Here is a 144,179-nt window from a genome sequence, read left to right as displayed (position 1 = left end):
TCCTAAGTATATACAAGAGTTGATAAAGCTGTTAAAAGAGTATAAAGATTGTTTTGCTTGGGAGTATTATGAAATGCCTGGTTTGGATCGATCTATTGTAGAACATTGTTTGCCTATAAAGCCAGGATATCGGCTGTTTCAGCAAAGCCAATGACGTTGCAATCCAAAAATTTTGTCAGATATTAAGGTCGTGATCACAAAGTTATTGGAAGCTAAATTCATCAGGCAATGCAGATATGCAGAGTGGATATCTAATGTGGTTCCTGTGTACAAGAAAAAGGGGAAATTGCGAGTGTGCATTGATTTCAGGGACCTCAACAAAGCTACACCGATGGATGGTTATCCAATGCCGGTAGCCGACTTGTTGGTAGATGCTGCTGCAGGACACAAAGTTATTAGTTTTATGGATGGTAATGCTGGATATAATCAGATATTTATGGCAGAGGAATATATTCATAAAACTGCATTTAGATGTCCTGGATATGTCGGTTTGTTTGAATGGATTGTGATGACTTTTGGTTTAAAGAATGCTGGTGCTACGTATCAGAGGGCCATGAATTATATTTTCCATGAGCTCATTGGTGCAATTGTGGAAATTTACATTGATGATGTTGTGGTGAAATCAAAAGGATACTAGGAGCATTTAGCCGACTTGCGTAGAGTATTAGAGTGCACAAGGAAACATGGGTTGAAAATGAATCCAAATAAGTGTGCTTTCGGTGTGTCGGCTGGGTAGTTTTTGGGATTCATGGTTCATGAACGAGGAATTGAAATTAGCCAAAAGACTAGTAATTAACAAGGTTGTGGCCCCAACAACCAAAGTAGAACTTCAATCTTTGATCAGCAAGATAAATTTCATCCGGAGGTTTATTTCTAATTTGGCCGGGAGAATTCAGTCGTTCAGTTCATTGTTGAAGTTGAAGGCCGATCAGAAATTTATATGGGGAGAAGAGCACCAGAAAGCACTGGATGGAATCAAACAATATCTGACGTCACCTCCTGTGTTGATTCCACCTTAGAAGCAAAAGCCGTTTAAGTTATATTTATCGGCTGATGAACGTGCTATTGGATCGGCCCTTATTCAAAAATTTGAAGAAAAAGAACGCGTAATATATTACGTAAGAAGAAGACTCTTAGATGCTGAAACCAGATATTCTCCTGTCGAAAGGTTATGTCTTTGCTTATATTTCTCTTGCACTAAGCTTCGCCATTATTTGTTATTTGCTGAATGTGTTGTGGTAAGCAAAGATGATGTTATCAAATATATGTTATCTCTGCCAATATTGAATCAGAGAATAGGCAAATGGATTTTGGCTCTATCTGAGTTCGATTTAAGATACGAATTGGCTAAAGCAGTTAAAGGACAAGTCATGGTGGACATTGCTCCTTGGACTTTATTCTTTGATGGATCGTCGTGTGGGGTCGGAGCTGGACTTGGTGTTGTTCTGGTTTCCCCTCGGGGGGCAACATTTGAGTTCTCTTTTCCAATCAAAGCTTCTGCTACTAAAAATCAAGCTGAATATCGAGCTATTCTCAAGGGTATTCAATTGCTCAGAGAAATCAAAGCCGATGCAGTGGAAAATTTTGAGGATTTGATGCTGGTGATCAATCAATTGCTTGGAGAATATGAATGCAAGGATGATATCTTATGGGTTTATCATGAAGAATGTCTCCAACTATTGAAGGAATTTAAAAAGGTAACTATAGAGCATATTCCCAAGTTCTATAACGATGATGCTAATCAGTTGGTGCAGCATGCGTCTGGGTATCGATTGATAAGTGACGTGGCAACTTTTGAACCGGCGACCGATGATTGCAAGAAAGAAAGAAAAGCTTAAGATTTTGTCAAGGGGGAAAGAGACAGGCTAATCACTGAAGAAGGCGTATTACTCCCAGCGGCGACGGAGCACCGGGGGTGTGACACCCTAGGTGTCTGCACAGTAGAACAACATTTATTTTCTGTGCTTCATGTGCGAAATTGCTTGAGCAAGAGTCTATTTTAAAAATATCAGGCCCATTTGTGTAAATATGAATTGATGTAGGGTCATTCTTATAGTTTTATTTGAATAGGATGTGTGATTATTGTTTTGGTGGATGGTTTATTTGCCAAATTCAGCGCAATCATTACATGGCAACAAATTTTACTTTTAAGTCTTGATGTAAGGTGAATTTACCTTGGAAAAGACAAAAGTCCATTAAATTCAAAATCCTTCCTATGTTTTCAAAATAACTCTTTAACCTTTGGTCAAATCAATTTTTGCATAACATCAAAGTTGTAGATCTTGAAAAATTGAACAACTTTCATGTTGGACACCTTTCATTTGAGCCCTAGTTTAGAAGATATTTTAGTTTTACAGTGGGACCCTTGAACTTTTCAGATTTTGCAAATCAGTCCAAACTTCATCTTCTACCTCTCTGCCTCTCCGCTTCACCGCCGCCGGCAGTCTAGCGCCGCCCGCCACTCAGGGCCGGCCCCGGCCACCTCCTGCTTCCTCCACCGCCTCACGTGGCACCTCCGCGAACCCCTGGACCCACTTCCCCTCACGCTGGACCCCTCGTTCCCTCGCCACGCCACCCTGACGAGCTCTGCTGCCGCCACCTCGCCGCCGCCGTGGCCAGCCCGACGCAGCGCCCCGGCTCTCCTTCTTTCGCGCGCCCCAGCACCCAGAGCACCCCAGCAACCCAATCCACTCGCTCACTCGCTAGCTCCCAGCACAAAGCCCCCAGAACACCGCAGCCGCCCCGCCCAAACGCCGGCGAGCTCGAATCTCACCGTCGACCCGCCATTCCAAACTCGCTCCGCCCACGCAGACCCCATCTCTAGCTCCGCCTCATCCTCGCGCAGCTCGCAGACCACTCCTCCTCGCCCAGAACCCACCGGAGCACCCTCGCCGCCGTTCTCCTCATCCGCCGCCGCCGCCCTGCTCGCAGCGGACCCGCCTCCTCCGACCGTTCCAGACCCGGCCAAGCACACCTACATGTGCGCCTTGACCCGGTGGAGCTCCCCAGCCTCTCCACCCTCACCGCCGGCGACGAGAGCCACCGAATTCGGCCGTTTCCCCCTCTCGGTCTTCTTCTCCGACGAGCCAGGGGCATATCTGCTAGGATTCAAAAAGTTCTAAGGGCCTAGCTGCAAGATTCTAGTTCTTTTCCTTTTGTTTTTAGGCTGAAATTTGAAAATGCCTAGAAATTCGTAGAAAAATCAGAAAAATACAAATCCATATGTTTTGGAATCCTTGTTACAAGAACTACAAGTTTTGTTACATGCATGTTTTCATTTCTGGTCTGTATTTTAATCCAAGAAAAAGAATAGAATAAATAGGTTTTATTTGTTCCATGCGTTCTACTTAGTAACTTCCTGTGATTTTTGGCTAGCTTGTGTCTTGCAGTACTTCTAGTTCCTGTTAGAAATTGGAAACCTTTTTGACATCTCTAACTAGGTCAAAGATTTAAGATTCCTAAATTTACTAGTTTTGCTAATTTATTTGTGATGGAAGAAATAATTATGTTTTGTGTGTGAAATTTTTTCCATGATCACATGTTACTAAAACCTTGCTGTTGCTCAAGTTTGGAAATTTTTTGATCTGTTTAACTATTTATTTAATTTAATAATTATTAAGTAGACTTTAATTATGGTAAATAGTTTCTCTTCATGATAAATCATGCAAATATTTCTGAGTGTTCATTTTGAATAGCTCAGCTTGTCCACAAAGTTTGAACAACAGATCGTGTCTAGAACATAAGTTAAAAATGAATCTTGAAAAATTTACAGCAGCTTAGTTAACACTGTTTTGGTTTTCTGTTAAATCTGTAGCTTATGTTGTGCTCTAGTTTAACCTGTAGAATTTGATCTTGCTCTAGGTGTAGTCTGAATAACTGTTTTATTCTGATTAATTGGTTGCATGAAATGGAATGAATTTTACAGGGTAGATTGCTCTCTGTATTTACTGTTTGAAGTAATTTTACTGAAGTTAGATACTGTTTGTATACTGAGTTACTCAATTCCTTGCAAACCATGATTTATATGCTATATAAACTAACTAACACTTACTTTGTAAGTTTAATCAAATTGTTTTGTGAAGTTGATCTTGTTGTTTTGTGTAGTAATCGTTGTTAAATAACTACCCTATAAACGCTTGCCCATATGAATGTTTGTTTGCTAAATGTTGGACTACAACTTTATCGTGAAGTGTGTTTGTGTAATACTGTTCTTGCATCACATATAGATACGACTACTCTAGCGGACGGGACGTACGAGTTGATCCCGAAGTCCGAAGAAGGTGATCCAGAAGTCCAGGTGAACGCTGCTGTACTGACTGAAGACCCGGACCAAAGTCCGGAAGAGCCCAAGGCTAATCTAGTTAGCGACTATCGCGAAGGCAAGCCCCGGACATAACCCAGTATTTCAAATTATTACAATTTATCGTTATTACTTACTTGTGCATTTACAGTTCTTAGGATTTGAATTGAAACCCTAGATGCATGATCCTAGGAACCTATGTACTGAACACTAGACATGAGTTCGAATAATTGCTAAGCTTATAGGACCGGTAAAAGTCGAGTGATTGCCTGTCACTCGCGAGCTCTATAGGAATCGCTTGTTTACTTTATGCTATCAATATATGGACGACGGACGGGGTCGTGTTCGATATCATGACCTTGGGTGAGACCCCGTCTGTGTTGATGAATTCTGCTAAGGTCGCGGTGTGTGGTAGCGGTGGTTAAGTTTTTGAACGTACTAGCCACATTTCGTAAATATGGTACGCAGTAAGCCTAGTAGCCGATTGGACCGGGGAGTGGATATACATTTCACTATCTCTTAGAGATAGGTTTTATTTATGTTTATGTTGCGCAACACCACGGGTGCAGGGACGAGATTGGTGCCCTGTAGTCGGGGAGAGTGACCCTATCCACAAGCTGGAAAGAAAGATAAACGGTTGTTTGGGAACGACCCGACGGTGTTCCAAACGTGTGTATTAGGTCTACCTGGCCAGGTTAACAAATTCGATTCGAATCGTCCGCTTCTCACGGTTTGGGACTGCTTGATCCCTTTGCCACATAGAGTAATAAGAGCAACATTATTATGATCAATCTTGATGTTTGACTAAAGTTCTACCATGGTTAGATAGGATTAGTTGCTTACATAGAATGGTTATTCAACTAGAATATGGAAAGCTAAAATGTGAAGTAAGGACCTATTCTTTATTGCTTTTCAGCAAAAGGAAACAAGAGCCTTACAAAACCCTGCATAGTCTAGCTAGGTGGGCTAAGTATACCCGTTGATGGTTAAGTCTTGCTGAGTATTAGAATACTAAGCCTTGCTGTTGAAACCTTTTTTAGGCATGAGTTTTGAGGACCAGATCGCTAGTCTGTCTTGGCCCTGCTCTTTGCCTCCTGGCTGGTCCGTAGAATGGGATCCGTCTTCGACCGGCAATGACCCTGACGAGTGATACCTTGCTTGGGCTATCTTGGTATACTTTTGCGACGTGTTGTAGCTATCGTGTTTTCTTTCCGCTGCTTTTCAACTCTGAACTTTAAACTTATGTCTTGTATAATGTTTTACTGAGTTTGGATTTGTAATAATGCTTTGAACTGGTTTGTAATAACTATTATGCTTGTGTTGTAAAATATGTGGTTGTAATATCTCTGGACTCGCCTTCGTGCGGGGTATGCTTGTTCGATCCGAGAACCGGTGGTTGTATCGGGACGTTACCCGACAGACCAAGAATTGTTCCATTTGAAGTGCGTTTGTGTCGGTGTTGCCTTTATGGTGATGGCCAGCGCACTTGAGCCGGGATAATTCAGGTGGTTCTGCCACAAGGGGCTGCTCGGAAGGACCCTCACCGGAGCGCTTGGAGCCTGCCATCAGAGAAGGCTAGGGTTTTCTTGGCTGGAGAGGGGAGGAAGAAGAAGCAAGGACTGCTATTGCCGATGGAAGCTTAGGCTAGCTCCAAGGGCACCCCGTATCCCTCCTCCCACCCTACGTAGGGGGGGCTTTGGGGGGAGCGAGCCCTCCAACGGCTCCCCCCACAGCTCCCCCTATATACGGGGGAGTTGAAACTCCCCCCATGTATAGAGTGAGTTTCAACTCTCCCTATATCTCTAATCATACTGTTTTTTCGCGATATTAATTCCGTTTGAGCCCCGTAACACAATGATAATGCGTATTATGACAGTACAAATATTGTATGATTTTTTTAAAATTAAAAAATATTAAATAAATAGTTAGTTAATGAGTGATAGTATATAGGGGGAATAAATATGGGGGGAATAGTTGGAGAGAAGGAGTTATAGGGGGAGGAATCTTTTGGAGGGAGGTAGTAAAATATAGTAAATAGTACGTTTGGGGGGAGTTGGATGGGGGAAATGGTTGGAGAAAGACTTACTGATGTGCATTGTGCCGATGGGTATTTATTGACTAAGTTGACAAGATGTATCGGCAATGGGAACGCGGCTCAATTGTTTACCCCGGAGTTAATTGGGGGTAAGTTGGGATGAAAAAGACAAGAATTGAATCGTCAGATTCGAAAGATGTGGGCAGCAGAGCACAGGAGGAAGGGCAAAGAAGAGTTTTTGCTGTATTGCGGGATACCAGGACTGGTAATTGCACTGTTGGAGACGTGTGCTCAGAGAACTAATCATGACAGCTGAATTAAATTTCAGAGTAAAAGATATATTACTCCGAAACTGGGGGGCATGTGTTGACACCATTTTTTGACTCGTGTCAAGAAATCTGGAAGGAAGCAGGGAGCTGCCGACCTGAAGGAGTATGGTGCGTACAGTGCATGGATTGCCGATGACGACTCGGTCAAAGCTTGGAAGGCACGATGGAGTCCCGATTCGGTTTAGTTATTTTATTTGCTTTTTAGGAATTAGTTTTTTTAATCAAGTTTTGCATTTGCCGTAATCGGCTAGGACTTGTTAGCTCAGGCTATAAATAGTTGGTGTAAGGGTCGTGAGAAGATTTGATACACATCCAATACAACAAACTTTTACAATTTCCTGCAATTTACTTTCTTGTCGGCGACTTCGCTATTTTATTTTCCGGTGAGTTCTTTCAAGTTGATCAAGGACGTCTCACATTCGAGCGACTTGATTTGCTGGTGAGCATTCGTTTTACCGAGTAAATCTAAGCTTTAGCTTCCGGGCGCATCGCTGTGGCTTCGTTCAGATCTATTCAAAAGTTATCGAATTTTATCTAAGCTTTGACTTCGGGCGCATCGCTGTGGTCTCATTTAGATTGATTCATCCCTCATCTGTTATCTGCTAGATTTATAGGTTTTTCCTATATTTTTAGCTTTTATCAGACTTATCTAGCGTGAAACACTTGTAATCGGCTAAATTGGATCTGTTTATCATTCAAATTGTTATAAAGCTGATTAGATCTGTTTTACATGTTATTATCAAGTAGCTTTGCTTAAATCATACATTCGTGATTTGGTTTTGCGACACGTGTGCATCGGTTCGATATTGCCGATCCACCCATACCCGCGTCGGTAGCCTGTGCGGATACGCGCCCGTGCCTCGCATTAATTGCTCAACTGCTTTTGTCGTTTACTGAATCGGCAGGCTTTGCCGATCCGCTCGTGAAGAGGATTTCGGAATTATAGCCGATACGCTCATATTGCTAACGACTACTATGTTTTCTTGTCAATCAACAGGTCAGATTGACTAGCACGCTTCGTTTTATAGTCCGGGCTTGGCGAACAGTGCTCCTGGGCTTAGTGTGTTGAATTTTACGTCAACAAACCCAGAAGCTCAATTTCACAAATTATTACAAATAACGTGCCTGCAACTGGGAAAAAAAACTAGAGACAAGAAACATATACAGAGATAAAAGAATCTACCACATGATTGTTTACTATATTATTCACTTCCAGAAAACGGCACATTCATCCACGCACGTTAGTATCGGTCGCACTTTCGACCGGTACTAATGGCTCAATTTAGTATCGGGCACACGCTACAGTGCCCCTGGGAGCCCATTAGTACCGGCTGGTGGCTCCAGCCAGTACTAAGTAGCAGCACAGACTCTGATGCTCAACGGCTGGGGACCATTTAGTATCGGCTTGAGCTACGAGCCGGTACTAAATGGAGCTGATTTTTTTTAGTACTGGCTGGTAGCTCAAGCCGGTGCTAACCTCGATGTTTTGTACCGGCTGGAGCCACCAGCCGGTACTAATACTCCTACTATAAACCAGCCATCTTCTTCCTCTCCGAGCCCGAGCCAGCATTTGCCTGAGCTCTCATTTTCTTCTCCTTGGCGGCATAGAGGGGGAGGTGCTGCCCATTTATACAAGTTTTGTGGAGATTTCACTCATTCAAGTGCGCTAAAGGTTTGGAACTTCATCATCTCTCTTCTCCTTGGCGGCATAGAGGGGGAGGTGCTGCCCATTTATACAAGTTTTGTGGGGATTTCACTCATTCAAGTGCACTGAAAGTTTGGAACTTCATCCTCTCTACTTTGACAGTCTTCATTCTCTGTTTCATGCTCAATAGTTAGAGAAATTTGTGATTTTTAGAAATAGTTAGAATGAGCACAATTTCTTTGATTTATGCATGGATTTGAGATGTATAGAACTCATTACTTGAATTTGGAGAAGGTCTATTAGATAGGTTCAGTGTGGATAATTTATAGTGACTTTTTCAATTATTTTCAAGTGGCATGGTTAGTTTTGTAGTTGTTAAGCTTTTAGTTAGATTATTTGACACTCTAATGATGTATTTATTCGGGCTCATATGGAAACCAATGAGAAGTTTAAAAAACGACGTGTTCGCCTTGAACTGAAGAGTGTCAAAAAATTTATGAATTATAATTTAAATGTATAATGCATTAGTTTTATTTTTGAATTAGTGTAGTCTATTGCTGCAATTATTATTTACTTCTTAATGAGATATAATGAGATGAAATTTAAATTTATTTCTTAGAAATGCCTTTAAAACATCATGCCTTCGAGTATCGTGCTTCTGCTCGGGCGGCGGTACGCAATTAGTTGTAGCGTGCCGGACATTCACTTGAGTTCAGCCTTGAAGAGCGTGTTGGTCTTGTTAGTGGTTGTATTCGTCGTTGGATTAAGAAAGCTTTTCATTACTTCGGACTTGCAAAAGGAAATCGTAACTTTTACCGTGAATTTAATGACGAGTTGCATGGTACTGATGATGATCGTGAGTTGATGGATCGATATAATGCAAGACGCGAAGCTTCGGGGTTGGCGGAATATGACCGTTCCGTATTGAGACTTCGCGAGGCAGTTCACGAGGCATTAGTCAAAAGATCTCATGAGTAGTTTATAGTAGCCAGCTAGCATGTCGCTCTTAATCTGTATTTTCATTTGATCATTCTAATTTATCATGTTGTATAATGTACAATATATAGTTAAGCATGTTGTAGCATGAATATTCTGACTTTTTATATTTGAATGTTTGATTTACCATGTTGTGTAATGGACAATGCATGTAGCTCATCGAACAAAAAAATATTATTGTAGATCGGTGGACCGACAATGGATGTACGGCGACTGGTGCACCATGGTGTGGATTAATGGTCTAAAGTCTTTTCTCGATGCGGTCGAGGCCCACAAGTCATCGAAAGGTTTCATGTGTTGTCCATGCTGGCTTTGCCGAATAAAAAGGAATACTCTAAGAGAAACACTCTACACGCCCACATTTATGAAAAGGGTTTCATGGATAACTATACTCTTTGGACCAAGCACGGAGAACCTGGAGTTGTGATGTAAGAAGGTGAAGGAGATGATGATGATAACCTTGCAGACTGGGCCCACTTATATGAAGCGGGTGCCTTTGAAGATGAACCAATGGACGATGTTGAAGAAATGGACGAGGTTGGAGAAAATGTAGTAGAAGACCAACCACCTGACGAACTAGGTCAGCTTCTAGTGGATTCATAAAGAGATAGTGAAACTTTGAAAGAGTCAAAGAAATTTGAGAAGATGTTGGAGGATCACAAAAAATTGTTGTATCCAGATTGCAAGCAGGGACTGAAAAAGTTGGGTTCGACACTTGAAATGCTGCAGTGGAAGGCAGCAAATGGTGTCACCGATAAGGGATTTGAGAAGCTACTAGGAATCGTAAAGAACATACTTCTAGAGGGGAATGAACTGCCCTCTACAACATACGCAGCAAAAAAGGTTGTTTGCCCTCCAAATTTGGAGATATAGAAAATTCACATGTGTCCTAATGACTGTATTCTCTATCACGATGAATATGAGAAACTAGATGCTTGTCCTGTCTATGACGTGAAATGGTACAAGATCAGGCAAAATAATCCTGGTGATGTCGACGGGGAGCCGGCTAAGAAAAAATTTCCCGCTAAAGTGATATGGTATTTCCCAATAATACCACATTTGTAGTGCCTTTTCAGAAACAAGGACCACGCTAAGTTGATGTGGTGGCACAAAGAAGAGGGTAAGCAAGATCAGATGCTGAGACACCCTGCTGATGGGTCCCAGTGGAGAAATATGGATAGAGAATTTCCAGATTTTAATAAGGACCCAAGGAACATAAGGTTTGGTTTAAGTACAGATGGAATGAATTCGTTCAGCGAGTGGGGCAGCAGTCACAGTACATGGCCTGGGACCCTATGTATGTTCAACCTTCCTTCTTGGCTATGCATGAAGCGGAAGTACATGATGATGCCGGTGCTTATCCAAGGCCCGAAACAACCTAGCAATGACATTGACGTGTACCTAAGACCGTTGGTTGATGAGCTTTTAATGCTGTGGAAGAATGAAGGTGTACGTGTGTGGGATGAGTACAAACAATAGAATTTTGACCTCCGAGCATTGCTTTTCGTAACCATCATTGATTGGCCTGCATTTTGCAACCTCTCCGGTCAGTCGAATAAGGGATACCAGGCGTGCACCCATTGCCTTGGTGAAACCAACAACTTTTATTTGAAAAATTGTCGGAAGGTCGTATATATGGGTCATCATCGATTCCTTCCCCAAAACCACCCCTTAAGAAAGGGAAACATTTCAAAGGGGAACCAGAAACTCGTGCTAAGCCAATGTTCCGTGATGGAAAACGTGTTTTCTCGATCATAAAGGATGTCCGTGTAGTGTTTGGAAAGGGTCGTGGCAGCCAACAAATTCAAAATGATGAAAACGGACATGCTCCAATGTGGAAGAAGATGTCTATATTGTGAGAGCTACCTTATTGGAAAGTCCTGGAGGTACGCAACACAATTGATGTGATGCATTTGACAAAGAATCTTTGCATGAACCTGCTAGGTTTCCTAGGTACGTATGGGCAGGCAAAAGATACCTTGGAAGTAAGACGTGATCTAAAAGAAATGAAACAACTAGAAGACCTGCATCCCGAAAAGTGAGATAATGGACAAGATTACTTTGCGCGCTGCTAGCTACACTCTCAACAAAGAGAAGAAGGAAAGTTTGTTTGATTGCTTGAACAATGTAAAGGTATCGTCTGGGTACTCCTCGAATATGCAAGGAAGAATAAATATGAAAGAGAAGAAGTTCACAAACTTAAAGTCTCATGATTGCCACGCCATGATGATGCAATTGCTTCCAGTTGTGCTAAGGGGTATTCTACCAGAGAATGTCACATTTGAAATTGTTAAGCTATGTGCCTTCCTCAATGAAATTTCGCAAAAGGCTATCGATCCAAATAAGCTCACAAAGCTACAAAATGACGTGGTCCAATGTCTTGTCAGCTTTGAGATGGTGTTTCCACCTTCGTTCTTTAATATTATGACACATCTCCTGGTTCATATTGTGAAAGAGATAAACATTCTAGGCCCTGTATTCCTACACAATATGTTCCCTTTTGAGAGGTACATGGCAGTCCTAAAGAAGTACGTTCGCAATCGGTCTCGCCCAGAGGGATGTATCGCTAAGGGCTATGGAACAGAGGAGGTCATTGAGTTTTTTGTTGACTTTATTGATGATCTTAATTCAATTGGGGTTCCCATGTCACGCCGCCATGAGGGGAGACTTAAAGGAAAGGGCACACTAGGGAAGAAATCTAATATGCAAATCCCCGAAAGTGAAATCCGCAAAGCAAACTTCACCGTTTTACAGAATTCATCACTCGTGGCTCCATATATGGACAAGCACATGAATATTGTACATTCTGAAAACTCAAAGAAATCTGAGGCCTGGATTACACGTCATCACATAGAGAGCTTTGCTGTTTGGCTCAAACGAAAACTCATGGGTGACAAAATGATTGATGAACAACTTCAATGGCTGGCCAGGGGACCATCGATCACAATCATGCAATAACAAGGGTACGAGATAAATGGATATACATTTTACACAAGAGCCCAAGACGAAAAGAGCACAAACCAAAATAGCGGTGTGCGTATAGATGCAATAGGCAATGATGGGAATAAGGACAGCTACTTTGGTGTCATCGAGGAGATATGGGAGCTAGACTATGGTCCTTTGAATATTCCTTTTGTTTCGGTGCCAATGGGTGAACCGAGCAGGAGGTGGCATAACAACAGACCAGTACGGGATGACAATAGTGGACTTCAAAAAAGATTGGATATAAAGACGAACCATTCGTCCTCGCCAAGGATGTTGCGCCGGTGTTCTATGTGAAGGACATGTCAAGGAAACCTAAGAAAAATTAAGGCAATCAAGTCCGACGACGAGCTAAAATGCCACATAGTTCTTCCAGGAAAAAGAAAAATCATTGGAGTTGAAGACATTTCGGACAAGTCAGAAGATTTTGATTAGTTTGATGACCGTCCTCTATTCTCTTTCGATATTGATACCAGCATGCTGTTATCCAAAGAGGACACTCCTTACCTGCACCGCGATCATGATCAAGGGACATTCGTAAAAAGAAAGATCATCAATGTTCCACTAAATAATGATGTGTAATAATTATATGTTGTACTATGTGGATATCAATGTGATGAAGTGATTTATGCAATATTTTTTAAACACTTTTGATTTGGAAATATAAAATTGCATGATCACAATGTCGGTGCCCTGACTCGGCGGTCCGGACCAAACCAGTGATGATGCTGCGTGTTCCTCGTCCCAAATGTTGATGCAAGAGGCAATACAGTAACACACGGGTTTATCCTGGTTCCGGCCGTGGGGCCGTACGTCCAGCAAAGGGGTGTGCGAGAGCACTGTACAGTCTTGCACCGGAGGTGCCTATAGTAGGGGGTACAAGCGAGGCGAGAGAGGGAGGGAAGCTCCCAAGTCTCTGCTAGAGAAGGAGTTGATTGAGGCAAGTGCCAAAATCGGGTTTCAGAGGAGCGTGTGTGCTCTGCTAGTAGTGCGAAACGTTGTGTCCTACTGAATGGGGCGACTGTGACCCCCCTTAAATGAAGCCTGCCTCCTCCTTTTATAGACACAAGGAGGGACGGTGTACATGCGCAGGGGATCGTGGAAGTCGTCGTCTTTTCCCCGAATCGCGGGGGTGCAATGGTCGAGCACTGAGGGAAGTACACTGTGGGGCATGACGTCGGGCGTGGCAGTCGTCCTGGGCATCGTCCTCGGCCTTCCGGAGATCGCGCTGGCATCCTGACAGCCCCAGTAGGCGGCGTGGTCGTCGCTGAAGGGTGTACCATCTTCTAGGTGTGGCGTGGCGGCGTTCCGTGGGCCCTGCAAGCCAGGGTCTTGCATATATATGTGCGCCAGCGGTAGTAGGGCACGTGGCGGTCCCAGCCCCCCCTTGGATGGAGTGCTAGCGCGTGCGCTAAGGGGGTCCGGGAGTAATGTGGAGGTCCCGGACCCCTCGAGGGGGGAGGTCCGGGCCTCCGGCTGCTAGTGCTGAGCATCCCTCCTTGGGGGACATGTGGCGATGCCGGATCCCTTCCCGAGCAGGGGACCGGTCCAAGGCCGTTGGTGTGGTGAGGTGGAGTCCGGACAGCAGGAGTTGGCAGAATAGTAATGGGAGCTGTGCCGAGCATGTCTCGTACCGCGTCGCAGGTTCCCATAGTGTTGCCATAGCATCCAGGATGGCGGAGCAGTGACCGGAGTTGGCGGACGGGACTCTGATCACAACCACTGTGGGGAATGGCGGCCTGACGCCGTTTGACCTGGGCAGTGTGGAGGAGTAGTTGGCATTTAATGCCTCCGTACGATGGGCAGGTGAGCGGAAGGGCCGTTTGTCCTTTTCGTCGAGGGGTGGCCTCGAACGAGACGGAGACGATTCGCCTCCCCGAGGGTAGGCTCGCTACCCTCGAGCGAGACAGAGATCACCCCACGGGTTCGAGGGGGTGCGGATGGGCCGCGTGCTGGGCTTCTTTGAGTCCTTTCCTTTCTTCCAGATTGGAAGGAGGCCGTAGGCCTTCGTGGGCTCAGTTGCCTAATATGTGTTTGCGTTTTTAGGGTGATTTTAGTACCCCAATTAGGGTGCCCCTAATCGTGGTCCCCGATGGTAGCCCCCGAGGCTTTGGTCGAGTAAGGGGATTAGGCCAAAGGGTATTTCGGTGATTTTACCCCTTGACGTGATTGATCGGTGCTGCGCTCCCGCCAGGCGCACCCGGGTGCCGGCCCGGCGGATGTGACAACTCGTCGGACGGGGCAGTCCGCCTGCGGAGAGAGTACTCCGAGGCACGCGCCCCTTTTTGTTTTGTTTCGGGGATGAGATGCGTCAGCGTGCTGAGTGGGCCAGGGCCACGATGGCGCCTGCTGCTCTGCAGCCAGTGCTTTTGCTGCGCTGTCCCGCGCTCAGGGTCTCGGCCCCGCTTTCCCTGGTCGCCTTGCGACGCGCCGTTCAAGGGCACTCGGCCAGCGCTGATGATGCGCCGCTCAGCGTCCAAGGGCTCAGCTTTGCTTTGTCCCGTCATGTCTCGGCACGGTAACCGAGGGTATCTTTCGCTCGTGGGGAGCCGCGCCGTCACGGGCGATCCAAGCCTTCACCCTTCGACAGGCTTGAAGCTTGGCGCCCGACGCAGCTATAAATAGGGGTCGTGGGACTCCCTTTCCTCTCCAACTTCCCTGCTCTTACTTCTAGCATTGCCTAAGTCTCGTAATGTTTTCCTTTGCCTTGCACAACCGGCCCCCAGATGGGGTGGCCTGGCTTTTTTAGGCTTTGATGCTAGAAGAATGCTTGCGAGCAGCGGGGGAAAATTGGAGAGGGCGTGCGCACCATCCCTTAGCTTCAGTGGGATTAGCAGAAGAGCATTGGGCCCATGGGCTCCTGCTTCTGCGATGTCCCTTAGCCTGAAGGGGGGTTGAGACACCTGACCATGGCGTTGGTACCAGGTTTGGTGGAGGGTGCTGTCCGCCAGCTTGACCCCCCGCAGGGTCTTCGGTGGAGGAGATGCTAGAATTAAGCTTGCGAGGAGGGCATCCCGCTGGACCCGTGCGGTCTGGGGGCTGCTCCTCGCAATCCCGAGCAGCCTGGATGTCGCGCCGGCCAAGGACTCGGTGCTCTTCATCGGCGCTCACTCCTCCCAAGATAGGGAAAATTGCCACACAGGTGGCAATGTGTTTGTACTTTTCGACGGCTTTAAGCCGGTAACCCTTTGTAATCTTTGTTCGCAAAGATCAATAAAGTCTCCTTCTCCTTCGCGGAGAGGACGACCAAAAGTGTATGGGTGGGCACCACCCCTACAGGGGATTTTGGTCCTCGAATGTGTGAAGTTTCCTCCGTGGGGGCGTGTCAGTGCACCCGCGGGTGTAGCCCCCGAGGCCTTGGAGGAGTGTTTGCACTCGTCCAAGGGCTATAAACGTTGTCCTGCTTGGTTGCTTCACTGAGGTGGCCGTCCAGCGTCTTTTTCAGCCGGCATCGACACTCTTTTCAGCCGGCCTCGGCATTTTTCGTGCTGGCACAGTGACCCAGTGTCCGGCTGAACCATCTGGCAGGCGCGCGTCAAGAGTGGGGGTTTTGGTTAAACACATGGAACTTCATAATCGACGGTCGTCGATCCATTCGAGGGTGCGGCCTGAGCCGCGATATGTGAGGAGCCCCTGTTGACACTCCTTAGAGCCCCAATTTACGTACCGCAAGCGCACGGATCGTGGTAGCTTTTACCTTAGAGTACTCCCCCAAGGTTTATCAATCCGTGGATCGGAAGCGAACCGACTAGGGTTTACCATCTAATCTATTGAACCTATTATAAACATGAAGCGAAGATTGCATATAAACGGCATAAGTGTTCATCACACCCACAACCGTAGATGAGATAACTCAACCAAGGAGCTAGGGCCTATCGTCTCTAGGTACAGTTCTAGTCAAAAAGATAGATTGCATCTCAACTAAAGGTACACAAAATCATCTCTCAGAAAGGCGGCTCGCAAGCGGCCTACTTTCCCAAAGTCACCGGTGCGAGGTGCGTGTCGACGCCTAAGGTTTCCCAAAGCTTTACCCCAAACGCCCACCAAGTGCTCTTACTCGAAGCTCCTCCTCTTGGTGGCCGCGCAACGACTCCCATGGTACTCGCCATCGATCCAATTCCACATCATGTCATCGCTAGAATTTTTCCCTCCGCCATGCTGTCACCACACCGGGGTAATCAACCAACTAGCTAAAACACATTACCTCAACGTATCCGCAAGATATAGACTAATCACCATGAATAGATCTAATCTTACTATGAACATATGGATGCATCACATATGAGAAAGAAATCATGCATTGAAGTAGACCAAAGTCGAGACAACTAGAATAAAGGGTAGATTGATTTCACCATCGTGTATGTACATACCCTGATGAATGTTGGGGATGACTCCCGAACTCCACCATGGCACAACCTCGCAGGGAGGCCATGGCGGCTAGGGGTGGCCTAAGCCATCTCCTAGGTACCTTCGAAGACTTGCGGCGGCCGTCGTCTCCCTCCGGCCTTGGCCCTAGGTTTTCGTCGAGTTCTGGGTGGATTGATTCCCCGAGTTGAATAAGGTGCAAGCTATTTATAAGCCGAGGAAGCCACCAGTCGAAGGGGAGGCCGAACTGCCTCGGAAACGGGCTAGGCCGGCCGGCCTCATGGGCCTAGTCCGGCCGGCCTACCCTCTTTCGGGCCTGCCTCGGTCTCATCTTTCGCGTGTAGACTCTTCGCATCTTCTAGAGTTTATGTCCTTTACGATTTCACCCCTTTGGACGTCATTATCTTGGAGATATCTTCGAGGAAAGGATAGGATAGGGAATCCTTCCTTAAATCTTTATTTGCTTTGCTTAATCCCGAAGTATCTTGATCTCATCTTTGTGGGCTTGGTCCTTTGGGCTCTCTTGGAGGATGGATGTGCATGAATGGGCTTCGAATCAACATGGGATTTGGTCCTTCCTTTGGGCTTTGGCCTTCGTCTTTCTCCGTGTTAACGCTCGATCACGGGCCTCGTCGTTTCATGCTCCAAAATAGGCCAAAAACCTGCAAAAATAAAGTTCCTCCAAAATATATGTGCAAATGTGAAAATGAGCAATAATTAGGCCGGGGTTAGGACGGTTAGTGATTTTGATATTAAATTCATGCCATTATCAAGGATAAACAAGGGATAAAATGGGTACTTAAGGAGCGCCAACATTCCCCCCATGCTTAAACCTTGCTCGTCCTCGAGTAAGTTGTAGCGAAAATAGCCTCTCATGCCATATTTCAATATAATGTTTTGGCGATTGATGACACACGCAACACTTGAACTAATGTGTTTGCTTAGATGATATACTCAGGCTTTTAGGTTCAAGTGATGACAAAGAGAAGAGAGGCGAAGCTAGGCCCGAAGGGCCGCCCCTACGGGGGTTCCGCTATCATCGGTGCCTGCGGGCTAGGGTTTGGCACCGGATGAACCGACGATAGGAAGATTGAATACGTCGGTGCAATGGCAGAAGCAGACCAAGGAAAATGCATACATCGGATGAACCGATGATGCACCGGTTAATGGCGTCGGTGCAGTTGTCCAGAGAGTTTGTTTTTCAAGGATCAGAGGACAGTTGCACTCACCGGTTAAACCGACGCTAACATTACATACACCGGTCGATTGCGTCGGTTGATTGCCCGTACACGTAACGGCTAGTTTTCAGTGGGCAGTTTAGTATCACCGGTTGAACCGACGATGGCGATTTGGGGAGCATCGGATTAACCGGCGTTAAGCGTTTTTCTGGCAGCTTTTCTCCAACGGCTATATTTTCTTGTGCTGCCTATATATACCCCCAAGGCCGGGTCATTTGAGAGTGCTGGAGTTCAAGGAAGTATACAAGAGCTAAAGATCATCTCCAACCACCATAGAGCTTCATTGTACATCATATAGGCTTAAGCATACTTGTGAGAGTGCTTAGTGCTTGTTTAGGCTTAGTTCTTGAGAGAACTAGCTTGAGAGAAAGTCTTGCTGCGGCAAGCACCTTGTGCACTCATCGTGTGACCCTCCGACTTGGTGTGGAGTGGCAACGACACTTTGTGCGGGGAAGGAGGCCCCTACTTGGTGTTAAAGCTCCAAGATAGTGAAGACGGTGCCGTGGTGACGCTTCGAGATAGACGGTGGCGGTGACCTTGTCTTTGTGACTTGGCGTCACTTAGCCTTTGCTTGTCGGGAGCCTTGGAGGCGTGGCAAGACGGTGATCAAGCGAAGAGACTCGGCATCACACTTGTTCTTTGTGAGCAAGTGGCCGTGGACGTAGGGAGGGACTTTGGTGTCCTAACCGAACCACGTTAAATCGTGTGTCTTGGTGTCTTCACGGGAGTTTGCATATCGTCTCCCTTACCGTTTTTCTTACCGCATTACATTTCCGCACTTACTCTTTCTTGCTTACCTTTACTTTCCTAGTTAGTTTGATTAGGATTGGCTATAGGTGGCAAGTCTTTTGGGGTAAGTAGAGGGTAGCATAGATAAACTTTAGTCATAACTAGCATGTGTATGACGTGTTAGGTTTATCTTATGCAATTAGATTGAGCCCTAGGATAGAAAAGCGATTAGCGACCCTATTCACCCCCTCCCCCTCTAGGGTCGGACACCCCGGTGATCCTTACATAAGTCCAGGAGCTTTGCTTATAAAGAAATCAGCGTTGCCCGTCAATGTCCTCTCTGCACTTAGTCATACATAATAAGACATATTGCTCTCTCAAGTATTTAGCATTTAAGTTCATGTCGTGACCGGCTACTTTTTCATTATGGAAGATAGACTAGCAATTAAAGAACAAGCCACAATAATAAATAAATGCAATGCTCTCAAACTTAAGCGAACTTCAAATATTTACCTTGTTTTATCGTGAAGAGTTTTCAAAAGAATGCATATCAATCATAAGTGAGGTTCTCTTGCAAAAGATCATGGAAATACTCATCTCATCAAGTCTCTCAAGCTAAAATTAGATTGTCTTCAACCTATTCTACTCATATATAAAAGTGGAAGGCTTATGTGGAGCTTGGTAGGTAAATCAATCCTAGCAAAACATTATATCTAAAATATTGTCAAACTAAGAGAGAGATCTATTGGATTTACTGAGACTTGTCAAAAAGGCCATTGGAAAATAATGTTGGAGAGGGAGAAAGATGAAACACACACATTTAGATAGGTGGACATGTGCAAGTAGCAAATGGATGATCCAGAGTGGCGTTGAAGCAGTCGCTCAGGCTGATGCCATGGGGGAGGCCGGCTGGCGCGGCGCAGATGACGCCACCCGGCCGGACGTCGAAGTCGAGGCCAGTCGGAGCGACGCAGATAGCGCCGCCCGGCCGGTCGCAGAAGAAGGAGCTGGTGGGGACGCGCAGGAGCGCCCTGCCAGCCCAATGGAGATGGAGAGCCTCGTCCCGGAGCCCCCGAGGGCAAGGGTCGACGGCGTCACGGAGGAGGTGGAGTCGGCGCCGAGAGCGCCGATGGCGTAGGAAACCCGCGTCTCGGTGCCTGCAGAGGCCCGGGACGAGGGTGTCGTTGTGGCAACAACGGCGCAGGCAGCGTTGGAAAGTGTGGTGCCAGTGGTGCAGCTGCCGGATAGCAGCGAGGAGTTCGGGGACTCGAGGGACATCGACCCCGCTGCTGCGGTAAGCGTCGCCGACCGGATCGCCGAGTTTACGTCGGCCTGCGAGGAGGTGCTCAACGCGGGGACGTCCGAGGGGCCCCAACACGGGGCAATCATCCAGTCCGGGGTCCCCCCGGAGTTTCTCCGCGACGACCAGGAGGAGGAAGCCGTCTGGCAGGCGCAGATCGAGGCCGGCTCTCAGATTCTGAACCACCTCGATCGCGCCCTGGAGCTCCATCGGATGAAGGATTACCAGATCAGTCAGGTAAGCGGCTCCCTCCTGAGAATTGTTCGTATTTGTCCTTGATTTCATGTGTTTTACCCACGCCTTTCCACTTGCAGCGGCTGAGGGACATCTCGCGCAAAAAGAGCGCCGAGATGACCCGGCTGTACTCCCAGGTGCGCTGGCTTGGTGCTCCAAAATATCGATGCCAACACCACGATGACGGATCTGGGGGCGCGTCAGCAGATGCTAGAGGAGGAGCTGGCATGGACCACCGGCGAGCGTGACGTCCAGAGGGCCACAGCGGAGCAGAAGTCTCAGGAAGCCGAGGCGCAAACCGCCAAGCTGCAGCGCACTAGGACGGTGCTCGAGCAGAAGGAAGCTGAGCTCCAGCGCAAGGAGGCCGAGCTCCAGTGCAAGAAGGCGACCGTCGCCATGCTCACCGGGACCCTCGAGGAGAAGGGCAAAGCCCTCGTGGAAAAGGAGGTGGCCATCCGGAATGCGGAGGCCGCCCTCAAGGAGAAGGAGAACTCCTTGTCCTCGCTCGAGGAGGCCGCCCGAGTCTAGCAGGAGGTGGCGCAGAAGAATATCGCGGGTGTGTGCACGAAATTTCGCTGTTGTTGGATTCTAATTTTTCACAGCTTATCTTGGTTTCTTTGATCAGAGCTAAGGTAGAGAGTAGCAGACGAGACTGCGGCGAAGGAGGCGGTCAACACCGCGCTCATGGCGGCACAGGTGGAGTACACTGACCTGGAAGGTTCCCAAAAAATAAACAAGTAAAGCATACTCCTTTATTATTTCGGGAAATCAAAAATGCGAGTACAAACGATGTACAAATAGCTCGGAACTCTAAGGATAAAAGCGACGTAGCTGCTGTATGTACCAAGCATTGGTGAAGACTTCGCCGTTTTCGTTCGCCAGCTTGTACGTGCCGGGCTTGAGCACCTCGGCGATGATGTAGGGGCCTTCCCACAGTGGTGAGAGCTTGTGGCGGCCCTGTTGTCCTGTCAAAGCCTCAGCACCAAGTCCCCTTTGTTGAGGTCTTGGCGCCGAACTCTCTGTGCTTAATATCTTCGCAAAGACTGCTGGTAGCGCGCAGAGAGGAGCGCCACGTCTCAAGCCTCGTCCACTTGATCCAGCGAGTCTTCGCGGGCTCGCTGGTTCTGTTGCTCTTGATAGGCCTTGAGCCTTGGTGACCCGTACTCCAGGTCCGTGGGGAGTATGGCCTCGGTGCCATAGACGAGGAAGAACGGGGTAAAGCCCGTGGCTCTGCTTGAGGTCGTCCTCAAGCTCCAAATAACCGAGGGTAGCTCTGTGAGCCACCTCCAGCCAAACTTGTTCAGCTTGTTGAAGATCCTTGGTTTCAGTCCTTGGAGGATCATGCCATTAGCACGCTCCACTTGCATGTTCGTCTGTGGGTGCGCCACAGCCGACCAGTCCACACGTATGTGGTAGCTATCGCAGAACGCCAAGAACTTCTTGCCTGTGAACTGGGTGCCGTTGTCGGTGATGATCGAGTTCGGGACCCCGAACCTAAAGACAATGTCAGTAAAGAACAAAACGGCTTGCTCGGATTTAATCTTGCTGATGGGTCGAGCCTCGATCCACTTGGAGAATTTGTCGATTGCTACCAATAAGTGGGTGAAGCCCCCGGGCGCCTTCTGCAGTGGGCCGACGAGGTCCAGCCCCCACACGGCAAACGGCCACGTGATGGGGATGGTCTGCAGAGCGTGGGCCGGGAGGTGCGTCTTTCGAGCGTAGAACTGGCAACCCTCGCAGGTCCGCACGACGTCGGTGGCGTCGGAGACCGCGGTGGTCCAGTAAAAGCCTTGTCGAAACGCGTTACCCACGACGGTTCACGGCACGGCATGATGACCCCAGGTGCCAGCGTGGATGTCACGAATCAGCTCCTTTCCCTCAGGGATGGGGATGCATCGCTGCAATACGCCCGAGGGACTGCGCTTGTACAGCTCGTTGTCGATTAGGGCGAAGGACTTGGCCCGCCTAGCGAGGCGCTGCGCCTGAGCGCGGTCCGAGGGTAGGATCCCTCGAATCATCCAGTCGAGGTACTGGGTGTGCCAATCTTGCGAAGTGGGGCCTCGTCGATCTCCATTGCTTCGGCCTCGTCAGTGGAGGAGGTCTCGAAGTCAAAGTCCATGGGCTCGGCCTCATCCGCCGGGGGGTTCCCACCGGAGGGCCCCAGCGTTCGAGGGGCCTGGCTCCGCCAGAGCCTTGAATTCGATGGAGGGCTTGGTGATGTTGCGAGCGAAGATGTTCGGGGGACGGTGGTCCGCCCTAACGCGATCTTGGCTAGTTCGTCGGCATCCTCGTTGTACTTGCGCTGGACATGATTGAGTTATAGGCCGTCGAACTTGTCTTCGAGGCGGCGTACTGCTTTGCAGTATGCCTCCATCTTCGGGTCGTGGCAGCTAGACTCCTTCATCACTTGGTCGATGACGAGTTGAGAGTCACCACTTACGTCGAGGCGTTTGACGCCAAGCTCGATGGTGATGCGGAGTCCATTGAGGAGGGCCTCGTACTCTGCCATATTGTTAGACGCAGTGAAGTGCAAGCATATTACGTATCGCATGTGATCTCCGAGGGGTGAGATGAAGAGGAGGCCAGCGCCGGCGCCGGTTTTCATCACCGACCCGTCGAAGTACACGGTCCAGCATTCAACCTGGATTTGTGGTGGGGGTAGCTGAGTGTCCGTCCACTCAACCACGAAGTCAGCCAAGACTTGGGACTTGATCGGTTTGCGGGGGACGTAGGTGAGAGTTTCTCCCATCAGCTCCATGGACCATTTGGCAATTCTACCCTCGGCTTCCCTGTTGCGGACTATCTCTCCCAGAGGGAAAGACGAGACTACGGTGATGGGATGGGCCTCGAAGTAGTGGCGCAGCTTGCGCTGAGCCAAAACCACTGCGTATAGCAGCTTCTGAATCTGTGGATAGCGTATCTTGGTTTCAGACAACACCTCGCTGATGTAGTACACCGGCCATTGGATAGGCAGAGCATGGCCCTCCTCTTGTCTTTCGACAACGACCACCGCGTTGACCACTTGGGTCGTCGCGGCTACGTACAGATAGAGGGGCTCGCCATCCATGGGTGGCGTGAGAATGGGGGCGTGAGTGAGCGATGCCTTCAGCCTATCGAGGGCTTCTTGAGCTTCGGGGGTCCACGTGAAGCGCTCGGTTTTCCTCAGGAGTCGATATAGGGGTAAGCCTTTCTCGCCGAGACGCGAGATGAATCGGCTGAGGGACGCCAGGCATCCCATGACCCTCTATACCCCCTTTAGATCTCGGATCGGTCCCATCCGAGTGATGGCCGAGACTTTCTCAGGGTTGGGTTCGATGCCCCACTGGGAGACAATGAAGCCCAAGAGCATGCCTCGAGGGACTCCGAACACGCACTTCTCGGGGTTGAGTTTTACCCCTTTCGCCATTAGGCAATCGAATGCGATCCTGAGATCGGCAACCAGGTCGTCCGCCTTCCTAGATTTTACAACGATGTCGTCGACATATGCCTCTACGTTCCACCCGAGATGGTCCCCGAAAACATGGAGCATACACCGCTGATATGTACCTCCGGCATTTCTAAGGCCAAAGGGCATCGTGACGTAGCAGTACATGCCGAAAGGTGTGATAAAAGAAGTCGTGAGCTGGTCGGACTCTTTCATCTTGATTTGGTGGTAACCGGAGTAAGCATCAAGAAAGGATAAAAGTTCGCATCCCGCAGTTGAATCTACGATTTGATCAATGCACGGCAAAGGAAAGGGAACCTTCGGACATACTTTATTTAAACTAGTGTAGTCTACGCACATCCGCCAACTCCCATTCCTTTTCTTCACTAATACAGGATTAGCTAGCCACTCGGGATGGAATACTTCCTTGATGAATCCGGCCGCCAGAAGTTTCTGCAGCTCCTCGCCGATCTCCTGGCGCTTGAGCTCATCGAAACGTCGCAGGCGCTGCTTCACCGGCTTGGAGTTGGGTCGGATATCAAGGGAGTGCTCGGCGACCTCCCTCGGTATGCCAGGCATGTCCAAGGGGCTCCACGCAAAGATGTCTGCGTTGACGCGGAGAAAGTCGACGAGCACCACTTCCTATTTGCTGTCGCGGGTGGCGCTGACCTGCAACGCCTTGTCGTTGGGGCGAATCGGGTCGAGGGGCACCTTCTTGATACCTTCGACGGGTTTGAAGTTGCCCGCGTGCTGGTGCGTGGAGTCCAAGGCCTCGCTTGCCATGTTGTCCAGAGTGGCTGAGAGGGCCTCGTCCTCCGCTTGAACCTCCACGTGCTCAACACACTCGACGTCGCACTCGTAGGCGTGCTCAAACTAGGAGCCGACGGTGATGACACCCTTCGGACCCGGCATCTTCAGCTTGAGGTAGGTGTAGTTGGGGATGGCCATGAACTTGGCGTAACAGGGACGACCAAGAATGGCGTGATAGGATCCCCGAATCCCCACCACCTCAAAGGTGAGTACTACCTTGCGGAAGTTGGCTGCCGTGCCGAAACAGACGGGTAGATCGATCTGGCTGAGGGGTTGGACTCGCTTCCCCGGCACAACGCCATGAAATGGCGACTTGCTGGGGCGAAGCTTGTTCAATCCAATCCCCATGAGCTCCAAGGTGTGGGCGTACATGATGTTGAGGCTGCTGCCTCCGTCCATGAGCACCTTTGAGAAGCGGGTGTTGCCGATGATGGGGTCGACAACAAGCGGGTACCGTCCCGGGTGTGGGACGTAGTCGGGGTGGTCCTCGCGGCCAAAGGAAATGGTGTCCTTCGACCAGTCGAGGTAGGATGGCATGGCCTTGGTGACGGAGAAGACTTCCTGGCGCTCGCGCTTGCGCTGCCGAGAGGTCATGTTCGTCGTTGGTCCTCCAAAGATGAAGAAGGCGTTCTCCACCGGGGGGAACTCGTCATCTCCACCTTTGTCGCCAGTATCCTTCTTCTTGTCCTCGTCGCGATGCGCGACGTGGTTGTAGTACTTCCTGAGCATTTCGCACTGCTCGAGGGTGTGGTTGACCGAGCCCTTGTGGTAAGGGCACGGCTTCTTGAGCATGTCATCGAATAGGCCGCCTCCACCTCGAGGGGGGCCTCGAGGTCCTTTGCGGTCCGGGGCGGCGACGACGGCCTCGTCGGAGTCTTGTAATAGTTTATTGCTGAAACTTCTATAGCCCGTACTCTGGTCCAAGGTGCGGCGCTGTATCCTGTAATTGGACCAAACTCTCACTCTCTTAATACAAAGATACGCAGCTCTCCTGCGTGTTCGAGAAAAAAAGTTATAGCCATGAAATCTACAACCTTCATTGGTCAACACTATATCTAAAAAATATGTATTGGTGGTGGATGTGATTAGATTATCACTAGCAAACACTTTTTTGCACATAGATGGGACTCTTGCCAGCTGTCTATTTGGTTGCACTTTGCTCTAATTATGTTAAAAAAAATTTGTGCGCAGCCAACATTTCTAATGAAAAAGTTTTTGCTGAGCTGCCAGAAGTCCACATGTTAGTTAGTTTAATTAGGTGCGGAGGAAAATTGATTAATGATATGATAGGGTCCTGATCACGATAAGGTGAAATTACTTTGTCAATTCTTTAGTTTTTCTTGTAGTATATGCTTAATATTTGACTAGCTTGCGACGAATGCGTGCCTTTTGTACGCAGGTATTTGCTTAATGCAAGAAGAGTGTTTAGATGAAATGCAGAAAAAGCGAGAAGGACCTTCAGAATTGGAGAAAGCAGGAGTTGCTGTGTAAAATAGGCTTGCTATTAGTCTCTATTTGATAATGTATGAAAATTTCTGGTATTTCAAGTTGTTTGGCTAGTTAGTCTACAAATTAGTTTGTAAGCCAATATTGACAATGTCCAATTCATGCAGTTATATGAACAAGCCTGATTTGTATGTGTAGCATTCAATTTGATTGACAATCTTTAGATAAAGAACTCCCATTTGCTTTAGATTGGATACGATTGGATGATATTAAATTGTAATGCAATTTTTTTGATTGACAATCACAGAGTTATTGGCGGGCAATGGCAGCCAATGAACGTGATTTCCTTGGCAGGTGTGGGCAGCCTTGGCATTGTGGACAGCCAAGGATTGTGATTTCCTCGGTAGGTGTGGGCTGCCAAGGATTGTGGTTTGCTTGGTGGTTGTTATATTTTCTTGGTGCCATGGAGATTTTGCCGCTGTTCAGTTTTCTTACTTGGCGGCCATAGCAGTCAAGGTAATTGAATTTTTTTGACTCTTTATTCTTGGCGGATTTTGCTTGGCGGCCAGCTAAGAAGGATCATTTCCTTGGCATTTTTTTGGTACTTTTCTTGGTGGGTTTTGGCCACCAAGCCAATTTCGTTTTGGTGTATGCAAGAAACTGAGGGACCGAAACCGGCGACCAGAGGGGGGGTGAATGGGAGTCGATCAAAATTTCTTTCGAAATCGATCCGTCGGCCTATATCCCAAAAATCACCACAAGCCCTCGAACCTAGGATATGAGAGAGTAGCTATGGATTAGCTATCTCCTAACGAAAAGCCCTAGGAAACTGCGCGGAAGCAAAAGAGCCAACACGATGCAAATCGCAGAACTCGACTGCCTGGACCGGTCTGACCGGTGCAATGGACCGGTCTGACCGGTTGTGGCCTGAACAGGTCTAGACCGGTCTGACCGGTCTTGTCGTCCGGTCTGACCGGTGCCACCCAGAGAAACCCGTGAACAAGACTTCAAAAGAGGAATCTCGAGCAAACGAAGTCGAAATCCAGTGAAACTTGGAGGATACCTCCGCAACTAACCTGCGAACATATCCCCAAGAGATCTTTCCCAAAAGATCAAAGAAACTTGAGAATTTAAGAAAAGATCAAGAAGGATTGGGGTTTTCTCAAGAACTCAAAAACTTCAATTCGTGAGAACTCATGATTCCAGAGGATTTGGGACGAGGCTAGGGGTACGGGAATCACTACAAAGAGCTCTACGAACCATCACGATCATGTTCACCAAAAACGAAACAAAAATCCATCACAAAAGAGCACAAGAGGGACAGGATTGGATTGATTCAAAAAGCCCAGAGCGCACAAGGAGGATGGGGCCTCCTTTCCCAATCAAATCCAATACAAAGTCTCACAAATCCATAATCAAATCCTACTCTAAAGAGAAGAATGGGGAGAGAGACACAGGGGCAGCGGCCTGGGAGGAACAGAACAATCCACTGACAAGATACAAAAGCCACCCTAACCTAATACAAGTGAAGGAGTATTTATACCCGCGGAGACCGGTCAGACCGGTGCCAGGGACCGGTCAGACCGGTTGGTCTGCAGCATCTCCCTGTACACGATCTCATCTGACGGCTGAGGTTCTTTCTTTGGAACGAAGTCTTCTCCACGATGCCGCCATCTTGATGAAGATCTGGTCCACGGTTTTGGAAGGTCCGTGAAACCCGGGTAGATGGCCGGTTTTGAGAAAACCGCCAAAACTCCTCGCGCGGGAAGATTCCCGCCTCCACGCCGTGGCCCTAGACGTCGTTCCCGCCTCGGCCTTCTGACGGCCCTAAAGGCCGCCCGACGCCCGTCACCTCCTCGCCCGCAGCGAGGCCCTAGACGCCGTCGACGCCCGTCACCTCCGTCAGTCCCGAGACCGACGCCCGTGCCTCCACGACTTGGCGTCTTCAACTGCCATCCGCCTGCTTGGTTTTGTGGCGCAAACCAAGAAACCCGCCTTCCGTCGTCGCTTGCGCCCTCGATCCAGGAGTGGACGCCATAGCTGCCGCCCGGCCTGAGCTCCTCCACGGCAACTCTCCGTCGACACTCGACGCCCATGTACCTGCAATCCAAAGACCAAGAACACGATCACACCGCACGGTTGACAATTCACTCATCACAGACAGGATAGAGTACTCAACATTCCTCAATCTCCCCCTTGATGAGTGCATTGTCAACACACCACCTGAAACTAGAGAAGTGATAAAATAGAAGCAAGAAAGAGAAGAACTCAAGCAAGTGACAAAAAGCTCAAAAAGTCAATAATAGTCACTTACTCAAGCACAGATTGATTCCCTAAGACAAGGGCAACGGCTCGACGCAATCGATCAAAATCCAAAACATGACTCCTCAAAGACAGAGGTAACGCTCGACATAGTCATGCTGGAAGAGAAGGGAAAATGAGGAAAACTCAAGAGCTAGAAACAAAGCAGACACTCCCCAAGCAAAGCTTTTCCCTCTCACAAGTGCAACTCTCCCAAAATGATGCACTATCAAAGCCCTGTGCACAACAAGTTTTTTCAAAAATCAAATAAGTCTCCCCCTTTTTCGATCACTTCTCCCAAAAATTCTCCCCCTTGTTGGCACATGCACACATCAAGCCTAAACAAACCTAAAGCTCCCCCTGAAACTAAGACTCCCCCTGGAACAGATGCTATGCAATGAATGCAATGCAGGAGGTGTAAGTAAAGCATTCAGGGATACAAGGATATGAGCAACATCTAGTCACAAGCACGTGTGCATTCATAAACAAGACCTGCATCTAGCTCAACAGGGTATATCAAATCAGTTTAGAGCTAGGCAAGTTCAGTTTAGGAGAAATAAAAGCATCACCCATGATCTAGCACTAACAAGTAGGGAAAGGAAAGCAGTGCTAATCATACTCATACAGGTGAGCCAAACCAGCCATAGCATATTGCAAACATTCATTTTTCAATCAAATTATATGAAGCAATTCTTAATGCCAGGGGTTGAAAGCCTGTCATGCTTTACTTAGCAACGAGGCCAAGCCTATGCCAAAGACAATCAGAAGCTTAAGACACTCGTTTCAGTCATGCACAAACTTGCCCGGGTTCTCACAAGTGCAAAGTGAGCCGTCCCGAAAGCTCGATCAGTGTGACAAGCAATCCCACCTGGATCTTTTCAATCCATTTCAAGAACAGTTTAAGCAATTTTATCAAATTTATATCATTTCACGTATAAATTGCTGAACGAAAGGCTACACTAGCATGAATAAGATAGCAAAGCATATCAACACGCCCTAACATGCTAGTAGCCAAGACAGGGTGATCATGTTTTCAGATTTTCAAATAAAAAAAACTTAACTCAGATGATATGACATATACTGTGGAGCAAGCTATACATGATCAAGTCTAAGAAACTACACTAGCAAGCACTAGAAGATCATAACAGTGTATACAAGAATGCCAGTGCAGTGAAGCAATGCAAAATGCAAACATGTACAATGCAACTAACCAAGCTAAAACTAAGAGAAAGACAAAGACAAGCCAAAAGCTAAGCAAATGAAGTACTCAGCAAATACATAGGCTCAAAGACACACAAGACTAGACCAAAATGGAACCAACTGGGTACCATGAAAAGGTAACAATCAGAAAACCACAAGTCTATCCTGGGAAGAAATCGTACAAGTCAAACACTTACATACCTCGATGAAGATCCCGCAGGACCTAGAGCATAGCAAGCTCGAGGTCACCTCCCCAGCGTCCTCAGCGGGTCCACCTCCTGTTCGACCAAATCCATGTAGTCGAAGTAGGAAGGGGATGGAGCCTGCAGCCTGCGCAGTAACTCCAGACCATCATCAGCACCTGAGGTAGAGCTCCCCCTCAACAAGTGATACCTAGCATAAGAGAAGCTAGGACACAAGGAAATAGCAAACACTAAAGATCCAGAGCAAAACTCAAGCATATCATTAGGTGTTAGTCAAGCTACATGCAAGGGTATACCAAAAGACACTCTAGAACATATCAAGACAAAAGATATCCCTAGGATAATCTAAAGGCACTCAACAGTATGAACACTGTAGCAAGATGATATGAAGGAGATACTTGAGCTAGCCACCAGAACTAAGGAGCAAAAGCTACACAAACAGAGAATGTACAAAGAACTCAAAGGACAAACTCAAATATACATAGGATACAAACGCCACCATGGGCTATCCATCAGCCTTGGAGAACCATCAATTCTTGATCAAACCTGCATAAGACCAAGATCCATGGAGCACTTGTTCTCCAAGCCACCAACCTGCATCACCAACGAGACATAGGGGGAGCAAACGTCTCGACACTGGGGTTAGCAAAGTGAGAAGCAAACCAGTGGCGAGCCATTTGCTCTACAGAAGGGTAAGCAAAGTCAGGCAAAGCGTATCCCCTGTCCCGTCTACCACGAGGCTGACGAACACCACCGCGAGGAAAGCGTAGTGCATCGTAACCTCCTCCAAAGCCTCGGTCCCGTGGTCCATAGCCATATTAAAAACGACCAGGAGCACGACCGGCAAAGCGACCACCCGCTGGAACACTATAACCACCACCGTCTCCCTGACCTCCACCTACACGGCGCGCCCTAGCAACTTGCCTACCATCACGCCGAGGAGGACCATGCACCCGAGCATAGTACATGTCCGAGTTCCATCTCTCCTGCTCACGGCTCACAGCCTGCTTCCTCCTAAAGCAAAACTCCTCCAAGTGACCTTCTCTGTCACAGTACTCGCAGTGGTACCTCACCTCTCTCTTGGGAGGTGGAGGCCTAGCCTGCGGACGGGGAGGAGCAACCCCCTTCTTCTGGGCAACCTGGGCTGTGGCAGCAGGGAGCACATCGAGGGGATTCCTTAGCTCATTGGGCTTTGGAACCCAAACCTGCTTCTGTGGAGGTGCTTTCGGTGGTTCTTTAAGGACACCATCCGCGGGGTCAACAATCGAAGGTTGCGTGCTCGTACTAGCAGTGTTTCCAGCAGCCTTGCCGATCTTACCATACAATTTGTCAAAGTCTGACTTCGTGTATGTGTAACCGACCCCAAACCCATCACCACGCTTAAACTGCTTGATCATCATGCCCAACTGCGGCTCACTAGCAGAAACCCAACTAAGAATCGCCCTAAGATAGGTATTCTCATTCTCCAGGTTGGCTTTCTCTACCTCAAGATTATCCAAATCAGAGATCAAACTAGGGCAAACAGAGCAGTCAATAGGTGGGCTAGACTCCACGACCTTAGTCTTCCCTAAAGACTTAACCAAAGTGTTCTTCTCATCTAGCTCCGACCTAAGAGTGGGACAAAGCTTGCAAGCACCAAGCAGAACTGGCCTAGACTTCATCTCATCTAGCTTGCACATAACAGTAGCAAACTTGGACTGCAACGAAGCTAGATCGGACTTAAAGATAGGACACTCATCACATTCAAGCACATCGCTAACAATAGGAGCGTCCTTAACCAGTTCAAGTTCATGCTTGGCCTTAGCGAGCTCATGAGACACGTCAGCAAGCGAAGTCTTAGCAACATCTAAGTTCGCGACGTTCTCATCATGCTTGGCACGGAGAGCAACAAGATCGTTCATGTGAGATATGCAGCCAGCGCACTCATCCTCACTAGATTTCTCCCTAGCACAAGCCAGCTCAGCCCTAAGCTTTCTACGCTCTCTAGCTACTTCCTTAAGCAGCCTTTTCTGGTTGTCGAGAGCAGCGTACAACTCCCTAACCTCTGTATCTAGCAGGTCGATCATGGAGTTTACCTCTGAATCGCTCTCGGATCCAGGAGAAGAGTCAACGTGCGTCGGTGTAGCATGTCCACCTGAAGACGCACGAGCACCATCGGCTTCGCCCGCCATGGTGCAGAAACCCTTGCGCCGTCCAGCCACCAAGCACAGGCCGATAAAGCTGGTGGCTTCCTTGTCCCGCTTCTTCTTCTTCTTTTCGTCATCGTCGGAGGTCGGTGAAGAAGAGCGGTCGGTGTCGGAGCTCTTGTCGAGGTCGCTGAGCTGCGCCAGAAAGGCCTTCTCCCGCTTCTTGACCTTGTACTGGAAGCGCTTCTTGAGCGACTCCTTGTCGAACACCGGGATCTTCCCCAAGACTCGCCATGGTCGCCAAGTAGTTTTCGAACCGGTTAAGGTACTGAAAACTTCAACCAAGCTCCGATACTAATTGAGGGACCGAAACCGGCGACCAGGGGGGTGAATGGGAGCCGATCAAAATTTCTTTCAAAATCGATCCGTCGGCCTATATCCCAAAAATCACCACAAGCCCTCGAACCTAGGATATGATAGAGTAGCTATGGATTAGCTATCTCCTAGCGAAAAGCCCTAGGAAGCTGCGCGGAAGCAAAAGAGCCAACACGATACAAATCGCAGAACTCGACTGCCTGGACCGGTCTGACCGGTGCAATGGACCGATCTGACCGGTCGTGGCCTGAACTGGTCTAGACCGGTCTGACCGGTCTTGTCGTCCGGTCTGACTGGTGCCACCCAGAGAAACCCGTGAACAAGACTTCAAAAGAGGAATCTTGAGCAAACGAAGTCGAAATCTAGTGAAACTTGGAGGATACCTCCGCAACTAACCTGCGAACATATACCCAAGAGATCTTTCCCAAAAGATCAAAGAAACTTGAGAATTTAAGAAAAGATCAAGAAGGATTGGGGTTTTCTCAAGAACTCAAAAACTTCAATTCGTGAGAACTCATGATCCAGAGGATTTGGGACGAGGCTAGGGGTACGAGAATCACTACAAAGAGCTCTACGAACCGTCACGATCATGTGCACCAAAAACGAAATGAAAATCCATCACAAAAGAGCACAAGAGGGATGGGGCCTCCTTTCCCAATCAAATCCAATACAAAGTCTCACAAATCCATAATCAAATCCTACTCTAAAGAGAAGAACGGGGAGAGAGACAAAGGGGCGGCGGCCTGGGAGGAACAGAACAATCCACGGACAAGATACAAAAGCCACCCTAACCTAAAACAAGTGAAGGGGTATTTATACCCGCGGAGACTGGTCAGACCAGTTCCATGGACCGGTCAGACCGGTTGGTTAGACCGGTCAGACCGGTGCTAGGGACCAGTCAGACCGGTTGGTCTGCAGCATCCCCCTGTACACGATCCCATCTGACGGCTGAGGTTCTTTCTTCGGAACGAAGTCTTCTCCACGATGCCGCCATCTTGATGAAGATTTGGTCCACGGTTTTGGAAGGTCCGTGAAACCCGGGTAGATGGTCGGTTTTGAGAAAACCGCCAAAACCCCTCGCGTGGTAAGATTCCCGCCTCCACGCCGTGGCCCTAGACGCTGTTCCCACCTCGGCCTTCTGACGGCCCTAGACACCGCCCGACGCCCATCACCTCCTCGCCCGCAGCGAGGCCCTAGACGCCGTCGACGCCCGTCACCTCCGTCAGTCCCGAGACCGACGCCCGTGCCTCCACGACTTGGCGTCTTCAACCGTCGTCCGCCTGCTTGGTTTTGTGGCGCAAACCAAGAAACCCGCCTTCCGTCGTCGCTTGCGTCCTCGATCTAAGAGTGGACGCCACAGCTTCCGACCGGCCTGAGCTCCTCCATGGCAACTCTCCGTCGACACTCGATGCCCGTGTACCCATAATCCAAAGACCAAGCACACGATCACACCGCACGGTTGACAATTCACTCATCACAGACAGGATGGAGTACTCAACATTCCTCAGAAACCTCCACTAGAAGTGGCATTAATATGTGCACACAGCACTTATGAGCCACAACTAAATTAGACCGGGTGTCACATACACCTCCTCAAAGGACCTGATGTCCTTTTCGATCCAACTTGACGACCATATACGTCTAGGCCGGCACCATATACTATAATGTGTGTTTCATCCGGATCTGCACACACCATGCGCCGTATGCCCGCATATTGACCATATCCAGGAACATCCCCTCTTAGCCCATATGCCATGTCGTGTGTCTCACACAAGCCCACAAGCATTGCCATACCATGTGTCCCACACAGGCCCACGAGCATCATGCACCATATGCTTGCACATTGACCCATATGTGCAACCGCGAGGGTTGGTATTGATACCACTTGTAACACCATGTCCTCGAAGATCGCACTGTCCAACCCTTCTAAGGGACGAATTCGACTACACCCTATTTAAACTTTCATCCTCATTTTGTGTAAAAGGGTTAACCTATAGGAGCTATGGGTAGAGGATAAAAAAATTATAAGTTGAGTCCACTTTTACTCATCTAGCAAGATGGTACTTAAAAATGTGCACACAACACTCATGGGTCATATTCAAATTGAACCTAATGTCACACTTCACTGCCGAATTGGCACATATACGAAAACATGCCCTAATTTAGAGCTGGTTCAAGTACGTCATAGTCCATGTTGAGTCTAAACAAGCACAAGCAGAGATAGTCGAATATCCGTGCCATTTTGGGTGCTAGCACATATACCCACCCTCACCCACGTTGGTTATGTTGTGCCGGCTCTATGGTCTGCATTGATGAGGTCTAGAAACCGGCATGAATGAAGTTATATCTTCGGTACATTCTCTTACTTTTAGGACATCAACTTAAACTTCATAAAAATCACCTAAGACATTTGATATTGGGAGAAAAAGACAACAAAAGAGAGAAGCATGTATAAAGAGGTACCTCATGGATGCAGTCGGATGCCTGTTTGAAGCGTTGAAGTTGCATCGTGCATTTAGCACCGCTTAAAGCCATGCAAATTAGCATTTGCTTTATTTCACCATCTGGATCCGGAGAGCATGACCGTAGGATCTGGCTGGCCTTCAAGACATATTTACTTCTTAGATTCAATCTCAAGCCTATAAAGAAAAGTACTGCGCCCTCTTGAAATATGGCTACATTTAGTGGTTAAAATTTGTTTCGTAAATTGCACAAGCAATTCATTATTTTTTATAACAAACATGCTGTTATACAGAAATGGTACACATGGGTTTATATTTTTAGAGTACTTGTTTACTATTATAAAAGATTGCAAAACAAGCATATAAATAAATTAATTGTCAAAATAGTACTTAGAGAACCACACTGAGTCAACCACACATTATATTATTAAATAAAGTTAGTATACAAGGATCCATGCCATCTCTTGGGTCATAGTTATTAAGTTATCCAGTAGATCATGTTCATTTCTTGCCCTGACTCCCTCTGGCAAGTAATAACCCAATAAGAGAAACTAATGTCAATAATGTGCAACTCATAGAAAACTAAGTCTGAACCAATAAATTAAAGGCTATTAAAGGTTATGGTATCCGAAAATGGGGTTGGGAAGAAAAAAATAGCTAAGGATTCATGCGCCACACCGCACATGCAAATATATTAGTGATGTTGTAGTTACTTACCTTGAAATACCTCCTATATGCTCGCAAAAAGTTTCCGGAGGTAAAGATATGGTCCCCCTCCTCTTTCTTCTTACGGGCAGATTCAATTTTCTCATCAAGAGTCATAGCGGAATGGTTCTCCTAGAATTAATTAATTGAGAGACACAAAAATGTCATCTTGTGTTTTGAAAATAAATACTGACAAGGATTTGAGAACTATGAAATCCCACAATATTTTTTGAATGTTTGTGTGATTTCGAAATGGTGGGAGTGTTGGAAATATGCTCTAAAGGCAATCATAGAGATGATTATATTTCCTAGTATTCATGATTAACGAAGTGTTCTTTGAATATCCATGAAAGACAACTTGTATTGATTAACAATTATGTGAATTGTTTGTGAGACTCTTTACTTGTATGGTTATTCTAAAGATGTTCCTAGTCGGAGTTCAAGTAAGAACACACTTGAATATCAGACTAGCACATGTATTAGTTGATGACTATGTTTCACAGGTCATGGACATGGAGATGTCAAACTAATAATGTGGGCTTATGTAAGACATGAGACTAAACTGACCCAACGCGAGATGGTGATTTCTCATTACACAATATGTACGCTGTGTCCTTAAATTTGAGATTGTCGTATGTACTCAAGATGTGAACCGATTTACTTAGGAGCCATCAAACGCTATTCCGTAACTGGATAGTTACAAAGGTGGCTTTCGGGTTTGTCAAGAATCATGCTGTGAGACATTGTCAGTAAGATGAGATTTGCCCCTCTCTACATGAGAGAGATATCTCTGGGCCCCTTGAGTGACTCAGATCAAGAAGTGCATGGCCATGCGAAGGTTAAAAGTTAACCAAGGATCTGAATCACGGCATCGAGAAAGAGAGGTCAGCTTGGAGCTAGACTAAATATCGTGAGGCAAAAGGAACAACATGTATATGATATTGTGACGGCTCGTCGGATATGTTCTTTGCGTGCGTATAGGAGTTGACATGTCTTGCTAGAGGCCACTGTCTACTATTAGGCCGAGTAAGAGTACTCGGGCCATGTCTATTCGCATGTGGGTCTATAGGGTCACATACTTAAGGGAAAGAAGCCTGATAAGGATGAGATCCAAATTAGACTGGGCTTAGGTGCACTAATGGGCCTCTCAGGCCCAAAAGAGGCATCCAAGGTGGGGCCCAAGAGGAGCCCACCTAGGAGGCACCCCAGGGGCTATAAAAGCAAAAGGGGGTGCCCAAAGGCTAACCCTAACCTGCGCTACAGTACACGTGCATGAACAGTAGCCACCCCATCCTATGCGCCAAGCCCTAGGTCGTCCTCGCGGACCTAGCAGTCCGGATCGCGACGCTTCTTCCCATACGTGTGGATATCTTGGAGGTGCTGCACCTGCTGCACAAGGACGAGCCACACGTGAGGAGGTTCTCGCAACTGCACTGCCGGCTTTCATCTGCACGACACCGACGCACTTCAGAAGTTCCGCACCCGCGCGTCTAGTGGTAATCCCGTGATCTATAATAGCAGTAGTTCCTAGGTACGGGTAGATTTTTTTTTCGGTGCTCGTTTCTCTTCAGTGGTATCAGAGCCGATGCTGCTTGTTATAGGTTCGTGGCGCATGCATATGGAGATATGCATGGCGTAGATGAAACTCTAATATTTTGTTTCGTGTCCTCGCTGCGATGGTCGTGTGATGAATTACTCATACCAGTCGGATATCCGCCATCTGAGTTAAGTGACACACGTAAACCCAGTCACAGCATGAGGAGATCAATGAGATTGATCATATAGAAACCTAGGATGGTTCGCCAGATGCATGAGATGCACAAAGTAGATTGGATCTGCGCACCGCGTTGTAAAATAGAGGCAAAAACATGCTGTTCGGTAAAACAGTCATAACTTTTGCATACGAACTCGGATTGAGGCGATTTTTATATGAAAAATCATCTACAGAAAATTTTGCAGATTGTTTCGACTGCTAGCGACAGTTTTGCCAAATTTAGATTTGCGAAATTCGGCCAGCAAGATAAATTTTTCGGCGATTTAAGTTTAGACGTCGGAAGCGATTAACTCTGTTTTGCAGGATATTGTGATCAGTATGACCCTTATATGTATGTGATGCATGTGTGTAATTGTTTCATGACCTGCGTGTCGTGAGTATGACAATTCGGCAGGAGCCATATGAATTGTTACATTTGATGTAATGGCTTGCGCGCCAACTTGTGATGATCCATACCAACAATGTAACTAGATTGAGGTAGTTATAGTTCTTGGAGGCTTCATCACATGAAGGATGGTGCACATAGGACATGGAGATAGAGATCAATATGGTGAATCGGTTCTATAGAGATGGAGATCACCAAAAGAACATGGGCTATACTGATTCGCAACTATGTGCTTGCCATTCTTATCATTTTACTTCAATATGCGATAAAGAGTTTTTTGCATACGGTAGAAGTAGAACGATCGATCCATCACAAAAATTTTAAGTTATCATGCCCTACCAACTAAACATTGCACTGTCCCATGTCATGTACGATTGGTGGTGGGTCTATGAAATTAGGGCACCACTAGTTTTTCTTGACTAGACAGGTTCATATTGGATACTTACACGCATAAGGGTTGGTTAGCTTGACAAGGTTATCTTAACGGTTAAGGACTTTGGGGCATAAAGGTTGGGCGCCGAGACATAGAGATATCACCCAACAACAAGAGTCATATATGATATGATTAGAAAAGAGTTTCTTACCGATCTATCTTGTCTTTTAGCGGTGATGCTAAAGCTCACTAGTCGACTTGATAGTTGTGGGTCTTGAATCACTAAGAATCAACAGAGGGATATTGATTTTAGTGGGAGTAAATTCTGTTAAATATTTAATGTCGTTTACTCCATCATGAATACGTTTGTCTTAGTATTTTGTATTATTATTTTGTTGTAGATCATGGTCCGCAACAACACCCAATCTTTTTCATTGCGTTCGGTCCTTGAGAAGGACAAACTGAATGGGACTAACTATGCGGATTGGATCCGCAATCTGAGAATTGTTCTTAGGGCAGAAAAAAGGAAGATGTTCTGGATACCCCATTACCAGAAGAGCCTGCTAATGATGCACCTGTTGAGGAAAAGACTGCTTATAGAAAGGCTTGTGACAACAACCTTGAAGTAAGCTGTCTTATGCTCGCTTGCATGGAACCCGACATACAGATGCAGTTCGAGACAAATCATGAGGCACACGATATGATCGTGGCACTTCAGGACATATTTCAAACTCAGGCCAGGACTAAAAGGTTCAATATGTCCAAGGCCTTTGTCAAGAGCAAGCTGGCAGAAGGTGCAGCAGTGGGTCCGCATATAATCAAGATGGTTGGTTACACACAGAGGTTGGAGAAGCTGGGCTTCCCACTTGGCCAAGAGTTGGCCACTGATTTCATTCTTGCTTCTTTACCTCCAAGTTATGGGAACTTCATCTCGAACTACCACATGCATGGGGCTGAAAGGGGCTTGAATGAGCTGTGTGGCATGCTCAAGACAGCAAAGACTGACATTAAGAAGAGCACAGACGGTGGTCATGTGATGGCTGTCCAGAATAAACCTACCTTCAAGAAGAAAGGTTCTTCTTGGAAGAAGAAGGGCAAGACTAAGGTTACGAACCCTAAGCCAAACCCTGCACCCAAGGCTAAACCTGGACCAGCTGCAGACAAGGAGTGCTTTCATTGTCACCAGCCAGGACAATGGAAGAGAAACTGCAAGCTGTACCTAGCCTCGTTGAAGAATCGTTCTTCCACTTCAGGTACGCTTGTTGTTCATATTACAAAAAATATTTCTCGCTGACTCTTATGTTAATTTTTGGGTATTTAATACCGGATTGGTTGCTCATATTTGCAATTCAATGCAGGGAATGACAAAGAGTAGAAGCATTGGAAGAGGAGAAGTTGATTTCCGCGTCGGCAATAATGCAAGAGTTGCTGCTTTGACCGTCGGGACGATGCAACTTCATCTCCCCTCAGGATTTGTCATGGAGCTCAATAATTGTTATTTTGTTCCTAGTTTGAGTCGAAACATTGTGTCTCCTTTATGTTTGATGAAGGGTGGTTATTCTTTTGCGAGTGAAAACAATGGTCGTGCGATCTCTAAGAATAATATGTTTGTGGCTTTTGCGTCCATTAAGAATGGGCTATTTATTTTAAATCTTGATGATTCTCCTATCTGTAATATAAGTGCTAAAAGGCCTCGGCTTGCTGATTTGAATCCTACCTACATGTGGCATTGTCGTCTCGATCATATAAGCGAGAAATGCATGAAGAAGCTCCATTCGGATGGACTTCTAACTTCGTTTGATTTTGAGTCATACGAGACATGCGAAGCTTGTTTGCTAGGAAAGATGACCAAGATGCCATTCACAGATTTTTCAGAGAGAGCATCGGACTTACTGGAAGTCATACATACTGATGTGTGTGGACCAATGAGCTCGACTGCTAGAGGTGGATTCCAATACTTCATAACTTTCACTGATGACTTGAGTAGATATGGCTATGTCTACTTGATGAAGCATAAGTCTGAAACCTTTAAAAAGTTCAAAGAATTTCAGAGTGAAGTTGAAAATCAGTGTGTCAAGAAGATTAAAGCTTTACGATCTTATCATGGAGGCGAATATCTGAGCCACGAGTTTAGCAGTCATCTAAAGAGTTGCGGAATTGTTCCACAACTTACGCCGCCTGGAACACCTCAGAGAAACAGTGTGTCCGAGCGACGTAATCGAACTATGTTGGACATGGTTCGATCAATGATGAGCCAGTCAGACCTACCGCTATCGTTTTGGGGTTACGCTCTAGAAACATCAGCTGTCACATTAAGTAGGGTACCGTCTAAATCCGTAGTTAAGACACCATATGAGATGTGGACTGGGAAGAGTCCCAGTTTGTCTTTTCTGAAAATTTGGGGCTGTGAAGCATTTGTCAAACATTTGCAGTCTGACAAGCTTGCACCCAAATCAGATAAGTGTATTTTCGTGGGATATCCAAAGGAAACTTTAGGGTATTATTTCTACAATCGATCTGAGGGCAAAGTGTTTGTCGCTCGGAACGGAGCTTTCCTAGAGAAAGAGTTTCTCAAAGGAGAGAAAAGTGGAAGAATGGTGCAACTCGAAGAAGTTTGAGATGAGCTAATAGGACAAGACTCTACAAGTGACGCTAATGTAGCTGAACAAGTTGAGATACCTATGGCAACAGAAGCACCTCCGCAACCACGAAGGTCGGCAAGACTCCGCGCAGCGCGGGAATTATTATTGTTAGATAATGATGAGCCTGCGACATATGCAGAGGCGATGGCAGACCCTGACTCCGAGGAATGGCAAGATGCCATGAAATCCGAAATAGAATCCATGAAGGAAAATCAAGTTTGGAACTTGATAGACCCGCCTGATGATGTGAGAACCATAAAGTGCAAATGGATCTATAAGAAGAAGAAAGATATGGATGGAAATGTTCACATCTATAAAGCTCGACTTGTCGCAAAAGGTTTTTGACAAGTTCAAGGAGTTGACTACGACGAGACCTTCTCGCATGTAGCAATGCTTAAATCTGTTCGGATTATTCTAGCTATTGCTGCATATTTCAATTATGAAATATGGCAGATGGATGTCAAAATAGCTTTCCTTAATGGAAACCTGACCGAGGATGTGTATATGATGCAGCCCGAGGGTTTTGTCGATCCGAACAATGCTGGAAAGATGTACAAGCTTCAAAAATCTATTTATGGATTAAAGCAAGTATCTCGGAGTTGGAATATTCGTTTTGATGAAGTAGTCAAAGGTTTTGGCTTCATTAAAAATGAAGAAGAAGCTTGTGTTTACAAGAAGGAAAGTGGGAGCTCTATTGCATTTCTAATCCTGTATGTGGATGACATATTGCTGATTGGAAATGACATTCCTATGCTTGAGTCTGTAAAGACTTCACTAAAAAATAGTTTTTCGATGAAGGATTTAGGCGAAGCAGCATACATTTTGGACATCAAGATTTATAGAGATAGATCAAAAAGACTTATAGGACTAAGTCAGGATACTTATATTGACAAAGTATTGAAATGGTTCAACATGGAAGAGACAAAGAAAGGGTTCTTACCTATGTCACATGGCATACATCTCAGCAAGACTCAGTGTCCTAGGACAGCTGATGAGCGGGAGCGCATGAGCAAAGTTCCTTATGCTTCGGCAATTGGATCTATTATGTATGCAATGATAAGTACCCGCCCAGATGTCTCCTATGCTCTAAGTGTTACGAGCAGGTACCAGTCTGATCCAGGTGAGAGTCACTGGACAGCTGTGAAAAATATTCTTAAGTACTTAAGAAGAACTAAGAATGTGTTTCTAGTCTATGGAGGTGAGGAGGAGCTCGTTGTAACAGGTTACACCGATGCTAGTTTCCAAACCGACAAAGACGATTCAAAGTCCCAATCAGGTTTTGTGTTCACAATAAATGGTGGTGCTGTTAGCTGGAAGAGTTCCAAGCAGGAGACCGTGGCCAATTCTACAATTGAAGCCGAGTACATCGCAGCTTCGGAAGCTGCGAAGGAAGGTGTTTGGATAAGGAGGTTTCTTATTGAGCTTGGTGTATTCCCAAATGCATCCAGTCCGCTGGATCTTTACTGTGACAATAGTGGGGCTATTGCGCAAGCAATTGAGCTAAGAAATCACCAAAAGAGCAAACATGTTATGCGGCGATTTCATCTTATTCGAGAGTTCGTCGAACAGGGTGAGATCAACATATGCAAAATACACACGGATTTGAATGTTTCAGATCCGTTGATAAAACCTCTTTCGCAGCCCAAGCATGAGGTGCACACAAGAGCAATGGATATTAGATACATTCTAGATTGACTCTAGTGCAAGTGGGAGACTGTTGGAAATATGCCCTAGAGACAATCATAGAGATGATTATATTTCCTTGTATTCATGATTAATGAAGTGTTCTTTGAATATTCATGAAAGGCAACTTGTATTGATTAACAATTATGTGAATTGTTTGTGAGACTCTTTACTTGTATGGTTCCTAGTCAGAGTTCATGTAAGAACACACTTGAATATCAGACTAGCACATGTATTAGTTGATGATTATGTTTCACATGTCATGAACATGGAGATGTCAAACTAATAATGTGGGCTTATGTAAGACACGAGACTGAACTGACCCAACGCGAGATGGTGATTTCTCATTACACAATATGTACGCTGTGTCCTTAAACCTGAGATTGTCGTATGTACTCAAGATGTGAACCGATTTACTTAGGAGCCATCCAACGCTATTCCGTAACTGGGTAGTTACAAAGGTGGTTTTCGGGGTTGTCAAGAAGCATGCTGTGAGACATTGTCAGTCAAGATGTGATTTGCCCCTCTCTAGATGAGAGAGATATCTCTGAGCCCCTCGAGTGACTCAGATCAAGAAGTGTGTGGTCATACGAAGGTTAAGAATTAACCATGGAGCTGAATCACGGCATCGAGAAAGAGAGATCATCTTGGAGCAAGACCAAATATCGTGAGGCAAAATAAACAGCATGTATATGACATTGTGACGGCTCATCGGATATGTTCTTTGCATGCGTATAGGAGTTGACATGTTTTGCTAGAGGCCACTGTCTGCTATTGGGCTGAGTAAGAGTACTCGGGCCATGTCTATTCGCATGTGGGTCTATAGGGTCACACACTTAAAGAAAAGAAGCCTGATAAGGATGAGATCCAAATTAGACTGGGCTTAGGTGCACTAACAGGCCTCTTAGACCCAAAAGAGGCATCCAAGGTGGGGCCCAAGAGGAGCCCACCTAGGAGGCACCCGAGGGGCTATAAAAGCAAAAGGGGGCGTCCAAAGGCTAACCCTAATTTGTGCTACAGTACCCGAGCATGAACACTAGTCGTCACTGCAGTACCCACTCGTGAACAGTAACCACCGATACAACGCCCTCGTGAACAGTAGCCACCCCCTCGTGTGCGCCAAGCCCTAGGTCGCCCTCACGGACCTAGCAGTCCGGATCGCGACGCTTCTTCTCGTACGTGTGGATACTTTGGAGGTGCTGCACCTGCTGCACAAGGACGAGCCGCACGTGAGGAGGTTCTCGCAACTGCACTGCCAGCTTCCATCTGCACGACACCGATGTGCTTCAGAAGTTCCGCACCCGCGTGTCTAGTGGTAATCCCGTGATCTATAACAACAGTAGTTCCTAGGTATGGGTAGAAAATTTTTGTTTTTCGATGCCCGTTTCCCTTCGGGGAGGGACAATTAATCTATACTTACATTAACAACAGACAATATCTCGATCTCGTAAATCACGGTAGAATTGGGAGGGATACCGGCAAGTAAGGATGGATCTAGACATCCGAATTCTTAGAACAAATTTGATATTTTAAAATAGATATGCTTAAAATTTTATGCTAATCTTTTTTTATATTATCAAGCATATTATTACACATAAGAATAAATTTTTGTATAGATTTTTTTATGTATTATTTGCTCCCTACAATTAAAAAGGTGAAAAAAGATTCGAATCCGTATCCGATCCGTATTCGAATTTTTATATCTATTATTTGAGAATATATATGATAAATTTGAGGTTTAGTTTTTATGAATCTTTACAAGATCAATGTTAAATACAAGGCTATGAATTTACATAGTAAATTCTATATCTTATTTGTCCATAATCGAAGAAAAATGACCAAAAATCTGATATTCGAATAAACATCCGAATCCATCCTTACCGGCAAGATGGTACTGTTTTGATCCAACACCACCGAATGCATGTTGAGGTGGAATGGTGAAGGAGGCAACTTCACCCGCATTCATTGTCATCACACATTCCTCTAAGACATCGGTAACATGCCCTGCATGCAGATTCAATTAATGCAGTTTTAATGGCATCCTGAAGAACACAGAAAATCATGTCTAGGTTTCTTGATTTAGGGACGAATATGGGATGATGCTAGCGATAACTGAAGAGATCACTACATATGCACTCATAGAACCACGACAAGTTGACAATATGATCTTGGACGATGGTGTAGTAGTTGTAACTTTTGCCACCTCACCAAGATATTGAAAATTTTGTTATACACTTTTATATTGCATAAAAAGTGAAACTGTAGTAAGTGATTACTCCGCCTGAGTATAAGCACAAACATTCGGTAACTATCCCGAGTGTCTTGGAAAATACTGGGCGAAATTTGAGACACTAGGGAGCTACGTACGCAGATTCTAATAGTGCTATGAAAACTACAAACTAAACTTGGGATTGTTTTTTTAAAAAATATTGTGGGATTTTTAAACTAAATTTCATATGTAGCTTAATCCTACAAAGACAAAATAATATGAAATTAAGTTACATATGAAATTGGGGCACTAGGGAGCTACATATGGAGATTCTAAAATGCATGTCTTTGACATCAAGTTACATATATGTTGTGCTTTGGGGAGATAAAGATTAAGAAAGTCTTAGTTAATGAAATTAAGCTAACAAAAACTGAAAAGTCTGAAAGTGAATGAAAGCTAGTGAAACTGAAAGAAAAGAAAATTTGTCAGTTAGGATCTCAAGTATATATTGTTTAACCTTCATCAATGGTGAACTCAATTGGCTCCTCTTCACTATGACCCCTCTGCTCAAAAACAATTCCGTCCTCAAGTTTACCTACCAGCCGTGCTGCCATTGCAATTCATGCACATCTAATAAGTTACACTGATTAATATATAACTGTCTACAATTATATACTTCAGTCAAAGTACTTAATGTTTTGGATAAAACACGGTATGTATTGTGTATCTTTGACCAATATTTTTGTTAGGATATGCATGTATGAAATCCAAAGAACTTATAAGTTCACGAAAGTTTTTTCAATACAAATAATCTACACATGTGAATGCGACTCATGTTTATAAAACTAAATATTTTATAAGTTATTAACGAGAGCATGCATTTATCAGGGGAAAAAATAGAAAAATTTCAGTTTGTACCATAAAAGAATACTTATTTTAGAATTTGACGAAAAAATTTTATGCTTCTTTAAAACCCAAGTAAAATATATCATAATGAGGAGCTTTCAAGGTATAACCCAATTCATAAAAGGAGAACATAATTAATTACCTTTCACGACTGCATGGTTTCGTATGGAAAGGTATGTTGCGTCTGGTCTGTTTGCTTTGAATGGAGTTTTCTTGATAATATCGTCATTCTCTCCAATGTGACTAACTGTCTTCCAGGATATCAATTTGAGGTCGACATGTAGCATTTTATTAGGTGGCACAAAGACATCTTCATTTCCATTGGAACGCCTACCACTTTCACCAAAACCATCTAAATATAAATTATGTTAGTTACAGAGGTGGTGACTATCTTCTTCAGAAGATTGGAAACAAAGTATAGTAGTAGAACTCAGAAACAAATGCAAACAGAAAAGAAGATGACAACCTAGTGGTAAATACAGAATTTTCTAAATCATTTGTGTTCCTATTTTAAGAACCTAATCATAACATCACCACAAGAATGAATTTTAGCTTACATTCTGGTTTTATAATGAGAATAACTTCCTGTCCTTCTGTCATAGTCTTCACAGCATGTGCAAATGCGAGACAAAACAAGCCTGTTGGGATTGTCGATTCTATTAGATATTTGTGACACCTCAGGTGTTAGCACATCTAATACAATCAAGGTACCTTAGTTAAAGTTAAAAGAAAAATTTGGGAAACTAATTCAAAGAGAAAGGATCAAATAAAAGACAAATCATACAAAAGAAATTAAAGGAAAAAGAAAAAGGAGTGGGAAGCAACTCAAAATTTATTTCAAAAATGTGCACAAAATTTTAGTTGCTCATGAGAGGTGTTTCAATTGACATGTGCTCAATTGAACTTCAGCCAAAATCAATTCAAAAACTGAATAAAACTAAAGTCCTTTTGTGCAAATATGCAAATGTACCAATAGTTCAAAATGTGAGTTTCAAATGAAATTTTGCATAACACAAAAGTTGTAGATCTTGAAAAGTTATGCAAAAATGGTATTCAACACTTTTCCATTTGAGCCCTCCAAATAGGAGATAATTTTTGTTTACCGAGAGGTCCCTGAAATTTTCAGAAATCGCAAAAGAGCCCCTACCTCCATCTCTCTCTCCCGGCTTGCTCTGTTTCAGCCGCCGCCTGCCGTACGCCGCCGGTGGACTTCGTCCACCGCGCGCCCGCGGCCAAATGGACCCGGGGAAACCTCTCCACGCCACCTGGCCTGCCCCTTGGCGCCCTCCCACGCCCACACGCGTCCCAGGCCGCTCCCCGAGCCGCCACGACATCCCCAGCCATGCGCCGCGCCGCTGCCTCCTCCGCCCGCTCGCCGTCGACTCGCCCAGGCCAAATCGACCGCCCCCAGTCACTCCATTCCTCACCCAGGAGCTCTTTGGCCTATAAAGACCCCCAGAACCCCCACAGTCGCGCCCCTTCTTCCCCTTCTTCCTCCTCCCGCCGCTCCGCCATGGCCGCCGAGATCCAGCTCTCGCGGACCGGCTAGCCCAGCCCCACATTGCCCCCTCCGACCACCGCAGCAGCTTCGCCACCTCCCAGTTAAGCTCCACGCGCACGGAATCGAATCCAAACCCCCTCCCGAAGCCGTTCCCCTTTTGCGCCGCCGCCGGCGAGCTCAGGCTCACCGCGGACCGGCCAGCTCCGGGGAAGACCGAGCCCGACAGCTACCCCAGAAGCATCCACGAGCTCACGCGGTGCTCGTGCGCGCCTTGTTCCCCTACCCCGAGCCCTCCTTCGCCTCCAGCGCCGGCGAACCGAACAACCGACCCGCCATCAACGCCGACGAGCTTGAACCTGTGCTCCAAACGCTCGAACGTCGACCAGGGTAGGTGTTCCTCGATCCTTTCTCCCCCACGCGCCTCCCCGTGGCAGCCCCGGTAAGCCCTGCACCGCAGAACACCACCGGCAAGATGCCACGGCGGAGAAGGCCGGCGAAGGACCCGGTTGTAATTTCTTTTTTTCGTTCAAGGGTGTCTCTGCAAGTTTTACAGTGTATACCAGTGAACTTCTAAAATGCGAAACAAATCACAGAAAAATCAGAAAAATGCAAAATCAACTGATCTGGAATCCTTGTAACAAAATCTACAAATTTTGTAACATTCACATTTGCAGAAACTCAACCGAATTTAATCTAGGGAAAAGATTAAGAAAATCACCTTATGCATGTTCATGAAGTTCTGCTCATCAAATGACCTTGATTTTTGGATATGTTATAACTAATGGGATGCTAAGATCACAGTAAAAATATGACACCAAACCAAAACAGTTATCAGGTTAGAACAATCAAGATTCTCTAATCTGTTGTTAACATTCTCGATTTAATTATGGAAAATATGTACATGAACTTGCTCTGAAAATTTTTCTACAGCCTTGTGCCACTGAATCTCTGCAAATCTCTAAAATTCAAATTTATTAGAGTTCATTTGATATATGCCATGATTTATGCTTGTTTAATCAACTTAATTCCTCATATATAGTTCTTGTGCTCAGAAAAATCCATATTTATTTCTGGAGTCTCTTTTTAGCTCTGTGTTCCTGACAAAAAAAATTTGAGCTGCAGTTACTGGGTTTGGCTTTGTCGAATAATCATGCTTAGCATCTTAGGGCTAGATTTACTATTTTTGTTCTGAGTAATCTACAATGTTTCTGATCTTTATTTTTGGGCATGATCTTGTTTAGAGTATGTTCTACCTGTGATAAAAAGTTCAGATGCAATACTGGTCAAATGCATCTTGAGAAATTCATGCAAACTCATGTTAAGTTAACTGAATAACTAATTTATCATAGTGAGTTAAATCTTGAAAAATTTTCTGGAGTATGTTTAACTCAGGACTAGTCTCTGGTAAAAATTTGAGAACCAAATCCTTAGTAAAACTTTCTGTAGAATTAATCTTTGTTAATGGCTTGCTGTTTTTAATCTTTTTATCACCTCTGCTATATAAATGTATAAAATCTGGAAACATTTCAGTACTGAGTTTATGCTTTGAAGTTGCTTGCATAAAATTTGTAGCACCAGAACCCATGTTGAACATTCTGTACAAAAAGATGAAGCAACTAGAGTAATCCATTTGCATGAATAGTTATAGTTTTTGCTCTATGATAGATGCTGAAATTTATACCCTGAATGTTCAAGTTTGAATCTGAGTTACTTTAGTGTTTCATCACTAGCTCTTTAGTAGTTGTGTTGTTAAGGAATAATGAAAGCATGCTATGTGTTGAAATTGAAAATGAAAACCCAAAACCCCACTCATTCATGAATAACCGTAGTTATGCTTGCTACTCTATAAGCGATTACCCATGCAACGAAAGGTGAAATCATCACTAAATTAACTTTCATGGACTACAACTTTATCGTGAAGGAAAGAAATTATATCCCTGAATAACTCAAAATCTTGCATTGCATATAGAAACGGTTAACCTCGCGGACGGAGACTACGAACTGGTGCCCGCGGACTCTCGTGCGGAGCAGGAGGTTAATCTGAACTGTACTAACTTGTCTCAAGACCTGGGCCAAGCCCCAGAAGCTTTTCTGTCCGACAGTGCCCAAGAAGGCAAGCCCCGGAGCATAATCCCACTATTTTTCCGAATTATCATTCTGCTATCTATTTATTAATGTATGGTAACAGTTGGTTTTCTGCATTTAAGTTCTCTAAGCGTTGATCGAAAACCCTAGATGCATGATCCATAGGAACCTATGTTTGATACCGGATCTTTTTATCGACTAGTTGCCATGCTAAATAGGTACGGTAGAAGTCGAGTGGTTCCCTGCCTCTCGCGAGCGAATAGGAATTGTGCTGACTTTAATTCCTGTTGAAATGTAAGGACAACGGGCGGGGTTGTGTAGTTGTGATACCCCGCTGGTGTAGTCAAAAATGGCTAAGGTCGCGGTGTGTGGCTCATTTCGTTAAGCGTTTGAAAGTACTAGCCACATACCGAGAAATATGGTAATCGGTAAGCTTAAGTACCTGATTGGACCGGCGAGTGGAACGATCTCGCACCCTCCTGGTAGAAGTAGGGTTTATTTTATGTCGCGACGTACGGGTGCAGAGTGGTCGGACTCTGTAGTCGGGGAGGGTGTTCCGGATCCACGGACTGGAAAGAAAGGGGAAAAGTAGCGTGGGCGGGAGCGAAGTCGATCCCCATGCGTGTGGTCTAGGTTCCCCTGGCCAGGTTGAAATTTGATTCAGAATCGTCCGCCTCTCACGGCATGAGATTGCTTAATGTTTTCGGTCACATAGAGTAACAAGTGGAATACGATGATGAAAATACTGCTGGTTGATTAAATGGTTGCTCTACCATGTTTGAGTAGAGTTAGTTGCAAATTTAGAATGGTTAATTCCACTAGAATCTGGCTAAGTAAAACCTGAAAGTAAGGATCAACACTTAGCGGCATTTTTGGCAAACAAACCCTACCAACCAAAAAGCTTGCATGTCTAGTTATCGGACTATGTTATATCCGGAGACGGGTCAGTCTTGCTGAGTATTAGTATACTCAGCCTTGCTTGTGGCACTATTTTTCAGGTACTAACTTTGAAGATCTGTTTGCGAGTCTTACTTGGCCTTGCACTCTGCCTCCGGGTTGGTCTGTTGAGTGGGATGGCCCTTCAGCTGGTGCTAATCACCCTCCCGCTGAGTGACGCATTCGTACGGGCTTTACCGATGCGTCACGTTATTTCGTTAGTTATCTTTTAATGCTTCCGCTGAACTTTGAGACTTGAATAATTTGAGGAGTTGGAACTCCGTACTACTTCGCTAGTCTGAACATGAATTGTAATAAATTTTCTTTCCGCTGCAATCACTCTGAGATGTATGAAATGGTTTGTGTTGTAATCTCTGGGCTCACCTTCGTGTGAGTGTTGTCTGCTGATCCTGGAATAGCATGGCTTTTATCGAGGCTTCACTCGAGGAACTACCGGTGAGTGCCAGATTGGGTCAGAGTTGCTTAGCAACGAAGATCAGTGCACCCGGGCCCAGTAGTTTTGGGTGGTTCCGCCACAGCTGGCATCAGAGCTCGCAGACAGCCTACCAGGGATGGCAACCTCGGTTTTCACAACAACAACTTAAAACTTGACTTCAAAGCTACTAAAGTTTTGAAAGAGTTTAGGATCTCCAAGGACAAGTCTAGGACGTAAAGCCCTAGGGAATCTTATGGGTATAATCAGGTGGCTTATTTTGTATGGCTAACTTCCAGCACCTTACTTTTCAGTATTTAAATCCTGTAATTTAAATTCTGCAACTACATCATCGCCACGAAGGTATGCTTACTCAGTCAGCTGAGGGAGTCTGACCTTTCCGTCGGTGATGCGAGCCGAACGCTGGAGCTCAAGCAGTGGCCTACTTGAGCTGCTGCCCATATACCAACTTCGGTTGAGTATATGGGGAGTAATAGTTCGAAATTGGAATTCAATTCCCCGTCAAAGACGGTACTCAGTCAATACGTTGTTTCGATAACGTATGCTTAACGTTGTCCATACGGCGGTAATGGTATGGATGCCGATTCTATAGTAATCGGTAATGTATGGGGACGCTTTCGTGAGTGCTGGCACGAAAGGTTCATTTTATATGCTGTCAATCTTCTGCAGGTACGCTAACTCGAAATCGAATTATAGGCTATCTAGCTATATCGAGTAGCTATATAGTGAGAGACGTAATATGTATGCCACCAAAGTCATTGCGTAAGACCAAGGTTACTTGGCAATTTTTCCTTGGTGAGGACGTATAGGCTCTGCATTCATTCTCAAAAAGATTAGCAAATAAATCTCTGGGGAAATCGCAAGCAAATCCGTTAAAACACTATCCTAGGGAGTATCCAGAAAGTCTGCAACCTGGTTTCCACGAATTTTAACCTTCTGATAAGTTACTCAAATCGACTTGGGGTAGTAAGACTAAATGATGTTTCCTAAGTTATCAAGCTGCTGTAAAAATTTTAAAATTTTTGAAGCCTTCTAGCATGGTATTTGTATTTTTGGATCAACCCTGTGTAAAACTGTTAACTCTGAACCGTCTATACAACTGAAATTTTTCGACCTTTATAAGTTGCTCAAACTAAAAATCGTTCAACATGAAAGTTGTAGACAACTAAGTGATGAGCTTACCATAAAAATTTGAAGAATTTTTGACGTCTGGGTTGAGAGTTATAGTCAAAATACACCCTCTCTGGACACTCAGTTTTCCTGGTTGACATCACTCTGAATACCTGAGCATATCACCCCCATGGAATCCGAATTGAGAAGAGTGATGACTAGGTGAATTGTTCCTTAACATCAGAGGGATCTTATGTAAATTTTTGAAGCAAGTTCTCTACAGTTTTGGCCATTTCTTTCACTATTCCAGAGTTAGTAGTTCTTGTTACCATCAGCTGATCCATCGGTCTTTTGTTGGGACAGATGGAAGAGCTGCTGGTCGTTGACGCGCAGGGGCACGTGCACTCCGCTTGCCTGCACTGGGACGGGTTTCCCCGCCGTCTTTGGGAGCTTTTGAGTGCAGCCGGTTACCTCCAGCCACCGGTTTACGATGGCCACGAGTTTGTGGAGGACGGAGTTCGTCGCTGCAGTGTGACGATGGTGATCCCGCAGCAGCCGCTCAACGGGTGGGAGCCGATCGTGACTCAGATGGTCGGTCACTACCTGCTGGACACCTGGGAGCTTACCGCCATGAGGGCGATGACCACCTTTTGCTCTTTGCGCCCTCTGGAGGTGGTTCTGACCGCGTTCGGGTTGTTCCCTGCACCTGACCCGACAGACCCGCTTTGGCTCGACCGGATGGCACACGTGGACGTGGTCGCTACCCTTGACCCGGTCGGGGCACTTCGGACGACAGCGATGTGCTTGGACGGCCTTTACAGACTTCACACTTACCAGGGTTACGCCGTCGCTCAGTTGGTGGACCACGCTCAGGCCTTGCACCTGGCGGTCCAGCTGAGAGATGGGCAGCTTCAGGAGGCTAGTACCGAGCTCGAGAGCAGGGCTACTCTTATCGCCCAGCTCCACGGCCAGGTTCACGAGCTTCAGGACACTGTGTCGGATCGTGACGCTACGATCAACTTCCTGGAGGACCAGTTTCACGACCTGCAGCTTGAGATGGACGAGGCTCAGGGGCAGCTCCACGCGATACAGCACGCGCAGGATGCCCTTCACGCACCTCCCGACGAGATGCAGGTGGACGAGGAGGACGAGCCCCAGGAGATAGAGGGCGTTTCAGAGATGGACTCTGAGGACCAGGCGCCGCAGCCCGCACCGGTTGAGGTTCACACTCCCGCGGCGAGTGAGGCATCGGTCAACATGTAGACCGAGGCGCTGTTTCTTAGCTTTTGTAGACTCCTCTTAGTGTGGCCTACTTTTGGATCATGGCTACTAGGCTAACTTAGAGTTGAGTAACCCCCTTAGTACTGATGTTAGGAGTGACCAAGTAGAAATGAGAGAACGATGGATGTAATGAACCCCTAATGCTACTAGTGTTAATTATCAGTAATCTGCAAAAAGCTGAAGGTAGCAGCTAGTTCGAATTTTTATCCTCTTTTCCTTTCGGATTTAGCTCCTGAGTTGAATACCAAAGTTGTTCCAAATTTCATCAGGAACCTGCTCGCAAAATTTCAGCCCAAACGGATTGGTATTGCAGGAGAAAATCGCAAATTACAGAAGCTCTGTTTTCTGTGAAGCAGAAAAACCAGAGGAGGAGTAATTGAATTTTTCGACTAACCTACTCTGGAAATCTGACTTTGTGATGACTACCAAAGTTGTAGATCATGAAATTTCCTATCTCTTGTAAAAATTTCAAGTCCATATCATGTACCGAACTCCAGTTATGAGCGTTTTCGTATCGCTGGTTTTGCTGCACAACCTGATTAAGCAATTTCCAGTACTTCCATGTCATTTTGAGTTGTATATTCTATTTGAAATGATGATAATGATGAGCCTAATGCAAAAGTACTCACATTTCAGATGGTTGGATCAACTCGAGGCACCCCTAGTGGTTTTGGAGCCGGAGGGAATGGCGATCCACCTCCACCTCCTCCACCAGTGGGTATTGCTGAGGTTCTTGCTGCCCAGACAGAGATTTTGCGGCAATTGGTTCAAGCTCAGCAACAACCGTGGGGTGGGCATCATGCTCATCACGCACAAGAAGCGAGCTACCAAGATTTCCTCAGTACTCAGCCTCCGCTGTTCAATAAAGCGGATGAGCCTCTGGACGCTGACGCTTGGATTCGCACGATCGAGTCCAAGTTTTCTCTATTGACTACTCCTTGTTCCGAAGCGAACAAGACTCGCTATGCCGCGCAGCAGCTTCGCGGATCAGCTCGTATGTGGTGGGATCATTACCACAGGATGCTACCGGCTGATCATGTGGTGAATTGGAATGAATTCAAATTGGCTTTTCGAGATCATCATATTCCAGCTGGACTTCTTGACCGTAAGCTCAACGAGTTCTTGGCCTTGACTCAGGGCACTCGTACCGTGGTGCAGTATGCTCAAGTGTTCCATCAATTGTGTCAGTATGCTGGACATCATGCCGATACCGACGCTAAGAAGTGTGAACGCTTCCGTCGAGGCCTTAGTACCAAATTACAGGAGAGGCTAAATCTTGTCCGAGCAGACTCATTCAATGAATTGGTGAATATGGCTATATCTCAGGATGATCTAATTTCTGCACACTGCGCTGAAAAGAAGCGCAAGGCACCTGCTGGACCCTCGAGTGCCTCTGCACCGAGGTATCGTATTGTGCAAAATAACCCACCCGCATCCTCTCAGAAGGCCCCTCAGCCAGGGCGTTGGATTATTAGGCCTCCTCAACAGCAGCAGCAGACTCGATTCGGGCTTCCCCAGCAAGCTCGATTTGCACCTCAGCAGCAGCAGAACGGCCCTAGGCCGAATGCTCAGCCAGCCGCTCGCCCCGATAATAATAACCGTTGTTTCAGATGCGGGAGTCCGGATCACTTTGCCAAGATGTGCCCCCAGGCGGGACAATCTCAAGGGCAGGCTTCTCGCAGAAATGATCAGCACAAGGGCAAGAGGCAAACCATTCAAGTTAGGCAGGGCCGACTTAACTTCACCAACCTTGCTGACCTTCCTGAGGGAGCACTAATCATGTCGGGTACATTCTCTATAAACCAACACCCCACCGTTATCTTATTCGATTCTGGTGCATCTCATAGCTTCATTAGTTCTAAATTCGGAGCAAGGGTTGGGTTAGATTTCTGTCACACGAAAGGTTCCTTCATGATATCTACTCCGGGTGGTAAAGTCGCATCAAACCAAATCGTTCTTAATGCGCCACTTAGTTTGGGTAATAAAACCATTCCTACCACCTTGATATTGTTGCCACTAGAAGGTATGGACATTATTCTGGGAATGGATTGGATGAAAAGACATGGGGTAATGTTAGATATCTCTTCCCGAGCCGTTGAAATAAATTCTCCAACTCATGGTCATTCGGTTCTATATTTACCTCATCACCAATACAACAACTCTTGTGCCTATGCCATGAAAGATATTCGTCTCGAAGATATTCCGGTAGTCCGTGAATATGTAGATGTTTTTCCGGAGGATTTACCTGGTATGCCGCCAGACCGGGATATCGAATTTGTCATTGAACTTCAGCCTGGTACAGCACCTATTTCAAAAAGGCCATACCGAATGCCGCCTAAAGAATTGGCTGAACTAAAAATCCAGCTACAAGAACTGTTGGACAAGGGTTTTATTCGCCCAAGTGCTTCACCTTGGGGCTGTCCAGCATTGTTCGTAAAGAAGAAGGATGATAGTCAGAGGTTGTGTGTTGATTACCGGCCTCTCAATGCGGTGACCATCAAAAATAAATATCCACTTCCCCGCATTGATGTATTGTTTGATCAATTGGCTGGAGCAAAGATTTTCTCCAAGATTGATCTTCGTTCGGGTTATCATCAAATTAAAATCCGGCCTTGCGATATTCCCAAGACCGCCTTCTCAACCCGATATGGTCTCTATGAATATTTGGTTATGTCTTTCGGTCTCACCAATGCTCCGGCTTATTTTATGTATCTCATGAACTCGGTATTTATGCCGGAACTTGACAAGTTTGTCGTGGTCTTTATTGACGACATTCTGATCTATTCCAAAGATGAGGCAGAACATGAGCAACATCTGCGCATTGTTCTTCAACGTCTCAGAGATCATAAGCTGTACGCAAAATTCTCCAAGTGTGAATTCTGGCTGGACACAGTCAAATTTCTGGGTCACACTATATCTAGTGAAGGCATTTCAGTTGATCCCAGCAAAGTACAAGAAGTGATGGACTGGAAACCTCCTACTTCAGTTCATCAGATCCGCAGTTTTCTCGGCTTGGCGGGGTATTACCGCAGATTTATTCCGGACTTCTCCAGAATTGCTAAGCCCATGACAGAACTACTAAGGAAAGATGTCAAGTTTAAATGGAACACGAAGTGTGATGAAGCATTCCATACATTGAGAGCACATCTAACCACTGCACCAGTCTTGGCTCAACCTGACAACAGTAAACCATACGACGTTTATTGTGATGCTTCAGGCACTGGTCTTGGTTGTGTTCTAATGCAAGACAATCGGGTGATAGCTTATGCTTCCCGAGCTCTTCGGCCACACGAGCTAAATTATCCCACTCATGATCTGGAACTAGCCGCCGTTATTCATGCTCTCAAGCTTTGGAGACATTATCTTATGGGCACTCATTGCAATATCTATACCGACCATAAGAGTCTCAAATACATTTTCACTCAAAGTGAGCTGAATATGAGGCAACGAAGATGGCTGGAATTAATCAAAGATTATGATCTGGAGGTTCATTATCATCCGGGCAAGGCGAATGTTGTAGCCGATGCGCTCAGTCGCAAGGTTCACTGCAATTGCCAATCAATGGAGTCATATAATGACACATTGTGTGCTGAAATGCAAAGGCTGAAATTAGAAATTATTCCTCAGGGCTCTTTGAATCATATTTCGGTGGAACCGACACTCTATGACCAGGTCATCATGGCACAATTACACGACAAAAGCGTTGGTATCATCAAGCAGCAAGTAGTAGAAGGTGAAAATAAATATAAGTGTTTCCGAGTGGACCATAAAGGAATTTTGTGGTTCGAGGATCGCCTAGTCGTTCCCAAGAATCCTGACCTGCGGAAACAAATCTTGGATGAAGCACATCTCTCTAAATTCTCTATTCATCCGGGCAGCACCAAGATGTACCAAGATCTCAGGTAAAATTTTTGGTGGACTCGCATGAAGAGAGAGATTGCCAAATATGTCGCAGAATGTGACACCTGCCAGAGAGTGAAAGCTAGTCACTTGAAAGTTGCTGGAACTCTCCAACCTCTACCGATTCCGTCTTGGAAATGGGAAGATATCAGCATGGATTTCATCGTGGGCTTACCAAATACTTCTCAGCACCATGATTCCATTTGGGTCATTGTTGATAGGCTCACAAAGACTGCTCATTTTATTCCAGTGCATACTGAATATCGAGCCAAGAAATATGCTGAGATCTATATGGATCGGATTGTCTGCCTACACGGTATACCCAAAACAATTATATCGGATTGTGGTCCTCAGTTTGTGGCAAGGTTTTGGGAGCAACTTCAAGAGGCTCTCGGAACTAAATTAATTCGAAGCTCAGCTTACCATCCACAGACTGACGGACAGACCGAAAGGGTGAATCAAATTCTTGAGGATATGCTTCGAGCATGTGTCATCCATTATGACAAAAACTGGGACAAATGTTTATCCTTGGCTGAGTTTTCTTATAACAACAGCTATCAGGCCAGTCTGAAGATGGCACCCTTCGAGGCCTTGTATGGTCGACGGTGTCGAACTCCTTTGAGTTGGTCCCAGACTAGAGAGCGTCAAATGTTTGGACCTGAATTAGTGGTCGAGGCTGAAGAGAAAGTAAAAATAGTACAAGCAAACCTCCGAGCAGCCCAGTCTCGGCAAAAGAGTTATTTCGATAAAAGAAGGGATCCTTTGAAGTTCATGGTTGGTAATCACGTCTATTTACGAGTGTCCCCAACTCGAGGCGTTCAACGTTTCGGAGTTAGGGGTAAGCTCGCACCTCGCTATGTCGGGCCATATGAAATCATTGAAGAATGTGGACCCGTGGCTTATCGTTTGCGACTTCCTTCACGACTTGCCGCCAACCATAATGTTTTCCACATATCCCAACTCAAGAAATGTGTTCGAGTTCCTACGGAAATCATTGATCAACAGGAAATTTTAGTGGAGCCCGATCTCTCATATACCGAATATCCACTCAAAATTCTGGATCAAAAAGAGAGAGGTACTCGTCGAAAGGTGTTAAAAATGTATAAAATTTAGTGGTCTCATCACACTGAAGAAGAAGCCACTTGGGAGGCGGAGGATTATCTTAATCGACACTATCCGGGTTTCCTTAGCTCTACCTCAGGTATATCATTTTCCCCACCTCAATTCAATCATCCAATCTCGGGACGAGAATCTTGTTAAGGGGGGTAGGTTGTGACACCTCAGGTGTTAGCACATCTAATACAATCAAGGTACCTTAGTTAAAGCTAAAAGAAAAATTTGGGAAACTAATTCAAAGAGAAAGGCTCAAATAAAAGACAAATCATACAAAAGAAATTAAAGGAAAAAGAAAAAGGAGTGGGAAGCAACTCAAAATTTATTTCAAAAATGTGCACAAAATTTTACTTGCTCATGAGAGGTGTTTCAATTGACATGTGCTCAATTGAACTTCAGCCAAAATCAATTCAAAAACTGAATAAAACTAAAGTCCTTTTGTGCAAATATGCAAATGTACCAATAGTTCAAAATGTGAGTTTCAAATGAAATTTTGCATAACACAAAAGTTGTAGATCTTGAAAAGTTATGCAAAAATGGTATTCAACACTTTTCCATTTGAGCCCTCCAAATAGGAGATAATTTTTGTTTACCGAGAGGTCCCTGAAATTTTCAGAAATCGCAAAAGAGCCCCTACCTCCATCTCTCTCTCCCGGCTTGCTCTGTTTCAGCCGCCGCCTGCCGTACGTCGCCGGTGGACTTCGTCCACCGCGCGCCCGCGGCCAAATGGACCCGGGGAAACCTCTCCACGCCACCTGGCCTGCCCCTTGGCGCCCTCCCACGCCCACACGCGTCCCAGGCCGCTCCCCGAGCCGCCACGACATCCCCAGCCATGTGCCGTGCCGCTGCCTCCTCCGCCCGCTCGCCGTCGACTCGCCCAGGCCAAATCGACCGCCCCCAGTCACTCCATTCCTCACCCAGGAGCTCTTTGGCCTATAAAGACCCCCAGAACCCCCACAGTCGCGCCCCTTCTTCCCCTTCTTCCTCCTCCCGCCGCTCCGCCATGGCCGCCGAGATCCAGCTCTCGCGGACCGGCTAGCCCAGCCCCACATTGCCCCCTCCGACCACCGCAGCAGCTTCGCCACCTCCCAGTTAAGCTCCACGCGCGCGGAATCGAATCCAAACCCCCTCCCGAAGCCGTTCCCCTTTTGCGCCGCCGCCGGCGAGCTCAGGCTCACCGTGGACCGGCCAGCTCCGGGGAAGACCGAGCCCGACAGCTATCCCAGAAGCATCCACGAGCTCACGCGGTGCTCGTGCGCGCCTTGTTCCCCTACCCCGAGCCCTCCTTCGCCTCCAGCGCCGGCGAACCGAACAACCGACCCGCCATCAATGCCGACGAGCTTGAACCTGTGCTCCAAACGCTCGAACGTCGACCAGGGTAGGTGTTCCTCGATCCTTTCTCCCCCATGCGCCTCCCCGTGGCAGCCCCGGTAAGCCCTGCACCGCAGAACACCACGGGCAAGATGCCACGGCGGAGAAGGCCGGCGAAGGACCCGGTTGTAATTTCTTTTTTTCGTTCAAGGGTGTCTCTGCAAGTTTTACAGTGTATACCAGTGAACTTCTAAAATACGAAACAAATCACAGAAAAATCAGAAAAATGCAAACTCAACTGATCTGGAATCCTTGTAACAAAATCTACAAATTTTGTAACATTCACATTTGCAGAAACTCAACCGAATTTAGTCTAGGGAAAAGATTAAGAAAATCACCTTATGCATGTTCATGAAGTTCTGCTCATCAAATGACCTTGATTTTTGGATATGTTATAACTAATGGGATGCTAAGATCACAGTAAAAAGATGACACCAAACCAAAACAGTTATCAGGTTAGAACAATCAAGATTCTCTAATCTATTGTTAACATTCTCGATTTAATTCTGGAAAATATGTACATGAACTTGCTCTGAAAATTTTTCTACAGCCTTGTGCCACTGAATCCCTGCAAATTGCTAAAATTAAAATTTATTAGAGTTCATTTGCTATATACCATGATTTATGCTTGTTTAATCAACTTAATTCCTCATATATAGTTCTTATGCTCAGAAAAATCCATATTTATTTCTGGAGTCTCTTTTTAGCTCTGTGTTCCCGTCAAAAAAAATTTGAGCTGCAGTTACTGGGTTTGGCTTTGTCGAATAATCATGCTTAGCATCTTAGGGCTAGATTTACTATTTTTGTTCTGAGTAATCTACAATGTTTCTGATCTTTATTTTTGGGCATGAACTTGTTTAGAGTATGTTCTACCTGTTATAAAAAGTTCAGATGCAATACCGGTCAAATGCATCTTGAGAAATTCATGCAAACTCATGTTAAGTTAACTGAATAACTAATTTATCATAGTGAGTTAAATCTTGAAAAATTTTCTGGAGTATGTTTAACTCAGGACTAGTCTCTGGTAAAAATTTGAGAACCAAATCCTTAGTAAAACTTTCTGTAGAATTAATCTTTGTTAATGGCTTGCTGTTTTTAATCTTTTTATCACCTCTGCTATATAAATGTATAAAATCTGGAAACATTTCAGTACTGAGTTTATGCTTTGAAGTTGCTTGCATAAAATTTGTAGCACCAGAACCCATGTTGAACATTCTGTACAAAAAGATGAAGCAACTAGAGTAATCCATTTGCATGAATAGTTATAGTTTTTGCTCTATGATAGATGCTGAAATTTATACCCTGAATGTTCAAGTTTGAATCTGAGTTACTTTAGTGTTTCATCACTAGCTCTTTAGTAGTTGTGTTGTTAAGGAATAATGAAAGCATGCTATGTGTTGAAATTGAAAATGAAAACCCAAAACCCCACTCATTCATGAATAACCGTAGTTATGCTTGCTACTCTATAAGCGATTACCCATGCAACGAAAGGTGAAATCATCACTAAATTAACTTTCGTGGACTACAACTTTATCGTGAAGGAAAGAAATTATATCCCTGAATAACTCAAAATCTTGCATTGCATATAGAAACGGTTAACCTCGCGGACGGAGACTACGAACTGGTGCCCGCGGACTCTCGTGCGGAGCAGGAGGTTAATCTGAACTGTACTAACTTGTCTCAAGACCTGGGCCAAGCCCCAGAAGCTTTTCTGTCCGACAGTGCCCAAGAAGGCAAGCCCCGGAGCATAATCCCACTATTTTTCCGAATTATCATTCTGCTATCTATTTATTAATGTATGGTAACAGTTGGTTTTCTGCATTTAAGTTCTCTAAGCGTTGATCGAAAACCCTAGATGCATGATCCATAGGAACCTATGTTTGATACCGGATCTTTTTATCGACTAGTTGCCATGCTAAATAGGTACGGTAGAAGTCGAGTGGTTCCCTGCCTCTCGCGAGCGAATAGGAATTGTGCTGACTTTAATTCCTGTTGAAAAGTAAGGACAACGGGCGGGGTTGTGTAGTTGTGATACCCTGCTGGTGTAGTCAAAAATGGCTAAGGTCGCGGTGTGTGGCTCATTTCGTTAAGCGTTTGAAAGTACTAGCCACATACCGAGAAATATGGTAATCGGTAAGCTTAAGTACCTGATTGGACTGGCGAGTGGAACGATCTCGCACCCTCCTAGTAGAAGTAGGGTTTATTTTATGTCGCGACGTACGGGTGCAGAGTGGTCGGACTCTGTAGTCGGGGAGGGTGTTCCGGATCCACGGACTGGAAAGAAAGGGGAAAAGTAGCGTGGGCGGGAGCGAAGTCGATCCCCATGCGTGTGGTCTAGGTTCCCCTGGCCAGGTTGAAATTCGATTCAGAATCGTTCGCCTCTCACGGCATGAGATTGCTTAATGTTTTCGGTCACATAGAGTAACAAGTGGAATACGATGATGAAAATACTGCTGGTTGATTAAATGGTTGCTCTACCATGTTTGAGTAGAGTTAGTTGCAAATTTAGAATGGTTAATTCCACTAGAATCTGGCTAAGTAAAACCTGAAAGTAAGGATCAACACTTAGCGGCATTTTTGGCAAACAAACCCTACCAACCAAAAAGCTTGCATGTCTAGTTATCGGACTATGTTATATCCGGAGACGGGTCAGTCTTGCTGAGTATTTGTATACTCAGCCTTGCTTGTGGCACTGTTTTTCAGGTACTAACTTTGAAGATCTGTTTGCGAGTCTTACTTGGCCTTGCACTCTGCCTCCGGGTTGGTCTGTTGAGTGGGATGGCCCTTCAGCTGGTGCTAATCACCCTCCCGCTGAGTGACGCATTCGTACGGGCTTTACCGATGCGTCACGTTATTTCGTTAGTTATCTTTTAATGCTTCCGCTGAACTTTGAGACTTGAATAATTTGAGGAGTTGGAACTCCGTAGTACTTCGCTAGTCTGAACATGGTTTGTAATAAATTTTCTTTCCGCTGCAATCACTCTGAGATGTATGAAATGGTTTGTGTTGTAATCTCTGGGCTCACCTTCGTGTGAGTGTTGTCTGCTGATCCTGGAATAGCGTGGCTTTTATCGAGGCTTCACTCGAGGAACTACCGGTGAGTGCCAGATTGGGTCAGAGTTGCTTAGTAACGAAGATCAGTGCACCCGGGCCCAGTAGTTTTGGGTGGTTCCGCCACAATATTCTCCGAATTCAAACTAAACCTAAACTCATAGTGTTTTCAATGATCATAAAGAAAATTATTCTTGCCTTTTTCGAGGACGAATTCAACCCCTTCAGATTTGGAAACTGAAGTCCCATCCATCAAGCGAGCATTATAATTCACTGTGAAAAAATACATAAAGAAAAGCTTAGCTCAAATAAAATTGGGTGAGCTATAAGAAAAAGGAGGCAAACATAGCCTTGGGGCATTATAATAAGTACTGGCATTTACCAGCAGAGATAACCCATTAAACTAACAACTCAACTCACTGACGATGGACATAATAACATTTGGTTCACGTCATTTGTTACACACACTTACAAAAATATTATTTACTTTGGACTTCAGGATAAAACCTTCATCCCACGTCCAAAATCTGTTTGCAGCCCATCCCATATCATCTGTCTTACGCATAGTATGCGCGCGATATTTCTTACACGTTTCTTATTACTCCATGTAAAAGAATTAGTCCAATGTGTCAAATGCGGAATATAGATGTTCAAAACTTAACTCAAACCTATAAACAACAAATTGTGACTACATATCGTACATATATACTACATAGCCCTCTTGCGCTCAACAGAATCTGCACCTAAAAATACAAGGTGTATTGAAAGTCTCATTCGCCATTGATTTTGGGACTGAGCTCAAAGTTGAAGTAAAACAACATTCATCTGGCCATTTCCAATATCAAAATGTTTGTAGATCAATTCATATTCAAGAACATAACGTAAAATAAATCTTCATTCCTTTTCATCACTTCCTAAATTTCGTTATAATTAGTGATATGATAAGCTTGTTATGCCCAAATTGCCACTATTTTTAATGTTTCCACAAAACTAAGTAATAAATATAATTCAAAGTAGTTTTTAGAATGTCACACATTTGTGGTTTGATCGGGATAATTTTGCAATCTCAAAAACAAATAGAATAAGAATAAAATAACAGGAAGGAAGCAAAGAAATAATGTACCAAACACTTCATCAGAATCACAAGGGTGATCATTCCCTCTTCCGAACTTGACTGTCTTTATAAATATTCCTTGATCATCGAATATATCAGTTATGAGAGAGATGAGCTCGACATCGAGCCATAATGTTTGATTTGTAGGGATATTTAGAGAACCGCCGGACATGGTTACTGCAAATTTAGGAGGGATAGTGAATATGGCTCTCTCTCCTGGTTGCATTGAAGCAATTGCTAGCGTGAAGCCTCGCATCACATCCTCTGCAACATGAGAAGTATCTTATATAAATGTGGTTGACTTGAGCATCAAGTTGATCACCAATAACAAAAATAAAATAAAATTATTTAAAGGAAATAATTAATAAAATAATTTATTTTGGATCAAGAAACTTGGAAACAAAAAGCTTGAAATTTGAATAAAAAATAAATAATGACATCATATTATTGAACCATAAATGTGACAACAATATTGATTTGAATGTTATGTAAAGTATGAAAAATTAGGAAAATAATAGTAATAATAATATAGAACTTTCAATATATGTATATAAAAATAAAAAGTTAACAAGATTGTCATTAACAGTGTTGGACGCAATTATTCTTAATGAAATAAAAGAGGTAAAGTTTAAATGCAAGAGACTTTAGTGATCATATTCCAAATACAATAGCTCCATGTATATTAAAATTTTGAAGTAACACTAAAGGTGTGGTAAATAGAATTTCATACTAAAAATATAATACTAAAATTACATTCCAATTTTAAAGAAATACAGATACGAAGAAAACATAGATGGCAAAAAAATCATATAAATATATATCATATAATTTCATAATAAATATTGTACGAAATAAATATACACAAGCATGCATACTGAATCAGTTACAAACTTAAGATTATACCTCGTGTCAGCTTAAAGATCATAGCTTCATTACTTGCAAACACAGTACCGTCCAGCTTTCTCCATGTAACGTGAACTGCTTGGACCGAACAATTACAATTTAATAAATTAGGTTATTATGGACTGATAATGACTATAAGAGAAGTATAAAGAAAATGGTCAAGTGGGTTGTGGTTCCATTACACATATTATATTCGATGAATCAAATTGTGCAGACAATCCTAATAATTATCTCTACACCAACTAGAGATAAATTCTCAACCATAAGCTAATCACTGTTGCAAACAAAAAGCCAAATTAAAAAATGATAGAACTAATTAATTGCAACTATACATATGAGTATCCCACCTCTATGTATTTTTCTTTTTTATAAAATAAAAATGAAATGCTATGGCAAACTCCCCCATAGTTTGCCACAAAAACAAATTATACATATGAGTTGACATCTGTGATGCCCCCTAGTTACAACTTCAAAAGTAATTCAGTTACAATCTACCAGACTGTGAGTTGCTACTGGTTGAAATAAAAAAGTATGATTGTAATTTTGCTGTAGATGCACAAAGGTCCAAATAATTACATCGCTCCGATGAATTACAACATAAGAAAAACATCTATGACCGTTGCATAACCTAAAACATAATTAAATCTAGGTAGTAAGTTGGTGACAGAGGTAGAATAATACTGAATGTAACTTGCAACTTGCTTACAATTATATATTTTCTAAGAGCATCTCCAAGAGCTCTTGTATCCTGGGTGAGTTAGATAAAAAAAGAAAGACAAAGAAACTTTATCTACCTCGTCTTCTATCCACGGGGTGCTGCTGGGTATATTTGCCTAGCGTTGAGGGCTAGCCATTCCTTTTTGGATTTTGAAAAAGCTGTTGGATTTCATCCCTTTTTCGCTAGCTATTTCGTTTTACATAATAGCTATATCAGAATTTTAGCTATTCATAGATACAAGCTATATCAGAATTTTAGCTATTCATAGATACAAGAGCTTTTGGAGATGCTCTAAGGATTTGTAATGCACTTATCTATCTGTTTGCTTGTAATTAGGATGAGGGCACATCAGAAAAAAGTGAATGAGCATATGCTCATTTCCGACTCCGTATATGTGCGTGTCCATTTTCTGCATCCATCATTCTGATTGTTGCAAATATAGAACTAGTAATCTTTACCATCAAAATGATGAATGATAAGTTTATGGCCTATTTGGCATAGCTCTGAAGCTCAACTCCACCAACTACAAACAATTTTGTAGCCAAACATCTCAACTCCAAAACTCAATGGAGCTCCAAAACTCTGGAGCTGTAGTTCAAATGGACTTGGAGTTTTGGAGCACCTCTTTTGCAACTCCAAAAAACTCAAATGTGAACCAAGACAAAGCTGTGAGATAATTACCCACCATTGCCACTGCTTAAAAAACGATTCGTTTCTTTTCCTTCGGCAGCCCGCCGCCTCCCTCCCGTCCCGAGCTCCCATCCCTCGCTTCCATTCCCCGCCGCACGCCCCTCCCGCCGCCGGCGCCCGTGCGTCTCCTCCCCGAGCTTCGGCTCTCTCCTCGTATGCCGCCCGCCCTTCCCGCCGCCGCGGCCTGCCGCTCTTTTTCCAGGTCTGCAGCCTGCACGAGGGCGGGGCAGCACTGGGCGGCGCCGAGGCGGCCCACGCGGAGGCTGGCTGCACCGCTTGCTGGCGGACGCCGCCGGCGGCGTTGTGGGCGTGGGGCCGTGCACGTGGTCGCAAGTAAGGCCGTAAGGGATAGGACGGTTTGCTTGGCCGGCGACGGGTGCTGCTTGTTCACGTGATGATGCTCTGCCTGGAATGAGCCTTCCTCATCCTTATCTGCTCACCGTGAGCTTTCATCAGGAAGAAGACATGAATGCAATAATTAATGGCGCACCAAAACAATTATATTTTGGGGGAAATTAGATGATAATTGGAATTAAAATTATAATTGGCGCAACAAAATATTGTATTGTTGGGATTAGATTATAATTGATTTGAATTTGTAGAAATTTATATTTAGTAACAGGTGATTTCGATTAATAATAAGTTCATTCAATTAAATTATGGGCAACAATGCCAATCCACTCTCAAAATACCCTTTTCTGGAGCTGGGGGCACCCTCTATGCCAAACACCCCATCCAACCAGCTCCAACTCCACCCAGAGCTAGCTCCAGCTGGAGTTTTAGAGTGGAGCTGCTCCAAGCAGAGTTGGAGCCATGCCAAACAGGCCCTTAGAGTATCCCTGCTCATGAACAAGGCCAACAACAACCAGCAATAAGGATACCACCCTGTCCCTGGGTGGTAACCGATCATAGTCCTAATAGTCTCTTCACAATCCAATTTAGCCTTTATATATTTTTAATCCAAAATTGTATAAGATTAGATCTCGGCCCTTTTAGCGCCCGGCCTTTCAATTATCCAAGTTAAAGTTTAAAACCCTTTACTACCTCTATATTACCACCTATCCTTTTAGTTAGTCCCAAGAATATCAAGGATCAACAGAGATGCTAAAAGTATCCTTGCCAGTGATTATATAGAACCTACCATGGGTCCTTTCCCCAGCTACTTAGGAGTAACAATAAGCAGGGACATTTCGAGTAAATTGTAAGCATGACAGCCACACCCAAAAAGTCCTAACACCACGCACCCTACTCCCTATCTTACTATAGCTCTCCCCATGGCCTCTCCATTCTCTCTCCCTCCATTGTCTCCATCTCCATCCCTACTATCGCTACTTAGCTCCTCATGCTCACATCTAGCTGCTTCCTCCGTCCTGAAATGTAAGGCATTAGAGGATTCAAATTTTGTACCCAAATGTATGGCATCCTAAGGTCCTTTGGACAAAATTTCTAATCAGACTTATCCATTCAGTTCCCATGCACGATACCCATCGGCAAACTTTTTTTCCTAACACACCGCTAGGCGAGGGTCACCAACCACCCCTAATCCCCCGATCTCCCCTAATCTCCTAGTCGCCTCCCTCTTCGCCAATCTTCTTCCCTCTCCACCAATATGCAAGTCCCCTCCCTCTCAATCCCCAATAAGATGAGCCGGCAGGTGGCTCACTGCACCCCTGATCCCCTCCCTATCAAACTCCGTTGGTGTCCCATTGGAAGCTCCAAGGCGGCGGCTAGATGCATTGTAGCTCTAGCGCTAACCCCAAGGAGGAGGGAGCGGGATCCCCTCAGCGCGTCCTCACCAATAACTTTGCCGTCTCTGATGCGTTAGCAGGCACTGAGGGCATGGGTGATGGGTCCCCTCGGCTGCATGGCGATAATAATCCACGTCAAGGTATCGCCCCCATCGATTTCATCCTTGATTCGGCCCCCAATTCTGTTGAGGCCGAAGACACTTTGGATGATGGCATGGAGGTCTCGTGGGGTATTGGTGCGGCACCACTAGCCGACCAATAATTTTGCAATTAATTAACTAAACAAAGGATAATGAGGAGTGTATGTGTCTTTTGTCTATCTGCTTATTTTGTTAGTAAAAAACTAGAGCACCCTGCATTACAGGATGGAGGAAGTACCTTAGAGCAAGTTCAACAGATTAGGTAAACATTCTAGCTAAATGGATACACTAGGTAAAAAGATAAAAAGTTTTCTATTAGCAAGGTTAACCAAGACTCTCTATATTCCAAATGTTGGATGTTCCAATAAACCACATTGCACTGTGGCATTTCCACAAACACCTCCAACGCAGCATCCAAGTCGTTGGCTCTGACAAGGGCATCAAGCATCCAAGGCTGCGAGCACGGGTAGCAGTGCCGGGTTGGTGTCGAGGGCACACTCCGTGAGGTGGATGGTTGCCGCCCCTGCCTCCAGCCCCGGCGGCCGCCACACGCCACCAGCCTCGGCGGTGGGCGAGTGACAGCGGGAGCGACGACTAGGCAACGGCTCGCGTGGACGTGCGGCAATGAGCGACGAGCGACGGTGACGAAACGGCGAGCGAGGAGCAGCAAGGCGTTGCCAAATCCGTCAATGGGGAGGGCGCAAACGCGCCACGGCGATGGCGACGGCGAACGAGCGACGGTGTGCGTGGCGATGAGGCGGGCGAGGAGTAGCAAGGCGTCGCCTCCGGATCCGGTGATGGGGAGCTGTGGAGGAGCGACAACGAGCGTCGCTACGGGGCACCCGGCCAGGCGCGGGGTGACTGGAGGCCGCGCGGGAGGTGAAAGAAGTGAGGGAAGAGGAGCGCAAGAGGAGAAAGAGGACGGCGTGGAGCGGATGGCGAGGCGCAGGTGCTCGGCAAAGAAAGTAAGCAGAGGTCCTGGGATACCGAGTGCGATGCATTGGCGACGATGAAAGCGAGTCTGTTGGATGACCTTTGCACCAAATTTTTTATTTTTTTATCTAATCAAATCCATTTAGCTAATCCATTAAAGTTGCTCTTACTTGATATACCCCGCGCCACATTCTTCCTCTGTGTCTCATTTCTTAATGACTTCAAGTTGCCATGCAATCACCTTAGTGTTTCTACTTTCAAATTTCATCTTAAAATTTTGTTTAACAAATCCCGCAACAACGCGCGCGAGGTATCATCTAGTAAGTTATTAGTATTCTCCATGTTGAACCTACACTACTAGAAAAAAAGCTATTTGCACAGGGTAGAAATAGGCCATCAGTACCGTTTTTCAACCGTTACTGCGAAGCTGAGATTAAAAGTCTCCGTCTTCGTCACCGGGTATATAACCCAGTGTACGCAAAGGTTGTTTTGGTACCGGGTGGTGTTTCCACCCGGTGCCAAAACATTTTGGCCAAAAAAAATCTTAAATTCGAGAAAAGCTCCGCACAGGCGTACATCATGCGAAATACGCGCACGTGTGGTGGTCAGGATTCGAACCTATGACCTCTTGCCTCGCATGCATACCTCCCTTACCATCTCACCTACACATCTTAATTATAATTAAAGAGGGGGTACTTTCCTTTTTAAGTAACCCATGAGACACCCTTTAGTAACCGATACTAAAAGGTCCATATTAATATCGAGGGATGTTACCACCCGATATTACTGTGGGAGGACACTTTAGTACCGAGTGGAAACACCACCGAGACTAAAATGACACTCTTAGTACCGGGTAATGTTTGCACCTGGTACAAAGGGTTATTGTAGGCTCTTCCATCCACCTCAAATATACCGGTAGTTGGAAGGCCTACCGGACCTTCTTGCTACCAGTATTTTTAGGGTGGACTGATAGAGTGTTTTCTAGTGGTGCTAATATTTGTATTAGTTATTTATTATGAACTTATTTAGTATGATTGCTTGTCACTTGTGGTTATTTGTCATGGCTTAACTCATACAATAACGAATATAACTCTGGTGACCATGAACTTGGTGTAAGAGTAGGAACTCGATTATGTATTAGTACCTTTATCAAGTGTTGCATACCTTTTTAGTTGTACTGATGGTATAAGTAATGATGATATTGATATATATAGGTTACCTAAGTCTTGATTGAAATGAATGGGTGAAAACATGTGTGACACCTGGCCCAATTTGCTTACGACTAGTAGTGACCCATGAGTGCTACGTGCACATATTTAGTATCACCATGCTAGTTGAGCAAGGATGGAGCCAATTTGTAAGTTTTTATTCTTCAACCGTAACACATTCGGGTTATCCCTTTACACGAAGTGAGGAGAAAAGTGTAAGCATGATACTATACTCTTGCGGGGCACCTCTCGAAAGGGCCTAACAATATGGTTGTGGAGGACGGGTATGATACAACATGTGTATTCATTTTTGTATAATTGTTCTCTTTAGCCCTGCAGCGGTTGCTCTTACTGGTCTACGGTCCCATGCGGCAAGGATTACTCAACCAGTAATGATAACAAGTATGCATGACCCACCTCCTATCTATGGCCGTACAACTGTGATGGAGGTGTTAGTGCAACTCCCACACACACCCAAAAATATCCTTGATGACTACAGTATCATATCGACTCCACAAACTTCAAAAGTATGTCCACATCATCACCCATCTAATCAACCACCACCTTTAGAAGCCATCTTCTGCCAATTTGCCAAAAGCTACTATGGACGCCTAGGCGACTACTACCCACTGGAGTACACATACACTACTACAAGTAGGGCTATTGCAAATCAGCACCGGCTTTTGAACCAAAGTGATGGCTATCACCGCCGATTCCAACTATTTAGAACCGGCAGTGATAGTACGCATCACCGCCGCGGTTCGTATTATGATCCGGTGGTAATGTTGTCAGACACATTATTACCCTCACACTCTTATCTCTCCCTCATTCCCCGCCCTACTCCCCTCCGTTCCCCTCCCCTCCCACCTCCCCTCCCACCCTACTCCTTTTCCGACACCCCTCCCCTCTTCCCCACACCTCTCCTCTCTTCTTCGACACCCAACTGCTCCTCCCCTGCCACCCAGCTGCTACCCTCTGCCCCTCCCCTATAACCAAGGCAGGTCAAGGCAACTGGAAGGGCCATGATGGTGCGCACTTCATCGGCCGCCTCTGTCGCGTACAAGGAGTCTGGCGGCCGCCCCGAGTCCAGCCCCATCAACGCCCATGTCGTGCGCAACTTCTTTCGCGAGGTGTAGCTACTACTACAAAAAAAAACATTTACCGCGACCTTTAAAAAAGGTCTCGAAGGCCGGTGGGCCGCCTCGGTTAACCGTTGTGAGGCCGTCGGCCGTACAACTGCCTCGGTTAACCATGTATTAACCAAGGTGGTTTCTTTAAGCTGAAAGCCTCGGTTAATCCATTAACCAAGGTGGTTCATCTTAACATAACCGCCTCGATTAATACATTCTGGGAGTGCTTGAGCAGAAATCCGGAGTGTCCAGATCACAGTCCGGAATGTTCGGGCACTAAGTGTAACGTCCCGCCTCCTCGAGGCCGGGTCCGCTTACATCTGGCAGCTTTCTAGGACATAGACTGCCCTCACATATCAACACCAGTCTTTTCTGCACACTTTGTCCTCACTCATACGCACCCGAGAAGACTTTTCGGTCGGTCACCCATCCCCAAATTGCTCCGGACCAAGCACCCAACCTCGGAGTTCTTTGAAGGTCGGCTTCCGGAAAAGAAGTTGCAACTAGGGATGGCACCCACGGATGCGGGTGCGGGTTTGGCAAAAACCCGCCCGCAGGTAGACCCGCGGGTTTCGCGTATCCGCGGATTTGACAATAGCTATAATAAGAATCACAATTCAGCATAGTAATAAGATGAAGCTAACAATAAATCACAATTCAGCATAGTAATAAGATGAACTAAATCAGTACATAAGACTATCTGAATTAATCAATCAAGTGGCGAGGGAGGGGGAGAGTCTCTGGTGAGGGCGGGAGGCACCACCTTCTTGCTGTCTGCTGCCTGCGCGCCTGCCGAGGGCCGCCTGACCTCCTGGGCGTCGGCGGAGTGCGGAGTGCCGCCTGGGCGCTTGCCTCCTAGAGCCTTGGCGCCTCCGCGCCTGCCGATAGCGCCGCCTGGAGCACCGGCGGCAGGCCGCCAGGACCAGGAGCCGGGATGGGGAGGGGGCGGGGCGGCAGGCGGCTGCAAGCAGCAGGCCAGTGGCTGCGGGTTGCGGCTGTGGCTGTGCGCCGGTGCGGGGTGCGGCTGTGGCTGTGCGCCGGTGCGCGGTGCGCCCGTGCGGGCTGCCTGCCTACCTGGCGGCTGAGATGGGTGGGGGTCGGGGGAATGGGGATTGGAAATTGGGAGCTAGAGTTACAACCAGCTATATATGTGTTGGATAAATGGGCTGGGCCTAAAGGTTATCTGGGCCAGAATTTATGTATGGTGCGGGTTCATCTGCGGGTGAAATTCTAAACCCGCACCCGCACCTGCATATTGCGGGTGCGGATGCGGGTGCACCCGTGGGTTGAATTTGAAATCCGCACCCGCATCCACCGGGTCTGAAATCCGCGGGTACCCGCATCCACGGGTTCAATTGCCATCCCTAGTTGCAACTTATTAGTATTAGTATCCTATTAATCCTATTAAGCCCTGGGCCGGGATGTCACACTAAGTCCGTAGTATCCGGACTAATACCCGGAGTATCCGGATTGTCGTTCCAATGTCCGAACAGTTGCTCGGATCCGTGCAGGCCTGGCGGCGGCGGCGCTCCACCAGCGAGCGGTGGTGGCGGTGATCCACCAGCGAGATGCGGTGGTAGCGGCCCGTGGATGGGCTCGGCAGGCTCATCCACGAGTTTTCTTTTTTTCTTTTTTTATTTGATTAACCGAGGTAGGCACCAACCCGCCTCGGAAAATACTCTATTTATTGTAACCTTGGCTCGGAGGTGCTTCTGTTGCCCACGTCGAAAAATAAAATTTGCCCACCTCGGTAAAGATTATTGTAGTAGTGGGCGCCCATCCCCTCTCCTATCCACGTTTCCTCGCCAACCCTCCCCTCTCTTCCCTGCCGCCTCTTCTCTGCCACGGTAGCGGGCGGGGGCACGCAGGCCTCTCCCTCCCTACCATGTGGCGCGCAGGAATGAGGCTGTGGTGGCGCACAGGCCCCTCCCGTCCCTTTTTGAGGGGCACTTGAGGATGCGTCAGCGCGCAGGGATGGCGACGTGTGACGGCACACAGAGACGGGGATGCGCAGCGGCACTCAGGGAAGCAGCGGTGGGATTTTTTTTTAACATCTACTATTGTCGGTTCTAGAAGCCGCGACGATGACCCACCCCATCACCATTGACCCAAATCCAATGGGGATCCAAACCAGCGGTGATGATCCCTATTGTAGTAGTGATATTATTGATTTAGTGCTGGACTACACATACATATATATTTATTTGATTTCAAAAGGTCATGAGATTTGTAGGAATGCAAAATCATGCAATAATTGTTTCTTATTTTTTTAAAAAAGAATGATTTTTAATAATAATTGTACTTAATATGAATCGTTGCTCACCTTCTGCAGCTTCGTTGTGCTCATACTTGTCGTACACTGGACCGCTGCCGTGATCATCATCCGAATCGTCACCCTCGTCCTCGTCCTGAGGCTTGTCGAAGTAGACTGGCTCATCGCATTGCTCAAGCCTGTAGGGAGTAGGCGCGAAGCCGATGTAGAATAAACTTCCTAAGACGCAAAAGTAGAGCTTCCGCGACCCCCCGGCGGCTTCTCGCACGATCCACTTTGCCAGGCCAGGATCGCCACCACCATACCCATATGCCGACATGATGAGGTTTCGGCACCTAGCAAACTGCCTATCAGGTTCGCCTAGATCTGACAACGGCATGCTGAAATAATCGTTCTCCCTCCTCCCGCTCGGAGAATCCATTCAAACGTTTTGATCTTGATGATGCTGTTATGGATGGTTATGGGAGCCGCGGCGCGCAGATCAGCAATGCGGAGAATGGGGAGGGGAAGCAATGGCGCCGAAGCGTGGTCGGAAGCTGGCGGACGGGGAAGTAAAATATATAGAGAAATGTTGATAGGTGGAAGAACATGACTGTGCACCAGGAGGGCAGGGGCTCGGGGGCCGGGGAAACAAAGTTTGAGTTGAGGTAGTTGAGGTCCGCGTCTCTGCGACGGGTGGCGTTTGTTGTAGTGGGGTGGGTGGGAGTCCAGGGGAGAAGACACCAATTGCATGCGTGGGATTCTATAAAATCATTTTTGGATTGCAGCCATTCTTTATCTAGGACGCACAAGGGAACAACAACCCGGGCGACCTGTGTAAACCATGCACGCCAGTCTTTGTGCGTTGCGTTATTACGTTTTTGACCAGTAAACCAAACGTTGTTGTAGTAATTAACTAGTGCTACTACACTACGTCACTGCCATGACAGGCAGCACATGATCCATACTCGACGTCACTAAAGCCGAAGGTTATATCATCGAAGGAGCGAGCGATAAGCTCAACCATTCTTTATCTAGGACGCACAGGGAACAACAATCCGGGCGACCTGTGTAAACCATGCACGCCAGCCTTTGTGCGTTGCTTTATTACGCTTTTGACCTGTAAACCAAACGTTGGCCCTATTTGGATACTCTAACTTGGTTAGAAGTTAGAGTTAATTTCCAACTCAGAACTAATCCTGAACTAACTCTAACTAAAGAGGTGTTTGGATGTAAAAGTTAGAGTTAAATTAAAGACATTTTTTTCTTCAAATACTCTTTCTAGCTAGATCTAGTGTGGCCATCTCTTGTGTGACCTCACTTCCTTTCATGTGCGGTATGGTATTCACATAGAGCACTAACATCTATTCTTGCCCAGATCGCCATAGCCCAGATCAGGGGCCGCCGGTGCTCGGTGCTCCCAGGGCCGCTAGTGCTCAGCGCTCCCAGGGCCGCCGGTCAGAGCGGATCTTGGGGAGCACCACCACGCAGGCACGGATCTGCGGGCGCAGCGAAATGAGGGGCGGCGGCTTGGAGTGGCGGTTTCGAGGGCGCGACGAGGAGGGGCGGCTTGGAGGGCACGATGAGGAGGGCGCACCGAGGAGGGCCGGCGATGGAGGGGCGGCGGGGAGGGGCGTCGAGCAGGCCGGGCGGCGGGGATGGGACGCCAGGGGGTGGGGAAGGTGGCGAAGGGAGGACGCGCGGCGCCGCTCGGATGGGCGGCCACGCCGGCGAGGGTGGACGGCCGGCGACGAGCGGACGGGCGGCGAGGGCGCCGCGGGGAGGGGCGTCGGGGGGTGGGGGGGTTTGGCGGCGGCGCACGCCCCTGTCGCGAGTCGCTATGGGTCGGGGGGAGCCGAGTCCACAATCGGATCCAAGGAGAAAAAAAGGAATGTGTGGCCCACCAATCTAACCCCAATAAGCACCCCCTGGAGGGACTGTTTTTTGGGATGCATCTAACACATCCTGTTTGGAGATTTTTGGGTTAGCATTGCTCAAAAAAGCCAACTCTAACTCTAACCCACGGATCCAAACAAGACTGTTGTAGTAATTAACAAGTGCTACTACACTATGTCACTGCCATGACAGGCAGCGCATGATCCATACTCGACGTCAGTACGTCACTAAAGCCGAAGGTAATATCATCGAAGGAACGAGCGATAAGCTGCGACAGAGGGTAAAAGAAACATCAACGCCGAAGACACCTTCTGCAATCCTCAAGCTTAAAATCTGCGGAGGGGCAGGCAAATCCGGAGACTGTGTGTGTGAAACCAAGAAGGCAAGAACGTCGCAGGGATCACCATGCCAAAGAAAATACGCATTCGAAGTTTGGAGCCGAAGTGGATAGAATCTATATATTGGAGCTGCAAATGGAGTACAAATGAAAACCCAAACAGAATAATTCAATATAAATATCATATTATCCTCGCATATAAACCCGAACAATTACCATTTGGACCTCACGTGATGCGATTAGCAAATTTAAAAATTTGAATCTGCATTTTGAAAGTTTGGAGACCTAGATGATACCCTGAGCCTTGTTTGAGAACTAGGCGGTGAGATTTACTTTTTGTGATATTCGCCAAACAAAGTTCTAGTAATACTCTATGCGGGTTCTACCAAACTAAACCCACACACAAAGAGGAGGTGGCTCCGTATATGGGCTATCCTTCAACAGCCTACCTTCCAGGAGATGCTTGCTGCAGCATATCTCGGTTCTTGGAGCGGGTGGCCAAGAATTTTTTTTATCCGGGCACATGGGTGGCCACTACTGGAGAAACGTACATTGGTACCAGCACGTTAGTGCCGGTCAACTAGGGGCCGGCACTAACGTGCCTGAACAGTACCCGGCGGGCACGTTAGTGCCGGCTATAAACCCCAGCCGGTACTAACGTGCCATCCCCCAACGGTCAACATCTAACCCACAACGGTCAGAAGCCTGTTAGTGCCGGTTAGGGATACTGGCCGGCACTAACTTGGCACGGGGCAAGTTAGTGCCGGCTAGTGGCTTTAACCGGCACTAAACGTCCACACTTAGTGCCGGCTAAAACCACCAGCCGGCACTAATTTGCCCCGTATATACCACCCACTCCTTCTTCCCCAGCCCGACCAATCCATTTGGCCGAGCTCCTCCTCTCTCCCATGGCGTGTTAGAGGGGAGGTGCTACCCATTTTCTCCAAAATTTGTGAGGATTTCGCTCATTCAAGTGCACCAAAGGTTAGTAGCTTCTTCCACTCTTTTTTCACACTGTTTATTTTTTCGTTTCATGCTTTCTGGATAATGAAAATAGTGATTTTAAGGTTGAGGAAAAATGAGCATAATTTTTCGATTTGTTCATTAATTTGAGCAAAATAGAATTGATTTGTTACTTTTTAGAGAAGGTTTACTAGATAGTTTGACTTTGACACATTTAAAATATTTTTTGTATATGTTATTATGCAAAATTTTAAGGATTTTAAGGATGAGGGAAAATGAGCATGATTTATCAATTTGTTCATTAATTTGAGCAAGGTAGAATTGATTTGTTGCTTTTTAGAGAAGGTTTACTATATAGTTTGACTATCATACATTTAGAATGATTTTTTCAGATTATTTCATGGTGACATGTGTATATGTTATTGTGCCAATTTATTTTGCTATTTAGTTTATGTTTACTAGATAGGTGGCCTATGACACATTTATAATTTTTTTTGAATTACTTCATAGTAACTTGTTTTTAAGAATAATGAGCATGATTTTTTTAATTTGTACATAAGTTCCACAAGAAATAAGTTTCGCCGATAGTTTGCATATTCTAGTTTCTTTGGATAATATGTGTTGGATGTTGAGACATTTATTTGTGTTCATTCTTTTAGCGACAATTATGCTAATTTAAGATATGTAGAATTGATTTTTGTTTTATACGGTAATTAATTACAGATGGATTGGCAATGGATGCACGGAAGCCGGAGCACCTCGGCGTGGATTCAGGGTTTAGATTCTTTTCTCAAGGCGGCAATGGCAAATAGGTCGCCAGAGGGTTTAATGTGTTGTCCATGCAGTGTTTGCGAAAATAAAAAGGAATTCTGGAAAAGAGATACTCTATGGAATCACCTGGCATTGAATGGTTTCATGAGTAACTATAACCTTTAGACCAAGCACGGCGAAGTTGGAGTTATGATGGAAGATAATGAAGAAGATGACGATTGTGGTAACAATCTTCTAGATTGGGCATGGGTTCATGAAGTATGTGGCTTTCAAGATGAACCAAAGGATGAGGGTGAAGCAAATGTTACACAAGAGGAGCCACATGACGAGCTAGGTCAGGCGTTGCTTGATGCCCAGAAAGACAGTGATACTGTGAAGGAGGCATTAAAGTTCGAGAAGATGTTGGAGGATCACAAAAGGCCGGTGTTCCCTAGTTGCAAACCGGAGCAGAAGAAGTTGGGTACCACGCTGGAGATGCTGAAATGGAAGGCAACTAATGGTGTCGCCGATAAGGGATTTGGTGAGTTATTAAAGATTGTAAAGAATATACTTTCTGAGGGTAATGAACTGCCGTCAACAACAAATGAAGCTAAAAAGATGGTTTGCCCTCTTGGATTGGACGTGCAGAAAATTCATGCATGTCCTAACAACTGCATCTTGTATCGCAGCGAATACGAGAACTTGGAAGCTTGTCCTGTTTGCAGCGCATTGCGGTATAAGATCAGGCGAGATGATTCAGGTGATGTTGATGGGCAGCCGGTAAAGAAGAGAGTTCTTGCAAAGTTGGTGTGGTACTTCGTTATAATACCACGTCTGAAGTGCTTTTTCAAAAACAAGGATAACGCTAAGTTGATGCGCTGGCACAAAGAAGATCGTAAGGAGGATCACATGACCAGACACCCAGCAGATGAGTCCCAGTGGAGAAACCTTAACCGAGAGTATCCTCAATTTGACAATGACCCAAGAAATATAAGATTTGCTCTAAGTGTGGATGGAATAAATCCGTATGGTGAGTCTGGCAGTGCTTATAGTACATGGTCTGTGGCCCTATGTATGTTCAACCTTCCTCCTTGGTTGTGCCTGAAGCGTAAGTTCATCATGATGCCGGTGCTTATAGAAGGGCCAAAAGAACCTGGCAACGATATTGATGTGTTCCTGCAACCCTTGATGGATGATCTCTTACTGCTCTGGAAAGAAGGAGGTGTACATGTGTGGGATGAGTATAAATAGGAGTCCTTCAACCTCCGAGCTTTGCTTTTTGTATGCATCAATGATTGGCCTGCACTTGCAAAACTTTCGGGACAGTCAAATATGGGATACATGGCCTGCACCCACTGTTATGATGAAACCGATAGCATTTATTTGAAACACTATAAGAAGTGCGTATACATGGGCCATCGCCGATTCCTTCCTACCGATCACCCCTTAAGAACCGAAGGGAAGCATTTCAAAGGAGAGCTGGAAACTCGTCCTAAGCCTCTATTCCGTAATGGAAAATGTGTGTTCTCGATAATCAAGGATGTGAAGGTAGTATTTGGAAAGGATCCCGGTAGCCAACCTGTTCCCAAGGATGACCAGGGGCATGTTCTAATGTGGAAGAAGAAGTCTATATTGTGGAACCTAGCTCATTGGCAAGTCTTACAGGTTCGCAATGCAATTGATGTGATGCATCTGTCGAAGAATCTTTGCATGAACCTACTAGGCTTCCTGGGAGTGTATGGTAAGTCAAAATACACACTGGAAGCAAGGCGCGGCATGTGGATGCTAGCTAGACTACAAGGCTTACAACCCGAGAAGAGAGACAAAGGACACCACTATTTAAAACCTGCCAGCTATAATCTGAGCAAAGAGGAGAAGGAAAGTATGTTCAATTGCTTGAACAGTATCAAGGTCCCATCTGGGTACTCCTCAAATATACAGGGCATAATAAACGTGAAAGAGAAGAAAATCCAAAACTTGAACTCCCATGACTGTCACGTCCTGATGACACAATTACTTCCGCTTATACTAAGGGGTGTTCTACCAGAAAATGTGAGATTGGCAGTTGTAAAGCTTTGTGCATTCATAAATGAAATTTCGTAGAAAGCAATTAATCCAAATAATCTAATAAAGCTGCAAAAAGACATTGTCGAATGTCTTGTCAGCTTCGAGATGGTCTTCCCACCTTCCTTCTTCAACATTATGACACACCTTCTAGTTCATATTGTGACAGAAATAACTATCCGGGGTCCTGTTTTTCTACAGAATATGTTCCGTTTCGAGAGGTTCATGGCAGTATTGAAGAAGTACATGCGTAAATGTTCTCGCCCAGAAGGATGCATTGCTAAGGCCTATGGAACAGAGGAGGTCATTGAGTTTTGCGTTGACTATCTTCCTGATCTCAATCCGATTGGGCTCCCCGTGTCACACCATAAGGGGCGACTAAAGGGAAAAGGCACACTAGGAAAGAAATGTAATGCGAACATCCCTTGTAGTGAATTCAGCCAAGCAAACTTCACGGTTCTTCAGAATTCATCCAAGGTGGCTCCATATATTGACGAACACATGAATATTATAAGGTCTGAAAATCCACAGAAGAATCTTGCTTGAATTACACGCCAACATATAAAAACTTTTGACGGCTAGTTCAGAAAAAAATTATTGGGCAACAACACAGTTGATCAAGAACTTCAATGGCTGGGTAGAGGACCTTCAATCACTGTCCAACAATACCAAGGGTACGAAATCAATGTGTATACATTTTACACGAGAGCTCAAGACAAGAAAAGCACCAACCAAAACAGTAGTGTCCGTATGTGTGTAGTAAACAGTAATGGCGAAAAGAACAACTACTATGGTGTCATAGAGGAGATATGGGAACATGAATATGAACCCATAGTTGTCCCTCTATTTCGTTGCGAATGGGTGGCTGCAGGAGGCATAACGAAGGACCGTTATGGGATGACCATAGTCGACTTTAAAAAGATTGGATATAAAGATGAACCATTCGTTCTAGCCAAGAATGTGACACAAGTGTTCTATGTAAAGGACATGTCAAGCAAACCGAAGAAGAAGTCAGATAAGACGCCTCAAGCAGACAAAGTTGAAAATGAGCCGAAACGGCACATAGTTCTTCCAGAAAAAAGAAAAGTTGTTGGAGTTGAGGATATTTCGGACAATTCGGAAGATTATGACCAGATTGATGACCTTCCTCCATTCTCAGTTGACGTTGACCCCAGCATCCTCTTATCTAAAGACGACACACCTTACTTATGCCGTGATCATGATCAAGGCACATTCGTCAAAAGGAAGATCATCAATATTCCAGTAGATAATGATAATGAGTAGTAGTTTTATCCAAATTATATGTTGTATTTTCTCATTAAGTGATGTAATGTAACACACCGCGTCGTGTTTATCTCAATTCTCGATATTATTCGTGCAATGAGGACTCAATATCATCTTCAGATAATATTATATTTTTGCATGGTATAAATATTATTTACTTTCACTAATTTTGCATTACTAGGAGCGTTGAAACATTAAATTACAAACAAATAATCAAGTAATTTGCGAATTGATTACATCATTGTATAGACTATTATTAAAAAAAATTATATATTTTTGCATGGATCAAAATGAAAGGTTTTCGATTTATTATGAATAATAGAACCATAGACATTTATAAACCCTATAAGCTACACATAATTGATAAGGGTAGCATATTTGCTAATTTATTTAAATTACTATTATTATTGTGTAGATATAATTTAAAATATGCTAAAAAATTAAGATATCAATTTTTGTTATACTATTCCAATTATTAAGCCTATTAAAAATTAAAGATATCAATTTATCAATATTAAAAATGTAGTGTAAAAAGGAATTGGCGTGCCCAATTTTAGCTTCCCGCTAGTTTGGACACGTTAGTGCTGGCTAGCACTAATGTGCACACGTTAGTGCCGGGTAGACTTACCAGACAGCACTAACATGACCCGCTGACGTCACAGGGGGCAGGTTAGTGCCGTCTGATAAGTCCAGTCGGCACTAACTGCGCCTAAATTCACAAATTTCCCTTCTTCTCTCCACCAGTTCACATCTCTCCGCCTAAATTTCAGATCGATGTCGCCCCCTGCTCTCGTGCGCCGCCGCCACCGCACGTGGGTTCCCAGCCGGCCCTCGCCCGCGTGCGCCGCGTAGTCGTCCCCCGCCGCACCGGCGCCGCCCTGCCCCCACCGCCCCGACCTCATCGTTTTCGGCCGCGCCACCGCGCGTCTCGCCGCCCCACCGCCACCGCGCGCAGCCACGGCATCTCGAGGTCGTCCTCCGCCGTCCCGGTCACCCCCGCCGCCCCAACCTCGTCGTCCTTGCCCGCGCCGCCGCACCCCTCCTCGTCGTCCTCGCTCGCTCGCCCGGCCCGGTCCGCGCCGACGCCCCGACTCGTCATCCTCGCCCGTGCCACCGCGCCCTCCTCATCGACCTCGCTCGGTCCGCGCCGCTGCTCCTCGTCGTCCTAGCCCGGTCCGCGCATGCGCCCATCGAGGTCATCCCCCCACCGTTGCCGACCGGCTGCCACTGCGCCGCCGCGACCTTGCCATCCTCGCCAGCGCCACCGTGCGCCTCGTCGTCGCCCTCATCCGGTCCGCGCTGCCGTGCATTGTCATCCTCGCCCGGTCCGCGCCGCCGCCCCTCCTCGCTCGTCCCCGTCGAACTGCGCTCAGAAAATTGGTATTTGATTTGATCCGAACAGCTCCCTCAATAATCCTGAGCAAAATTGTGTCTCTAGCTAGTTCGCCTTACAGACATGCAACATTGGTAACAGACAAGCAGTTCGAATATGGAACAAGAACTTTGACATTAGCTAGAGGTTTAAGTTTTCAGAACTATTAATTCTTACTAAGGCACATATTGGCATATTGTAATCTCTTCTTCACTCGGAGGTCATTGCAATCTCCGCTGGATTAGCTATTTTATATTTTCTTTTGAACTGATTAGCCATGTTCTGTTACGAGTTGAAGGTCTTCAGAATCTGTGAACCAAAGTTTTGCCATGGCTAAGTATAAGTAGCAAGGAGATGGGCTAGGAAAACTCCATAGTAGCTATAAATGGTACTCAGGCAGCAATGATTTCCCAATGTGACAGAAAATGTATTGTTTAGATATTTTCTATAAAAAATTCAGAGGTCCTATCGGCCTGCAAGTTTCAGATGCAAAATTCAGAGTTGTTAGTGGGCAAGCCTTGGTGGATTTCTGGAGGAAGATGATAGATTGTGTTTTTGGGCAGGGATAGAATTATTGGATGCTCAGTTATGTTTTGAGCGATAATGTCTGGGTTAGTGGGCAGGGATAGAATTATGTCTGGGTTTTGAGCAATAATGAGCAGCATTCACCTGGACACTGTGTCTATTCATTTCTGGGCAATCAAAGCCCGGCCATTAGCAAACTTATGAAGCGTCCTCTGCTTATATATGTTCTCTCCAGTTAAGATATTTGGATTCTTACCTATAGTACCAGTGCATATAGTCGTTTGTTTATATATAGCTAAGTAGCTAATAGTAATATTTTCTTGTTTGTCTCTGTGATCTATTTTTGGATGGCTTGGAATTTGGTTACTAATGAAAGTTTCATGCCCCTTGCAGTTTCCAATTAACCTGTACTATGCCTGCTAACTATGCTTTTTGCCAAAAAAAACTTATGCCCTTCACTGGGTCTGCCCCTGGAATGAATAGAGTAAAGAGAGTGAGAGGATAATTTAGCATCAATCTAAGTGATAGTTGGTAATTCTCTTGCTGCTGCTACTGAATTTGATTGAAAGTGTGGTCAGCTGGCCTTTTATGGTCAGAAAATGGATTGCCACGGCTAAAAGAACTCCTATGGCAGTCCATACTTAATTTTGGATAATATTATGCTTTTCTTTGTACTTAAAATCCTAGTCCTGTGTACTTAAAATTTTGGATAATTTTGGATAATGTGAACTGGTTGGAATCAATAAATTGCTTGAATCTTGAAATAAGCCTTAGTCTGTTTGAATCTTGAAATCCTCCTTGCTCACGTCGATCAAGATAATTCAGTCTTGTACCTGGCTTCCATCTTTGTGTATACAAAAAAATTAGGGGAATTGGTTCATTTCAATTACAAATGTTCTCTGCCGATTATTCAGTAGTTCTCTGCCGATTGAATAAAAAAAATCCTATGACCATTTATGAATATAAACAAGTGTACAATATTTTTAATTACAAATGTTCTCTGCCGACATGTATGCAAGTGAAAAAGGGCAAATGACACCGGAGACATTCAATGTACGTGACCACAATCATATCTGCTCATTATTTTAATTCATTATTTTTCATTCTCATGTTTTTATTTGAAAATGTGACAGCGTTTGAGGATGAAAGAAGAACTCATTGAAATGGCTCGGGTTAGGGCAATTTAAGAAGCTATGTGCGGATTTCTGCTCGATCAAGTTATAAATCCTAAGGGCGAATTTCATGGCGATTTCCATACAAGCGTAGCCAAAGAAGATCCGACGATGAGGAAGCTGATACCTTACTATAGTTGATGCTTAATAATTTGTAATATCTCAAGTACTTTTGAACTCCTAAGTGTTCCATATATGAACTCTATATGTATGTACATATTATATATATATAATATTATATTAGTGTGATTCGATTCTAATATTAGTGTGCAATAAGTTAATAATACGGTCCTAATATTAGTGTGTAATATTGTACTAATACGGTCCTAATATTAGTCTGCAATACAGTCCTAATACGATACAAATACGCATAGCAATATGTATAAAAACAAAAAGAAAACAAAAAAACATTTAGTGCCGGCCAGTTATACCAGCCGGCACTAAAGTGGATGCCTGCGACCGCTCGTGGCCACGCATGTTGGTGCCTGTCAGAGTAGCCGGCACTAACGTGTTGTCACATTAGTGCCGGCCATTTAGTGCCGGTCACAGGGACCGGCACTAACACGTCCTGTGACCGGCACTAATAAGTCTTTCTCCAACAGTGAGCGGTCTAGTCTTAGGATTGACAATCATTAATATGTTCTTTTGTGTTTCAATCTTTTTTAGGATGTGTGCCGTTTTGGCAAAGGTCGGGAAAGTTTCGAGTTGTTGTATCATCTTGATCTAACATCTTGAAATCAATAAGTTTCCCTTTTTCAAAAAAAAAATTCTCTCCGTTGTAATTTGCATCTGATTTGATTAAGGAACAAAGAAAAGAAGCTCCACATATATCTTTGTGTCTCTTTACACTTTTTGTTGTGGCCTATCGTGCGAGATGATCCAACTGCTAATGATGGTTTTAAAGGTATAAATCACGATAAAGCAAAATAAACAAGGCGTTTTAGGAAAGACGCAAAAGGCCAACCATGCGGTGACACCGCGGAATTCATTGACTCCAAGTCAATGCGTCAGGTAGTGGGACGATAGTCTTACTTATATTCCATGTGGGCAGATGCTATTGACCAATCTGTCCCCACCACTCCGGGGACCTTTTGTTACCAGCTCCGTTGATGCAAGCATAAAGTTGTCCTTTAGAGTATATATATATATAAAGTCAAAGTTCTAACTTTGGTCAATAATAATCAAGGGGTCGAAGAAATTTAATTTATTATAAAAATTGTTTCTCTAAGAAAGCACCTAACCACCCACCCACCCATTCAGTACATTTCAATATTTGCGTCTCAATTGGCAGTCTTTCACTATTTAAGATCCAATTCGGATGCTGATGGGAAACTGGAGAGACCAATCATCTATCAATGGGGTAACTATCACTTGATCGGCCACTTGACACAAACGGTCCGGCTTCTTATTAATAAGACACGAGCCCGCAATTGAAGCGTCAAGTCGCCTCTGGTTATCAATTGTGCGCTGCTTGGTTTGATCTCACCACAAAGACTAATCTTTACCTATGAATCGAAGAACATAAGCAAGAACGAAAAAATATGCAACAAGATTTCATATGACATATTATGCTCATGGCAAAACTATTTTTGATAGATTAATCAAAGCAAATAAAAAGTATCTTGGGCGGCGGCTACTGAATATAAAGAGTTTATTAGGGCTAGCCCAGAAACTCTAGACGCGTCCCTAATGGACTCCAACACGGTACACGGGCCAACAGTCCAAAAAGAGGTGACGCAACACCTTGGTAGTTTTTGAGCGTTCACTTGTTTCGAAGATGGATAGAAGGAATTGGAAAAGTTATTTAACTTTCCATACATATTCAAAACGTCAAAATGGAGTCCGATCCGTATGTGACCTGACCAATGTTTTTATGCGGACTGTTCTTGGACTTCGACATAGACTCGAATTTGGTATGCGCGTACCTGCAACTTAGTTTGGCCGCCCTTCTTATCTTCTCCTCCTCCAATCCATACCTTTCTCCAAACACTTTCTGATCCTCTTAATTACTCCCTCCGTCCCAAATTATTAAGTCGTTTTGGTTTTTCTAGTTATATAGATTTTGCTATATGCACCTAGACACAATATAAATCTAGGTGCATAGCAAATACTATACATATAGAAAAGCCAAAACGACTAATAATTTGGGATGAAGGGAGTATTTTTTAACTACAATAACATCATTAGAGGATATATTATTCTCATAATTGCCAAACATATAAAGGAACGAGCTCACCTGTTAATTTAGTTGTCATGCTAGAGCTCTAGTGATCGGTCCTTGTATTTCTATGTAAACAGTGTTGTTTGTATCAGTGTTCAAGCTACCGGTTTAAAAGAATTCAGAGAGAACCGATAAGACCGGTAGGCCCATATTTGTCTAAAATTTCAGCAGATATTAGGCCCCGTTTAGTTCGCGAAAAGTTACTGTATCACATTTCGTTGTTACTTGATAAATAATATCCAATCATAAACTAATTAGGCTTAAAAGATTCATCTTGTGCTAATCAGTTAGACTGTGTAATTAGTTATTTTTTCAACTACATTTAATGCTTCATGTATGTGTTCCAAGATTCGATGTGATGGGTACTGTAGGAAAAATTTTGGGAACTAAACGGGGCCTTATTAAATTTTGGCTAAATGTTGACTGAAATTCAAAGGTCTTCAGCCCAGAAATTTACCGGTATTACTGGTATGACCATTTACCGGTCACCATTGGTAAGATTGATTTTCACCGAAAATTGATTTTTGGCTGAAATTTCAAAAATATTTTGTATCCAAAGAAGTGATATTCTCATTAGATACCTTCCAAGATTTAGCACTGAGAACCACGAATTCTATGTTTCGAGTGTTTCTTCATATTATTCTTCCTTTTCTTTTTTTTCGTGCTCCAGCTCATCATGTGCCCAGATAATTTTTCCCTTGCCTTATCATATTTTTCCTCTTCATCTACCCGTCAGCTTTCTGACGGTGAGGTCCTAGCCTTGCGATGGTGTCGAGCACGGCCAACCAAGCTTTGCTTGCGTACGTAGGCTATGATGCCGCGATGCTCGGCGGTGACGACTCATGGACATGGCGGATTTAAACCTTATAAAATAAATTGATTTCAGTATTTCGATCTCAATTCAGATCTAAACTTTATAAACATAAATTTATTTCACCCTCAGAACCAACTTTAGAACCAACTTTGACCGTCAATAGAAAGAATCTAAAGATAATTATCAACTTTAGACCCTGATGATTTGGAACAACTTTTTGAACTCAGTCAAACTGGAATTTGTGCACGTACATAGGGCAAGTTTGGTGGAGCTCTACCTAATTCCCATTCTCTATGGAGTTGATTCTTTGAGAGAAGTAATTCACTAGCTAAGAGTGATTCTCATTGATTCTCTGAGATTAACTTTATGAAAAATAGATCCTGTATGAGAAGTGAATGAGGAGAAACTACTTTTTTCAGCTCCTAGATCCTTAGTTCATTTCAGAGGATAACTCCATAAAATCAGTATAGAATCACTTCTCTTAGAAAAAACCTATTTAGTAGGGCTTTTTCTCGATTTAGTAGAAGCTGCTCTGGAAGCTCCGCCAAACAGACTCATAATTATCGATTTTGTAATTCCAACTTCATGTTCCATTCTGTACTGGCGTCCAGTGGCAAACCATCTGCAAGATATACTGGAATTCTACTATCCATTTTTTCTTTCTATTGTTCCTTCTGCTACGACCGATACGATTGAGAAATCACGACCAGCTGCTGGGAAACACGGTGAAGTAGGTCTGCGTGGCCGTGAGCGCAACGACGAGGGCGGCGACGACGAAGGAAACGGCCGACCACGGGCTGCCGAAATACTGGCGCCTGAGCGCCGCCCTGTTCCTGTGCCACCACGACCCGCAGTATCTCTGCACGTCCTCGTACAGCCCGGCGAAGACGTGCCGCTCGTAGTTCATGCCGCCGCGCGCCTTCCCCGAGGCGGCTGAAGAACCGGGCCGCCGGAGCAGCTCCACGTCCTCCGCGCCGCGGACGAGCATGCCCATGAGCGACACGTAGCTGGTGAACACAGGCGTCTCCTCCACGCCCTGGCTCTGCTCGAAGGCGATCAGGTTCACCAGGAGCGGCCTCTTGGCGCCGTCGATCACCACGGGGGTTATCTCCATCACGCCTCGCCGGCCGTCGAACGCCACGTCGTAGCCGTCCCGCGCCGGCCTCCGCCGCAGGAAGGTCACCCCCGCCGCGCGCATCTCGGTGGCCCGCGGTATCACCCGCGCGGGACGACTCGACGAGGCCGCCACCGGCGGCCGCCTGGGCACGAAGCTCTCGTAGTAGAGGTGAAGGAGGTGGTGGATCTCGCAGGTGCCAGAAGGGGGCGCGATCAGGACCTCGTCGCTCATGTACTCGAGGAGAAGATTGACGAGGGACTCCTTGCTGCCCTGCGCGCCGGCGACGGCGTCGTAGAGCCTCTCGACGACGAAGAACGGGATCTGGTTCTCCAGCAAGAGGAGGTCGGCGTTGACGAGCGTGAGGCCCCAGCCGACGTCTCAGAGCGCGTCGGGCTCCTTGTCGCGCCACTTGAAGAAGAACTCGAGGATGAAGCAGCCGTCGAGGAGGAGCATCCGGACCAAGTCGTCGGAGCCGAGGAGGGGCCGCTCGCTGTAGCACGCCCGAGCCCTGGGCTCCAGGGCCCGCATCTCCTGGATCATGGCGGACGAGCTCACGGCGGCGTTGCGGGACAGCCGGTCGTGGAGGTAGCGCCACTTGTGGTCCTCCATGGCGCGGAGGCCGGCGGCGCCGTGGTAGTAGGGGCCGATGGACACCATGCGCGGCTCGTAGGCGGTCGGGTTGCCCTCGCGGCGCGGAAGATGGTGAACGGCTGCGCCCGCCGCTGCGGCGCCTCCACGCGCAGGGTGCTCAGCGTTGCCTCCACGGAGGCTTCCAACGACGTCGTCGCCATTCCGACGATGAGAACCGAAGAAAGCTTCGAGCCTTGCAAGTGACAACTAATAAAGTGGCGAGGCAAGTAGACTACTGCAGCTGCCTGCGTGCGCAGGAGAGATTCAGGCATCTCTAGAACTAGAATCATACACATGTCAAACATATATACAGACATAAAGAGTACAACTTCAACTGAATGATATGCCAATGCCATGAAAGTAAAACTATTATGGATCTCTCGTAAATATAAATGACTAAACCAGGCTTTGAACCTCTTTTACTCGGACATAGAAAAATGACAGCGATATGCTGAAATCTACTTATTATTGTCTGTTCAGTTAGTCTTTCAAACAAAAAGCAATCAGATATACAAGAGACTGTCTGATGGTATGAACTTTTCCTCGAAACGCATTCGATAGCATACAAGCACACCCCCACAAAAATATGATCTGAACAAAATAAAAGGAAAATAGAAAAGAAAAACACAAAGGTTGCCAAGTGCAAAGAGAATAAAAAAATTCACAGCTGCCTTCCTTCATCATGGTTGCAGTAGTAAACTACTGCCCCAATGCAAAGCAATCCACTAGTGCACGAACTTGAAATACAGGATCACTAGGATGGCCAAGACAAGGACGGCTATGATGAGACCGATGATCCACTTGTTTCTGTCCATTCTCCTCACCACGCCTCCAATGATCCTCCTACTCTTGCCAACGTTGACATCGACATCATCCAACTGCAGTGCCAAATTAATAAGGGTTACACAACAGGGTGTAGACACAGAATCGCGCCAACACACTCGAATGCGCTAGAACGCGCAGGAGATCATCAAAACGATCTGAACCAGCAATGCCCTGGCGGACCGGTCTGACCGGTTCCGCAGACCGGTCTGACCGGTGTGGAGTAGAGAACCGTGAAGACCTAGAAACGTGAGCTCGGGAGGGACCCCGTCGGAGCTTGCGCGGCTAGGGTTGCTCTGAGGTCGGCAGGCCACTCAGAACGTCTTCAAATGTCGTCGAGACAAAAGAAGAAAGCAATCTAGGGTTGTAAAAGACTAGGGTTTGAGAGATAAAAAGTAATGCGATATTTTGATTGATTCGATTGGGAATACCTCAATCGGCCTTAGCCTTTATATTTATAGGTCGGGGAAGTCGTACCCCTCTCCAAGTCGGTTTATACAAGAATTTCCAAAATAAAACGAAGCCTACTCGGATTACAACTGGACAGACCGGTCTGACCGGTCGTCCTTTGAACTGCCAGAATTGGCTATCAACATATGCCCCCCTGCTTTTTGGTGAGTTTCACAAGCCAAAAAGCAAGAACTATCCTAATGTACATGTTTTACACAGAGCATACAAGTCTAAAAAATAAAACTAAGGGCGATATCCAATACCGGCCATCTTCGTCCTCATGCACTTTGCCATACACTAGGATAGAACTTCTTCAAGTACCTCCCATTGATAGCCCTTGGTAGACGCTCACCTTGCACCGTCTCCACCATATACGAATTACCGGAGATAACTTTGATAATCTTGTATGGACCCTCCCAACTTGGCGACCATTTACCAAACTTGTTGTTTTTCATCCCAAGAGGCAAAATTGTCTTCCAAACCAGATCCCCAACCTGAAAAAAATTTAAGTTTTACCATTTTGTTGTAAGCTCTGGCCACCCGAAGCTTGTCTTTCTCAATCTCCTTCAAAGCCTTCAAACGCTTGTCGGTCACCTTATCAATATTATCCATCATCAAATCATGGCAATCAACAGCGGAGCGGTCATTTTGCTTTGACAATCTATATGCGTCCAGATTTACCTCAACGGGTAAAACGGCCTCTTGACCATACACAAGCTCAAAAGCAGTAACCTTAGTAGCACCATGTCTAGATATACGATGAGCCCACAATGCTTCGGATAACACTTCATGCCACCTCTTAGGATTTTCTTCTATCTTCTTCTTGACAAGTTTGATCAAAATCTTATTACTAGACTCAACCTGCCCATTGGCCTGAGCATAGTATGGAGATGAATTGAACAACTTAATCTTATAAGATTCGGCAAAGGCACACACCTCTTTTGATATAAATGAAGAACATTGATCCGTTGTCAAAGTTTGTGGAATGCCGAATCTATGAATAATATGCTCAGTAATAAACTCAATTACCTCCTTATGTGTCATATTCCTCAAAGGAACCGCTTCGGTCCATTTAGTGAAATAATCCGTAGCAACCAACACGAAGCGATGCCCCTTTGAAGATGGAGGATTAATTTGTCCAATGAAATCCAACCCCCAACTGCGGAACGGCCATGGTTTAATAATAGGATGCATTAACGCAGCAGGCACCAATTGTAAATCACCAAACCGCTGACATTCTTCACATCCTTTATAGTATTTGAAACAATCGGATAGCATGGTGGGCCAATAAAAACCGGCCCTTCTAAGTAACCACTTCATTTTAGGAGCCGATTGATGAGTACCACAAATACCTTCATTTACCCCATCCATAGCAACCCGGGCATGATCCGAGTCTAAACACTTGAGAAGCAAAACTTCGGCAGATCGACGATAAAGCTCATCGTCAATTAAAACAAACTTAAAAGCCAAACACCGAATATTTCTCTCCGCTCCACGACCAGGATCTCTCAAATATGATATAAGAGGGACCCTCAAATCCTGAGTTTCGACCGACACAATTGAATCGTCTTTCTTGGCCGAATCAGAACCAACAGCTGCATTACCAGTCAGACCGGTCTCTGGACCGGTCAGACCAGTCTCGCTGACCGGTCGGACCGGTGCATCCAGAACTAGACACTCGGCTTTCATTTGCATCGGCTTGCGAATGTTGAAATAATTTTTCGTAATATTATAGCTAGATGCTTGCTGAGCCAGATTATTTGCCTTTCCATTCTCTTCCCTCAGAATATGTTTGATAATAAATTCATCGAAAGAAAAAATAATATCAAGGCATTTATCAAGATATGCATTTAGAGAACTATTATAGCACTGGCATACCTTAGATACTTGCTGCACCACTAGAAGAGAATCTCCAAAAGCTTCAACATGTTTCACGCCCATGAATTGCAAGAATTCCAAGCCAAATAGAAGAGCCTCATATTCAACTTAGTTATTTGTGCACTCTTCTTCCAATCGGTTTGAAAATTCAAAAACAGCACCATTCGGAGAAATAAGAACATCACCAATCCCTTGACCATCATCACAAACCGATCCATCAAAGTACAACTTCCATGGTGTGCAAGTAATATAGCCGACTTCTAGATCATGCTTGTCATTAATCCGGTGCTTAAAATCCGTTACAATTTGGCCTCTCATAGATTTTAAAGGTTCACAAGCCAAATCATATTCAACCAAAGCATAAGCCCACTTGCCGATTCTACCACTCAAAATTGGTTTTTGTAACATATGTTTGATCACATCGGTTTGACATACTACTATGCAAGTACTAGATAGTAGATAATGGCTTTATTTGGTACAAGCATAATAAAGAGACAAACACAACTTCTCAATAAATGTATACCACGTTTCCGCATCAATAAATCGTCGGCTTAAATATGTAATGATATACTTCTTCCCTTCAGTTTCTTGAGTCAAAACAGCCCCAATAACCTTGTCTTCAACAGCCACATAAAGTCTGAAAGGTACTCCTCTCCTAGGTGCTTTGAGTACGGGTGGCAAAGACAAATAATCTTGATCTTCTGAAATGCTTCTTGCTATTTTGCCCCCCAAGTAAATTTGGTTTCATCTTTTAACCAAAGAATAGGAGTAAAAGCATCGATCTTCCCGGACAAGTTAGATATAAACCTTCTCAAGAAATTTACCTTGCCCAAGAACTACTGTAAATCCTTCTTGCATGTAGGGGCTTCAACCTTCCTCATGGCTTCAATTCTTTTACGATCAACCTCTATTCCCTTCTCATGAATAATGAAGCCAATAAACTTTCCAGCCGATACACCAAAAGCACATTTGAGTGGATTCATCTTCAAACCATACCGGCGCATCCTCTCAAGAGCAAGTCTCAAATCGGCTAAATGCTGATCCAAACCGGCCAATTTAATGACAATATCATCAATATACACCTCCAAGATGACACCAAACAAATCATGGAAGATTAAATTCATAGTTCTTTGATAAGTAGCACCCGCATTTTTCAAACCAAAAGTCATAACAGCCCACTCAAACAAGCCGACAAATCCTGGACATCTAAAGGCCGTTTTAGATATATCTTCTTCGGCCATGAATATTTGATTGTAACCGGCGTTACCATCAAGAAAACTAATGACACGATGTCCGGAAGCCTCATTGATCAACATATCGGCTATAGACACAGGATATTCATCCTTGGGAGTAGCTTTATTAAGATCTCTAAAATCAATGCACACTCTAATTTTCCCCGAATCCTTTTTCTCAACGGGCACAATATTAGAGATCCAATCAGCATAACGACAAGACCGAATAAATCCAGCATCAAGTAAACAATTAATTTCAGTTTTAATTCGGTCATAAATAATGGGATTGAAATGCCTAACCGGTTGTTTATAAGGTCTAAAACCGGCTTTAATCGGTAAACGATGCTCAACAAGATCACGACTTAAACCGGGCATTTCATGATACTCCCAAGCAAAGCAATCAACATATTCCTTCAATAAATTAACCAAATCGGCTTTATATTCAGCCGATAAATTTTTGTTTACAAAGGTCGGACTAGGGATAGTTCCATCACCAATGTCTAGATCGGCCGATGCAAACCCTTGGCCCAGCTTGTCTAGATCATCAGAATCTTCAATGGCTTCACACATATCGTTCGTACGCGCCCGATACTGATCTAGCATCTGCTGTAACCACTCTGTGTTGGACCGGTCTGACCGGTCGGGGTGTCCGATCTGACCGGTCGGATCTGTGCACCGAACGGGACTGGACCGGTTTAACCGGTCGGCACAAGTGGTCTGACCGGTCGCTTCTGGAGCTTCTGTTGTACTCATCTGATTTACATTAAATGATTTAGCCGATTATCCATTGGCTTTAGTACAGCAGAAACAAAACCATCCTAGGTGCAACTAATCAAATCATAATCGGACAGATCCAGGCTCGATAAACACTTGACGTTGTTGTGTGCACTAATAGAATCCGAATCGGCTAAAGCAATAAAGGATGAAGTGTCCCCATGGACAATCTCAATCTCATCGCCGATCCACTGATCAAGAAATTGATGCAAGGTAGAAGGAATGCACTGATTTGCCCTGGGAACGAGTTCGGCGGCATACCATAGAGTGGTTCAGGTGTGAACTCAAGGGTAGCCGAACTCGGATCTGATGAGTTAGAATCTGACATGGGTTGTTTACCTTTTAGCGCGTCAACATCACTACTCAATTTAATTAAAACGTCACCCGCAGTAGCTTGTGTAGCAATAATCTTTTGATCCATCATGGATGACATTCTATCAAACATATCAGAGGGAGAGATGCTTACATTGGGGATCTCCTCAATCTTATCCTAGCTAAGCTTGAGAGATGGCAGAACGAACTCCTCCACCCTCTTGACGAGGCCACCACGATCCTTCTTGAAGCCCTTCAAGAATTGTGCCTTGACGTGCTCCTCCACAAGAAGGTAGGCCTTGCGCTCCTCTTCGGTGAGCTCCTCCATTGTAGCCGTGATGATGTTTTCCTTGTCGATGTCTGAAGAGCCCATCTTCTTCAAAGAGTAGATTAGATCGGTTTTAAAACCAGATTAATCTTTCCCCAGCGGAGTCACCAAAAAGTGTGTTGACACAGAATCGCGCCAACACACTCGAATGCGCTAGAACGCTCAGGAGATCGTCAAAACGATCTGAACCAGCGATGCCCTGGCGGACCGATCTGACTGGATCTGCAGACCGGTCTGACCGGATACGCAGACCGGTCTGACCGGATACGCAGACCGGTCTGACCGGATCCGCAGACCGGTCTGACTGGTGTGGAGTAGAGAATCGCGAAGACCTAGAAACGCGAGCTCGGGAGGGACCCCGTCGGAGCTTGTGCGGCTAGGGTTGCTCTAAGATCGGCAGGCCACTCAGAACGTCTTCAAACATCGTCGAGACGAAAGAAGAAAGCAATCTAGGGTTGGAAAATACTAGGGTTTGAGAGATAAAAAGTAATGCGATATTTTGATTGATTCGATTGGGAATACCTCAATCGGCCTTAGCCTTTATATTTATAGGCCGGGGAAGTCATACCCCTCTCCAAGTCGGTTTATACAAGAATTTCTAAAATAAAACAAAGACTACTCGGATTACAACTGGACAGACCGGTCTGACCGGTCGACCCGACCGGTCAGACCGGTCGGCCTCTGAACTGCCAGAATTGGCTGTCAACACAGGGTTAAAACGAACAGGAGATTTTGAACATCTTGTACGTAGCAGCAAGGAATATGTCATCATCCATAGCCGATATTTGTTTCAACTTAAATTATGTACTACAAATTGGTACTGATCAAGCTTATACCGCGTTTGACAAATCCAAGTTGAAGATTTTGTTTCCATAAAGCAAGTTGAAGCATTATATGATCTTATAACATTATGCCAATGGGCCTTGGTGATGTTTGGTTCAATTCATCTTGTTTATATTTTTTTTATTTTCTGCCCCTTCAGTTCTACAATTTCAATAATAGTATGTGTCGATCAAAATTTTTAAGAAATAGCCATTTTGCTTATACCACGACTCCTTAACTAGGTAAAATTCGTGACACCAGTAGCCAGACGTGACTCGCCTATCACTACCGGAAACCGGTAATTTGCCGTGTGCCTCACTATTTGCCGTGCGCAAATCTATGGGCACACGGCGAAGAGACGCTTTGCCGTGCGCCATATACTAAACATACGTCGAAACAACAGCACATGACGAAAGGAGGCTTCGCCGTGTGTCTTAGGTGGGTGAGGACCAATGGTGGTCACCCTTGAATGATGAGTGATTGACAACATCGTGTAGATTTGATGTATCTCTTGGCTCGTAATGTGCAGGTGTAGGATGCGGCATGGTGGTCGACGACGCGAGGTGAAGGTCAGGTGAAAGATTCATGCTGAAGGACCATGGTGAGAGTTGGATGCGAGTAGGCTCAGAGAAGCAAAAGGTTCATGCCGAGGGATCAAGACGGTGAAGGGTGAACGCGAGTAGACCTGGACCGAGGGACCCGAGGAGGCCGTGCGGAGCCATGGGCGGTCCACATGGTGCACAGAAGAGCAAGAGTATATGGTGATGAAGACGGTGTCTGCCAAGTCAGCGAGGACGATGACGAGTCAAGTAGGTGGCCCATGGGGTGGCGCGCACGCGAATGACTCGAAGGCGTCAAAGCTCGGCGGGAGGTGGGACATGCGTCGACATCGGCATTTTGACCGGTTTGGCATCAAAACCGGAGAGTCAGTCACATCGTGCGATGGTGTGTGAGAGGGTTTGACCGGTTTGTCCTCAAAATCGGGGGAGACAGGTTTGACCGGTTTGGGCCTCAAAACCGAGAGCGGACTTGACGCGGTCAAGGTCCGGGCGGAGGGCACGTGGCACCATCGCGAAGCTTGCATCGAGGTGAAACGAAGTCGTGAAGGCGGCCAGTCGTGAAGGTGTGGGCGTGTATCGTAGTTATTAACATAAGAGTATTTTAGTCATTCGTCATGACTTTGTATAGATAGATATGGCTAGTTGGAAGGTGCTCTTGCCATTCTAGTTTATTTTCTTCTTCTATTTTCTTTTATTTTTGGATTAGAGTTTTTGATGGGAAAGAAGGCCCTAACCTACTTTTGTCCTCTGGAATTCAAGATTTGAGTGATTTTGGTGTTCATACTCTTGTTTCCTTCATTTTTCTTTTTCTGCGATTTTTAGAGTATTTTTTGTGCGATTTTCGATTCGCGAGATTTATTCGATCTTTCCGCAAATTTCTTTTTGGATCTGTTAGACCTCAATCTACGATTCAAATTTCGTTCGGATCCTTGAAGTTTTGAGAGAGTAATTTGCGTTTGAAATCTCCGTTTTGTTCTTGCTTTCTCCTTTCTTCTGCTCGTGCGTGCAGGTTTTTCAGAGCAGAGAATACAGGCTTGCGACCCGAGGTGGAGCAAGCGGGGCGCGAAGGTCGGCACAGCGGCGCACGGCTCACGCGGCGGCGCTGAGCTGCGACGACGGCGGCCGGCGGCGGTTGCTCGAGCAGGCACCTGGCTCGAGCAAGCGAGCAGCTCGGAGGGGGCGTCCCTATATGCATTCCGGAAGATGTTTAACATCTATAACTATAAAGCCCATTAACAGCTACTGAAGCCCAACAATGAAGCGAATCCCCCCGCACTCACTGTTCTGCTGCCCAAAGCCGACTGAACATGCTTACTGCAAGGCAGCACGCAACAGCAGCACAGAGCCGAGAGGCATGGAAACTTTTCATTTTTCAATAAAAAGAATATGAGAAAATATTGAATTAGCATATTCAACATTCTAAAATAATAGATTCAAACTTCTTCATTTCTAGTTTAATCATAGTAGATAAGGTAGTTCAACATTTTACATGGCAATGTCGAAATAATATAACTAAAATGTTGAGCTAGTATATCTATAGTGTTGAACTCATACCATAAAAATGTTGATATAAAAAAATTAAAAAACTAATTCAACGATTTTGGAGGAAAGATCAACATTATGTGCGAATTATTTAAATAACATGTTAGAAATGTTGAAACAATATATTTAAAATGTTGAAATGGTACATATAGTTTGTTGACTTTTTTCTAAAAAAATAAATAACGAAAAATATATAAAATGGATCTTGTTTTGTTTAATTAATTATGAACAACATTTAGGTCCAAACGAAATTTGAAATGTGTACATGGTTTGAGAGTAAAGTGCATTTGAATGTCCGGTCATACGAAATCAACCGCTAGCAAGTCTAGTGCAGCCACGTGTTGTCCTTCCCTCAGCTGCTGCTTTTGGCCCATGAAGCGCTTCAATGCTGGACTGTCCGCTCGTTCGGCGGTCTGCTTGTTGTTTACACGTGTACGAAGCTCAGACCGGAAGTTACATACGATGTCCATCTTCACGGCTCGGAGGGGCATGCGGCCCCGCGAGCGAGTGGCCCGGGAGGGTGCGCGCAGGCCCAGGCGGGGCGAGCGGCCCACGCAGCAGCACAAGCCAGCGGCCTGCATCGTGAAGGAGTCCGTGAGACAGGCAGGCCTAGAGGCCAGGCTGCCCACGCGCGGGCTGGAAGGCGCCCACGGCCCAGCTCGCAAGGGAGCTCAGGCACGCAGCCCAAGCCACACAGGCCAGCGCCAAAGCTGGCTGGCAGGCCGTGCGCTCCAGCAGGGCCAGCAAGGTGAGCAGCGCAGGTATGCTTTTTTGGGGCTGCTGGGTAACGCGTATTACCCCTTTCCCACTCCAGTTTTTTTTGTTTTGGACTTAAATTAGTTCAATAAACTGGCACATATGTATAATTTAGTCAAATTTGTTTCATAATAATTTTTTAATTATTCTAGCAATACAAAAAATTGTTCGGCAACAAAAAAATTATTCCGGAACAAAAAATAACTAATGGGCCTTGTGCAATAGTTTGACTACTAAGTAGCCCGAACTACTCCTAACATTTGGGCTTTTTTGTGCTTGGGCAGTAGCAGTTCATTTTGTTTTTCTCGTTGGTCCCTTGCTTAAGTTATTTAATTAGCTCGTTTGTGCCATTATCACTTGATGACCTCTACATGTTTAGACTAGCTAATTAATACTTGATCTTGCTAATTGCTGTTAATCCTTGTATGCTTTAGCTTTTGTGCTTGATAATCTTTACTAGTTAATTCTTGCATGCTTAATTAAGAGATTCTTTTTTATAGTGACTAGCTCAATCTTTTTATGAGTCTCTTAATTGACTTTATGGATAAGTTTTGCTTCCGCTTGTTTTAAACTTTGCTAATCATAGTTGAATCTTCGCATGTTTGGTTGAGTGAAGTTTTTGTGATAGCGTTGCTAAGTAAATTGCCTTGAGTTTGCTTCCGTTTAGTCCTGAGCTTTTGATGTTTTGAGAAATCTTCGCTTCTGTTTTGCGTCGAGCTTTTTCTAACTGTTTCTAGGGTGAACTCGTCACGTGTTGGCTGGTGTCACCCTAGCAGTTATAAAAGATGTGTGTCAGGTTGAATCCGGGACATAAGTCTTGTTCGCTTTGAGAATTTTTAAAGGCTCCCACTCAACCCCCCCTCTGGTGTCGCCTGTCCAGTCCTTCAACGGGACACACGGTGAATAGGCTTCTTTGCCGTGTGCCATAGGCCGGCACACGGTGAAGATAACCCCCCTGCCCCCGCTAATGGCCACTCAATGCCATCCAACTTTTGTTGCTTACGCTGCCTAGGCACACGGCAAAGCCGCCTCGTGTGCCAGACTTTGGCACACGGCGAAGAGGCACCACGTGGCCCGGCGTTGAAGGCCGCTTGACGACGTAAGCTTGGCCATGTGCCACAGGGCTAGGCACACGGCGAAGAAGACTGCCTCCCCCCGTTGCCGTGTGCCTAGACGGCAAAGTAATAATCTTCACAGTGTGTCTACTACTTGGCACACAACGAACTCATCTGTCACACCGTCTTTCCACCTTTTTTTGTCATCTACCTCGGAAAACACACTGCGAAGGTGTTTGCCGTGTGCCCGATAAATGGCACACGGCAAATTAGGCCTTTGCCGGTGCTTGTAGCTGCCGTCGGAGGTTCGTCGACGGTCACCATCGGCAAAGACTTCGCCGTGTGCCTAGGAGGTGAAGTCTCGAAATCCGATAGTGTATTGAGTCACCCCAAGCAATTTGGCATTACCAAGTTGAAGTGTCATGCTAAGCTCTTTGCCATGATTAACTCTTAAAATTATGGTTTTACACAAGTAATTGTTCAAATAAAAAAATCAGGCAAGCCATACCACTAAATAATTAATTCGTCTAAGCTCTCTCTCCAAATTGACGGTTCAGTGTTTTGAGCACACTGTAAGGATCACCGGGGTGTCCGACCCTAGAGGGGGAGGGGGTGAATAGGGTCGCTAATCGCTTTTTAACCTAGGGTTCAAACTACTTGCATAAGATAAATCTAACGCGTCCTATACATGCTAGTTATGACTAAGATTTATCTTTGCTACTCTCTACTTACCCCTAAAAACTTGCAACCTATAGCCAATCCTAAACAAACTATCTAGGAAAGTAAAGGCATGCAAGATAAGTAAATATGGAAACGTAATATGGTAAGTAAAGAGGTAAGTGCAAGAGGGATGCAAACTCCCGAGTAGACACGGTCATGTAACATGGTTCGGCACAAACGCCTACGTCCACGGGACACCGAGGCTCTTCCGATCACCGTCTTGCACTACGCCACCAAGGCGATGCCGGCAAGCAAAGGCAAGTGCCCACAAGACACCGAGTCTTGTGCACCGCCACCGTCTCTCTCGGTCACCCGGCCGAAATCCACTACGGAGCTTCTCCACCAAGGAGGGGGTCTCCTCTTCCCCCGCACAAAGTGTCGTTGCCACTCCACACCAAGTCGGAGGGTCACACGATGGATCACAAGGATTGCTTGCCGCAGCAAGACTTCTCTCAAGGGAGCTCTCGCAAGAACTAAACCCTATTTCAAGCACTAAGCACTCTCACAAGTGTGCTTAAGCCTATATGATGTACAATGAAGCTCTAGGATGGTTGGAGATGATCTTTAACTCTTGTATGCTTGTATGGTCTCTAGCAACCTCAACTGACCCGGCCTTGGGGGTATATATATAGGTAGCCCAAGCAAATATAGCCGTTGGAGAAAAGCTGCCAGAAAAACACTTAACGCCGGTTAATCCGACGTACCTCCAAAGCCATCGTCGGTTCAACCGGTGATACTAAACTGCCTGCCTCAAAAACTAGCCGTTACGTGTACAGGCAATCAACCGATGCTACGTCGGTTTAACCGGTAAGTGTAGTTATCCTGTGAACTATGAAAACCAACTCTCTGGACAACTGCACCGACGTTCACCAAGACCCAATCGTCGGTTCATCCGGTGTATAGAATTTCCTCTGTCTTCATCTGTCAATGCACCGACGTATGCAATTTCTTCAGCGTCGGTTCAACCGGTGTTCCAAGTCAATGCACCGATATATGCAATTTCTTCAGCGTCGGTTCAATCGGTGTAAAACCCTAGCCTGGTCTGCTCCAAGTCAATGCACCGACGTATATGATTTTCTCAGCGTCGGTTTAACCGGTGATACTAAAATATCTCTGTCTTGATTTCTTTGACTTGGTTTCTTTGAGGGTCTCTTCAATTCTTGTCCCTCGACCCCCGTCGGCTAATCGGTTAGCGGAACCACCGTAGGGGCGGCCCTTCGGGCCTAGCTACGCCTTATCTTCTCTTTGTCATCACTTGAACCTAAAAGCCTGAGAATGGTCATCTTAACAATCATATTAGTCCAAGTGTTGTGTGTGTCATCAATCCCCAAAATATTATATTGAAATATGGCATGAGAGGCCATTTTCGCTACACACACGCTCTACAGTGGTATGTATGTATTTAGGCATGCAACAAGAGGAGTACTTTAATCAAAATGTGTAATTCTTGTCAATTACATCAGTCAAAAGTAATAAAAATGGAAAGGGAAAATTTAAGAAATTAAAAAGCAAAGTCTATGCATAAAATGAGTGTCATTTTTAGAGGTGGGTGGGGGTGGCCTGTCCCTAATAAAAATGTATTTGTAGGGGGTTGGTCGCGCACTCACCGGCCCTGAAATGAGTGTGTTTTTAGGGGCGGGTGAGGAGGTGACCCACCTCTACAACCCCCACCCACCTCTAAAAATGGCCATCAAAAGCTCCTTCTTTCTCCTCCTCCTGAGAGCCCATTGCTTGCTTGGGGGAAATGCTGCCCCGAAATTAAAAAAAAAGAGGAAAGGCTTTAAACTTGATTTCTAAGTTAGAGACTCTAGCACGTAAGTTGATGCTAAAGTTTGATATAGGTGCAGGCAACATTAACGCACGTCACCTATAAAGTTAGTATAGGTGACGGACTTTGATAAGTAAAGGGTGACGGGCAACATCAAAGCGCATCACCTTTGTGATGACATAGGTGACGTGCACATCAAGGCGCGTCATCTTTGTGACTTTTATTAATATTTGAACACAATTTTTTAAAAATTCAAATTGTTTCAGATTTAAAAATAGTCTATACAAAAGTTGTAAGTCTCAACCAGATCTACAACTTTGTAGTTGATTTTTTTTAGTTGAGGTTGTTTGGGCACCCAATACATGATTTAAATTTTGAATTTTTAAAATTTTTAAATGAACTCAGATGGAAAAAAAGTTAATACGAAAGTTGTAGGTCAGGACTAGATCTACAACTTTGTACTTGAAAATATTTTAAATTGAGATCGTTATAGCTGTCAAATGGGTTATATAAGACATTTGAAAGTGATGATAAAAGAAAAAAAATATCTCATTGTTGGTCACATGTGTTGGTGTAGTCCAGTGGAAGCAAAGGGTACGCGCGAGACTGAGATTGTGAATTCGAATCCTGGTAATGGTGGAAAAAATCGCACGCGCGCATATTCGCGCAAAAAATATTTATCAGGATATCCTGGAATTTTTTTTATTTTTATTCCTACTAGAAATATTTATTTTAACATACAAAACAATGATGCCCGTCACCTTTGTGTTAAAATAGGTGACGGGCTAAGACTACCATAGGTAACGGGCTAATACTGATGCTCGATCGTCACCTATGTACGTAAAAGGTAACGCCAAAGAAGTGACGGACACGATGCCCGTCATCTTAGAGAGATGATACCCGTCACTATAGATCTTTTCTTACATAGTGTAAGATTATATAATCATTTGGACTCGATCTATAAGTTTTAACCTCATTTCTAAGAAAAACATGCATTCGAGGTTCCAATGTTAATTCCGTATGATGTTCCATGTCGATGACATTCAATCGCAAACTAGTTGATAGCTCAAAATTGGCAGGAATTTAAATTATAAAAAATAATAGGAAAAAAATTGAAAAAAATTAAATTCAAAATTATAAATTTTCCGCCCCTTGGAAATGTCTTTTCAGGGACGGTCACTCCCAACCCGCCCCTAAAAATCAGTTTGTAGGGCATATGGGAGTGACCCGTCCCTACAAATCAGTTCCGGGACGGTCACTCCCAACCCGCCCCTAAAAATCAGTTTGTAGGGCATATGGGAGTGACCCGTCCCTACAAATCAGTTCCCGGAGTGGGTGAGAGCGTGACTCGTACTTAAAAATGTATTTTCAGGGGCGGGTAACGTATTTGCCCCTACAAACAGCTACTTTTAGCTGCGAGAGACAGATTTAGGTACCGCACTGGGCCCTACAAATGTCGTTTCACCCGCCCCTAAAAATGTCGTTTCATTTTGTTCGGCTAGCTATAGCTGGTGGTTGGTGCTGATTTGTTATGAGAAAAGTATTGCGGACTGGTTGATAGCTGGTGGCCGGTGCTGATTTGGTGTGAGAGAAAAGTACTGCGGGCTAGTTAGTTGACAAACCAGCCAAAAAGTATACTCCTAATAAGAAGCAGAACATGCATGCTATAACATTGCAATCATTTTATTTTCTAGGAAATATGGTGTAGTACGTCTGCGTAGCCGTGAGAAGAATGATGAGCGCTGTCGCGACGACGGAAATGACCGACCATGGGCTGCGGAAGTAGATGGTCATGAGCTCCGTGCGCTTGAGCGCTGCGCAGTTCTTGCGCCGCCACGAGTTGCAGAATTGATCCACGTCCCAGCACAGCCCAGCCAACACCCAGTCGTACTTGGTAACGGCGCCGTCCCCGAGATGGCTGAAGAACCGGGCCACCTCCTCGTCGTTGGTCCGCACTTTGCCCCATATGCCGTTCCGGCGGAGCAGCGCCACGTCGTCCGCCGTGGGGATGAGCATGCTCATGAGCCGCACGTAGCTGGTGAGCACGCCGACATCCGCATCCCTCCGGGTCTGCTCGAACGCCATCAGTTTGCCGAGGATCGGCGCCTTGATATCGTCGATCTCGAGGAGGGGCATCTCCATCGTCCCGCGCGGGGGCCCGGTTCACGACGAAGGTCACCCCTATGTTGCTCAATGCTGTAGCCGATGGTATCACCGCAGCATTCGTCGCCCAGGAGAACCTGACCTCCGGCGACAGCTTGGGCACGAAGCTCGCGTAGTACAGGTGAAGGAGGTGTAGGATCTCGGAGTCGCTGGACGGGCGCGTGATGGGTTGCTTGTCGCTGGTGTACTGGAGGAAGAGGTTGACGAGCAACTCCCTGCCGTGCCGCAGGCCCGCGACGACGTCGTAGAGCTTCTCGAGGACGAAAAACAGGACCTGGTTCTCCAGCAAGAACAAGTCGGCCGTGATGAGCGTGAGGCCCCAGCCGACGTCGGAGAACGCGTCGGGCTCCTTGGTGTGCAACTTGAAGAAGAACTAGAGGATAAAGGAGCCGTCGAGGAGGAGCATCCGGACGAAGTCGTCGGAGTCGAGGGCGGCGGGCCGCTCGCTGTAGCACGCCCGAGCCGTGGCCTCCAGGGATCGCATCTCCTGGATCAGGACGGACGAGCTGACCTTGGGGTTACGAGACAGGAGGTGGTTGAGGAAGCGCCACTTGTGGTCCTCCATGCTGCGGAGGGTGGCGGCGCCATGGTAGTAGGGGCCGATGGACACCATGCGCGGCTCGTAGGCGGTCCGGTTTCTCTCACGGATGTAGGCGGGGATGCGAAAGATGGTGAACGGCTGCGCCTGCGCCTGCGCCTCCGCCTCCTGCGCTCGTATAGTGCGCAACGTTGCCTGTACTGAAGCTTCCAACGACGCGACGCTCGCCATGCTGACGTCCGGCGTCTCAACTTCACAAAATTACTAATGGGGAGAGCGAGCGAGACAAGCACCTCTTTCAGATCAGCTCGCTGCTACCAACAGGACTTTGAGGTGGAAGGAAGCTGAAGTTGTTGGCCACCAGCCGGCCAGCACTTTACAACACCCATCCCACCGACAGGTAACAGTAACACCCCCGACCCACCCAGCAAGGCAAGTATCCAGGAACGCGCACGACTAGAATGTGTGCGATGGGAAAGCAAGACTGGCCGACCAGCGATTATATTATTTTCCCGGTTCGCTTTTCAAGACGGTTTTCAAAAGTAATGGGAGCAGATCAAAATTTCTCTCGAAACTTAAACCGTCGGCTTATATCCCAAAAATCACTCAAGCCCTCAAATATTCTGACCAAAGTTTGGAATAGCTATGAGAAACTAAACCAACACAAAAGGCCTCGAACGAGCGAGCGAAATCACGAAGCAAATAGAAAACAAATCGAGAGAAACCGCAGAACTGATCTGCCAGGACCGGTCTAACCGGTGCAACTGACCGGTCTGACCGGTCGGGGGCCTGAACACGGCTAGACCGGTCTGACCGGTCTTGCCTACCGGTCTGACTGGTCGGCACCCAGAAAACCCCGTGAATAAGACTTTGAACCACAAATCTTGAGCAAACGAAATCCAAATCTGATGAAACTTGGAGGAAAGCTTCGTACCTACCCCGTGAACATATCCCCAAGGGATCTGACCCTAAAGATCTTCATAGCAAGAGAATTTCGGGATGAGATCAAAAGTGGTGGGGTTTTCTCAAGACCTTAAGAAATCCAAATTCGAAAGAGCTCGTGATTCCAGAGGGTTTGTGATAGAACTAGAAACACGGGAATCACAGCAAAGAGCTCGTAGAATCCTCGCAATCTTGTGCACCAAAAACGAAATCAAAATCCATCACACAAGGGCACAAAAATGAGGGGATTGGATTGATTCAAAAAGCCCAGAGGGCACAAGAAGGATAGGGCCTCCTTTCCCAATCAAATCCAACACAAAGTCTCACAAATCCATAGACTAATTCTACTCTAATGAGAAGAACGGGGGAGAGAGACACAGGGGTGGCAGCCTGGGAGAAAGAGCAATTCACGGACGAGTTTAAAAAGCCACACGACCTAATACAAGTGAAGGGATATTTATACCCGCGGAGACCGGTCAGACCGGTTCCATGGACCGGTCAGACCGGTGCCAGGGACCGGTCAGACCGGTTGGTCTGCAGTATCCCCCTGTACACGATCCCATCTGACGGCTGAGGTTCTTTCTTCGAAACGAAGTCTTCTCCATGATGCCGCCATCTTGATGAAGATCTGGTCCGTGGTTTTGGAGGGTCCGTGAAACCCGGGTAGGTGGCCGGTTTTGAGAAAACCGCCAAAACCTCACGCGCGGGAAGTTTTCCGCCTCCACGCCGTGGCCCTAGACGCCATTCCCGCCTCGGCCTTCTGACGGCCCTAGACGCCGCCCGACGCCCGTCACCTCATCGCCCGCAGCGAGGCCCTAGACGCCATCGACGCCGGTCGCCTCCGTCAGTCCCGAGACCGACGCCCGTGCCTCCACGACTTGGCGTCTTCAACCGCCGTCCGCCTCCTTGGTTTTGTGGCGCAAACCAAGAAACCCGCCTTCCGTCGCCGCTTGCGCCCTCGATCCAGGAGTGGACGCCACAGCTGCCGCCCGGCCTGAGCTCCTCCACGGCAACTCTCCGTCGACACTCGACGCCCGTGTACCTGCAATCCAAAGACCAAGCGCACGATCACACCGCACGGTTGACAATTCACTTATCACAGGCAGGATAGAGTACTCTCGTTCCTCAGAAGACATGCAGTCGTCTTCGTTTGCTTGTGCTTCTCTTTTATTTCCACAATTAGGAGTAATTACTGCAACAGAAAATTGATTAGTCTTCCTCCTCTCCCTCACAGACTATACGGTAGACTAGTTCAACCACTCTGGGCCTTGGGCTGAAGTCATCATCGGTGCTACCATGACGTTACTCTGTACCGAACCATACACTATCATATGTAGGTCAAGTCGCTGCAGTCCAGCTGTTGCCATTGAACCAAAAGCTGGTTACGGAATCGGTGAGACTAGTGGTTCAATAGTTGGACTAGTGGAATCGGTTCAGCCACAGGTGAAATAGGTCAAATGTACTATATAGTCTCCCGATTCATATAACACTGCCTTTGGATGTCGATATTGGAGGGTGGAATTCGGAATTGGAATTGGCTCCCACCAATGCCCGCGTTTGGATGTCAAAAGAATTAGGAAACAGAATAACGAGCAAATACAGCGCGGCATTCGGCAGGCTTGCGCACGCCTCCTCCCATCAGTATCGTGAAGCATTCACCCAGCGACTCCCCTCGTTCGTCTAGTCAAAAAAAAATCGAGCTCAAGGTCAGGCCGCCGGCGAGGTCTGCGCGCAAGATCCGGCCGCCGGCGAGGCTCGCGCGCGGCTGGGCGGAGGGACGACTGGTGGTGGTCCTCACCATCTCCATGGCCGAGCTCTGCAGGACGCGCCTCTCCCCCTCCCCTCCCCTCCCCTGCCTTTCACCCCTCCAAGATCCACGGCACGACGGTCGGTGGCGGCGTCTCGTGCGCGGCCGGCGGCCGGTGGCGGCGGCCCTCCATCTCCGCCGCTGCGGCCCTCCTCCATCTCTATCCCTGGGACCTCCCTTCATCTCTTCCTCGCGACCGGCGCCCCTCATCCTCTTCCTCACGACCGGCGCCCTTTCTCGTCTTCCTCCCGTCCGGTGAGCCCCGCCGCCCCCATCCTCCCTCCCTTGGTGAGCCACGCCGCCCCCCGTCCTCCCTCCGCCGACGGGTCGCGCCGCCCCCATCCTCCCTCCCCCGACGAGCTGTGCTGCACCGGTCTTCCCTTGCCTTCTCCTTCCTTGCCGGCAAGGTGTGGGCGAGCACGGGGGAGCTCCGCCCCGGATGAAGACGGCGGCCTTCTCTGGCAAGGAGAAGAAGATGGCCAATTCTCAAATGCCACAGGTATGAACATCCAAACACGAATCGGTATTCGCTTGCTCCTTGATTCCATCTAGCAATTTCATCTGCATCCAAACAATGATTTTGGTATTGTAACCCAATACCAATACTAGTCTGATTTGGCATTGAAACCAATTCAATGCCAATGGCTCCAATATCGACATCCAAACAGAGCCTAAGATATCACGGTGAGATGGCTAGTGCAGGCAATTCTGAGCCTCTAGATAAGGGTTGAACAACACCCCTCCCCCCTCCTCCTTGCATCTCCTCCCTCCATTTTTGGCTACTTTTACACTTTTAGGACCTTCAGTGGACTGGAGGTCGCCATTCGGCCCAAAACGTGAAGAATATGCTCTTTAAATTTGGATTTTTAGTAGACCGATCATTTACCTAAACCGAATCGTCTGTGCCACCGGTTCTTGGTTTTTTCAGTAAAAAAATTCATTGCTCCAACGCCTAGTAAAATGTAGTGAGCACCAAATAATCCGATGGTGACTTTGGATAGTCCAACACTTTGTATGTTGCATCATTGTTCCTTTCGGTATGTCTTCTTCTTTTCCTATCCTCCCCAAGTTATTCTTTGTACAAATATCGGAGCTTCTCCAAAACTACAACACTTCAAAACTCGCCCGCCTACAGGGGGACTGCGCGGGCCGAGCCACCACCAGCCGTAGCCGCATGGCTGCCGGCGCGCATCTCCGTCGCTGCCGCCGGCGCGCATGTCCGCTAGGCGCGCATCTCCACGGCCGCCTGCGCGCGTGTCGCGTCCGCCACCACCGCCGGGCCCCGCCTGGCCGCGTGCGTCGCCGCAACTGACTGGTGGCGCCGCGCTGGAGGAGCTCGCGCATCTCCACTGCGCCGGAGGAGCTACCCGCGGCCGCCGTCGCCGGGCCACTACTACCCACGTGCGTCGCCGCGACTGGCCAGGGGGCGCCGCGCCGGAGGAGCTCGCCACCCAAGCGGCCCCTCGCCTGCTCCGGCTGCTCGAGTGAGGAGAGAAATGAGAAGGAAAGAGAGAAGAGATAAGGGAAAAGAGAGAAAGGGGGAGGATGAACAGATAAAGTCCGCTGGCCACTCTTTCCGTCGTTGATAGATATTTTTAGGTGTGTTAGTACCGGGTGGAGGCTCCACCCGATACTAACTGAGTATTTTTTTACCGGGTGTAGACTCTATCTGGTACTAAATATTTTGGGTGACATTTAGTACCAGCTGGAACCACCAACCGGTAAATAGTTATCAATAGTTATATCCCGGCGTCAGTGACGCTCTTTAGTACCGACTAATGACTCTAGCTGGTACTAAATGGCTCTTGTGGATACTGTACTATAGAACCGGTACTAAATGCATGTGTTAGTACCGAGTTAGTACCGAGTCAAAGACGGCCAGTACTAACGGGGTGCAGACGAATGCTCGTTTTTCTGGTAGTGTATCAATCGTCCAATACTTTCTGGTGCAGATCCATCAACTAAAAAGTTCCTGGTACAAATCAATTTCCCTAATTAATTATTTTTTTCTGAATGGATCAAATCATCAAATACCTTTTCTATCCAGCAGCTCCTGGATCAAGCCATCAAATCCCTGAATGGCTGTGAAGCCGTGTGGGGGGAAAAAAAGGGAAAAGGGCGCCTACAAGCCGAAAATGCGCTTTCGAGTTTCGAAGGCGGTTTGCGGAAAACTCTCCCTGCTCACGGGTCCTAGCCGTGTCCTTCGTTCCCAATTCCTTCTTCCTTCACCGCGACTCCTCCAGACTCGGGCCACAAGACAAGCCCGATCGCGCCGCACAAGAGAAGATTTCGAGGGGGCTAACCCGGTCGGCGACCCGGACCGAGATCGCGACGCCATGAGCGAGGTCTTCGAGGGCTACGAGCGCCAGTACTGCGAGGCATCCGCCTCCCTCACCCGCAAATGCACCGCCGCCGCGGCCCTCCAAGGAGGTAACCCTGTCCCCCCCACCCCCAAATCTATCCATTTCCTGGAAGAAATCTTTGGCAGGGTCTCGCTCTGAATCGTAGTGTTCTTTCTTGATTGGAAGTTTGGTTGATTCTGTTGCAGAGAAGCTGAAGCAGAAGGCGGCGGAGATCAAATCCGGCGTCGATGGAGCCGAGGCACTGGTATTCCCTTCTCCCTTGTTTTGTTTTTTGTTTTAAGGAAAGATCCTTCTTAGAACCGTAATTTGCATCGACCATAATCATCGTGTAAATTTTCTTCTTAGGATCAGGCTAGGCAGTGTGTGAACATGGTTTTTCTTTTCTGGTGCCATATATGCATAATTCGATGTTCTGGAATAGCAGTAGCAGTAATATCGGTTTTTTTTTTCAGATAAGAAAGATGGATCTTGAAGCAAGGAACCTCCAACCAAGCGTTAGAGCTGGGCTACTAGCAAAGATCAGGGAGTACAAGTCAGATCTTAATAACCTCAAGGGAGCCTTGAAGAGGATTACCAGTGGCAACCCACAGCAAGGGGCGAGGGAGGAGTTGCTGGAGTCAGGAATGGCTGATGCATTGGGGGTATGCTATTATTTGGAACTCATGAATGATTCCTACTTTGTAGTGAATCATGATTTTTCTTTGTTAACAAAGTTTTGCATTGTGTGTCTATACTTGAACCATCATTTTCTATTGGTTAGGATGATACAAACAAATTTAAGTGTTTGGTTGGTGTTAATTTGGCTTCAGTTCTGGAATTTTATCCCTATGATTCGGATACAAGTGTCTCCAAGGCTCCTATCAGTACTAAAGTGAATGAAGCATTAAATCCTCCAAATTAGAGATGTGGTGCTGATTGGGACAAAAACAATGCCTTGTATGAGATAATGTCAGAATTGTGCTCTTTGGTTGTTTCATGGATGTATAGTGAATCCATAATTCATCATGGACACTCTGAGTGACGAAACACATGGTTTCCCATGTTGTTCATTGAAGATATGAATCAAATATTTGTTGAAGCAGCTCTATACCATTCCAGAGATTCTAAAGAGTACACCTGTATGGTATGGATAAGCGAAAACTATGAATAATGTCTGCAAAGTGCTACTAACGTGTGCTACATGCTGTAGCATACGCCATCCAGAATCCAGATAACTAGGCCCTTGCCATATCATCTGGCAACATTCATATTCTGATTAAGTATGAGGTTCTTGTCCTTTCGCACGTGCATATTTCTGACTTATCATCAGTCTTAGTTTATTTTATTTTACCTTCAACCTTGTCAATCGAAAGTTGACAGTCTCCATGAAAGTCCAATGATGTATTTGGAATTTTGGATAATTATGCAGGTTTCTGCTGATCAAAGATCAAGACTGCTCAGGGCAACTGAAAGACAGAACCAAACAACTGATAGGCTCAGAGATAGCCATAGAACTATGCTGGAGACGGAAGATCTTGGAGTCTCCATCTTGCATGATCTGGGTCAACAGCGCCAATCTCTCTTGCATGCTCATCGTGGAGTAAGTAACTGTTTACCCAATTCTGTCTGAACTAATTGTCTGTTTTTTGTTTGCCATTTGGTTTGGTCTGAAGTTATTTTAAAGCTCCAGTACTATGCAACTTGTTGAAAGGAAGTCATTGACATGTTTCTACCTACCTTAATGTGTTTCAGATTAGATGAAATGTAGCTTTCCATCATAGTTTATTATAAAAAATGTCTCATGTATGCCTTTTGGTATCTGCAAACATTAAGAATTGTAGACCCTAACATACTTTCCTTCACCATTTTTTCCTTGTTCTTTGTAGTATCTACATTAGCTGAGTTTTTCTGACTTTTCATTGTATTTCATTTCTTGTCATGCGTAGACTTGCTTTTTAATGCCTTGAATTTCCCCTTACCATTTTTGTTATTTTTGACTGATGTAATTGACAAGAATTACACATTTTGATTAAGTGCACCTCTTATTGCATGCCTAAAGACATACATACCACTATAGAGCACGTGCTTAAAATACTGAACCCACTGTCAATTTGGAGAGAGCTTTAGAAGAATTAATTATTTAGTGGGATGGCTAGCCTGATTTTTTTATTTGAGTAATAACTTGTGTAAAACCATAATTTTAAGAGCTAGCCCTTTTGATCACGGCAAATAGATTAGCGTGACACTTCAACTTGGTAATGCCAAATTGCTTGGGGTCACGCCCGGCTACTTGGTGTCACGAATTTTACCTAATTAAGGAGTCGTGGTATAAGCAAAAGGGCTACTTCTTGAAAACTTTGATTGACACATGCTGTTAGTAAAATTATAGAACTGAAGGGGCTGAAAATAAAAAAATATAAACAAGATGAATTGAACCAAACATCACCAAGGACATAATGTTATAGGATCATATAATGCTTCAACTTGCTTTATGGAAACAAGATCTTAGTCAAACGCAGTATAAGCTTGATCAGTACCAATTTGTAGTACATAGTTTAAGTTGAAACAAATATCTGTGATGGATGATGACATAGTCCATGTTGCTACGCATGAGTTAAATATAGCTGGTATCCACCATTACCATGCGGTTGTTTTATGTGTTATTCAAATCTCCTTATTTGTCACTGCAGTTGGATGACGTTGATGTCAACGTTGGCAAGAGCAGGAGGATCATTGGAGGCATGGTGAGGAGAATGGACAGAAACAAGTGGATCATCGGTCTCGTCATAGCCGTCCTTGTCTTGGTCATCCTAGTGATCCTGTATTTCAAGTTCATGCACTAGGGTTTCTTCTCGTAATATAATGATGTGCAGTTCTCCTGCGCGTTTGAGAAAAAAGTTCGTGCACTAGGGGATTGCTTTGCATTGGGGCAGTTGTTTTCTACTGCAACCATGATGAAGGAAAGCAGCTGTGAATTGTTTTTATTGTATCTGCACTTCGCAACCTCTCTGTTTTTCTTTTCTATTTTCCTTTTATTTTGTTCAGATCATATTTCTGTGGGGGTGTGCTTGTATGCTATCGAATGTGTTTCGAGGAAACGTTCAGACCATCAGACAGCCTCTTGTATATCATCTGATTGCTTTTTGTTTGAAAGACAAACTGAACAGACAATAAGGAAGCAGATTTAAGCATATCGTTGTCAATTTTCTATGTCCGATTAAAAGAGGTTCAAAGCCTAGTTGTCATTTATTTACGAGATCCATGATCCCATGGATGTTGTAGTTTTTTTTAAGATTAAGGAATTGTTCTGGCCTTGAACATCCACGAACGAATGTCTATAGCCAAAGTCTTACAAATGATGACCACATGTAAGGAACATGGCACCTTTTATGCTATTTTGAGTGATTTTGGTGATCGAATGACAACACAACACTTGGACTAATATAGTTGTTAAGATAACCATTCTCAGGCGCTTAGGTTCAAGTGATGACAAAGAGAAAGAAAAGATAGGCGTAGCAAGGCCCGAAGGGCCGCCCCTACGGGGGTTCCCCTACGGTGCATCCGATGGTAGTCGGAAGAACCGACGCTATGGAATTCTGGTGCAGAAGGGAATCGAAACCAAGTCAGCCTATAGGCACCGGTTGAACCGACGGGTCAAAAAGGGGCATCGGTGCATTGGGCGTCCTATGTTCCAGAGACGATGTCAAGAGCCCAGGAGAAGATTCTTCAGCACCGGTTCAACCGACGGTGCATCGGAGTATTGCGTCGGTGCAATGACGTCAGCGCCCAGGAGAAGATTCTTAAGCACCGGATGAACCGGTGATGCATCGGTACAAAGCATCGGTTCAATCGGTGATCACTACGTCAGCTGTCAGGAGTTCAACGGCTACTTCGGGTTATGAGTGACCGGAAGAACCGACGCTACCTCAGCCAGAGGCATTGGTTCTTCCGGTGATACGCAGATTTTCAGCTGACCATTGGTGCAACGGCTACAAGACTTGGTGGCCTATATATACGCCTCACCCCGGCCATTTGAAGATTGCTGGAGTTGCTGGACATCCCACACACACCAAAGAACATCTCCAAGCCATACAAAAGCATCAAGATCATATCCTTAGCCCTTAGCACACTTTGGGAGTGTTGTGTAAAGGATTAGCTCTTAGTGAGTGTGATTGCAAGGCCTTGAGTCTTTGTGAGTGTGATTGCAACGTCATCGACCTTCCGACTTGGTGTGGAGCGGCGACGACATCTTTGTGCGGGGGACGTGGAGACCCCATCCTTTGTGGAGAAGCTCCTTAGTGGAACCCGGGGCCAAGGTGACGGTGATTGTATTCACGGAAGAGACTTGGTGGCCGAGTAGCAATACTCTTAGTGAGTGCTACAACAACGTGGATGTAGGTGTACCTTTGTGGCTAACTGAACCACGAGATAAACACCCGCGTCAAGAGTTTGCTATCTCCTATCCCGTTCTTTAAGCTTCCGCATTTTTTACTTGCAACCTTTGTGCCTTTACTTTCATAGAGTAGTTTCTTGTTAGGAAAGGCTATAGGGTGCATAACTCTTTTGGGATAAGGGTTTCACACTAGAACAATCTAGTTGCACATCTAGATAGTTTGTTTTAGTTTAAGTTTTGTGCAAACTAGTTGGAGTCATAGGTCTAAGTTTTTATTAGAGTCTAATTCACTCCCTCCCCCTCTTAGGCTAGAGCACCCGATCCTTACACCACAAACACAGCATTAAGCTGCCAGCACATGCTGAACAATGACACCCACACGAGTTCAACATAAGGAAAAAGGAACTAAAAAGGGATCTAAGAACTGAAGCACTTTAGGCACCAATTTCTCTTCCTGAAGTTTCAACCACACTTCTGTAAAACTCCATGATGCAGCTCCTCCTCTTCAGAGACACCTTTCCTCTTTAGACAACTGTAACCAGCACCTTGTCCAATATGCCCCCTGAAAATTATCTTCTATGCAGTCCAAGTTCCTCTTAGCCATCCTCAGCTCGACCCGCTCCAAGATGTGTTCATCCAAGGAGTGCACGAGCCTCAGGCTAGCCCGTGTTGGGGAGAACAGAACTTCAGGAATGGAAGCAGCTGACAGCACCTCATCCATCTTTGGAATATTTGCTCCCTGTTTGCCTCCAGGTACTGCACTTGGCAACACTTGATCGTTCCCACCTGGCCCTTCCATTCCTGCTGCATCTTCATAAAGCGATTCCTTTATAACCTCCTTCTGGACGACCCCCTCTACTAGTGGCATTTCAGATTCTACTTCCTCCTTTTGCAGAATAATTTTGCCACTATCAAGTCCCTCAACTTCAAGAGAGATGGCCAGCCATATTATTTTCTTTCAAGTTTACCACAGCTTCTCCCACTTCTTCATCTTTTTCAGCCATAGCATTGTCCACCAAATCATCAAGTGCCCTGTCCACCGAAATTTCAAGGATTTCTTCAGCCTTTTCTTTTAGATATACTGAAAATTCCTTCTTAGACTCGTGCTGCACTTTCTCATTTAAAGAGCTACTGCTCATAGGTGGCTCCAGTCATTGCTGGCCCTTTAGACTCCCTTCTCCATCATTCCCAGTCTCCTTGCCACCTTTATGTCTCTTTGAATCTATAGAAGCAGGGGGACACATGATCAGAATCTTCCTCCTCGCCTTTACCATCTCCTTTCCAGTCAACAGAGACCTCCTTGCCATATTCATCCACACCCATTCTTTCTACTTCAAAATCTAATTCACGGTAAAGTCTTTCCTTAAGCAATCTAGTACAATGGCCAATAGGCAGTTGGGGACACTGTAGATGTCCAACGGTTAAGATGTCGCCGATGGTTAAAAGTTGAACAGTCGGTGTTTGTAACCGATAGCTGACGGTACAATGATTTCCCGAGGGTCAGATGTTAACTAGTCAGGCATTAGATCAAATGACCTACAGGGCTAAGTATTTCCCAACCGTTTCTACGTGACACACGGTAAATAATGGACGTGATAGCCAATAGTTACACAATCATCTACGGTTTTAAAAGGACGGTAGGTTATTCATGAACTATAGTCGATGGTTACTAGTTGACCCGTTGGCTTTTGTGTTGAATGGCCGATGGTTCAATCCTTCTCCTCGGTAGTAATATTTTCACACATGGTGATTAGCAGCATTGGCCAATGGGTGTTTATGTAAGTTATAGTGGTCGATGGTCATGACACATATCCATATATAGCCCATGTCATGCATATTTGTTTCCATGTCATGCATGGATTATTCGTAAGGTGCATACTAATATGCTAATCTGCAGGATGCTGAATCTGAGGATGCATTCTCACATGAGCATGATGGAATTGGTCATGATATATCTGGACAGGTTCGTATTAACTGTGCAAACAATGTGTTCATTTAATAGCCAATATTGTTGTAAAATTTGGAATACAAGCAAGTTGTGTGCTTACACATAATTTTATATAGGCGTTAACACCGTTTTTTGACACGTGTCAAGATAAACATTAAGGAAAAAGGGTTGACGATTTGGAAGGCATTGGCAGATATGGCAAGGAAATATAGTTTGTTGCCAATGGAGACTCTGTTGACCTGAGGGAAGTTGGGTATGACCAGATCCCAACGGAGTCTCGGTTTGGTAGGAGATATTTTTATTTAGGGAGTCTTTATCTTTTGCGTCAAGTTTTGTACTTGCTATGATCGGCAAGGATTTGGTTAGCATGGGGATATAAATGTGTCCCCGTCCATTGTAAAAAGTTTGATACACATCCAATACAACAAACCTTTACTGTTTTCCTGCAATTTACTTCCTAGTCGGCGACTTCGCTATTTTCTTTTCCGTGACTTCTTTCGAGCTAATCAAGGGCATCTCATATTTGAGCGACTTGATTTGATGGTAAGTTCTCGTTTTTACCGATTAAATCTAAACTTTAGTTCAACCAGTGCATCGCTGTTGCTTTGTTTAGATTTATTCACAATTTATCGATATTTGCTAGATTTGTAGGTTTTTCCTATCGTTTTAGCTTTTATCAAATCTATCCAGCTCGGAACACGTTTGATTGGCTGCGGAATTTGTTGTTCCTGTTCAAGATCTCATAAAGCTGATTAGATCTATTTTGGGTGTAGCTTCTCCAGTAGCTTTGCTTAAATCTATGCTTTTGTAGCTTTTTGCATTTCTCTACGCACGTGTCGGCTAAATTTTGCCGATTTGTTGTTTTCTGTATCGGTGGTGATTGCCGATTCTCACAGATCGCATTACATATTAGTTTATCCCGTTTGTTTTGTCGTTTTCCATATCGGCAATAGCTGCCAATACGCTGTGTGAGGATATTCGAAAATCCAGCTGATACGCTCTCTAATTTAACGTTTGCTAATTCCTTGTTAATTTACAGGTCAAATTGACTGGCATGCTTGGTTCGAAGGAATTGCAGTATGAGCTTGGCGAATGGTGCTCTCAGGCTTTTGGTGTGTCGATCTTCGCATCAACAGTAGGAAAACATTGATGGAATAGACTGCAGTAATGAGGACAATGAAGGATACAATGACGATGACAAAGGATACAACGATGATGATGAAGGATACAAGGACAATGAAGATGACGAGAATTATCACAACTATGGTCGGGACATTGATGATGAGGATTACAACCTTTGGTGATGAGGACATACTTTTTTTTTTGCTCTCTGGAGATCATATGCCGCAAATGAAAGCTGGTGTTGCACTTTGGAGTTGGATGACATTGTGGGCCTTAAGCCATATGGATAGTAGTATCTTAGTCAAGTATTTTTATTATTTACATTAGTAACTTATCGAATTATGCCATTCGCCACTTTTAGAATATATGTGTAGTTGTGTACCTTTCTTCTGTACCTGTTAAGTCTTGATGAACTATACAATATTAGCATGCAACTTCTGAAATGCTACAACTTTTCACTATTAAGCATTTGCAATGGATCCTCATGGTCACATATTAGTTTTCTGTGTCTATGAAAATAATCTTAAGCTGGATGGATATCTCAAAATGGTTGGATATTTATATTGTCGATGGTCTAATTATATGTTGGATACTCGAAACCCGACGGTTTAATGGACTTGTCCTATTTTGTTATAGCCAAGGGGAAGATAAGGCCCTTATATATATATATATATATATATATATATATATATATATATATATATATATATATATATATACATGACCGATAGTGTAAAATCCCTGACCGTTAAGAAAATATCGTCAGCAAATACATTTCCCGATGGTGAAACACATCGTCGTGGAAAAGATTATGGTCGGCAAACCATGTTGGACCCACTATCGAAAGGGAGGGTGGACCATTTAGTTGTCGATGGTCAATTGTTGGGTATTTGTTGTCGCCTACTGGTTTACCGACCGCCTGTCGGTGAATGGGGGAATGCCCGACCAAGAGTGGCCGACGGGAGATTACCAACGGTATACCCTCGGTTATTACCTTTACTGATGGTACAAGTTAATGCCTGACGGTTAGAAAACCGTAGGCTATTCTTAGGATCCTTATAGTGATCACAGATTTCATTTCGAAGAATACTAGACGAATGACACTATTTAATAGAAGTTAAGAAGATTTGGTAAGGCAAATTTACTCTTTAATCCTTTAGCATGCATTACTTCTTGTAGTTATATTATGAAGTATGAAAATACTTTCATTTTTGTATGTTTTATAATATAGTTATAGGGTCACCATTAATTTGTTATGGTGTTTTGCACGCCACCAAAACTTTAGTACGGCCCTGGTCAGCACGGGGTCAACTCCGGCCCCTCTGGTAGCCACCGCCGGCTCCCCGGAGGTGAACTAGATCCCTCTCCTTTCAGTCATCATCTCTCCTGTCATCTCTGGCGTGGCCTGGACCGAACCTTCCGCATCCATGTCATCGATCGCCCCCAATCGGCTGTCTCGCTGCATCTTCACATGCAGTAACTGGTTCTCATCGTAGGAATGGCAAGCCTGGCGATGTTGTTGGAAGCCTCCGTCGAGGCAACGCTGAGCACCCTGCGCACGGAGGCGCCGCAGCGGCGGGCGCAGCCATTCACCATCTTCCGCGTCCCCGCCTACGTCCGCGAGGGCAACCCGACCGCCTACGAGCTGCGCATGGTGTCGATAAGCCCCTACTACCACGGCGCCGCCGCCCTCCGCGCCATGGAGGACCACAAGTGGTTGTACCTCCATGACCTGCTGTCCCGCAACGCCACCGTGAGCTCGTCCCTGCTGATCCAGGAGATGCGGTCCCTGGAGCCCCGCGCGTGCGCGTGCTACAGCGAGCGGCCCCTCCTCAGCTCCGACGACTTCGTCCGCATGCTCCTCCTCGACGGCTGCTTCATCCTTGAGTTTTTCTTCAAGTGGCACACCAAGGAGCCCGACGCGCTCTGCGACGTCGACTGGGGCCTCATTCTCGTCAATGCCGACCTCCTTTTGCTAGAGAACCAGGTCCCGTTCTTCGTGGTCGAGAGGCTGCATGACCAAGTCGCCGGCGCGCAGGGTGGCCGCAGGTAGAACCTCGTCAATCTCCTCCTCGAGTACATCAGCGACGAGGTCCTGATCGAGCCCCCTTTTGGCACCTGCGAGATCCACCACCTCCTTCATCTGTACTACGAGAACTTCGTGCCCAGGCGGCCGCCGGTGGCGTCGTCGTCGAGTCGTCTCTCGTGGGTGATACCGCGGACCACCCAGATGAGGGCGGCGGGGGTGAGCTTCGTGCGGCGAAGGTCGGCGCGGGACAGCTACGACGTGGCGTTCGACGGCCGAAGATGCATGATGGGGATACCCTCCGTGATGATCGATGGCGCCAAGAGGCCGCTCCTGGTGAACCTGATCGCCTTCGAGCAGAGCCTGGGCATGGAGGAGACGCGGGTGCTCACTAGCTACGTGTCGCTCATGGGCTTGCTCGTCCGTGGAGCACAGGATGTGGAGCTGCTTCGGCGGCGCAGCATCCTGAAGAACCTGCTGGCCGACGACGAGGAGGCAGCCCAGTGTTGACACTCAAAATTGGCACGATGAAGGTTTTCTGGACAATCTGGGCAGACCGGTCAGACCTCTCCCATAAACCGGTCAGACCGATCTAGACAAGTTTGTCAAATTGCAAATTGGAATGCACCATTGCGTAGATCTCGTCGAGATGATCGAAATGCATATATAGAACATCCAATTTTGAGTCCGGATGAGGGAGTTATGCCTCCTGGAAGACCTGCACCCCGGTCGGACCGGTCAGACCGGTCCAGAGACCGGTCAGACCGGTCAGAACCACCCAGTCCGAGTTAGGAGTTGTATTTTGACACGGGATTTGATAGGGTTCAGACTCCTAACGGCTACAGACCTCCCCACCCTATATATATGAAGGGCCACGGCCGATTGAGGGTAATCCCAATCGATTCACACACTTATCCTTTACTTTTTACCTCCAAACCCTAACTTTTCCAATCTCATATGCTGTTCTTCGCTCATCTCTACGGCGTTCGAGGATGTTCTGAGTGGCCTGCCAACCTCAGAGCAACCCTAGATCCACGAGCTCCAACGGGGTCCTTCCCGAGCTCGAGATTCTATGTTTTCGCCGTCTCCCTGGAGTACCGGTCTGACCGGTCCGCATATCCGGTCTGACCGGTCTGCGCAGAGACGCTGCTGGTGTTGATCGTGTCGATGATCTTGCTGCGCGTTCTAGCACATTCGAGTGTGTTTGGCGCAAATTAGTGTCAACACACTTTTTGGCGACTCCGCTGGGGATAGATTTATCTGGTTTTTAAATCGATCTAATCTAGTTTTCAAAGAAGATGGGCGTCATCAGCGACCTCGACGAAGGCAACATCTCCACATCTATCGAGGAACTCAGCGAGGAGGAGCGCTAAGAGTACTTGGTGGTCAGGGAGCACTTCAAAGCACAATTCTTGAAGGGATTTAAGAAAAATCAGCAAGGCCAGGTCACGAGGGTTTAAGACTTCGTGATGCCCTCCTTCACGCTCAAGAATAAGCAAGTCGAGGTAATAAACAATGTAAGCACTTCATCTTCCGACTTGTTTAGCCAATTATCATCTATTATGGATCAGAAGATTGCTGATATATATAAGCCCATGAATGATTTAAAAGATCAATTAGACATCATCAAAAAAGGCAAATCTGTAGATGATAATTGTGCTTTCCAAATCGTTAGTTCATCGGCTACGCCAGCATCAGCCTAAGAAGCATCGTATGCCATGCCGATGAACTACTATAAAGGGCAAACACTACCACCGCGAGCATCACAGCCAAACATGGCTGGACCGGTCAGACCGGTCCAACAGACTGGTCAGACCGGTGCATCAGCGGTCAGTCCAGTAACATCTACACCGAACACGTCTACTCTTTGCTCGGCAATCCTTAGCCGAACCAATGAGATGACAAATTGTGTGCAGCCTTCTCCTTCACAAGAATCTGGTTCTCCACATGAACTGATTTTTATTAATGTACATGAAAATTCTGCGGGGCATGCATCGATAAGTTCGGTTTAGACGATGGTACAAGATAATCCTATAGAACATTGTCTTACTTCTGTAGCACAAGCATCCACGAGTGGTAGATGCAAAGCCGACCCCGTTAGGTTAAAAGAGGATCCGGCTAGTGCGATGAAAACTAAATTCGGTGTGGATATTGGTAATTCTACATTATACCAAAAGCCATATCCTGCTGAATTTGATTTAGTTTCTTTTCCTGCTGGTTGGTGTGTTCCTGATTTTGTGAAATTTAGTGGTGATGATAATAAAGCACTTTGGGAGCACATTGACCAATATATCTTACAAATGGGAAAAGCTGGTTTCCATGAGGCTTTGCGCATTCGCTTATTTTCATTATCTTTGACTGGAACTGCTTTTTCTTGGTTTTCTTCATTGGCCCCGAATTCTATTCAATCTTGGAATCAGTTGGAACGTAAGTTTCATGATCGTTTTTATAATGGGCACAATGAAGCTAAACTGTCGGATTTGGCATCGGTTAGGCAAGGCCAAGATGAGCCTGCTTCGAATTACTTCCGAATGTTTAAAGATATAAAAAACCAATGCTTCAATTTAACCGTTTCTGAAAATGTATTGGCTGATTTGGCTTTTGATGGTTTGCGTTCTTATTTGAAAAAAGAACTCGAAGGCTTTGAGTACCATACTGTTAATTATTTGCACATGAAAGTCTTGGGTTTAGAATTTAGACTCCCGAACACCAAAGATGCACATCGGTCCATACATGTTGATTGTAAATCTGATTCGGACAATGAGAAAAAGGAAGTTGGTGAGTTCATATGGCCATCAGAAATTAAGCCATGTTCTTGTTCATCCCTTAAACCAATTCCAAAGAATCGGCAAGAATAAGTTCGTTTCACATTTGATGTTTCTAAGTGTGATCGCATATTTGATGAATTGCTTAGAAGTGGAAACATCAAGTTGTCTCATGCCATACCGCCACTTGAGGAGTTAAAGCGGCATGCATATTGCAAGTGGCATAATACTTTTTCTCATGCAACTAATGATTGCAATATCTTTCGTCGAAAAATCCGATCGGCCGTTAATGAAGGACGATTGTCAATGCATGAGGTAAAAGATGACAAGGCGTCATTTCCTGTCCATACGATTGATTTGGATAAAGCCAAGGTACTCATTCGGCCGGAACAAGCCGAATGAGCAAAAGGAAAAAATGTTATCATTGGTGAGCCAAGGTCGAAAAATGTCAATGACAAGGTTCGGGCTAGTGAAGTGACGATGGAGAAGACTCTTGATGGAGAGGAGTCACTGAAGATCATTGTCAAAGCTTCAAGGCCCGGTGGGCAAGAGAGTTCCTCACAAGACACGAGTCGGCCTGCTGCCCAGGCACGACCGGTCAGACCAGTCGCCTCAACCGGTCAGACCAGTCAGGCAAAAAGCCGACCCAGAACTTTCAAGTCTAAGCACCCGGAAGAAGGTACTAGGAAGGTTAATGAGTCAAAGGTGCATGAGAGTTTTACAAAGCAGAAGCTCACCTTTGCTCAGCTACTGAACAAGTAGACAAAGACCGTTCCAAAAAATCGGCCACTAGAAAAACAACCAAGTTCACCTCCGCGTCAAGGCAAGCATTCTTCTCTTAGGGGAGAATACAGCAAGCGTAGGGGTGATAGCACTACAGTGTTGCCTCCTCAGAAGGTGTATGCTACTATGTCATGGGCGTCACCGGGATCGGGTTTTTCTTGTCCTACATGAGGGCATGAAGGAATTTGGATGTATTGTTATCCAATGCTATACCCACCATCTCACCACAAGGAGGAGGATTACAGAAGGCTTTTGTTCAGCAAGGTTTCACGACCAGTGCACGACCGATTAGGACCCCACCAATCAGGTCAGAGGCGGCAGCCTGCACTGGTCAAACCGGTCGCCATTGACCGGTCAGACCGGTCTCATCAGAGACCGGACAAAACTCATTCTCCAAGACAGGTTTACCGTGTCAAGGAGAAGAAAGAAGAGGTACAACCCACTATTGATCCAGAGAAAGCTAAAGCCGATGATGTTGTGCAAATTGGCAATACCAAAGTGGCTGTCAATGATGCGGGTACAAGACCGATGGTTTTTGGTAAATCGGCCAATCCTTCTATCCAAAGGCCGATCATGGCTAATGATCATGAGGCTAGCAGCAGTAGCTCGACATCAAAGTACTTTCAACCAAGATGGTGTCCTTCAGGGTTGACTCGTACTCAAAGAAGGAAGCTGCAGCGTCTACGTGCTCAGGAGAAGAAGGAAAAGGAGTTCAAGAGGCTGAGGGACAAACAATCCAACCACTACAGATCAATGGTCCCTCAAGGCAAGGTATGGAGGGTCAAAGCAGTTGACCAGCCAGCACGACCGGGCGAACCGCCTCAGGAGACCGGTCTGACCGGTACAAGTGACCGGTTTGATCGCCCAGAGCAACCGGTCAGACCGGTTGAGGTTGCAGCAGAACAGAAAGCCGAATCGGCAATGCCTGATTCGGTTCCTTGCGATGGAGAAACACCGCTAACATTCTCGGTACAAGGCAATGAGGAGCTAGTGGATCATGAGGCTGCACCAAAAGAGCAGCAATATGGAGCTCGACGACATTTAAGTGCTCGGGGGGGGGGGGGCAAAATATTGGCAAATGATAATTTACCTCATGAAGTTTCTATGCAACAGATTAGTTTGTAAGGGGCTCTCAAGACTTTGATCATGTATTTGAGGTCTTGAGCTGGTTGAAAATTGCAATATCAGTGGATAAAAGCCGAATTAGAAGTTTTTCAATTCGAGCTAGAAAATTGGCAAATATTTGTAATGAGGCATATTGATGCTCTTACTTCTATTCTTCGGTTAATGAATGAAACCGAATTTACTTGGGGGCAGAATAGCAAGAGGTCTTTGAAAAGATCAAGGTTTATTTGTCTTCACCACATGTGCTCAAGGCGCCTAGAAGAGGGGTTCCTTTTAGGCTTTATGTGGCTGCTGAAGACAAGATCATTGTGGCTGTTTTGACTCAAGAAACCGAAGACAAGGAGTATGTCATCACTTATATAAGCCGACGACTTATTGATGCGGAGACAAGTTATACTCTTACTGAGAAGTTATGTTTGTCTCTCTATTATGCTTGTACCAAATTGAAGCATTATCTACTATCTAGTACTTGCATAGTAGTATGTCAAACCGATATGCTCAAACGCATGTTACAAAAGCCGATTTTAAGTGATAGAATCGGCGAGTGGGCTTATGCTTTAGTTGAATATGATTTGGCTTGTGAATCCTTGGAATCTATGAGAGGCCAAATCATAGCGGATTTCATTGTTGAGCATCAGATTAATGATAAACATGCTTTGAAAATCGGCTATGTTACTTGCACACCATGGAATTATATTTTGATAGATCGGTTTGTGATGGTGGTCAAAGAATTAGTGCTGTCTTGATTTCTCCAAGTGGTGGTATTTTGAGTTCTCAAACCGATCAAAGTAGGATTGCATAAATAATCAAGCTGAGTATGAAGCCCTCTTATTTGGCTTGGAATTTTTGCAATCTACGGGCGTGAAACGTGTTGAAGCCTTTGGTGATTCACTTCTGATGGTGCCGCAAGTATTCGAGGTATGCTAATGACATAATGGATATTTAAATGCATATCTTGACAAGTGCCTCGATATTATTTCTTCCTTCAATGAATTTGTTATAAGATATATACCAAGGGAAGAGAATCGATAGGCTATTACTCTGGCTAAGCAAGCATCTGGCTAAGAAATTGTGAAGAAATATTTTTATATTCAAAAGCCGATGCAAGCGAAAGCCGAGTTGCAGATTCTGGAAGAACCAGTCCGACCGGTCGATGCAACTGGTCTGACAGCCCAAACCGGTTTGACCGGTCACGAGACCAGTCTGACCGCCCAGACTACTAGAAATACCAATTTGGCTATGAAAGGTGATTCATCACTAAAGCCGAAGATCATGACTGGAGGGTTCATATAATCTCCTATTTAAAGATCCTTGTCATGGTGCGAAAATGATATTCGGCGGATAACACTCAAAAACATTTTAGTCGACAATAAGCTCTACAATTGAATAGCCGAAGTTTTATTTCATAAATGTTTGAGCTTGGATCGGACCAGAGTTGCCATGAGCAAAGTTCATGAAGACATTTGTGGTACACATCAATCGGCTCCCAAGATGAAATGGTTGTTTAAAAGAGCCGGTTTGTATTAGTTTACCATGATGTCTTATTGTTTCAAGCAGTATAAAGGGGTGTGAAGAATGTCAGCGGTTTGGTGATTTACTATTGGTGCCCGCTATGTTGATACATCCTATTATCAAATCATGGTCGTTCCGAGGTTGAGGATTGGATCTCATTGTTTAAATTAGTCCTCCATCTTCAAAGAGGTATTACTTCGTGTTAGTTGCTATAGACATTTTACTAAATGGACCGAAGCAGTTTTTTTGAAGGACATGATTCACAACCGAAATTGCATATACTCAGGCCTGTCTCACTTACACAAGTTGACATGGCCGATATATGATATCGTCCTTCAAAGCAAGATATGATTGGTGCGTAGGTGCTTCTCGTTGTTCAAGTACATTTTTGGGCTAGGAGATATGTTTCTTTGTACGCAAGCTTTACCAAGAAACAGGGGGGCATATGTTGACACTCAAAATTGGCACGATGAAGGTTTTCTGGACAATCTGGGCAGACCGGTCAGACCTCTCCCTTAAACCGGTCAGACCGGTCTAGACAAGTTTGTCAAATTGCAAATTGCAATGCACCATTGCGTAGATCTCGTCGAGACGATCGAAATGCATATATATATAACATCCAATTCGGAGTCCGGATGAGGGAGTTATGCCTCCTAGAAGACCTGCACCCCGGTCTGACCGGTCAGACTGGTCCAGAGACCGGTCAGACCGGTCCGAAACGCCCGGTCCGAATTAGGAGTTGTATTTTGACATGGGATTTGATATGGACTGGGATATTGCGCGACGGGTCGCGCAGATGGCAATCGCGCGACCCCACTTTTTTTTCCCAGTTTTAGCATTTTACACGGCCACGGTCCGCCTCCACATGTCTCTTTCAACTATACGTGTCTCTCTATTCTTCCCACCCGTACAGCATGCAGTGGGGGGCTTTTCAACATGCAACCTGTTTATAGAAAAATATTTTATCTCGTCCGTATGATCGTCATTTTGAATACCGATAGCACCATTGTGTTCTACGTGACAAGACGAACAAAACTAGATCCCAGTTGCATATATTTTAAAAACATTTTCACCTAGTAGCAACTTATGTAAAAATTTAAATATGATATTATTGAAAGAGTTGCCACACTTATAAAATATAAGTTGTCACACATATAAGATAGAAGTTGCCACACTTATAAGATAAAAGTTGCCAAAAAAATATTTATAAGTTTAATAACAAAGTTGCCAAAAAAACAAAATTTATAATGAACATAAGTTGTCACAAATAATTTTTATAATATATATAAATTGTCACAGATAAAATTTATAATATACATAAGTTGTCACAAATAAAATTCATAATATATATAAGTTGTCACACAATTTATATCTTATTCATATGACAATTTGTGTGTATTAACCCTTCCGTTTCGTGGCAACTTATTCAATAATATCAAACTTAAATTTATACATAAATTACTACTAGTGCAAAACATTATCAAAACATATGCAAGTGGGGTCTAGTTTTATTTGTCTCGTCGTGTAGAATATACTGGTATAATCGGTTTTCAAAACAGAGCTAATATGAATGAGATAAAATATTTTTTATAGAAGCTTCATACCAAAATAAAGTTCATTTCCTTAACCTACCAGTTAACTGGGTGATGGCGTGAACATGCAGCTACGCACGCAGGCACATGGGCAAAAAATGTGGGCTGGTCTGGTGCGTGGGACGTAGGCCGGGCTTACGAGGGGATGCGCGCTAGCGCGCCAGCGCGACCAGTCGTAGGATAGCATTTTCCATTTGATATGGTTCCGACTCTCGGTTACAAACCTCCCCACCCTATATATATATATATGAAGGGCCACGGCTGATTGAGGGTAATCCTAATCAATTCACACACTTATCCTTTACTTTTTATCTCCAAACCCTAATTTTTTCAATCTCATCTGCTGTTCTTCGCTCGTCTCTATGGCGTTCGAGGATGTTCTAAGTGGCTTGCTGACCTCAGAGCAACCCTAGATCCACGAGCTCCGATGAGGTCCCTCCCGATCTCGAGATTCTAGGTTTTCGCCGTCTCCCTGGAGTACCGGTTTGACCGGTCCGCATATCCGGTCTGACCGGTCTGCACAGAGAGGCTGCTGGTGTTGATCGTGTCGATGATTTTGCTGCGCGTTCTAGCGCATTCGAATGTGTTTGGCGCAAATTAGTGTCAACACACAGTTCTTCGCCCGCCTCGGAGAAGGCGGCGGCACGAACTACAACCGGCACGTCTTCGCCGGGCTGTACGAGGACGTGCAGTCATACTGCGGGTCGTGGTGGCACAGGAACAAGGCAACGCTCAGGCGCAAGTATTTCGGCAGCCCGTGGTCGGCCATTTCCTTCATCGTCGCCGGGCTCGTCGTTGCGCTCACGGCTACTCAGACCTACTTCACCGTGTTTCCCAGGTCGTGATTTCTCAATCGTAGCAAAAGGAATAAAAGAAATAAAGTAAACATGGATAGTAGCATCCCAGTATTATATATCTTGCCCTCTGTATCTGTACAAACTCAGTCGCTCAAGAGCCACTACCGGACTGGACTTGTTTGCCGAGTGTCAAAAAGCACTCGGCAAATTTTTCAAAACCAAATTAGAAAAACAACGTTTAAAAATAACAAAACATTTTATTTTCACCCGGTAATCACACCAATCATCCAATGTCACAAGTCACAAGTCTCGCTATTATTTCGCGTTAAATCGCGCGCTACGCAGCTGCCTTGATTCGAACCCATGACCTCTTGCTTCGCGTGTAGCCTCCTCTACCACTCTAACCTTGTATTACATATGTCTAGATTCTATTTTGATTCTCCACATATTATACTAATTCGAGATAAAATTGCTTGTTTGAGGCCCTAAACGTATTCAAATAAAAAACTTTTGAACTACAAAGTTCCATAACTTTTCGAGATCTACAATTTTGATGTTGTAAGTTTTTTGATCCGAGGTCGTTTGCAAAATTTGAATTTCAAATTTGAGATATTCAAACACATATTTGAAATCCTAAATGCATTCAAATAAAAAAGTTGTGAACTACAAAGTTTCTTAACTTTTCGAGATCTACAACTTTGCTGTTGTGAGTTTCTTCATCCGAGGTCATTTGAAATACTCCAAAAATTCTAATTCAAAATTCATCCGAGACGCTTTGCCGAGTGTATTTTTATGGCACTCGGCAAAGCCTCTTTTTGCCGAGTGCCAATAAAATACACTCGGCAAAAAAATTAAGTAAAAAAATTTTAAAAATACCAAATGGACTTGAAAAATTACCAAAATTTCATGTTAAGCAATCTATGTTATCTATTGCCTATACAAAAAGTTTTGAACTCAAACAACAATTCGACCATCAATTTGACTCCAATTCTTATCGGATCATTCTCAACTCTATGATTTTTCTTCGGAGATGTATCGGTTTGTAAGCACGTACATGACAAAAGTGTGCGAAACCTCCTCAACTTTTTCTCACAACCTACACATATGATATTATGACATCTTGCCAAATCTCATAATTTTTAGACTTTGTTTGCTATTTTTAAAATTTTTAGAAAATTCAGAAATGAGATGTTTGCCGAGTGCCCACCCCTTGGCACTCGGCAAACACCTCTTTGCCGAGTGCCAACCTCTAGGCACTCGGCAAACAACCTTGTTTGCCGAGTGCTTTTTTTTGCCGAGTGTTTTCTCGATGGCACTTGGCAAATATATTGTTTGCCGAGTGCCCGAAAAATTGTACTCGGCAAACCCCTTGGCACTCGGCAATGTTCGGGTTTCCGGTAGTGAGCTAGCATACTCCTAGTCTCCTATGATGAACTTTAACTCTAGCAAAACTTTCTTTTGCTGCCATTGGATACAGCGATCCAACAACACGGTCCAAACTTCAATCTTGTTAACCAAACAAATGCAACGACTTTTACTAGACCAGCCTCATAGACATGCATGGGAAATAAAGTAAAGAAATCGTGAAACGCGAAATTTGCCCCAGGGAAATCTTAACGTTTGATATTTGCTGAGAAAGATAAAAGAAGGTACTAATCTTTGCAAATAGAAACTATAGCAGAGCTGATGGTTGCCACTGGACGCCACAAGTGCAGAGTGGAAACATGGAGCTGGAATTACAAAGTCGATAATTACAAGTCTGTTAATTTGGCAGAGCTCCCAGAGCAACTTCTAGGCTAAATCTAGAAGCTCTGCCAAATAGTTTTTTTTTCTAAGAAAAGTGATTCTATACTGATTATGTGGAGTGATTATGTGAACTGAAGTAAGGAGTTGGGAGCTAAAAAAAATAGCTTTTCCTGATTCACTTCTCATACTAGATCTATTTTTCATAAAGTTATTATTAGAGAATCATAGAGAATCACTTTTCAGCCAGTGAGTCACATCTCTCGAAGAATCAGTTCCATAGAGAATCGGAACTAGGTGGAGCTCTACCAAACTGACCTTTTGTATATGCACAAATTCCAATTCGACTGAGTTCAAAATTAATTTTAATATTAGCCTAAACATTAAACGGTGAACAGCTAGTCACCCGTCGTTTAGCAAAAAGTCAGTATACACAGCCATTTAAATGGTCGAAATAATTTTGCACGGCTCTACACGGCTAATCGCCCTACACACTATGCAGACATTGTAAATGGTCATGTAGGCAACAGTGGTTTTAAGGAATCATTAGGGACTAAATTTGATAATTATCTTTAGATTGTTTCTATTAATTATCAAAGTCTCTTCTGAGGGTGAAATAAATTTATTTTACAAGGTTTAAATCTTTGTCAGACTCAGGGTAGCAGGATTGCTCAGAGATATAGAATGTTCTAGAATAAGGGATAATGCATGGCCTGCACCTTATCCTATTGTAACTACCCGAACATAAGTAGAAATAGTCGGAATTGAAGGAAACTACCCGATGGGTACTTGGGTAGGTCTACTAAGCTCGTATCTGGCTATGATTTCCATGTAACCCTGTCCCTCAAGACTATAAAGGGCGGGCAGGGACCCCCCTCCAAACAATCTGCATCTAAGGCAATACAGACTAACACACAATACATAGGGTATTACGCTCTCGACGGCCTGAATCTATCTAAAGTTTCGTGTTCCTTGAACCATGAATTTTCTGATCTCAGCGATACCCTACCTACAAACAACCACCTCGAGGGTATCACTCGGTGCGCTTGACAGTTAAATACTGACAGCTGATGTCCCAAGTAGGGGTGTTCATAGAAGATCCCCCGGCGAATTCGATGGCATCGTTCAATTTTAATTGTGTCGTGCACGACGAAGGAACAACGTTTGTCTTCATCTCCTGGGCCTGTGTCGCCAACTGACTCAGGTGGCTACAAAACAGACACCTAGCCAAACCCAGGGAACCAGAGGCATCTTCAGCAAGTCAGAATAGCGATATTGACGACTTCGTCAGCAACCTCAACGAGATGCTGCTTCGTGACCTCACCAAGGAGATCGAGAAGGAATCCATTTTCGACCTGACTCCATTCATGCTTCAACAACAAACCTCAGATCGGATTCAACCCGATCCGGGGATTCCAGCACCCGGACAAGAGGATGCCATGGCTTCCCAGGAGGCTCCCATCTTTGACAACTACTCAGATTCAGATGATGAAGCCGAATCCTTTTCGGGCAACTATTTGGGTTTGACCATCACATCAACGCCACAAAGGCCAGTTCATGTACTGGAAGGGCTTTGAGCCCTCAGAACTACTCGAAAACTCCCGCCTCGTAGCCTACCTCCCGGATCTTCCTTACCAGCACCAGGCACGGTGACTATTCTCCCGAGCGGCATGTCTTCATGGCCATCATTGCAGTTGCTGACAACGATCCGCATGCTCACGAGCTACTCAAGCGAATCTCCGCTAACGAGCGGACGACACATGCCCCCAAATGCGAGGACGAAGCCCAGATGATTGAGCGAAGAGCCAGGAACACCAAGCGCACCCAACGCAACCACCTCGGGGGTATCCCTTGGTGGTCTTGGCAATTAAACACTGACAATTTCGCCATGCCCATGAGTCATCACCGCCTGGAGCATCGTGGCATCATAGCCTACGTACGCAAGCAAGTTTGGTTGGCCGTGCTCGACACTATCGCAAGGACGAGACCTCACCGTCAGCAAGCTGATGCGTAGATGAAGAGGAAGAACATGACAAGGCAAGGAAAAAATTATCTGTTCACATGATGAGCTGGAGCATGAAAAAATGGAAAATGAAGAAAAATATGAAGAAACACTTGGAATGTAGAATTCATGGGTCTCAGTGTTAAATCTTAAAAGGTATCTGATGAGAATATTACTTCTTTGGATACAAAATAATTTCAAAATTTAAGCCAAAAATCGATTTTCTGTGAAAATTGATCTCACATGTGGTAACCGGTAATGGTCATACCAGTAATATACCGGTAATTTTCTGAGACGAAGACCTTTGAATTTCAGTCAAAATTTAGCCATTTTTTAAAATATCTTCTGAAATTTTAGCCAAATATCGACCTACGGTCTTACCGTTCCCCTCCAAATTTCTTTAAATCAGTATCTTGAACACTGATACAAACAACACTTAAATACATATACAAGAACCGATCACTAGACCTCATTCCTGTATACGTTTGGGAATTGTGGGAATAATATATTACCTAATGATGTTGTTATAGTTAAAAATAATTAAGAGGACAAGGAAGTGTTTTGAGAAAGCTATGAAGGAGGAGAAGATAAGAAGGGCATCCAAACTAAGTTGAAGACCCGCACATACATAATTCGAGTCCATCTCGGAGTCCAAGACATACCGACTCCGCTTTGACGTTCTACATATGTATGGAAAGTTAAGGAGATAAGTATTCCAATTCATTTTATCCATCTTCGAAACAAGTGAACGTCCAAAAAGTGCCAAGGTGTTGCATCATCTCCTTTTGGAGCGTTGGCCCGTGTATCGTATTGGAGTTTATTAGAGACACACCTAGAGTTTCTTGGCCAACCCTAAAATATTTATATTCAGGAGCCACCGTCCAAGATATTTTTTCTTTGCATTGATTAATCTATCAAGAATAGTTTCGCCATGAGCATAATGTCATATGAAATATTGTTGCATTCTTTTTCATTCTTGTTTATATTCTTCGAATATATTCATAGGTAAAGATGATTAGTCTTTGTGGCGAGGTCAAATCGAGCAGCGCACATAACCAGAGGCGACTTGGTGCTTCGATTTCAGGCTGGTGTCTTATACTCTAACTTCTATACAGCATGGAGGGGGAGCCCTGGGAGCACTCCGCTGCTCGTGGGGCGACACGTGTTCTGTTCCGCGGGGAGGGACGCCAGACGCGGCCCGTGGATTTGCTGCATCGACCACCCGTCTCAGGCCTGCCGCACTGCCTCGCCTCCGTCTCAGGCTGTCCGCAGTGGACACGCTATGCCGTCCGGAACGCCGTGCCCCAGTACTGCCGCTGGGGTATGATGTCGGAGGAGCCGCGCTAGCCGAGCTCAAGCTCGCCCATGGCGTCCCCGTCGCCGGCCAACCCCAGCCGCCGTAGCCACCGCCGCCGCTGTAGAGGAGGGCTCGGGCCCGAGCTCGAGTTCACCGGAGGGAGGGAGTGGCGCGCCGGCCAGGGAAAGGGCCGAGCTCGAAGCAGAGAAGGGGCCACCACCCGCCACTCCGTCGCGCCCTCCTGCACGCGGTTGATGCCTGTGGCGCCCGCCGCTGCGCCCTCCCTTGCTCGCGGCGAGCGAGGATGGCAGTCGCCGCGGGAGGAGGCCCTCGCGGAGCCACGCCGGCAGTGCTTGGGTGCCGCCGTGCCTGCAAGGCCCCGCGTGCCTCCACGGTGGAGGTGGAGCAACAGCTCCCCGTCGTGGGGCTCTCCATAGGGAGGATTCGGATGTGAGGCAGAGAAGGTCCGCCACGCCCCTCCACAGAGCAGCCGATGCGCGTGGGGAAGAGGAGGCCGAGGTGGATGGCGCCCGACGGAGTGGAAGGTGAGAATGCCATGGCCGCGAGATCCGCGATTCCAGTCGGGGTGGAGCTCGGCTGCGCCTAGCGCTATGTCCTGGATGGAGTTGAGGAGGTTGTGGTCCCGTGGGTGAAGTGAATCGATCGGAGGTGTGGTGCGGCCGGCGAATTTGACCGGCGGAAGGAGAACTGGCCATGGTTCTGGACAGAGACGGAGAGCGAGAGAGAAAGAAACGAGAGTCAGAGAGAGTTCCAGACGGAGAGACCGAGAGAGACAATTTCATTTGCGTTGATTCAATTTTTGATAAAAATATACAGTAATAATAGCCTCAGGAGTTAGGGGTGTTCACTCTGCACCATGGATTCCGCAATTCGAACTGGGCGCGGCGGAGCGCGCTGTTGTCCTAGTTAATCATAAGCCGGATCGTTTGTGTCAAGTGGTCCATCAAGTGATAGTTACCCCCACTGATGGATGATTGGTTTCTCCCATTTCCCATCAGCATCCGAATTGGATTTCAAATAGTGAAAGACTTCGTATTGAGATGCAAATATTGAAATGTCCTGAATGGGTGGGTGGGTGGTTAGGTACCTTTCTAGAGAAACAATGTTTATAATAAATTAAATTTCTTCGACCCCTTGATTACTATTGACCAAAGTTAGAACTTTGACTTTAAATATACTCTAAAGGACTACTTTATGCTTGCATCGTCGACGGAGCTGGTAACAAAAGGTACGGAGTGGTGAGAACAGATGGTCAATATATAATAGCATCTGCCCACATGGAATATAATTAAGACTATCGCCCCCCTACCTGACGGCATTGACTTGGAGTCAATGAATTCCGCGGTGTCGCGGCTTGGTTGGCCTTTTGCGTCATTCCTAAAACGCCTCGTTCGCTTTATCGATGATTTATACCATTGTAAAACCATCGTTATATTAGCGGTCGGATCATCTCGCACGGATAGGCCACAACAAAAAGTGTAAATAGACACAAAGATATATATATATATATATATATATATATATATATATATATATATATATATATATATATATATATATATATGGAGCTTCTTTTCTTTGCCCTTTAATCAGATGCAAATTACAACGGAGATGCTCTCGTCTTGTATAGATAGTCCTGATCTAGACCTCTTTGTTTGGGGGTTTATTAGTTTGGTGATAGCGAATATCACAAAAAGTAAAAACGCACCACCAGTTCTCAAACTAAGCTCTGGGTATCATCTAGGTCTCCAAACTTTTAAAATACAGATTCAGATCTTTAAACTTACTAATTGCATCACGTGAGGTCCAAATCTAGTTGTTTCGGTTTATATGTAACGATAATATGATATTTATATCAAATTCTGTTTTAGTTTTCATTTGTACTCCATTTGCAGATAGATTCTATCCATTTCGGCTCTAAACTTTGCATGCGTGTTTGCTTTGGCATGGTGATCCCGGCGACGCTCTTAACTTCACACATACTCTCCGGACTTGCCCGCCCCTTCGCACATTTTAAGCTTGAGCAGTGCTGAAGGCGTCTTCGGCATTGATGTTTCTTTACCCTCTATCGCAGCTTATCACTCCTTCGATGATATCTAGGGATGCAAGTTAGATAATTTTTGGGTTATTGGGTCGACCCAAAAAACTGATAAAATGAACTAGAATGACATTATGCGTAAATAATTTAGGAGGAGAAATAAACAAGAGTGGCATGCTATCGTAATTAATTAGCTGTCCCAAACACTATTAGGTATCCACTTGCATTGCTAATGATTAACCCTTCGGCTCGCTACACAAAGTGAATTTGCTCGTTAAGATATTATATTGTTTTGCAAAATATATGGACACAAACGTTCATTCACATGCAAGCACACTCACCATGAAATATTGTCTATTCAACACCAGGGTATTGAATATTATTCAACACCCCCACCGACACCGCCCAACTCCGACGAGTAAAAGCTGCCCAAGTTATTACTTCCTCTCACCAGCATGCGATCCGTAACATAAATGCAATTAAAAGTGCACAGTGCATTGAATATTATTAAAGGCGGAGCGCCCCTCCTCCGACGGAGGTAACTAAATCCCGCAATCGTAAAAACCTTAGATGAAACCGTATTATCTGTGACATATTTACTCCTACCGAGGAATATATTAGTGGAGGCCAACCGCAATTACCACTATGATTCTCCATTCCATTTTTTAGGTTGTGACTTCTGACAGCGGCTATGTATATCTCGATGGTGCCCAACCAGGTTGACAACAAACCCACCGCCTCACGCCACTCCTGATTCTTCCCCACGGCGGTCGATCCTTCGGCGAGCTCGTGGTTGGATTTCCCGGTGGCAGCCCGCTCCCTCTGGCTTGCGCAGTGGAGGTCCTCGATCGTGGCGGCAGCGATGGGATCAAAGTACGGGGATTCACTGTTGCGATTGGGTCCCTAGATGATGGTGTTTTGTGGCGGCGCGGCTGCAATTCATCAGGGCTCGAATTTGCAACGACACAGGTCAGCTACTCCCAGATTTGCGTGGTACTCTCCCGCTCCAGATCAAGTTTCTCATCCATCGCTGCAGATGCTATCAGGGCCACTTAGGCACGAGATCGTCAGAGTACCGGGCAGAGCGGTGTTCTCTAATTCCATGCCAATTATATAGTTTGCAATTTTAAAATTGGTCTCCTTTTGCAGATGTGGTGGGCGAAGAAGATTTTGTTCCCAACAGGAATGCGCCACCTGCAGCCCTGCTTGTGCATGCATATGCGGGGATTCTCCAGCGGCCGTGCTCACCTCGTGCTGGAAGTAGAAACCACCGTCGCACGATGGAGAGTCTTCCGATCCGCTGCCGTCGACTCAAAGTGGAGAACAACGAACTGCAAATACGAGTGAGAGAGATGATTTTTATGGCTCTGCATCAAAGTGATAGGTTTATACATCTGAATAAAATCTTTCTTTGGCTATAGCTGTACTCACGCTTGTATTTCCTATTTTAATTACTCCTCTGCTCAGTTGAGAATACTCTTAACAATTGAAGAATATTACTCTTGTCAATTGAAAAATACTCTTAAAATTTCGAAAATACTCCAAAAGTTTGGCAAAAAAACTATTCCTGTGAATTTAAAAATGTTCCTCATATTAGGGAATAAAAATACTCCAATCATTTCAAAATGCTCCCGGTATATAATGTTTCGAAAACTCCTCCAGCCAACATGGAAAATTACCCCTAACATAATAAGAAAAATACTCCCATCTAATATGGAATGTTACGCATGTATTTTAACATGTGATTATTATCCTCCTCGATTTAAATCCCAAATAGAGAAGTATTTTGTCCATCTTTGAGTTGTATTTTTTTTTACAATTTAGAGTAATATTTTCAGAATTTGGAGAAATACTTTTGCGGTTTAAATTTGGAGAGATGGTTTAGAGGAGTTAGGAGGCATAACTACCATTTGTCAACTCGAAAAGTAATTCTCATGAAAGCATGATTACTACTGCACGTGATCTCCTCACAATTATTGACATATATTTAGCACCCGGAATCACGTTTCAAACTACATTGCACGCATCCTCCCTCTCTTCTAAATACATGCATATATTTCTCTCCAAACCTCCCTCAGTCTAGCATGTGCACATGCAACAAGTGCTAACAGTAACAGCTCCCTCACCTCATTTCACAAGCGCGTGATTACAGGCAAGATGCAAGGAGCGATCCAAACGTATGTTGCTAGCCTCACCAACGCCAAGGATGCCCCCTAATATTTGTGGTCCAAATGATTTTTTTCGGTCGCAACACCAATCAGACGTGTTTTTACGGCCACAAGTATTGGTTGGATGCCCCCTAATGTTTAAAGAAGGAGGAGGAAGTAATCAGCCATATACTCAAGGAGTAATCTTATAGAACGTGAAGGAGTAATCTTTATAGAATAAGCAATGTAATTATCTATCCTATTATTCTCTTTTCAGTTTCACATATTTTTCAACCTTCAGCATGTGGAGTAATTTAAATTTTTGGGAGCAGTAATTCCACATGATTATAGATAATAATTGTGAGAGTTTGAAGCAATAAAATAGATCCTGTCATTTTTTGAAAACAATATACCATATATTGCATGCTTTGCATGCGACGCATGCTCCAATTTATTTAGACATGCATGCCATCAATCCAAAGATATCTCTCTCCTATAAAAACAAATGGCGTATATTGCTCTGCCAAGTCTTCCTTGTAATTGTAGCCCTGTAAGTTTAAACACTGACCCCCTGAAATCACTGCAATTTATTCACATTAATTGAAATATAATGGAGATTCCATGGATACCGCATGTGTTGCATCTGCATGCTCCAAAGATTTCGCATGCTATGTTTGTGTTGCTGCGTCTCCTGTGCTAGGGCATGGCGCCAGGGAAGACCGCGCTGGACCATGAGATGGCCTCTACCAGCGCACCACCGTTCCAATAGAAAAAAGACGGGGACTGCAGCTTCTTGCCCGCGACACCCCTGACATCCTCCGCTCCGCCCTCCGCACATAGGAGATGTTACCGGTGGGATGGATTTTTTTGAAAACTCATTTTTTTGGTTGTGGGATGGATTTGTTGATGAATTACGGTCACAAGATGTCATCGGAGCTTCAGAGCCGCCTACCATTAATTTTTACGATTGAGGTACAAAATAGGTGGTTTTTATATTTGCGTAGGCTTGCCGGATCTCCAGTTGGGAGCACCGCTGAAGCGATGAATCGTATTCAGCTCACAGCAAACCGCTACACTTTTACAACCATGAGCGCTAATTTTCACACCCCAAAAAGACATTATTAAAACCAACTAACGACTAATTTTTACTTCCAGTAAGTTTTTACTTCCTACTGTTCACTTTTTACTTCCAACGATTTCTTACTATCCCATAGCTCCTTACGTGATAACACCTCAATTTCTATTTTCAATGGTCAAACGGAATTTTTTGAATTAGTAACCATTCAAAATTGCTTTAATACAATAACGGAGACCATCCGCGTTAATCAAGGGTCGCGGTCCCCATTTAATCCATTCAATATACACTATACTGAGATTTTACTCCCATATAACCAAGGCATCGTAATTTTCTCCACTTTCGCTGAACTCGCCGGAGTCAGCCTTGCTCCGCCGTGGCTGTTGAATAGTTATTTCAGCAACCCGCATGCTAAATAGATGGGTCACACATATATATAGTGCTTTCAAAATATTACACTTTGTTATTATAGGAGTATTTTGCTTGTGTGAGCACTATTAAGTCATAGTTAAAATAGTGAATTGGTGTGAGGACTAGAGAGAGAGTGTATAATGTAAGTCCCCTCATTTTCTAAATTAATGCTACGGTGATATTCGTCTTTAGTGACCTCGATGTATCATGTGCTGCCTGTCGTCATGGCAGTGACGTAGTGTAGGAGCACTTGTTAATTAATTACTAGGTTTGTTTTACAAGTCAAAAGCGCAATAAAGCAACGCCCAAGGCTTGCGTGTATGGTTTAGGCCAGTCTCAATTTGGAGAGTGTCATCGCACAGCTACTTGAACTGTGAACTAGGTAACCGAGTCGGAGGAGTATCATGGTGATGACACTCCTCTCACATCCCATGACAATTCCTTCTTCTCTCTGTTCTACTACATCAGCAAATTTAATGCTCATAATATTCCTATGATCCTCCCACTGAAATTGGCCTTAGGCCAATCTCTCTAGGGATTTGATGGAGAGTTTATGACATTAAATTCTATACCATATCATTAATTTTGCTGATATGGAGGAGAGAGAATGAGAGAGTTTCATGAAATGAAAGCAGAGTTCCATCTCATAATACTCAACTGGCATAATTATCTAGTTTCTAGTTTTGATAACTATGCGATGAGCTGCACTGAGACTGGCTTCCCACTCCCACCTACCCTCCCCACTTCAACAAACGCCACCTGTTGCAGAACGGCGAAGACCCACCTCAACTACCTCAACCTGTTTCCGCCCAAACCCCTGCCCTACTGGTGGTGCAGTCATGTTCTTCCACCCATCAACATTTCTCTATTTTACTAGCCCGTCCGCCAGCTCCCGACCACGCTTTGGCACCAGTGCTTCCCCTCCCCATTCTCCGGTCTTGCATTGCTAATCTACGCCGCGGCCATCCCTTCTCTCTCTCTCTCTCTCAACCACAACCATCCATAACAGCATCAAGATCAAAATGTTTGAATGGATTCTCCGAGCGGGAGGAGGGAGAACGATTTCAGCATGTCGTTGTCAGATCTAGGCAAACGTGATAGGCAGTTCGCTAGGTGCCAGAAACTCATCATGTCGGCATATGGGTATGGTGATGGCGATCCTGGCCTGGCAAAGTGGATCGTTCAAGAAGCCGCCGGGGTGCTGCGGAAGCTTCACTTTCGCGTCTTAGGACGTTTATTCTACATCGGCTTCACGCCTACTCCCTATACGCTTGAGCAATCCGATGAAATTGACCTCTACGACTCCAACAAGCCTCAGCACGAGGATGAGGGTGACGATTCTGATGATGATCAAGGCGGTGATCCAGTGTACGACAAGCATGAGCACAACGAAGCTGCAGAAGGTGAGCAAGAGCTTTTCGCGGTCCATGTTCTGCCACTACATAATAAGTACGATTATTATTAACAAAATTACTCTTAAAAATTGAGTACAATTATTCCATGATTTTGCAATACTACAAATCTAACATACCTTGAAATTGTGTGTGTGTATGTATGTATGAATGAATTTGTAGTCCATCCTAAACCAATAATATCACTACTACAATAGGGGTTATCACCGCCAGTTCTAAAACACCATCACCGCTAATTTGGATCCCCATTTAGTTCAGGTCGACCATGACAGGACTGGTCATCACCGCCAAGGGCGGAGCTTCATTGGGGCCAAGGGGGGCTTTGGCCCCCCGGCCAATGAAAATTCCTACTACGTGAATAGTAAATGGATATGTTTATTACTGTAGCAAAAGAGTGGCCCCCCCTCATTTATCTGAAATTCCAGTTCAAGCTCCGCCAGTGATCACCGCAGGATCTATAACCTACGGTGATAGATGCTTAAAAACAAAGAAAAAGAAACACCGCCACTCCGTCGCTAGCCGTAGTGTCCCTAGATCACCACATTTCTTTCGTCATAGAAAACGGGCGTCTCCCAGTTTTCTATGACGAAACGAACATATCTGTGACGGTCAACCCGTTTTCTATGACGAAAAAGGAGCATCACCTTTCCATTACGCTACACATTGTTTGTAGTTCATTGTAAGATGTTATTTCTTTTATACAAGGTATCCCATGTTTTAATTCGAACATGGAAAAGGGGGCGCAAGGGGGGTTCGAACTCTGGTCCTCGGGTTTATAAGGGGCATCACCTTTCCATTACGCTACACATTGTCCGTAGTTCATTGTAAGATGTTATGTCTTTTATACAAGGTATCCCATGTTTTAATTCGAACAAAAAAAGAGGCGAAATGGGGCATTGAGGGTTCGAACACGGATTACCAAATCATGAACCTAGCGGCCTACCAGTGCGCCGAGCCATCTTTTCTGAAGGCAAAGGGCAATTAAACTTTTTATATATTATTGTTGTGGCCCTGCATTGAAGAGCAGATGTGTGATTCATCCTTTTCTTTTTAATCCGGAATTAAATTTTGTAATCAGTATTTCTCCCTCATAACAACTCCAAATTTGAAGGTTCTTTTTTCTGAATTTTTCTAAAAATCAAAATATTTTGTTTTGTGGCTTTTATTTATATGTTAATTGCTATATCTTGATTATTTTCATATGACATGTTTTATTCCAACAAAATAGAGCATTGAAAAGCATGTTTTTGCATAACAATTGCTAATGTAACTTGGTATTTTTTAATATTATGGTTGGCATAAGGTGGTGTCAAAAATTGAGATGAATACGAGTTTGAACATGTTATTAGGTATTCAAATCTCAAAGTTTTGACTTGAATTACAAGAAACTATGTGAGAGATGTATCTTTCAGTGAACAATGTATGGTCCAACTTTACCAAAACTATTTAGGTTTTTTATGGAAAGTTTATACATCCATAAAATGATTCTACGACAATTTACAGAATTTTTACAGAAGTTTTAGGTATTATTATCATTATTTTGTAACAAGGGGGAAAGTAGAAGCTTGAATTATCCCTAGCAAACATTTGAAATTTTCATCTATTTTTAGGATACAAGCTATAACAGAACATATATACCTAAACAATATTTTTGAAATTTTATAAATATTATTTGAGATACATTAGTTCAAATTCTAAATAATTTCAATAAACCCGTAGAAAATCATTTAAATTATTAAAAATGATAAATGAATCAGAAAATTATTGAAACTTCTACAAAATAACTTATACATAGTGTACTATATATAAAAAATCTATTAAAATATATAAGATGATTATTTTTATGCATTAGTTCATAATGGTGCAATAAATAGAAAAATAAAAAGAAAAACATTTAACAGACCAGGAATGAAACAAGGCCCAAATAGCCCAACTAACCCAATTATTGGTGACCGTTCATTATCGATCCAGTGGCTCTGATTGCAGTACCATAGTATAAAAAGATACACAAACCCTAGTCCTCCATCCCGTCACACCCTCAACCCGCTCAGATCCGCCTCCACCTCCCCGTTCCTCTATCCCTTCTCCCCCATCCCCTCACCACCGCCAGGCCTGCGGAAGGCTTCACCAAGTCGGTCGCGGTAAGCGGAGGCCGGGAGGAAGGCGCACCGCTGCGCGGTGGTCCTGGCGTCGTTGTTATCGCCCAAGCCCGCGGCGGCCAAGGACGCGCGGTCGGTCTAGGATGCGCCGCTCCTCCTCGCCGCGCGCCGCTGCCACCGCTGCCGTTGCCGCGACTCCTCCCCGCCGTGGCCGCCGCGGATCTGCGCCGCTGCCGCCGCCGCCGCCACCTCCTGTGACCGCGGCCGCATCTCCTCTTGTCCTCCGTCCACCCGCGACGCCCTCCTTCCTGCTGCGGGGCAGCGGGGCTGAGATCCGGCGCGGAGCTCGAGCGCAGCGTTTGGTGGGCAGCGGAGCTCCGGCAGGCGGCTCGGTGGGCTGCCATCGCAGGGCACCAGGCGACCGCGTTCGAAATGGCCGCATCCGGGGTGCACGGCGGCGCTCGACGGCGAGAGGCCTGCTCCCTTGTCTCCTCTCCTAGCAATCCTCTCCTCTGCCTGCTTCTCATCGATTATGTGCAGCCTCTAATCTCCTTCCTCTTTCTCATTTTTTGATTTGCAGTGTCAATTTTGGATCTCGTGGTGCAAAGCCAAGAAAATATCTGTACCCCCTCTTGATTTCTTCCTTTTCAGCATCTAATTGCATAGGATTACATGTAAATCTGGTGAGATTTCTCACCTTCTCCTTTGATCTATGAAGGAATCGAGTGGATCTACTTGTCCTCATTTGCTTCCGTTCTGCTGGGTGGACTTCTAGCCTGCTGCTATGGTAAAACCATGAGGGCCGCCTTCTCTTAACCCCTCTGCATGGTTCCAATGATTTTTAGTTGTACTTCTTGCTGTTTTCTTACCTATCCTAGCTGTTTTCTCTGGGTCTGCTGCTGCTCGACAAAGGGAAGCAACGCCTTTTAGGCTTTAGGTTAGGTAATTGCTGATGAATCTTTCTCCTCACCTGCATGTTTTGCTATTTGTTGCTCCTTTCTATTCCTAAAAAATATACTTGCACAGAACACTTGACATTCTAGCAGAGTTATGTTTGTGCAGTAATTCCCTCTTCCTGATTGTGCTTTTAGTTAAATTCTAGCAGCATAATTAGCGCATCTTTGTCTGAAAGCTGCACATTGTTGTATTGATAATCTTGTGAACTAGTTGAGTTGAAATGAAAAAATAAAACCTACTGATAATTCTAGCAGCATAATTAGCGCAGCTCTTGCTTGTCATCAAGTACAGAAGCTGTTAGCTTGTTTATTTGCAAGACTAGTACAGAAGCTGTTAGCTTATTTATTTGCATGACTACTACAGAAGTTGTTAGCTTGTTTATTTGACCAATCAGCAATTCTTCCATACTGAGTGACCTGAACTCATGATTGAAATGGCTAGCTAAATGTCTACTATAGAAAGACCATATGATTTTTCTCTTTTGTTGCTCACATGTCAATGAATAAACATGTACAAACTGTAATGCCCTTATATTTTGCAGCACGCCAAAGCTAGATATATTGAAGATGTGTGTGCTGATTCTTTTTGGTGATCACCTCTACCTCTACAGGTCACTGCCACATAAATCATCTCCCATTTGGCTGTTTAAGTAATCCATTTTGATTGTCTTTTATTTACAATTTAACTTGCAGATTCATCGGCAAATAGGTCTGGGCATCAGCATATGTGCTTGTGGATGTGAGCATGAATACAAAACTTGGGCAGGCCTTGAAGCATGGGTTTGCTTGAAGCTACTTTTTATTTGCTGTATTATGAGATTTTGTGCTAGATAACTGGAGTTAGACTGATTTCATGTTGAATCGAAAAACATTGATGTATGTATGTGATCAGATGTTGGATAAGAATTTATTTATATATGGGCTTCTTTATATCTTGAGATGGGCTGAAATGATGATGGATTGATCAGAAAAATGGGCTTGATGTAAATGGGCTGTTTTTTTTCATTAGCAGATACATTGGCTATATGCAATAGACCCATATCATTGTCCATGTCAGCATCCATGTGGAAGCCACATCATCACCACAATCCACACCATTGCCATGTCAGCAGCCACTGCATGATGTGACAATTGAATCTATGACGTTAATTTTTGTCATAGAAACCGGGCTTGGGTTGGGCTTCAGGGGGCCCGGAGACATTCTATGACGGTTTTAAAACGTCATGGATCAACCAATCTATGATGAAAATTTAAGAAATGTCACGAGGTGTGATCTATGACGCTCAATACATGACGCTATTTGAGATCGTCATAGATACTGTTTTATGACGGTTTTTTAGTGATATGTGACGCTATAATTTAGATTCAGATTTAGAGGTTATTTTGACTTTTAATAATAATATAATTAGATAATTTATATGCAAATTTAGATGGTTATTTGCATTATTTTTATATTGGCATATGTGGGTAATTTACACGAAGATTAGAGGGTTACATTAGATGTTTTATAATGGCTGAGGTGGATAATTCAAATACATGTTTAGAGGGTTACTTTAGGTATTACTTTAGTCTATTTTCATATGGCAGTGTAATTTATTAGGAAAGATAATAGATCCAATGACTATTAGTATGATTACAATTGTCAGATTGATGGTAGGATATTTTTGATTTTTGTGGAAATTTCTAGAATTTCTTCATTTTTTTAGAGCCTCCACCTAGAATCCTACGTGGCATCACGTAGAGACTTCAAAAGAAGCCTCCAATTAGTAATAGTGAGATTTTCTGCTCTCGGTTGGTGGATGGTCGTAACGTCAGTCTCAATGCATAGTTTCATTGTACGGTTACCAAGACCGAGAACTTGGTAACTATGCCGGCTCGGTTAAGCCGGAAGACTGAAGAATGATGTCGGTGTTCCGTTCACCGGCTAGTAAAATTAGCGCCGCGCTTCTCCGTGGCCCGATGGCTAACAATCGGAGACAAGGATTTAGACTAGTTTGGATGAAGGCCCTACGTCCAGTGTGGGGTGATGTTCTTTCGTGTTCCTCACGACCGAATGCTGGGTGTTTACAACGAGGCTCGTGCAAGCGTGCGAGTGTATGTGGAGCAGATGCTCATTCTGCTGTGGTCGTCCGTACGTGAGAGAAG

General features: G+C 45.3%; 3 protein-coding genes, 1 long non-coding RNA gene and 2 pseudogenes across 6 annotated transcripts; 3 read left to right on the top strand and 3 right to left on the bottom strand.

Moving 5' to 3' along the window:
* Window positions 1-29,225: 29,225 nt before the first annotated feature.
* Window positions 29,226-73,355, bottom strand: LOC120676307 (70 kDa peptidyl-prolyl isomerase-like). 3 transcript variants are annotated; one of them, XM_039957542.1, is made up of 11 exons: window positions 72,887-73,355; window positions 63,997-64,071; window positions 63,103-63,357; window positions 62,178-62,252; window positions 45,735-45,815; window positions 45,320-45,529; window positions 44,789-44,878; window positions 43,944-44,066; window positions 35,218-35,337; window positions 34,502-34,639; window positions 29,226-29,664 (listed from the first exon to the last, which is right to left on the bottom strand). In XM_039957542.1, exons 1-9 carry the CDS (start codon window positions 73,254-73,256, stop codon window positions 35,312-35,314), a joined length of 1,305 nt encoding a protein of 434 aa, XP_039813476.1. In that variant the 5' UTR covers window positions 73,257-73,355; the 3' UTR covers window positions 29,226-29,664; window positions 34,502-34,639; window positions 35,218-35,311. The 3 variants fall into 3 exon arrangements, with proteins under 3 accessions (XP_039813476.1, XP_039813478.1, XP_039813477.1); XM_039957544.1 differs by lacking the exon at window positions 43,944-44,066; XM_039957543.1 differs by lacking the exon at window positions 44,789-44,878.
* A 13,430-nt stretch (window positions 73,356-86,785) lies between these two features.
* On the bottom strand, window positions 86,786-88,822 carry LOC120675672 (annotated as a pseudogene).
* Window positions 88,823-103,478: 14,656 nt separating this feature from the next.
* Window positions 103,479-103,997, bottom strand: LOC120676322 (UPF0481 protein At3g47200-like). The gene has a single exon (XM_039957557.1). It carries the CDS (start codon window positions 103,908-103,910, stop codon window positions 103,515-103,517), a length of 396 nt encoding a protein of 131 aa, XP_039813491.1. The 5' UTR covers window positions 103,911-103,997; the 3' UTR covers window positions 103,479-103,514.
* A 4,596-nt stretch (window positions 103,998-108,593) lies between these two features.
* On the top strand, window positions 108,594-111,961 carry LOC120674259 (vesicle transport v-SNARE 13-like). The gene is made up of 5 exons (XM_039955410.1): window positions 108,594-108,858; window positions 108,977-109,035; window positions 109,244-109,432; window positions 110,200-110,370; window positions 111,461-111,961. Exons 1-5 carry the CDS (start codon window positions 108,765-108,767, stop codon window positions 111,611-111,613), a joined length of 666 nt encoding a protein of 221 aa, XP_039811344.1. The 5' UTR covers window positions 108,594-108,764; the 3' UTR covers window positions 111,614-111,961.
* A 5,908-nt stretch (window positions 111,962-117,869) lies between these two features.
* LOC120676724 lies at window positions 117,870-126,911 on the top strand (annotated as a pseudogene).
* Window positions 126,912-142,099: 15,188 nt separating this feature from the next.
* LOC120675710 lies at window positions 142,100-142,972 on the top strand. The gene is made up of 3 exons (XR_005675457.1): window positions 142,100-142,139; window positions 142,577-142,645; window positions 142,728-142,972. It is a non-coding gene; the product is annotated as an uncharacterized LOC120675710 (long non-coding RNA).
* Window positions 142,973-144,179: the final 1,207 nt, after the last annotated feature.

The sequence above is a fragment of the Panicum virgatum genome, chromosome 5N (genome assembly GCF_016808335.1).
Source record: "Panicum virgatum strain AP13 chromosome 5N, P.virgatum_v5, whole genome shotgun sequence".
Taxonomy (NCBI): Eukaryota; Viridiplantae; Streptophyta; class Magnoliopsida; order Poales; family Poaceae; genus Panicum; species Panicum virgatum.
Note: the sequence above shows the minus strand (reverse complement) of the source record. Positions and strands in the feature narration are given on the sequence as shown.

Coding starts and splice junctions, on each gene's coding strand:
- LOC120676307 (XM_039957542.1), bottom strand. CDS start 73,256: ATGGATTCTCCGAGCGGGAGGAGGGAGAACGATTATTTCAGCATGCCG. Junction 64,072..72,886: donor GCACAACGAAGCTGCAGAAG/GTGAGCAACGAT, acceptor CGGTCCAAGCAG/TTCACGTTACATGGAGAAAG. Junction 45,530..45,734: donor TCTCATTATAAAACCAGAAT/GTAAGCTAAAAT, acceptor ATTTATATTTAG/ATGGTTTTGGTGAAAGTGGT.
- LOC120676322 (XM_039957557.1), bottom strand. CDS start 103,910: ATGGCGAGCGTCGCGTCGTTGGAAGCTTCAGTACAGGCAACGTTGCGC.
- LOC120674259 (XM_039955410.1), top strand. CDS start 108,765: ATGAGCGAGGTCTTCGAGGGCTACGAGCGCCAGTACTGCGAGGCATCC. Junction 108,859..108,976: donor CGCCGCGGCCCTCCAAGGAG/GTAACCCTGTCC, acceptor ATTCTGTTGCAG/AGAAGCTGAAGCAGAAGGCG. Junction 109,036..109,243: donor TCGATGGAGCCGAGGCACTG/GTATTCCCTTCT, acceptor TTTTTTTTTCAG/ATAAGAAAGATGGATCTTGA.